General features: G+C 38.3%; 1 protein-coding gene across 1 annotated transcript; it reads left to right on the forward strand.

The window, feature by feature from the left end:
* Positions 1-51,343: 51,343 nt before the first annotated feature.
* On the forward strand, positions 51,344-116,002 carry NAAA (N-acylethanolamine acid amidase). Its single transcript, XM_053703400.1, has 11 exons — positions 51,344-51,623; positions 57,811-57,978; positions 63,385-63,511; positions 80,794-80,884; positions 82,236-82,312; positions 83,692-83,864; positions 91,219-91,281; positions 107,819-107,885; positions 113,375-113,403; positions 114,813-114,901; positions 115,814-116,002. Exons 1-10 carry the CDS (start codon positions 51,439-51,441, stop codon positions 114,883-114,885), a joined length of 1,053 nt encoding a protein of 350 aa, XP_053559375.1. The 5' UTR covers positions 51,344-51,438; the 3' UTR covers positions 114,886-114,901; positions 115,814-116,002.
* The last annotated feature ends 28,177 nt before the right edge of the window (positions 116,003-144,179 follow it).

Below are 144,179 nucleotides of genomic sequence, written 5' to 3' on the forward strand. Positions count from 1 at the left end.
TAAAGCTATTCGCACCCAGTTCTATGCCTTGAATCTGTTGGTTTTTCCTGACATGTGCCGCTAGGACCTCCATGGTAAGGACAAACAGCAGATGGGACAGAGGACATCCCTGTCTCATGCGGTTGCTAATTTTAAAGGGGCGGGAAAGGAGTCCGTTCACTTTTGCTTGTGCTGTAGGACAGGAATAAAGACCAAATATTCTATGGATCATTTTGGGGCCCATACCAATTCATACTAGTGTCTCTTGTAAGAATTGCCAGTTGATTCGATTGAAGGCCTTCTCAGCGTCTGTCGCTACGAAGACCGCGGGGATTTTGTGATGTGTGGCATAATCCATAAGTGTTAATGCCCTGATGGTGTTGTCCCTAGCCTCTCGGCGGGGGACAAACCCCACCTGATCAACATGTATAATATCTGGGAGGATTTTGTTCAGCCGCTTGGCGAGTATCTTACCTAATATTTTCAGGTCAGAGTTTAACAATGAAATGGGCCTATAACTTTTGGGATCTGTCGGTGTCTTGTTGGGTTTCAAGATAACAGAGATGTGTGCTAATTGTGTTTCTGGCAACAACGCTTGATCCTCATCCAGGGCTTGAAACATCTTAAGCAGATAAGGAGCCTATACAGACTTATACTTTTTGCAATAGGAGTTAGTGAGGCCATCGGGTCCAGGGCTCTTCCCAGAGGGAAGGGTCCCTATAGCTAGTAAGACTTCCTGTAAGGTAATAGGGGACTCTAAGTCCTCAATCACTGAAGATGGAATCATATTGAGATCTGACGCTTTTATGTAATCTATCATGTCCGCTCTATCTCTTTGCTGGGGTCGTTGCGGGAGATTATATAGATTGCTATAATAGGAACCAAAGTGGTTTGCTATTTCTACACTATATAGTAGCTGGCATTCATCTGGGGTGTCCAGCCTACCAATCTGGGTTTTTACTGCCTGCGATCTTAAAGCTCTAGCTAGTCATGGACCAATTTTATTACCTTCATAAAATAATAATTTTTTTTTAAAGCTAACGCTCTACGCTGAGCTTCTTTAGTTAGTAGCGTATTTAATTCTAATCTGAGTCTTGTGACATGGGAAAATAGAGTTCGGTCTTTTGGTGATTGTTTATGTTTAAGTTCAGCTTTATGTAATTGTGAGGTCAAGGTTGTCAAAGCTAGATTATAGTTTTTTTTCCAATGGGCTTTAAGCTTAATACACTCCCCTCTGATTACTGCTTTGTGGGCCTCCCAAATAAATTTGGATTGCATGTCGGTGTTACCATTAATTTGGAAGTATTCTATGAGGGACTTGTTTATGGCTTCTTGTGATTCAGGGTAGTGGATTAGGGATTTGTCTAACTTCCATATATATGGGGTTATCGGTTTGTCTGGCCATTCAAGGTGCATGCTAATAGCAGAGTGATCTGACCAAGACGTGGGTTGAATGTCAGTATCTAATAGTATGGATAGGTGATTTCTATCGATAAACAGGTAGTCTATTTGCGTGTATGTTTCCCAGGGAAATGAAAAAAAAGGTATAGTTGCGTTGTCCCGGGTGTTGTATCCTCCACCCATCAATTAGCCCTAGCTGTTCAAGGCATGAGAATAGTGCATTTGGGGCCCTGTTTCCAGGTCGTATAGTGCTAGTAGATGTGTCTATTGTGGGATCCAGTGTAGTGTTTAGGTCTCCCCCCATGATCAGTATTCCCTTTTGATGTTCTGCCACCATTGAAAGTACTTTTTGGAAAAACCTATGCTTACTAGTGTGTGGGGCATACAAGTTTACTAAGGTCACTGGTACGTTGTAAAGGAGGCCCACTAAGATCAGCATCCTCCCTTCCGTGTCCTGAAGTTGGAAGTGCAAGTTTTTGTGTATAAGGATGCTCACCCCTCGTTTTTTTTGTAAAAGAGTGGTGGTATCCCGTAGGAAAGTCCCTCGAGGATAAACGCGGCTCTGCTACAGACAGAAAATGTGTTTCCTGTAAGAAGATTATAGAGTCTATGTTTTTAGCTAAGCTCTTTAAATCTACAGACCTTTTAGTTGGGGAATTGAGGCCTTTAACGTTTTGTCATATTATCGGAAGCTTAGGGGTCATATTGGTCATGGTTAGTGGTCTGTGTCGTCTGGTGAGTCATGTTCTCACCTGGCAGCCGAGGTCCTAGAAGAGTCACAAAGAAATCAGCTTCAGACAGAGTATAGGTGTTATCCACATTCCTTCTAACAAGCTGGAGTTTGAAAAGGTATTTACTGTTATTCATCCTAGGGTATATCTAGGTTGCAAACTGTATCAAAAACAACATCAAAACACAACAAAAATAAGAGAAAAAATGAAACTTATAGCTAAACATATGTATGAACCATATATCAACATTTAAAAGTTAGGGCTCTGATCTCTCTTCCTAAAGGGGGGAAGAGAAACAAAAGGAAACAGGGGGGGGGGAATCGTGACAGATGGTATGTCAATAAACCCAAATGGGAAACTGGGATATACTTAATAATGTCTCATCGCTTTAAAGCTATGTAGCTCTGTTGTCTTTCTGTTAAAGTCAGCTTTTCAAAGTGTCATTGTATTACGACTTTTACTTTATGCTGTAAACGTCCTAGATGTGGCAAAGTCCTCAGATGTAGGATGGTGATCAGGGGGGGTCTGCAGAGGCAGGCCCCAATGATGAAGGGTCAGTAGCCATGGCTCTCCTTTCTTTCATGTAATTAGCAAGAGTCCATGAGCTAGTGACATATGGGATATACATTCCTACCAGGAGGGGCAAAGTTTCCCAAACCTCAAAATGCCTATAAATACACCCCTCACCACACCCACAATTCAGTTTTACAAACTTTGCCTCCTATGGAGGTGGTGAAGTAAGTTTGTGCTAGATTCTACGTTAATATGCGCTCCGCAGCAAGTTGGAGCCCGGTTTTCCTCTCAGCGTGCAGTGAATGTCAGAGGGATGTGAGGAGAGTATTGCCTATTTGAATGCAGTGATCTCCTTCTACGGGGTCTATTTCATAGGTTCTCTGTTATCGGTCGTAGAGATTCATCTCTTACCTCCCTTTTCAGATCGACGATATACTCTTATTTATATACCATTACCTCTGCTGATTTTCGTTTCAGTACTGGTTTGGCTTTCTACAAACATGTAGATGAGTGTCCTGGGGTAAGTAAATCTTATTTTCTGTGACACTCTAAGCTATGGTTGGGCACTTTATTTATAAAGTTCTAAATATATGTATTCAAACATTTATTTGCCTTGACTCAGGATGTTCAACATTCCTTATTTTCAGACAGTCAGTTTCATATTTGGGATAATGCATTTGATTCAATTTTTTTCTTACCTTAAAATTTGACTCTTTTTTTCCCTGTGGGCTGTTAGGCTCGCGGGGGCTGAAAATGCTTCATTTTATTGCGTCATTCTTGGCGCTGACTTTTTTGGCGCAAAAAATCTTTTCTGTTTCCGGCGTCATACGTGTCGCCGGAAGTTGCGTCATTTTTTGACGTCCTTTTGCGCCAAAAATGTCGGCGTTCCGGATGTGGCGTCATTTTTGGCGCCAAAAAGCATTTAGGCGCCAAATAATGTGGGCGTCTTATTTGGCGCCAAAAAATATGGGCGTCGCTTTTGTCTCCACATTATTTCAGTCTCATTTTTTCTTTGCTTCTGGTTACTAGAAGCTTGTTTATTGGCATTTTTTCCCATTCCTGAAACTGTCATTTAAGGAATTTGATCAATTTTGCTTTATATGTTGTTTTTTCTCTTACATATTGCAAGATGTCTCACGTTGCATCTGAGTCAGAAGATACTTCAGGAAAATCGCTGTCTAGTGCTGGAACTACCAAAGCTAAGTGTATCTGCTGTAAACTTTTGGTAGCTATTCCTCCGGCTGTTGTTTGTATTAATTGTCATGACAAACTTGTTAAAGCAGATAATATTTCCTTTAGTAATGTACCATTGCCTGTTGCAGTTCCTTCAACATCTAAGGTGCAGAATGTTCCTGATAACATAAGAGATTTTGTTTCTGAATCCATCAAGAAGGCTATGTCTGTTATTTCTCCTTCTAGTAAACATAAAAAATCTTTTAAAACTTCTCTCCCTACAGATGAATTTTTAAATGAACATCATCATTCTGATTCTGATGACTCTTCTGGTTCAGAGGATTCTGTCTCAGAGATTGATGCTGATAAATCTTCATATTTATTTAAAATGGAATTTATTCGTTCTTTACTTAAAGAAGTACTAATTGCTTTAGAAATAGAGGATTCTGGTCCTCTTGATACTAATTCTAAACGTTTAGATAAGGTATTTAAATCTCCTGTGGTTATTCCAGAAGTTTTTCCTGTTCCTAATGCTATTTCTGAAGTAATTTCCAGAGAATGGGATAAATTGGGTAATTCATTTACTCCTTCTAAACGTTTTAAGCAATTATATCCTGTGCCGTCTGACAGATTAGAATTTTGGGACAAAATCCCTAAAGTCGATGGGGCTATTTCTACCCTTGCTAAACGTACTACTATTCCTACGTCAGATGGTACTTCGTTTAAAGATCCTTCTATAGGAAAATTGAATCCTTTCTAAAAAAAGCTTATCTGTGTTCAGGTAATCTTCTTAGACCTGCTATATCTTTGGCTGATGTTGCTGCAGCTTCAACTTTTTGGTTGGAGACTTTAGCGCAACAAGTAACAGATCATGATTCTCATAATATTATTATTCTTCTTCAGCATGCTAATAATTTTATCTGTGATGCCATTTTTGATATTATCAGAGTTGATGTCAGGTTTATGTCTCTAGCTATTTTACCTAGAAGAGCTTTATGGCTTAAAACTTGGAATGCTGATATGGCTTCTAAATCAACTCTACTTTCCATTTCTTTCCAGGGTAACAAATTATTTGGTTCTCAGTTGGATTCTATTATCTCAACTGTTACTGGTGGGAAAGGAACTTTCTTTCATGTAATTAACAAGAGTCCATGAGCTAGTGACGTATGGGATATACATTCCTACCTACCAGGAGGGGCAAAGTTTCCCAAACCTTAAAATGCCTATAAATACACCCCTCACCACACCCACAAATCAGTTTTACAAACTTTGCCTCCAAGGGAGGTGGTGAAGTAAGTTTGTGCTAGATTCTACGTTGATATGCGCTCCGCAGCAAGTTGGAGCCCGGTTTTCCTCTCAGCGTGCAGTGAATGTCAGAGGGATGTGAGGAGAGTATTGCCTATTGAATGCAGTGATCTCCTTCTACGGGGTCTATTTCATAAGGTTCTCTGTTATCGGTCGTAGAGATTCATCTCTTACCTCCCTTTTCAGATCGACGATATACTCTTATATTTACCATTTCCTCTACTGATTCTCGTTTCAGTACTGGTTTGGCTTTCTACAAACATGTAGATGAGTGTCCTGGGGTAAGTAAGTCTTATTTTCTGTGACACTCTAAGCTATGGTTGGGCACTTTATTTATAAAGTTCTAAATATATGTATTCAAACATTTATTTGCCTTGACTCAGAATGTTCAACTTTCCTTATTTCCAGACAGTCAGTTTCATATTTGGGATTATGCTTTAAATTATCATATTTTGTCTTACCTCAAAAATTTGACTTTTTTCCCTGTGGGCTGTTAGGCTCGCGGGGGCTGAAAATGCTTCATTTTATTGCGTCATTTTTGGCGCGGATTTTTTTGGCGCAAAAATTCATTTCCGTTTCCGGCGTCATACGTGTCGCCGGAAGTTGCGTCATTTTTTGACGTTATTTTGCGCCAAAAATGTCGGCGTTCCGGATGTGGCGTCATTTTTGGCGCCAAAAGCATTTAGGCGCCAAATAATGTGGGCGTCTTATTTGGCGCCAAAAAATATGGGCGTCGCTTTTGTCTCCACATTATTTCAGTCTCATTTTCATTTGCTTCTGGTTGCTAGAAGCTTGATGTTTGGCATTTTTTTCCCATTCCTGAAACTGTCTTATAAGGAATTTGATTTATTTTGCTTTATATGTTGTTTTTTCTCTTACATATTGCAAGATGTCTCACGTTGCATCTGAGCCAGAAGATACTACAGGAAAACCACTGCCTGCTGGATCTACCAAAGCTAAGTGTATCTGCTGTAAACTTTTGGTAGCTATTTCTCCAGCTGTTGTTTGTATTAATTGTCATGACAAACTTGTTAAAGCAGATAATATTTCCTTTAGTGATGTACCATTGCCTGTTGCAGTTCCCTCAACATCTAAGGTGCAGAATGTTCCTGATAACATAAGAGATTTTGTTTCTGAATCCATAAAGAAGGCTTTGTCTGTTATTTCTCCTTCTAGTAAACGTAAAAAGTCTTTTAAATCTTCTCTCTCTACAGATGAATTTTTAAATGAACACCATCATTCTGATTCTTTGGACTCTTCTAGTTCAGAGGATTCTGTCTCAGAGATTGATGCTGATAAATCTTCATATTTATTTAAGATGGAATTTATTCGCTCTTTACTTAAAGAAGTACTAATTGCTTTAGAAATAGAGGATTCTAGTCCTCTTGATACTAATTCTATACGTTTGGATAAGGTTTTTAAAGCTCCTGCGGTTATTCCAGAAGTCTTTCCTGTTCCTAATGCTATTTCTGCAGTAATTGCTAAGGAATGGGATAAATTGGGTAATTCATTTACTCCTTCTAAACGTTTTAAGCAATTATATCCTGTTCCGCCTGACAGGTTAGAATTTTGGGACAAAATCCCTAAAGTTGATGGGGCTATTTCTACCCTTGCTAAACGTACTACCATTCCTACGTCAGATGGTACCTCGTTTAAGGATCCTTTAGATAGAAAAATTGAATCTTTTCTAAGAAAAGCTTATCTATGTTCAGGTAATCTTCTTAGACCTGCTATATCATTGGCTGATGTTGCTGCAGCTTCAACTTTTTGGTTGGAAACTCTAGCGCAACAAGTAACAAATCGTGATTCTCATGATATTATTATTCTTCTCCAGCATGCTAATAATTTCATCTGTGATGCCATTTTTGATATTATTAGAGTTGATGTTAGATTTATGTCTCTGGCTATCTTAGCCAGAAGAGCTTTATGGCTTAAGACTTGGAATGCTGATATGGCTTCTAAATCAACTCTACTTTCCATTTCTTTCCAGGGAAACAAATTATTTGGTTCTCAGTTGGATTCTATTATTTCAACTGTTACTGGTGGGAAAGGAACTTTTTTACCACAGGATAAAAAATCTAAAGGTAAAAACAGGGCTAACAATCGTTTTCGTTCCTTTCGTTTCAACAAAGAACAAAAGCCTGATCCTTCGTCCTCAGGAGCAGTTTCAGTTTGGAAACCATCTCCAGTCTGGAATAAATCCAAGCCTGCTAGAAAGGCAAAGCCTGCTTCTAAGTTCACATGAAGGTACGGCCCTCATTCCAGTTCAGCTGGTAGGGGGCAGGTTACGTTTTTTCAAAGAAATTTGGATCAAATCTGTTCACAATCTTTGGATTCAGAACATTGTTTCAGAAGGGTACAGAATTGGTTTCAAGATGAGACCTCCTGCAAAGAGATTTTTTCTTTCCCATGTCCCAGTAAATCCAGTGAAAGCTCAAGCATTTCTGAATTGTGTTTCAGATCTAGAGTTGGCTGGAGTAATTATGCCAGTTCCAGTTCCGGAACAGGGGATGGGGTTTTATTCAAATCTCTTCATTGTACCAAAGAAGGAGAATTCCTTCAGACCAGTTCTGGATCTAAAATTATTGAATCGTTATGTAAGGATACCAACGTTCAAGATGGTAACTGTAAGGACTATATTGCCTTTTGTTCAGCAAGGGAATTATATGTCCACAATAGATTTACAGGATGCATATCTGCATATTCCGATTCATCCAGATCATTATCAGTTCCTGAGATTCTCTTTTCTAGACAAGCATTACCAATTTGTGGCTCTACCGTTTGGCCTTGCTACAGCTCCAAGAATTTTCACAAAGATTCTCGGTGCCCTTCTGTCTGTAATCAGAGAACAGGGTATTGTGGTATTTCCTTATTTGGACGATATCTTGGTACTTGCTCCGTCTTTACATTTAGCAGAGTCTCATACGAATCGACTTGTGTTGTTTCTTCAAGATCATGGTTGGAGGATCAATTTACCAAAAAGTTCTTTGATTCCTCAAACAAGGATAACCTTTCTGGGTTTCCAGATAGATTCAGTGTCCATGACTCTGTCTTTAACAGACAAGAGACGTCTAAAATTGATTACAGCTTGTCGAAACCTTCAGTCACAATCATTCCCTTCGGTAGCCTTATGCATGGAAATTCTAGGTCTTATGACTGCTGCATCGGACGCGATCCCCTTTGCTCGTTTTCACATGCGACCTCTTCAGCTCTGTATGCTGAACCAATGGTGCAGGGATTACACGAAGATATCTCAATTAATATCTTTAAAACCGATTGTTCGACACTCTCTAACGTGGTGGACAAATCACCATCGTTTAATTCAGGGGGCTTCTTTTGTTCTTCCGACCTGGACTGTAATTTCAACAGATGCAAGTCTCACAGGTTGGGGAGCTGTGTGGGGATCTCTGACGGCACAAGGAGTTTGGGAATCTCAGGAGGTGAGATTACCGATCAATATTTTGGAACTCCGTGCAATTTTCAGAGCTCTTCAGTTTTGGCCTCTTCTGAAGAGAGAATCGTTCATTTGTTTTCAGACAGACAATGTCACAACTGTGGCATACATCAATCATCAAGGAGGGACTCACAGTCCTCTGGCTATGAAAGAAGTATCTCGAATTTTGGTTTGGGCGGAATCCAGCTCCTGTCTAATCTCTGCGGTTCATATCCCAGGTGTAGACAATTGGGAAGCGGATTATCTCAGTCGCCAAACGTTGCATCCGGGCGAATGGTCTCTTCACCCAGAGGTATTTCTTCAGATTGTTCAATTGTGGGGGCTCCCAGAGATAGATCTGATGGCCTCTCATCTAAACAAGAAACTTCCCAGGTATCTGTCCAGATCCCGGGATCCTCAGGCGGAGGCAGTGGATGCATTATCACTTCCTTGGAAGTATCATCCTGCCTATATCTTTCCGCCTCTAGTTCTTCTTCCAAGAGTAATCTCCAAGATTCTGAGGGAATGCTCGTTTGTTCTGCTAATAGCTCCGGCATGGCCTCACAGGTTTTGGTATGCGGATCTTGTCCGGATGGCATCTTGCCAGCCATGGACTCTTCCGTTAAGACCAGACCTTCTGTCACAAGGTCCTTTTTTCCATCCGGATCTGAAATCCTTAAATTTAAAGGTATGGAGATTGAACGCTTGATTCTTGGTCATAGAGGTTTCTCTGACTCCGTGATTAATACTATGTTACAGGCTCGTAAATCTGTATCTCGAGAGATATATTATAGAGTCTGGAAGACTTATATTTCATGGTGTCTTTCTCATCATTTTTCTTGGCATTCTTTTAGAATACCGAGAATTTTACAATTTCTTCAGGATGGTTTGGATAAGGGTTTGTCCGCAAGTTCTTTGAAAGGACAAATCTCTGCTCTTTCTGTTCTTTTTCACAGAAAGATTGCTATTCTTCCTGATATTCATTGTTTTGTACAAGCTTTGGTTCGTATAAAACCTGTCATTAAGTCAATTTCTCCTCCTTGGAGTTTGAATTTGGTTCTGGGAGCTCTTCAAGCTCCTCCGTTTGAACCTATGCATTCATTGGACATTAAATTACTTTCTTGGAAAGTTTTGTTCCTTTTGGCCATCTCTTCTGCTAGAAGAGTTTCTGAATTATCTGCTCTTTCGTGTGAGTCTCCTTTTCTGATTTTTCATCAGGATAAGGCGGTGTTGCGAACTTCTTTTGAATTTTTACCTAAAGTTGTGAACTCCAACAACATTAGTAGAGAAATTGTGGTTCCTTCATTATGTCCTAATCCTAAGAATTCTAAGGAGAAATCATTGCATTCTTTGGATGTTGTTAGAGCTTTGAAATATTATGTTGAAGCTACGAAATCTTTCCGTAAGACTTCTAGTCTATTTGTTATCTTTTCCGGTTCTAGGAAAGGCCAGAAAGCTTCTGCCATTTCTTTGGCATCTTGGTTGAAATCTTTAATTCATCTTGCCTATGTTGAGTCGGGTAAAACTCCGCCTCAAAGAATTACAGCTCATTCTACTAGGTCAGTATCTACTTCCTGGGCGTTTAGGAATGAAGCTTCGGTTGACCAGATCTGCAAAGCAGCAACTTGGTCTTCTTTGCATACTTTTACTAAATTCTACCATTTTGATGTATTTTCTTCTTCTGAAGCAGTTTTTGGTAGAAAAGTTCTTCAGGCAGCGGTTTCAGTTTGAATCTTCTGCTTATGTTTTTTGTTAAACTTTATTTTGGGTGTGGATTATTTTCAGCAGGAATTGGCTGTCTTTATTTTATCCCTCCCTCTCTAGTGACTCTTGTGTGGAAAGATCCACATCTTGGGTAGTCATTATCCCATACGTCACTAGCTCATGGACTCTTGTTAATTACATGAAAGAAAACATAATTTATGTAAGAACTTACCTGATAAATTCATTTCTTTCATATTAACAAGAGTCCATGAGGCCCACCCTTTTTTGTGGTGGTTATGATTTTTTTGTATAAAGCACAATTATTCCAATTCCTTATTTTATATGCTTCGCACTTTTTCTTATCACCCCACTTCTTGGCTATTCGTTAAACTGATTTGTGGGTGTGGTGAGGGGTGTATTTATAGGCATTTTAAGGTTTGGGAAACTTTGCCCCTCCTGGTAGGTAGGAATGTATATCCCATACGTCACTAGCTCATGGACTCTTGTTAATATGAAAGAAATGAATTTATCAGGTAAGTTCTTACATAAATTATGTTTTTTTACCACAGGATTAAAAATCTAAGGGTAAAAACAGGGCTAATAATCGTTTTCGTTCCTTTCGTTTCATCAAAGAACAAAAGCCTGATCCTTCATCCTCAGGAGCAGTTTCAGTTTGGAAACCATCTCCAGTCTGGAATAAATCCAAGCCTTCTAGAAAGGCAAAGCCTGCTTCTAAGTCCACATGAAGGTGCGGCCCTCATTCCAGCTCAGCTGGTAGGGGGCAGGTTACCTTTTTGCAAAGAAATTTGGATCAATTCTGTTCACAATCTTTGGATTCAGAACATTGTTTCAGAAGGGTACAGAATTGGTTTCAAGATGAGACCTCCTGCAAAGAGATTTTTTCTTTCCCGTATCCCAGTAAATCCAGTGAAAGCTCAAGCATTTCTGAATTGTGTTTCAGATCTAGAGTTGGCTGGAGTAATTATGCCAGTTCCAGTTCTGGAACAGGGGATGGGGTTTTATTCAAATCTCTTCATTGTACCAAAGAAGGAGAATTCCTTCAGACCAGTTCTGGATCTAAAAATATTGAATCGTTATGTAAGGATACCAACGTTCAAAATGGTAACTGTAAGGACTATCTTGCCTTTTGTTCAGCAAGGGCATTATATGTCCACAATAGATTTACAGGATGCATATCTGCATATTCCGATTCATCCAGATCATTATCAGTTCCTGAGATTCTCTTTTCTGGACAAGCATTACCAGTTTGTGGCTCTGCCGTTTGGCCTAGCTACAGCTCCAAGAATTTTTACAAAGGTTCTCGGTGCCCTTCTGTCTGTAATCAGAGAACAGGGTATTGTGGTATTTCCTTATTTGGACGATATCTTGGTACTTGCTCAGTCTTTACATTTAGCAGAATCTCATACGAATCGACTTGTGTTGTTTCTTCAAGATCATGGTTGGAGGATCAATTCACCAAAAAGTTAATTGATTCCTCAGACAAGGGTAACCTTTCTGGGTTTCCAGATAGATTCAGTGTCCATGACTCTGTCTTTAACAGACAAGAGACGTCTAAAATTGATTTCAGCTTGTCGAAACCTTCAGTCACAATCATTCCCTTCGGTAGCCTTATGCATGGAAATTCTAGGTCTTATGACTGCTGCATCAGACGCGATCCCCTTTGCTCGTTTTCACATGCGACCTCTTCAGCTCTGTATGCTGAATCAATGGTGCAAGGATTACACAAAGATATCTCAATTAATATCTTTAAAACCGATTGTACGACACTCTCTAACGTGGTGGACAGATCACCATCATTTAATTCAGGGGGCTTCTTTTGTGCTTCCGACCTGGACTGTAATTTCAACAGATGCAAGTCTCACAGGTTAGGGAGCTGTGTGGGGATCTCTGACGGCACAAGGAGTTTGGGAATCTCAGGAGGTGAGATTACCGATCAATATTTTGGAACTCCGTGCAATTTTCAGAGCTCTTCAGTCTTGGCCTCTTCTGAAGAGAGAATCGTTCATTTGTTTTCAGACAGACAATGTCACTACTGTGGCATACATCAATCATCAAGGAGGGACTCACAGTCCTCTGGCTATGAAAGAAGTATCTCGAATTCTGGTTTGGGCGGAATCCAGCTCCTGTCTAATATCTGCGGTTCATATCCCAGGTATAGACAATTGGGAAGCGGATTATCTCAGTCGCCAAACGTTGCATCCGGGCGAATGGTCTCTTCACCCAGAGGTTTTTCTTCAGATTGTTCAGATGTGGGAGCTTCCAGAAATAGATCTGATAGCGTCTCATCTAAACAAGAAACTTCCCAGGTATCTGTCCAGATCCCGGGATCCTCAGGCGGAAGCAGTGGATGCATTATCACTTCCTTGGAAGTATCATCCTGCTTATATCTTTCCGCCTCTAGTTCTTCTTCCAAGAGTAATCTCCAAGATTCTGAAGGAATGCTCGTTTGTTCTGCTGGTAGCTCCGGCATGGCCTCACAGGTTTTGGTATGCGGATCTTGTCCGGATGGCCTCTTGCCATCCGTGGACTCTTCCGCTACGACCAGACCTTCTGTCGCAAGGTCCTTTTTTCCATCAGGATCTCAAATCCTTAAATTTAAAGGTATGGAGATTGAACGCTTGATTCTTGGTCAAAGAGGTTTCTCTGACTCTGTGATTAATACTATGTTACAGGCTCGTAAATCTGTATCCAGAGAGATATATTATAGAGTCTGGAAGACTTATATTTCTTGGTGTCTTTCTCATCATTTTTCTTGGCATTCTTTTAGAATTCCGAGAATTTTACAGTTTCTTCAGGATGGTTTAGATAAAGGTTTATCCGCAAGTTCTTTGAAAGGACAAATCTCTGCTCTTTCTGTTCTTTTTCACAGAAAGATTGCTAATCTTCCTGATATTCATTGTTTTGTACAAGCTTTGGTTCGTATAAAACCTGTCATTAAGTCAATTTCTCCTCCTTGGAGTTTGAATTTGGTTCTGGGGGCTCTTCAAGCTCCTCCGTTTGAACCAATGCATTCATTGGACATTAAATTACTTTCTTGGAAAGTTTTGTTCCTTTTGGCAATCTCTTCTGCCAGAAGAGTTTCTGAATTGTCTGCTCTTTCTTGTGAGTCTCCTTTTCTGATTTTTCATCAGGATAAGGCAGTGTTGCGAACTTCTTTTGAATTTTTACCTAAAGTTGTGAATTCTAACAACATTAGTAGAGAAATTGTGGTTCCTTCATTATGTCCTAATCCTAAGAATTCTAAGGAGAAATCATTGCATTCTTTGGATGTTGTTAGAGCTTTGAAATATTATGTTGAAGCTACTAAGTCTTTCCGAAAGACTTCTAGTTTATTTGTTATCTTTTCCGGTTCTAGAAAAGGCCAGAAAGCTTCTGCCATTTCTTTGGCATCTTGGTTGAAATCTTTAATTCATCTTGCCTATGTTGAGTCGGGTAAAACTCCGCCTCAAAGGATTACAGCTCATTCTACTAGGTCAGTTTCTACTTCCTGGGCGTTTAGGAATGAAGCTTCGATTGATCAGATTTGCAAAGCAGCAACTTGGTCCTCTTTGCATACTTTTACTAAATTCTACCATTTTGATGTATTTTCTTCTTCTGAAGCAGTTTTTGGTAGAAAAGTACTTCAGGCAGCGGTTTCAGTTTGAATCTTCTGCTTATGTTTTTCATTAAACTTTATTTTGGGTGTGGATTATTTTCAGCAGGAATTGGCTGTCTTTATTTTATCCCTCCCTCTCTAGTGACTCTTGCGTGGAAAGATCCACATCTTGGGTAATCATTATCCCATACGTCACTAGCTCATGGACTCTTGCTAATTACATGAAAGAAAACATAATTTATGTAAGAACTTACCTGATAAATTCATTTCTTTCATATTAGCAAGAGTCCATGAGGCCCGCCCTTTTTTTGGGGTGGTTATGATTTTTGTATAAAGCACAATTATTCCAATTCCTTATTTTATATGCTTTCGCACTTTTTTTATCACCCCACTTCTTGGCTATTCGTTAAACTGAATTGTGGGTGTGGTGAGGGGTGTATTTATAGGCATTTTGAGGTTTGGGAAACTTTGTCCCTCCTGGTAGGAATGTATATCCCATACGTCACTAGCTCATGGACTCTTGCTAATATGAAAGAAATGAATTTATCAGGTAAGTTCTTACATAAATTATGTTTTTTTTGGCTGCTGTGTTCCAGGATGATCGTTGTTGTTTCAGAGCTGACTGTTGTTTGCGCTTGCCCTCCGCGCTTTCGTCCAGGCTTGGTAATGAAGGCTGAGATATGTTCAACTGCTTACAGAAAAGTTCCAAATCCTCCGGACCTTTATATAAGGCGACCTTGTCGTCTTTCACCACTTTGATGGCGAAGGGGAAACCCCATCTATATTGTATGTTTAGTTCCTGTAAATAAAGAGTTAGATATCTCGCCTCCCTTCTTTTCAGTAGTGTTATAGGGCTTAGATCAGCATATATTTGCAGGCGATCTTCTCCAAAACAAATGGGCGATTTCTGTCTTGCAGCTTGCAAAATTCTCTCTTTATCCGCAAATTTATGGCAGCATAACACAATGGCTCCCTGGTGGGAGATTGGTTGGGTGGCTTGGGCCTCAGAGCCCTATGAGCTCTGTCTAAGGGGATGGGCTCGCCATTTTTGTCTAGTAAAAATTTGAACAAGTTTTGTAAGTAGGAGTTCAGTTGTGGGGGCAGAATTTTTTCTGGTATACCTCTTATACACAAATTTTGGCGGCGCCCCCTGTTATCCAGATCTTCCATCTGAGTTTGAAGTTGTTCTATGGCTGAGTGTTGATACTGGAGTGCCATTGTAGCATTGTCAGATTGTTTCTGTGTCTCTTCTAGCTCCAATACTCTGTTGCCCAGCTCGTTTATCTCTCTTTTTACCTCGGCTAGGCCCTCTTTAATGGCTTTGTTAACTTGGGTGACTAGAATGCTAAAGTCTGCCTTTGTAGGTAGTATTTGTAGCAACGGAAAGGGGGCCCAAAGGCACTACTGAAAAGTAAAAAAGGGAATATAATTATTAATAGCCACAACTAGGAGGAAGTTAAGTATTTCCCTTTCAGCGGATAACTAAATAATATAATTATATGGTGCTATGTACACTCTCTAACTTGGAACCAAAAAAGAGGTATTACCTCTAAAAACAGTACATATAGGTAGCACTCAAATTCCCTTTATTAATGGTGTCGACTGAGTGTTGAGTGGCGGATAAACTAGGAAATTAAAATATAACTTTTATTGGGACTTTAAAAAGAATGGTAGGACAATACATTGAAAATTGCAGGAACTGTAGCAACTTAAATTCGGGACAAAGGTTGCAGTGATAGGGGTACCACTGGAGGCTAAAATCCTATATAATAAGAATTCTTAGTATGTCTAGTTGGTAAATAAACCCAGGGTATTGTTATGATCCCAGGTTCTCCAACTGGTGTGTTAATACATTTGTAAGTAGTAATACAAGGACAATCCCAAATTTTAGATACACATCAAGTATAATAATAGAATAAGATGTTGTTAATACTCAACAGACTAAAGTGGTTATGGTGTATTGTGATATACCATGTACTTAATATTAAGATCATTCACATGATGTGTGGAATATAGTAAAAGTTGTCAGGAACTTAGTAACTTTGTCTGATATTATTCAAGTTATATCACTATTGAGTAAGGTTTTCGCACTAAGTAACTGATATTCTGCAGATAGAAACAATTCACATATATTAATATAAGTCTGTGTATTATACCGTCAGTATTGTATATTGTGGTATATCCTGTACTTAATAGTGACATCATTCACATACTGTGTAGAATATAGTCTGATTGGTGGAAACTTAGTAACTTTATCAAAATTTGTTAAGATAGTTTCACCACTGAGTAAAGTTTTGCCACTAAGTTAGTAAAATTCTAAAAGTAGAGCTGCTTCAAACACTGTGATAAGAGTCGGTATATTATACCATCAATATTGAGAGATAGCAGTTATTTAAATCTTTTGACCGTATTAAATCAGTACCATATTAAAATAAGATGTTAATACTAAACAGACTAAAGTGATTATGGTATATTGTGATATACCATGTACTTAATATTAAGATCATTCACATGATGTGTGGAATATAGTAAAGGTTGTCAGGAACTTAGTAACTTTGTCTGATACTATTTAAATTATATCACTATTGAGTAAAGTTTTTACACTAAGTAACTGATATTCTGCAGATAGAACCAATCCCCATATATTAATATAAGTCTGTATACTATACCATCAGTATTGTGTATTGTGGTATATCCTGTACTTAATAATGAGATCATTCACATACTGTGTAGAATATAGTCTGATTGGTAGAAACTTAGTAACTTTATCAAAAATTGTTAAGGTTGTTACACCACTGAGTAAAGTTTTGCCACTAAGTTAGTAAAATTCTAAAAATAGAGCTGCTTCACACATAGTGATAAGAGTCGGTATATTATTCCATCAATATTGAGAGATAGCAGTTGTTTAAATCTTTTGACCGTATTAAATCAGTACCAATTATACTTGTATAAATTTGTTATTCCCCCATTTTTTATGGCTTAAATGATATAACGTTTCCTGAACTAATGTCAGCTAGATTAGCCCAAGTATTACGAGATAAGAGGATTGTGTCAATTTCTCCAGCTAAATATCTTAGCTGCCTGTCCCAGTGTTTTTGACTACATTTAAATTGTCATTGCTCAATAGTACTGATCTAACTATGAGTATAAATACTGGCTATTTCTGAGCTGACAGAGTTAAATTTAGTGATTACGATTTAAGTTAAGTTCCTGCTGCATTAAAATAACACATAACCGGAGCCCATCAACTCCCAACCTCCCCTGACATGTTTCGCCGAGAGACTCGTCTTTCTCAAAAGGGTTTACAGAGGTTACGGTCTGGCGGGTATTTGTACCCAGTAACTCCGCCTAATTTCTAAGGTTGACCAATCCTAACGCGTGGGTGTGAATGTTTTGCTGGTGACGTGCCAGCTGTCATCCTCGATCTCCGGAGTGCAGTATTTTGCCGACGGCAGCATGTCCTGAGTAATCGCCGTGTACACTAGCAACTGTTAGATCGCCTAAACTGTCAGTTCATCATATATCATGTTTATTCTTGGAACAGCTACCTTGCATACCTCTTAGTGCCGCATATTTCCAAAGGCAACATGTCCTGAGTGATCGCCGTGCACACCAGAAAATGCTAGATCGCCCAACTGTCAGTTCATCATACATCATGTTTATACCAGAAACAGTTACCCTGTATATCTCTTAGTTATTATAGCCGATGGCTATATCTGTGAAATACATCGCATTTACCAATATTACCTGTCCTTGTACTTGATCATCCTCTATGCTGACCTGCAGATTATACTGTATATAATGTACAGATTATAGTCATCTAATGCAATTATTCAAATGAGAAATACTCGTTGGTACACCTTTATATTATATAAATATCGTCGTTTATAATAACTCCATTACAAATCCCAATATAATTCTAGACTTAATGCTAATCTAGGATGATAATGAAAATGTTATGCCTGGGAAAATTAAAAAAAGACAAGTATCAACGTTTTATATATTTATAACTTTATTATACATGTATCACGTTTGATTCCTTAGAGTTGTTATGCATAGAAGGTGTTCAGATAATATCATAGATTCTGCTATGTATCAATTCTAAACATATATAGCTGGATTTGTGTAGATTATCATATAGTCAAAGGATGATATTTTGTAAATGGCTATATGTAGATATATATCCCTATGATGTGATATGAATAATGTTTCCAACGGAACACAAGGCTGCAATAGTAGATCAAATCTTTGTCATTTCTTGTGAGGAATACTGTCTGTGGAAGATGTAATGATAGTACTATCTGTACTGGTAATAGTACCATTTAGAGATTTATTATCCAATAACATCCATTGATATTAAAACCATATAAACTAGTAACATAGATTACATTGTAGTAAGAAAATTAATTCATGTGAGAAGATCATAGTAATCTAACCATATTACCCCTAAAAATTAATTAATTAAATAAATTGTTAACTATAGTGTGTGCTAAATAATATTGAGTTTCTTTGTTACAAAAACTTGATATTATAATCTAACCTATAAATTAATAAACGTGATACAATTGATTGTACTTCAAAGTGTGTACAAACGTGATATATTTATTACTAAAAATTAATATATAATCAAATAATAAGTGACTATTAAAAAATAGTGCCACTAAGTGAGAGCCTTTGTAGGTCTGCCTTGGTAATTGGCCTATCATCTGAAATCCAATCATTTTCATGCTGTGCAGTCGAGTCAGAAGACTCTGTTTGATTAGTCTCTTGTCCCCCAGTGTGCTGAAGGTCAGGGCTTTTAAAATAAGAGTTCAGTTTCCCTGACGTTGTTATGGAAGATTTAGGTGTTTTTTCAGTTTTGGCCTTGTGTTTAGACGCCATCTTGCAAGTGATCTTTTGAGTAAGTTATCGTGGTATGTGTTCATCTCACAGTTTAAGTCAGGGCTTTTATTATACTCCGGATCTAATCTCTTTTTGCAATCTGGGGCTAAGCTAGAGAGCCCGGTATTGAAGGTCCCCTTGTGCTGAGGCGGTAAGTGACGCACTTGGCTATTGCTCAGGTCACGGTTTAAGTCAGGGATTCTATTATACTCCGGGTCTAATCCCCTTCTGCAACCTGGGGCTAAGCTAGAGAGCCCGGTATTGAAGGTCCCCTTGTGCTGAGGCGGTAAGTGACGCACTTGGTTATGATAGCCGTGATCCGCTACGGGATCTGTGTTGTGTGTAGTGTGCACGTAGGGTAATGTGATAAAGCAGCTTTTCTCACCTCCTTTCCTCAGATCTACCTCTGATACCCCGATCCAGCGGCGTTACGAGTGCCCCAGTTAAGGTCTGTGCAACCCTGTGTTTATGCAGGTGGTGGTACTTTGAGGCTGTGCTTTTCCCTTATGCCGCGTATCTCTCTCTTCTCACGATGGTAGGCCTCAGAGTAAAGACCGGGTCCGTTCAGTTGCCAGTGAAGTAGGAGATCACCCTGACATTCAGCCTGCCGAAATAAAATATAAAGCTGGCTTTTGGGCGTTATAAGCGATTTTTAGATGCTCATTTAGTTCCCAAATGAGTTCAATGTCACGGAGCTCTAAGTAGATCAGGGGTTAATATTTTTATTATAGTGGCGGCGAAATTGGGTCAGCAGATTAGGGGTTCATTAGTATAATGTAGGTGGCGGCGATGTCCGGAGCGGCAGATTAGGGGTTAATAATATTATGCAGGTGGCGACAAAGTCGGGAAAGGCAGATTAGGGGTTAATAAGTGTAAGATTAGGGGTGTTTAGACTCTGGGTTCATGTTAGGGTGTTAGGTGTAAACGTAAAATGTATTTCCCCATGGGAATCAATGGGGCTGCGTTAGGAGCCGAACGCTGGTTTTTTGCAGGTGTTAGGTTTTTTCCAGCCGATTCTGCCCCATTGATTCCTATGGGGAAATCGTGCACGAGCACGTTTTTATAGCTCACCGCTACCGTAAGCAAAGCTGGTATTGAGGTGAGATGTGGAGCTAAATTTTGCTCTATGCTCACTTTTTGGTGGCTAACGCCGGGTTAAAAAAAAACCTGTAATACCAGCGCTGTCTTAAGTGAGCGGTGAGCTTATACTGCGCGTTAGCAACGCAAGCCTTACCGACAAAAACTTGTAATCTAGGCGAAAGACTTTCTAATATTAAACAATGTGTAATATCAAAATATTGTCAGTGATCTAAACGCCAACTCACACTGAAGATCAAGCTATTGTCACCGGAGAGTCCAAAAAAAGAGAGCACTACACTACAATAATCAATTGGTATGTTATACTAACAAGAAGTGAAAATTACCTCAATCACCTAAACAAATTCTAAAATAAAGAAGAAAATATTATAAAAAAGTTAAAAACAAACACATAAATCTTGGAAGACCACAAGGCTGTCTCCACTGACGGACCCGGTCCATCAGAATTATATCATGGGAGGAGAAAATATGAGTTACACATTCCCCAACATCTACAAACTTAAATTCAATTATTGAACGGTTATATGGGCAAGATCTAAAGGAATGGATCAATAAACTCTCATTAGGTGTTGATCTGAATGGATCAATGAACTCTCATAAATATTCAATAAATACCTATACACTATTATTCAATAGTATTTCTACAGAGCCCCTACCAAGAGTGCGCATAAAAAACACTGCCAGCCAGTCTGTACATTAAAGGGCCACTGTAAGTAAATATTTTCTATGCCTGTTACTAACTAACTACCCCAAATACGCTTTTTATCAATAGCATTTCATTAACATATCTCTACCATATATCAGAAATCTTGTCTGCAAATTTAATTGTTTTCCAAACCCACTCCGTGGGTATCCTTTGCTCTGTACCAATCCGTTTACAATACCTAGGTTTCAAAATGGCGCTTTAAACACAAAGTTATTGGTTTAAGTATTTTGAACATGCAGTGCTGAAAATAGTGGGCAGGATAACGTGACATCATCGGCGAATAAAAGATATAACTTTTAGAACGTTATGAAACTTCGTTTTGGAGAAAATATAGGTCAGTAGGTTTTAATTAATGTTTATTAACTTTAATATGCTAGTTGTTTAGCTTAAAAATTATAACAGAAAGTAATCCTTTAAGTCCCTTAGGTGTTAGGGTTCCCAATTCATAGATCCATCTGGCCTCTTTCTGCAGGAGGATTTCTGCCCTGTTTCCCCCTCTCCTCAATACTGGTCGATAATTGCTTGGAGCATGTGAGGAAGTGTTTGATATGATATTTCTTTTTACAATCGGGATGTTGGAAACTGGCACCAGTATGCATACTATTACATGTCACACAACTGGTGCACTTGAAGAAACAACTCTTTTTTTTCATCCAGGTTTGTTTATCACTCATGGGGGTGATATCCGTTTTCATCAATGAGTCTTTCATACTCCTCCACATATATATATGTGTGTGTGTGTAATATATATGTGCGTGTTACTGGGTACACATCCTAAGCCACAGCAAACTCCACAGCCCTGAACACTGACAGACAGCTGCAAAGTTCCCAGCAACCCAGGCAGTTAACCCCAGAGCAGCCTGGGTGACAGGACTGCTGGCTGCTCTGGGGTTAACTGCCTGGGTTGCTGGGAACTTTGCAGCTGTCTGTCAATGTTCAGGGCTGTGGAGTTTGCTGTGGCTTAGGATGTGTACCCAGTCCAGTCTGTGAGTGCGGTACATTCCTGTGTTTTATATATATATATATATATATATATATATATATATATATATATATATACATATATATATATATATATATATATATATATATATATATATATGAAAACATCAAGCAGGGGATCTGCACACACAATAAACTTCCAACTTCTGGGGTGCTCTGGGTAGGAAAAGTAAACAAATTAAATAAACAGGTCCCGCACTCTTCGCTGTGAAAACACAAACTTCTTTAATTGGCAAGCAGGGGATCTGAACACACAATAAACTTCTAACTACTACTATATATATATATATTTTTTACACACACACACACATATATATATATATATATATGTATATATATATATATAAATATATATGTATATATATATATATATATAAATATATATGTATAAATATATATTACACATATATATATTTATATATATATAAATATATGTGTATACATATATATATATATATATATATATAAATATATATATATTACACACACAGACGCGCATATATATATATATATATATATATATATTTATTTATATGCACACACACATATATATATTAAAAGCACAAGCATCTGCATTGCCAGGTGTCTAATCTTATGAAGGAATAGACATTCTGATATTTGGATACAGTTAACAGAGGGGCTGAAGGGCCTGGGGGTCTGATCTGATGTAGGTTTGTGGCTGACCGAGGGGCTACTATCTGTAAAGCTTGCAGTTTTTTTGACTGTTGTTGCTGTTATATAGTGGGTGGTTGAACCCTCCTTGTTGAAAATCAGTGTTTTAGATAATCATCCTTTTGACTCTGGTTTGACCCCCCCCCCGCCGTAAAAAAAATTGCTGACGCCCATGATCCCAGATACAGAACCACAAAAAGGATCATGATGACTGATTATCAGTCAGATTATGTATTACTCTTAATTTAGTTGTATATTTACCAAGTTTTATTAGTTCAGTGTGTTTGCAATAACACAACCTCCATTTGAAGGACAAGTGTTTGCCAATTAATTCATATGATTCACTTTCTATGTATCTACTAGATAAAAACAAAAAGGACGCCTCATGGTGTAGACTATGTGACTTATGAAACAAATAAAAAAAATTCAAATGGGTCATTCACAAATGAGATGGCACTAAATAGACGTGAAGATGGCACTATATAGATGAATAGTGCAAATAGGCAGGCTGGATGAACCAGCCACCAGAAGGTCAATTTTGATGAATTAGTGCCCAGTTTTTAATAATCCTATTAAAAACAAGGGCACTTTAATTCATCAAAATTGACATTTCACTCTTTTTCTTCAAAAACTTACCTTTTCATTCTGGCAGCCACTCCAGCAATTCCCATGGCCGTCGGAAGCCTCTGCAGACTTCAGAAATTACGAATCCGGCTTCCTCCAATCACGGCTTCCCCCACGGGGGAATCTTGGCCTGATGCAACGCCCTGATTGGAGGAAGCCGGATTCGCCATTTTAGACCCGCAAAGACGGCTTGCGACGGGCGGAGGAAGTGCTGGAGCGGGTGCCAGGATTAAAAGGTAAGTTTTTGAAGAAAACGAGTGAAATGTCAATTTTGATGAATTAAAGTGCCTTTGTTTTTAATAGGATTATTAAAAACCGGGCACTAATTCATCAAAATTGACCTTCACTTTAAAAATACCAACTTTATATTCGATTGGAGTTTTTGCTGTATCTGTAAGATACTTTTTTTTTTTTTTTTTAAAGGGGCAATAAACAAATTGAGATTTCTTTCATGTAATTAGCAAGAGTCCATGAGCTAGTGACGTATGGGATATACATTCCTACCAGGAGGGGCAAAGTTTCCCAAACCTTAAAATGCCTATAAATACACCCCTCACCACACCCACAAATCAGTTTTACAAACTTTGCCTCCGATGGAGGTGGTGAAGTAAGTTTGTGCTAGATTCTACGTTGATATGCGCTCCGCAGCAAGTTGGAGCCCGGTTTTCCTCTCAGCGTGCAGTGAATGTCAGAGGGATGTGAGGAGAGTATTGCCTATTTGAATGCAGTGATCTCCTTCTACGGGGTCTATTTCATAGGTTCTCTGTTATCGGTCGTAGAGATTCATCTCTTACCTCCCTTTTCAGATCGACGATATACTCTCATATATACCATTACCTCTGCTGATTCTCGTTTCAGTACTGGTTTGGCTTTCTACAAACATGTAGATGAGTGTCCTGGGGTAAGTAAATCTTATTTTCTGTGACACTCTAAGCTATGGTTGGGCACTTTGTTTATAAAGTTCTAAATATATGTATTCAAACATTTATTTGCCTTGACTCAGAATGTTCAGCTTTCCTTATTTTTCAGACAGTCAGTTTCATATTTGGGATAATGCATTTGAATTAATCATTTTTTCTTACCTTCAAAAATTTGACTCTTTTTTTCCTGTGGGCTGTTAGGCTCGCGGGGGCTGAAAATGCTTCATTTTATTGCGTCATTCTTGGCGCAGACTTTTTTGGCGCAAAAATTCTTTTCCGTTTCCGGCGTCATACGTGTCGCCGGAAGTTGCGTCATTTTTTGACGTTATTTTGCGCCAAAAATGTTGGCGTTCCGGATGTGGCGTCATTTTTGGCGCCAAAAGCATTTAGGCGCCAAATAATGTGGGCGTCTTATTTGGCGCTAAAAAATAAGGGCGTCGCTTTTGTCTCCACATTATTTAAGTCTTATTTTTTCAGTGCTTCTGGTTGCTAGAAGCTTGTTCTTTGGCATTTTTTCCCATTCCTGAAACTGTCATTTAAGGAATTTGATCAATTTTGCTTTATATGTTGTTTTTTCTCTTACATATTGCAAGATGTCTCACGTTGCATCTGAGTCAGAAGATACTACAGGAAAGTCGCTGTCTACTGCTGGAGCTACCAAGCTAAGTGTATCTGCTAATTTTTGGTATCTGTTTCTCCAGCTGTTGTTTGTATTGCATGTCATGACAAACTTATTAATGCAGATAAAATTTCCTTTAGTACTGTTACATTACCTGTTGCTGTTCCGTCAACATCTAATTTTCAGAGTGTTCCTGATAAACATAAGAGATTTTATTTTTTAAATCCATTAAGAAGGCTATGTCTGTTATTTCTCCTTCTAGTTTACATAAAAGTCTTTTAAAACTTCTCTTTTTTCAGATGAATTTTTAAATGAACATCATCATTCTGATACTGATAATGGTTCTTCTGGTTCAGAGGTTTCTGTCTCAGAGGTTGATGCTGATAAATCTTTGTATTTGTTCAAGATGGAATTTATTCGTTCTTTATTTAAAGAAGTATTAATTGCATTAGAAATAGAGGATTCTGGTCCTCTTGATTCTAAATCTAAACGTTTAAATAAGGTTTTTAAATCTCCTGTAGTTATTCCAGAAGTGTTTAATCTCCCTGATGCTATTTCTGAAGTAATTTCCAGGGAATGGAATAATTTGGGTAATTCTTTTACTCCTTCTAAACGTTTAAGCAATTATATCCTGTGCCATCTGACAGATTAGAGTTTTTTTGGGACAAAATCCCTAAGGTTATGGGGCTGTCTCTACTCCTGCTAAATGTGCTACTATTCCTACGGCAGATAGTAATTCATTTAAGGATCCTTTAGATAGGAAAATTGAATCCTTTCTAAGAAAAGCTTACTTATGTTCAGGTAATCTTCTTAGACTTGCTATATTTTTAGCGGATGTTGCTGCAGCTTCAACTTTTTGGTTAGAAGCTTTAGCGCAACAAGTAACAGATCATAATTTTATAGCATTATTATTATTCTATAACATGCTAATAATTTTATTGGTGATACCATCTTTTGATATCATTAGAGTTGATGTCAGGTATATGTCTCTAGCTATTTTAGCTAGAAAAGCTTTATGGATTAAACTTGGAATACTGATATGTCTTCTAAGTCAACTTTGCTTTCCCTTTCTTTCCAGGGTAATAAATTATTATTTCAACTGTTTCTGGAAGGAAGGGAACTTTTTTTCCAAAGGATAAAAAATCTAAGGTAAATTTAGGTCTAATAATCATTTCGTTCCTTTCCTCACAATAAGGAACAAAAGCCTGATCCTTCATTCTCAGGAGCGGTATCAGTTTGGAAACTATTTCCAGTTTGGAATATATCCAAGCCTTTTAGAAAACCTATAGCCAGCTCCTAAGTACCCATGAAGGTGCGGACCTTATTCCAGCTCAGCTGGTATGGGGCAGATTACGTTTTCTTCAAAGAAATTTTGATCAATTCCGTTCTCAATTTCTGGTTTCAGAACATTGTTTCAGAAAGGTACAGAATTGGCTTCAGTTAAGGCCTCCTGCTAAGAGATTTTTTTCTTTCCCGTGTCCCAGTCAACACAGCAAAGGCTCAGCATTTCTGAAATGTGTTTCAGATCTAGAGTTGGCTGGAGTAATTATGCCAGTTCCAGTTCTGGAACAGGGGCTGGGGTTTTATTTTATCTCTTCATTGTACCAAAGAAGGTCAATTCCTTCAGACCAGTTCCGGATCTATCAATATTGAATCGTTATGTAAGGATACCAACATTCAAGATGGTTACTGTAGGACTGTCCTGCCTTTTGTTTAGCAAGGGCATTATATGTCTACAATAGATTTACAGGATGTGTATCTACATATTCCGATTCATCCAGATCACTTTTAGTGTCTGAGATTCTCTTTTTAGACAAGCATTACCAGTTTTGTGGCTCTACCATTTGGCCTAGCCTCAGTTCCAAGAATTTTTTTCAAAGGTTCTCGGTGCCCTTCTTTCTGTAATCAGAGAACAGGGTTTTTTGGTATTTCCTTATTGGACAATATCTGGGTACTTGCTCAGTCTTCTCATTTTCGAAGAATCTCATACGAATTGACTTGTGTTGTTTCTTCAAGTTCATGGTTGGAGGATCAATTTACCAATCAGTTCATTGATTCCTCAGACAAGTGTAACCTTTTTAGGTTTCTAGAATAGATTCAGTGTCTATGACTCTGTCCTTGTCAGACAAGAGAAGTTTAACATTGATATCAGCTTGTCAAAACCTTCAGTCACAATCATTCCCTTTGGTAGCCTTATGCATGGAAATTTTAGGTCTTAGGACTGCCGCATCAGATGCGATCTCCTTTGCTCGTTTTCACATGCGACCTCTTCAGCTCTGTATGCTGAACCAATGGTGCAGGGATTACTCAAAGATATCTCAATTAATATCTTTAAACCGATTATACGACACTCTCTGACATGGTGGGCAGATCACCATCGTTTAGTTCAGGGGGCTTCTTTGTTCTTCCGATCTGGACTATAATCTCAACAGATGCAAGTCTTACAGGTTGGGGAGCTGTGTGGGGGTATCTGACGGCACAAGGGGTTTGGGAATCTCAGGAGGTGAGATTTCCGATCAATATTTTGGAACTCCGTGCAATTTCAGAGCTCTTCAGTCTTGGCCTCTTCTGAAGAGAGAGTTGTTCATTTGTTTTCAGATAGACAATGTCACAACTGTGGCATACATCAATCATCTAGGAGGGACTCACAGTCCTCTGGCTATGAAAGAAGTATCTCGAATTTTGGTTTGTGCGGAATCCAGCTCCTGTCTAATCTCTGCGGTTCATATCCCAGGTATGGACAATTGGAAAGCGGATTATCTCAGTCGCCAAACGTTGCACCTGGGCGAATGGTCTTCACCCAGAGGTATTTCCTCAGATTGTTCAAATGTGGGAACTCTCAGAAATAGATCTGATGGCTTCTCATCTAAACAAGAAACTTCCCTGGTATCTGTCCGGATCCAGGGATCCTCGGGCGGAGGCAGTGGATGCATTATCTCTTCCTTACAAGTGTCATCCTGCCTATATCTTTCCGCCTCTAGTTCTTCTTCCAAGGGTATTCTCTAATATTCTAAAGGAATGCTCGTTTGTCCTGCTGGTAGCTCCAGCATGGCCTCACAGGTTTTGGTATGCGGATCTTGTCCGGATGGCCTCTTGCCAGCTGTGGACTCTTCCGTTAAGACCAGTCTTTCTGTCTCAAGGTTCTTTTTTCCATCAGGATCTCAAAACCTTAATTTTAAGGTGTGGAGTTTGAACGCTTGATTCTTGGTCAAAGAGGTTTCTCTGACTCTGTGATTGATACTATGTGACAGGCTTGTAAATCTGTATCTAGAGAGATATATTATAGATAGATATTATATTTCTTCAGGATGGTTTAGATAAAGGTTTGTCCGCAAGTTTTTTGAAAGACAAATCTCTGCTCTTTCTGTTCTTTTTCACAGAAGGATTGCTAATCTTCCTGATATTCATTGTTTTGTACAAGCTTTGGTTCATATAAAACCTGTCATTAAGTCAATTTCTCCTCTTTGGAGTTTGAATTTGGTTCTGGGGGCTCTTCAAGCTTCTCCTTTTGAACCCATGCATTCTTTGGTCGTTATATTACTTTCTTGGAAAGTTTTGTTTCTTTTGGCCATCTCTTCTGCCAGAAGAGTCTCTGAATTATCTACTCTTTTTTTGTGAGTCTCCTTTTCTGATTTTGCATCAGGATAAGGCGGTGCTGCGAACTTCTTTTGAATTTTTTACCTAAGGTTGTGAATTCTAACAACATTAGTAGAGAAATTGTGGTTCCTTCATTATGTCCTAATCCTATGAATTCTAAGGAGAAATCATTGCATTCTTTGGATGCTGTTAGAGCTTTGTAATATTATGTTGAAGCTACTAAGTCTTTCCGAAAGACTTCTAGTCTATTTGTCATCTTTTCCGGTTCTAGAAAAGACCAGAAAGCTTCTGCCATTTCTTTGGCATCTTGGTTGAAATCTTTATTTCATCATGCCTATGTTGAGTCGGGTAACACTCCGCCTCAAAGGATTTCAGCTCATTCTACTAGGTCAGTTTCTACTTCCTGGGCGTTTAAGAATGAAGCTTCGGTTGATCAGATTTGCAAAACAGCAACTTGGTCCTCTTTGCATACTTTTTCTAAATTCTACCATTTTGATGTGTTTTCTTCTTCTGAAGCAGTTTTTGGTAGAAACGTACTTCAGGCAATGGTTTCAGTTTGAATCTTCTGCTTATGTTTTTTCATTAAAATTTTATTCTGGGTGTGGATTATTTTCAACAGGAATTGGCTGTCTTTATTTTATCCCTCCCTCTCTAGTGACTCTTGTGTGGAAAGATCCACATCTTGGGTAATCATTATCCCATACGTCACTAGCTCATGGACTCTTGCTAATTACATGAAAGAAAACATAATTTATGTAAGAACTTACCTGATAAATTCATTTCTTTCATATTAGCAAGAGTCCATGAGGCCCGCCCTTTTTTGTGGTGGTTTTGATTTTTTTGTATAAAGCACAATTATTCCAATTCCTTATTTTATATGCTTTCGCACTTTTTTCTTATCACCCCACTTCTTGGCTATTCGTTAAACTGAATTGTGGGTGTGGTGAGGGGTGTATTTATAGGCATTTTAAGGTTTGGGAAACTTTGCCCCTCCTGGTAGGAATGTATATCCCATACGTCACTAGCTCATGGACTCTTGCTAATATGAAAGAAATGAATTTATCAGGTAAGTTCTTACATAAATTATGTTTTTTGTATAATTTTTTTATTTACATGTAGTAAAACATCTTTGCGATGTATTTTCATTATTTTGCTAGTTTTTTGTGTGTAATTTAGCTCTGAAAATAGAGCGATTTCTAAATCTCAGACCTTGAAATGCACCCTGCTGACTCATCAAGGCTAACCCTGCTACATATATAATCCCAATTGACTTTAACTGATAACAACTGCAAAACAATGTACTTTATACTAACTATATGACGGTGAGTAGCTATGTTATCTGTAGACTAAAGCCCAGATTGGGTCCTCCAAATAAAGTAGATGTAGATTGGCTATTGAAATATAATTGCTGGGGGGGGAAAAGAATGTTTATTTGTTTAAAAATATTAAGACTGGGGGGGCGGAGTTTGCCAGCAGCCAAGATGGACGTGCTTCCCTAGAGCTCGGCACTTCAGTCCGGGGAGTATCGCCATCACCCTCTGAATTTATTCCAAAGAGGACAACAAAAGTGATAGCCGCCACCATGAAGATACGGTGCACCGAATGATACCACCCTTACACCCCATACTCCTAAACATCGCTCCTGACGCGGAGCGCAAAAGTCCGGTAGCAGCCGCCATCTTTTTTCAACGACGGAGCTATGTAACTGCACCAGCGTAACTGAACTCTAGCCCAGTCAAGCCAACACAGTGCAGCAACGGACCAAGTAATACAGCTCCCTTACTTCCGGAGCGTGAGTATGTATCAGGTGGCGGCTTCTCACATAGTTTAAACAGATTGCCCTAACAAACACCAGAGGGATTAACCGCATGTCACACTTCAGACCGCAAAGTTTATAAAAACGGTCCTCCTACCTTTGGCCTTGACTCGGCCCTTAAGCACTTGGTTAGAACCACTAAGCCACAAATGGACATATAAGGAAAAAGGCTAAGATGTAATCCCTTTATTAAGCCTAGATAACAAAGCTGTAAATCCGCAATAGAGGGGTTTAGTGGCCTGAAAAACAGAAACTCTCCACATGGCAACTGCAACTTATGCTCATATTATTGGGATATAGCCCAATACACTAACTCCTCCAACAACTTGACATTTTTTATTTTTCATTATCCTATACCCAAAACAGTCACCATCACTTTATTAGATCCTGAGTTGGTTCTAGAACAGAGTAAACTTTGGGGAAATCTTTATGTTTTTTCCAATATGGTGGTTTACTTTTAACTCTAGCCCGCCACCTAGCGGTCAAAAGTGAGGCAACATTCAGAAAATTCACCTCTATCAACACCTCTTCATATCTCATACAAGTCTACCATTTAGGGGTCTACAGGTGCTTATTCACAGAGAGGAAATCAGATTTCTCAGCAATTTCCCATTTCTGATACAAGACTGACACCTAGTGGATATGGTTATTATCACACTGATCTGTTTTTAATATACCATTTAAACCCAAGTGAATTAAGTAATTAGAAGTAATCTGCAATATAACACTTCTACATCTTCCAAAATTTTGACCTCTTACAGGATAATCCATTCAAGATTTTCAAAATGACGTCCAAAAGATTGAACAAGTCAGAGAAAATGGGAGGAGGAAAAAACACTCCAGTGACCTCTTACTTCAAACAAACACAGAATGAAAACACGGCTGAACTCTCTTCTGAGTCTAGGGCATCAGAGGAAGCGGCTACATCTGAGCCTAACACTGTAGAGGATCACACACCATTAACAAGAGCTGACCTTCATCTATTAGTATCTAAACAAGATATCACAAACAGCTTCGACAAATTGTGGGCCAAGATGGACGCCATGCACACTTCTATGAATGAGAGCCTTAATGATATCAAGAAAGATATGTCAGACTTGGGTGGAAGGGTTGACTCTCTAGAGGAAAACAACGACAACATTATAGAAGATGTTGAGATGGTAGTCCAGCAGACTTCCCAACAACAACAGATCGTTACTGAACTATTGGATAAGTTGGAAGATATGGAGAATCGGAGCAGGCGATGTAACATCCGTCTTAAGGGCATCCCAGAATCTGTAACACCCACAGACCTTCCTGCATACCTACACCAACTGTTCTGCGCGATCACGAGAATGGACACTTCCACAGAAATTGAAATTGAAAGAGCCCACAGAGCACTCAAACCCAAGCCCAAAGCTGACCTCCCACCCAGAGATGTCATTGTGGCCTTTCTAAGATTCACAGAAAAAGACAAGATCCTTAGAGAAGCAGCAAAACAACCTACCTTTAAATTCAGAGGTAATGTGGTACACTTTTTCCAGGATCTTAGCAACAGAACCTTACAAAGAAGAGGAGCCCTGAGACCCCTAACTACCCTATTACGGAAAAATCAGATCCAATACAGATGGGGTTATCCCTTCGCACTCCACATTTCAAAGGACAATAAACTACTGACAGTCAAAGACGCAGAGGGGATTCCAGATATCTGTGAAGCCTTGGATCTAGAACCACCCCCTAACCAAGGTTCAACTTCACCCACGGACATACCAAAACCACAGAGGATACACATGAGGTCACAGAGATCTCAGTGGGCAAGAATTCCTACAAAGAAACCAAAAACCACATGATGACCTTATCAAAATCTACTTGTACTAATGAACTTGCAGTCTTACCAGAGACTCTCATATTAGACGGACATGTTGGTTAACTTTCCTGGCTTCCCATCTATAATCAGCAGCTGCTCCACAGAAGTTAGATCATGATGCCAGGAACTAGTTATGTTTATTGTTCAGAAGTTGTCTAGTATAGTTGATAGAGTCTAATTCTAGTTTAGGCTTCTCAGGGTTAAAGGAAAGGTTACAAGGAGGCCAGTACTCATATTTACACTGTTAGTACTATGTTTTTTAGTTGACCTCTCTTAACAAGCTTACTTTAGATAACCAGAGGGCAGATAGGTGACGCTCCCTCGGACTCTAGGTCCCCCTAGTAATAGTTTATTTCTCTCAATGTTTCGTCTAGATTCAATTTTTTTGCTATTTATTCCAGGTTTAAATTTATGGGTCAAGAATGTAATGTTGAATATGACTAACCTGTTGTATTTTTTCTTTTTCTTTTTCCTCTTTCTCTCTCAGTACCTTTCCCTCTTCTCCTCTCCTCTCCACTCCTCTCCCTTACTCCCAAAAAGACCACAGATACTCCGCAAACGCAGAAACAGGGCTGTTGCTCATCTAAGAATCCCGGATTCTCCAATTCCAGATAGGTCTCACACATGGGGTCAGGTAATCGAAAATACACTAACACAAACTGATTCTAAGATATCACCCAGATATATAGATGGCTAGTACTAACATTACGCTAATCTCACATAATGTGAGAGGCCTTAACTCAGATACCAAAAGAAGGAAGGCTATGTCACAATATAAACTTCTAGGGGCTAATGTCATTTTCTTACAAGAAACCCACTTCATGACTTCCCAAATACCGAAATACTGGGAGAGACAATTCCCCTTACACTATCACTCGACGGTTAACCAGAAAAAAAGAGGGGTGTCTATACTACTCCACTCTTCCCTAAACTTCCAATACACTGACTCCATCATAGACAAAGAGGGTAGATTCCTTATCATTAGGGGCACCATTAATGAAACAGAAATAATCTTTTGCAATGTATACGCCCCTAATGAACACCAAGAGCAGTTTTTCACTAATTTGTCTTATCTTCTGACGAGCTGGAACGCTACCAGAATTCTGTTGGCGGGTGACTTTAACGTGTCCTTATACACGCAGTCCCAAGCTTCAAACACCTCCCTCACGACTGCCCAACATAGAATGAATAAAAAGGTGCTATCAATCCTCAACACGATGGCAGGACACAACTTACTAGACACATGGAAGGCAATGTATGGCATCACAACTGATCACACATTTTATTCCACAGCCCATCATAAATACTTCCGCTTAGACTATATATTCTCCAGCCAGATCCTGACAGCAAACATTATATCTTCCACCATTCAGCCATGTGTATGGTCCGACCATTCAATAGTCTCACTAAGACTCTCAGGGATCCTCCCACACAACAATACCAAAAGCTGGTCTTTTGACCTATTATCTTTAAAATACCCGAATCACAAAGAAACGGTCCTTAAGCACATGGAGGAATACTGGAACCTAAACATAAATACAGTAGATAACCCCTTACAGGTGTGGGCAGCCCATAAAGCAGTTATGAGGGGACTTTTGATCCAAATGAAGTCACTTGCTAGACGTAAAACGAAAACTCTCTTTGACTCACTTCAACGAGACATAGCCAACCTTGAGAAACGTCACAAAATCTCTGGCTCACCCACCCTCTATAAAACATTATCCGACAAACGGCAAGCAGTTGACAAGATACTGTCTGACCAATCATCCAGGGCGGGGTTGAGGCTCCAATCTAAATATTTTCTATACGCAAATAAGCCCGACAAATTCATGGCTTACAAGCTCAGAAATAGAACTAGAGACATGTCAATCCCATCTCTGTACAACACTCAGGGGGTCCTAACATCAAACCCCAAAGATATAGTGGCCTCTTTTGCAGCCTACTATAGCTCCCTGTATGATGGTCGGAAGGTAACCAAGTCAGAACTCACACAGAATTCCCTAGACACGTTCTTAGAGGAGGCAGCCCTACCCAAAATGAGCAAACAAGACTTAGACTCTTTGAATGCTGACATAACAGATAGAGAGGTGTTAGGGGTACTCAAAGATTTAAAGCCAGGCAGGGCGGCAGGCCCTGACGGGTTCCCAGGGGAATATTATAAACAGTTCAAACCTACCCTCACCAAACATATTGTACAATTTTGTAATTCTATCTTAAAAGGCCAAAAGATCCCACCTGATATGTTAAATGCTAAAATTATTGTACTCCCGAAGCAAGGCAAAGATAAGACAGTGTGTCAAAATTACAGACCAATTTCCCTCATAAATCAAGACCTTAAATTTTTCACCAAAATCTTAGCCAATAGACTCAAACCTTTACTCCCCAGACTGATCCACCCGGATCAGGTGGGCTTTATCCAAAACAGGGAAGCGCCAGACAATGTCAGGAGAATGATTTCCCTGATTGACTATATACAAGAAACAAAAACGCCTTCTCTGCTCCTATCCCTGGACGCAGAGAAGGCGTTTGACAGGGTCGATTGGACATATATGCAGGCAGTGCTAACCAAAGTGGGCATTTCGGGAGAATTTATGAGTGCTATACAAAATATATATTCTACCCCCTCAGCAAGTGTAAGAGCCATGGGCCACCAGTCCGACAGCTTTCCTGTCCTCAATGGGACCCGTCAGGGATGTCCTCTGTCTCCATTGCTATTCGCTATATGCATAGAACCCCTGGCCCAACAGATTAGACGTTCCCCTGACATAACTGGGATTAAAATAAAGCAGAAGGAGTACAAGCTTACACTGTTTGCGGATGATATCCTGCTCTCCCTGTCGAGACCAATGATAACTTTACCGAACCTCTACCAAACCCTTAATACCTTTTCCTCCATATCAGGTTATAAAATCAACCTAGAAAAGTGTGTGGCATTACCTATCCATCTCCCGGATCACACCAAAAAGCTCATAGAGGCTAATTTTGAGTTCAAATGGGCCACACATCTTCTCAGATATCTGGGGATTAATTTGACTACAAGCTCAAAAACACTGTATAAGGCAAATTACCCCCCTATATATAAATCTATTAAACAAGATTTACACAAATGGAGTAAATTACGATTCTCTTGGTTTGGTAGACTGTCGGCAGTCAAAATGATGGTATTGCCAAGAATTCTATACCTATTTCGCACCCTACCAATTAAAGTTCCGACCCCAGACTTAGAGGATCTCCAAAGGCAAATAATTGGCTTCATTAGGGGAAACAAAAAAGCTAGGATCCCCTCGACAGTCCTATCTAGAAATAGACATTTAGGGGGGGTGGGAGCACCAAATTTTAAACACTACTACCAGGCAGCTAGACTCGCCCAAACAGCTCTCCTTAACGATCCAGAAAAAGATATTGTCTGGACACAACTAGAAACAGACATTGCAGGACTTTTCCCACGCGACATGATTCTCTGGGACCCCAAACAATGCCTCAAAAGGAAACAACACGAACACCCAATAATAGATTTCATGACCAGGCAATGGTCTAGGCTGACCACTTCCCTGAATCTACTCCCCACACACTCCGTTAAAGCCACACTTACAAGCCAAGTCAGACAAGAACTGGTCCCCGCCATTAAAAAATGGGAAAACAGGGGCCTCTACAGAATAGCTGACATTATAGAGGGAGGCAAATTGTTGAGTTACACCCAATTACAAGAAAAACTACAACCACTCAAATTAGAATGGTTTTTATATTTACAACTAAACTCCACAGTTCACCCTCTACTACCCCTTATAACTAAGAACTTGCCTTCCACACTAGAAAACATCTGCAGCGCCTCATCCAGACCCAAGAGCACTATCTCCAAACTTTACCAAGCGATACAGTTAGCATCAGATAACTCCAAAACCGCTATACAAATTAAATGGGAAAAAGATACTAACACAGAATTTGAGTTGCAGGATTGGTATATAACTCTTTCGAGTGCAGGAAGAGGTTTATTGAGTGCAGACATGTGGGAAAATTGCATTAAAACCAACTTCCGATGGTATCTCACACCGCTGATAACCTCACACTCTAACAAAGATAAATCTAGACTCTGTTACAGAGGCTGTGGGGAGGTGGGAGACTATAAACATATGTGGTGGGACTGCACTTACTCACATAGGATATGGAGCCGTTTATCTAGGTTCTTAAGCTCACTCCTAGACAGCCCCATCAGATTAACCATGGAGCAAGCTTTGCTTCATGTTAGACTTAAAGAATTTAACAAATATATTAATCTGTTTATCAGAATCACTTGTACAGCCGCAAGGATCTGTATAGCCCGACATTGGAGGGAATGTGCTCCTTCCTGGGAAGAAATCCAACTCAAAATTAAATTCTATTACAATATGTCAGAGCAGGCAGCTTTTCTCCTAAACACCCAAGAAACTTTCCAGAAAGTATGGTACTACTGGTTATTACACAATGTGTCCTAATGCACTAACCCAATATGATTAGTCTCTCCGCGCAGATGGAAACACTCTCTAGGTAAAGGAGGACTCCACATAAGATAGACACTATAGGGTCCACTGGGAGACAAAATAACCCCACTAAATATTAAGGTTCTTTTTTCCTTCTCTACACACAGTAGAGCGGAATGGTCAGGAGATGTTCCCATACCCTCACCCTATCTCTCTCTTTCCCCCTATTTCACCCTACTTTTTCCCCACTTTCTAATTCCTTATTTCATTAATTTTGGTAACTGGTAACAGATATGAGCCTTTAGGATCCAAAAGTATTCAATATAAGTCTCTCTCCAGCTCAAGCTAGAGACTCTTTGTTATAGGAATATTGTTCCATATTGGGTGCCACTATACAAATTTCTCATGTAGGGGCGGCCCTACTAGTTTAGCTGTAGTAATCGAATGACCCAATGCTATGTATATTATATTGTTCCAACTACTATGTAAGTTGTGATTACCAAGATTTTTGTTCTCTAGATTTGCTTATTTTCTATATTATGTTTTTCCTTTTTTTCTTTTTACTCTAACTATTTTCCTTGTAATTGTGCCTTTTATTACAAAATTAATAAAAAATACTTTATCATAAAAATATTAAGACTTGGCTGATATGTTATTTTATAACAATACAACAGAAATGTCCTGTAAATAAAAATGGACACTACTAAAAAGGCAAAATATATTTCAATATTACCCTAAAGTGAATGCAGTATATGTCTGTTTATGAAATATGTCAAGCTTGACTATCTGCTATATACTTTTCTTTCATGTAATTAACAAGAGTCCATGAGCTAGTGACGTATGGGATATACATTCCTACCAGGAGGGGCAAAGTTTCCCAAACCTTAAAATGCCTATAAATACACCCCTCACCACACCCACAAATCAGTTTTACAAACTTTGCCTCCAAGGGAGGTGGTGAAGTAAGTTTGTGCTAGATTCTACGTTGATATGCGCTCCGCAGCAAGTTGGAGCCCGGTTTTCCTCTCAGCGTGCAGTGAATGTCAGAGGGATGTGAAGAGAGTATTGCCTATTGAATGCAGTGATCTCCTTCTACGGGGTCTATTTCATAAGGTTCTCTGTTATCGGTCGTAGAGATTCATCTCTTACCTCCCTTTTCAGATCGACGATATACTCTTATATTTACCATTTCCTCTACTGATTCTCGTTTCAGTACTGGTTTGGCTTTCTACAAACATGTAGATGAGTGTCCTGGGGTAAGTAAGTCTTATTTTCTGTGACACTCTAAGCTATGGTTGGGCACTTTATTTATAAAGTTCTAAATATATGTATTCAAACATTTATTTGCCTTGACTCAGAATGTTCAACTTTCCTTATTTCCAGACAGTCAGTTTCATATTTGGGATTATGCTTTAAATTATCATATTTTTTCTTACCTCAAAAATTTGACTTTTTTCCCTGTGGGCTGTTAGGCTCGCGGGGGCTGATTGCGGATCTTGTCCGGATGGCATCTTGCCAACCATGGACTCTTCCGTTAAGACCAGACCTTCTGTCACAAGGTCCTTTTTTCCATCCGGATCTGAAATCCTTAAATTTAAAGGTATGGAGATTGAACGCTTGATTCTTGGTCATAGAGGTTTCTCTGACTCCGTGATTAATACTATGTTACAGGCTCGTAAATCTGTATCTCGAGAGATATATTATAGAGTCTGGAAGACTTATATTTCTTGGTGTCTTTCTCATCATTTTTCTTGGCATTCTTTTAGAATACCGAGAATTTTACAGTTTCTTCAGGATGGTTTAGATAAGGGTTTGTCCGCAAGTTCTTTGAAAGGACAAATCTCCGCTCTTTCTGTTCTTTTTCACAGAAAGATTGCTATTCTTCCTGATATTCATTGTTTTGTACAAGCTTTGGTTCGTATAAAACCTGTCAAGTCAATTTCTCCTCCTTGGAGTTTGAATTTGGTTCTGGGAGCTCTTCAAGCTCCTCCGTTTGAACCTATGCATTCATTGGACATTAAATTACTTTCTTGGAAAGTTTTGTTCCTTTTGGCCATCTCTTCTGCTAGAAGAGTTTCTGAATTATCTGCTCTTTCGTGTGAGTCTCCTTTTCTGATTTTTCATCAGGATAAGGCGGTGTTGCGAACTTCTTTTGAATTTTTACCTAAAGTTGTGAATTCCAACAACATTAGTAGAGAAATTGTGGTTCCTTCATTATGTCCTAATCCTAAGAATTCTAAGGAGAAATCATTGCATTCTTTGGATGTTGTTAGAGCTTTGAAATATTATGTTGAAGCTACGAAATCTTTCCGTAAGACTTCTAGTCTATTTGTTATCTTTTCCGGTTCTAGGAAAGGCCAGAAAGCTTCTGCCATTTCTTTGGCATCTTGGTTGACATCTTTAATTCATCTTGCCTATGTTGAGTCGGGTAAAATTCCGCCTCAGAGAATTACAGCTCATTCTACTAGGTCAGTATCTACTTCCTGGGCGTTTAGGAATGAAGCTTCGGTTGACCAGATCTGCAAAGCAGCAACTTGGTCCTCTTTGCATACTTTTTCTAAATTCTACCATTTTGATGTATTTTCTTCTTCTGAAGCAGTTTTTGGTAGAAAAGTTCTTCAGGCAGCGGTTTCAGTTTGAATCTTCTGCTTATGTTTTTTGTTAAACTTTATTTTGGGTGTGGATTATTTTCAGCAGGAATTGGCTGTCTTTATTTTATCCCTCCCTCTCTAGTGACTCTTGTGTGGAAAGATCCACATCTTGGGTAGTCATTATCCCATACGTCACTAGCTCATGGACTCTTGTTAATTACATGAAAGAAAACATAATTTATGTAAGAACTTACCTGATAAATTCATTTCTTTCATATTAACAAGAGTCCATGAGGCCCACCCTTTTTTGTGGTGGTTATGATTTTTTTGTATAAAGCACAATTATTCCAATTCCTTATTTTATATGCTTCGCACTTTTTTTCTTATCACCCCACTTCTTGGCTATTCGTTAAACTGATTTGTGGGTGTGGTGAGGGGTGTATTTATAGGCATTTTAAGGTTTGGGAAACTTTGCCCCTCCTGGTAGGAATGTATATCCCATACGTCACTAGCTCATGGACTCTTGTTAATATGAAAGAAATGAATTTACCAGGTAAGTTCTTACATAAATTATGTTTTTGTTAATAGGCAGGTGCAGAGCATGATACACTTTTATATTTTAAAGTCCCTTTTTGGTGGCAATACCATGGTGTCAGAAAGCTGCTAATTAAAAGTGTAATGGGGGGGCGGAGCCAACTGCCTAAGCTACCAGACGTGCTTCATAGGAGCTCCGGCTCTAAATTTAGGCATCGGGGCCAAAATATAGGTTTATACATATTTACAGAATCTGTTTGAAGACCCCTGCTAGCTTTCTTCATGAAGGATCCTGTTATCCAAGTATGGGAACTTTTATATCGTAATTGATACCAGTTTGAGCCTTATACTGCAACCACGCAGTGGGAGACAACTAACAGAGTTTTTGAAAGGCATGTGAGTGTCATAGCGAACCGAATAGTTCATAACGTCTACATGCTGGCTTATTATTTGCACTTAGACAACTGATTTGAAGTGTCGAGAACCGACTACGGTACGGATATCAGCAGTGGCCTTACCCTCTCTAAAAAAGAAAATGGCGGCCGAGATGGACAGTGAGCTGATAGCATGGGGCTATATTGAGGCCTCGTACAGACTACTAGAGGCGTTTTTACCTAAGCTCCTTCCCGCAACAGCCCATGGCCCTACGCCGGGTACCCAGGCTCTAGGAGGAAGTGAATCTCACAACGCAGCAGAAAACTACTTACCCGCCATCACTCCTATTTACCTGGCTGATGTCGACGCCGCACTGGTAGACCGGCAGAGAGTCTCCCTCTGTTCTCCTGCTAAGAGTCTGTCTGTGCTGGGTTCTTGCCGCGGCCATGGAGAGGCATTTAAGATTAGCCCGGGGAGCGACACAACACTGTCCCACTTGTGTGCAACGGGGGAGGTTCTAGGAGATATGGCAGCTCACTTTGCTCAGCATGTAGTACCCTGTAAGATGGAGGGTGTTCTCAGCGGTTGCCCGTTACGGCTGGCTCACCGATTACCACATCGCAAGAAACATAGCCATGAAGGTCTCATTGGTGGCTCAGTTGTGGGCTTGAAGGGATGGTGGCCATTGCTACGATCTGCACAGCATGTGCGGTACAGTTCCTATGTACACAGAAGTGGCATCAGCTAAGCAGGGCACAGCCATCGCACTCATGGTGGGGATGGCATCAACGCCTTCTGGGACCTGTTTGCTTTGAGGCACCCACGATCCAGACGAACTTGAGAATTATTAACCTATGTTGAAGTGCAGTTTGGAGCCTTTGACACAGTATTCTGTTTTGTTAGACATATTTACCTTTGCCTTAGAGTTATTTTGCAAGCTTAATGTGACAAAACAGAAGTTAGACACAGGATGCATAAACTTTCCTGTCTATTGACCATATTTATGTGGACATCACCATAGTTATTGTTTGTTTATAAAGTTTCAAGTCTCAAGGGAAATATGTACCTCTTTGTGTTTTGTTCTTTTTTACTGCTCTTACCATCTATTACCATTTTGATAATTCAGGCCCTTATTATTGTTACTCTGTCTGAGAAACGGTTCCTTATTATACACTGTCTTGTCAATGCTCACTGATTCACTCTTAACGTGTTGCTATATAATGGGGGCATGTCGTGTCTTAAATATTTTAGTGTTTGATTCAACTGCTACATATGTGCAATTTATTATATTTACAGGCTCCTTACTGTTTATTGGTACTCATAATGTTCTAAACTGAACCTACATGGTGCTCTCATAATTGCAGATCTCTACATCTTACGCATATGTTTGGAGTTTAGGTACAGTTTCTAGCTACGACTTATTGCTGCCAGCGGCCGGGGCAGCTTGTTGTCTATAATCTGCAAAAATATAGCTCCACAGATAAGTTTCAGCCATAGTCTCTTTAGGCATGTTTCTACCGTTATATTTATAATGATTATATAGCCATAGCAAAAGCAAGCGATTTAAATGCTAACCCAATGTGAATTTATAGGTAGGAGCACAGTAATTATGATACCTATTTAAGTTTGTGTGATAAGCAGACCTCAAACACTACATGATGACCTGTCTTCCAGTGCAGGCTGGACCTGCGCTAATTCCTTGATACTTAGCTCCTTGCTCCTATATCTTATATGACAGAGCTACATAACCCCTGGTATTAAAAATATCCTGAATTCTTGGGATCCATTGAGCAGAATATAGTTTGGAAAGGCACAATTCTCTGACAATTTCCACTTCACACAATTAAATAACCACCCCCTTCCCCCCATATCTTGAATTCCGTATCTTGAATTCCATTTTCCATACCACATACTCCATACTCCACATCCCAATATACCTCCTTTGCTGGGAGGCTTGGTTGCACTGTTTTTTTGTGTTTTTTTTTGTTTGTTTTTTGTTTTTTCACACCATACCCTACTGGTCCATTATTTGGGTAAAACTAGCAGGCTACCATATCATTTAACCTGGTGTCCCTCTTGGGCTTTGCAGGATTGCCCAGTATATATTACGTTTAATAATATAAACTACCTAGTGTCGAAGCTATCACCTTAAAGGGACAGTATACTGTAAAATAGTTTTTCCCTTAATGTGTTTACAATTGCTTTTTTTACCAAATGCAGAGTAAAAAATGTATGAAAATTAGCTTTTTAAGGTTTATTTCTGTATATTAAAGCTCTGATTTTGTGTTTTGAAGCCACAACCTAATAAAATGGGTTGAGCTTGTAGGTATAATCAGATCTCATTACTGTATCACATTGTGCACATATACCTGCTTCTTTATCTTATATCTGTCCTTAAAACAATCACCAATGCTTTGAGAGAACAATGGAAAATCAACATTTTATTACCTTATCTCTGCTTTATCACACTGGGAGTGTAATTTCTTCTGCTGGCTGTGTTTACAAAGCTTATCTATAGCTGGTACGCGCGGCCACAAACTTTCAGAATAGGTGGGGATACCACATGCTAAATTAACAATTTCAAATGCCAATATAAGGGTAAAGGAGCTACTTGTAAACAATTTAATACACTCCAGCAGGTAAAGTGGATCATTGGGAACAAATTAAAGGGGAGAATTTTTTTGAGTAAACTGTCCCTTTAAGTTCTCAAAGCTTCTTTATACAGGACACAGCATTGACCTACCATATAAATAACCTGTTCTTATTTATCCTCTAATAACCCATGAGCCCTCGCTACTTTCAACACAGACTCTGAGCCCTGCTCAGGTATTTAGACTATCATCTTCACTCTACCACCTCCCCCCCCTTCCATTTTAATGTACCTCCTAAGATAGGAAGGCTAAATACGCGGCTTATCTTGCTAATGCCGCACCTCCACAACTTTTAACATTACCTACTGATTAAGTATGCTAAATTCTTTCTTTCCCTATTTTGAACTAGTATCTAGATTAGGCCCGACAGTGGCCCATTGAGTTGTCAGAAAGATGTACCTTGCTATTAATATTTTACATGTATTAGGTTACCTTGTCTATATGCATTTATGTTATCTTGTCTACTTAATTCAATTTACACAAAAGATCTCTCAACTATTAAAATTACCAGGATATAACGTATAACACTAAATATCGCAAATTTATACACAACTTTACCAAGTTTTTTACCGTTATACTACCCTATATTTCTATACGAGGCGTTATTAAATGTATATAAAAAGAGGTTCTCACTTAGAGATCCAAAAGTGGTCTCTCCGCTAGACATAGCCCCCTACCTATGGTTCTGTGTCTATTAATGGGGTTCAAGAGTGGCCTCTTTTGTTAGTTAGGAGGCATACAGAATGTTAGGCATAACACTTGTATAATATGCTTCTGCATTCTCCCTTTTAGAATTGTATTATGCTGTCGCACAGAATTGTACTATATGTTCCCAGCATTTAATTATCACCGTGTATGTTTTTCATATCTTATGTATGCCTTTTTCAGAACCTCAATAAAAATAATAAAAAAAAATAAAAAAAATAAAAATAAAAGTGTAATGGGTATTTGAAGAATACTCAAGCAATACTATTGTTTTCTTGCTGTTAGGCATAGATCCTTAACATGGTCACTATGGTAACAGATTTCTGCAGAAATGCAGTTACCCTCAAGTGAAGAAATTGCCTGATACTGATTTTTCTCTATATGAATTAATAGAATTTACTGGGGATATAACCCTTTTCAATGTAGGTGAGCTGACCACGCTCGGTATTAGCATGTTGTCTTTTCTTATATTAATGAATAGATCTTTTCAGGTTAATGAATGTTAGGTTTGCTGTCCAAGAAAATAAATATAATTTGTTATGAACTTTTTTATTGAATTTTTTTACAATCTTTATTTAATACCAGCTTCAACATACAAAGCTTCCTTAATAAACAAATAATAACAAATTGATTAAAGAGTCAATATACAATTTGTTTGAACATTACATCATGCCAACCAATAGTCTACACAAACCCCGTAATCATTTATCAAAGCAAAACATGGTGCTATAACTCTTCAAAACATTCAGTTTGTCCATAAAAAGAAAAAACGATAAATCCATAAAGACTCCTATAATCTCATGCTGGAACTGGTGATTTTCTCATTCCTAAATTACCCCAAAAAACAAAAAAACAAAAACAAAACAAAACAAAAAAAAAAAAAAAGAAAAAAAAAAATTAATCATGATGTCTAACCACTTTGAACTATATTAAATTCCTAAAATGGTACAATATTTGCTCCTGTTGTGCCTCCCCCAATGATCTTATTAAAGGGCCCCATTTTTTAAGAAACAGTTTTACCTCATTTTCTTTAAATGCTTGTGTTGCATGTTGTTCTAAGATCATCTGTTTCATTAGAAAATTCTTCCATTCTACAAAACTAGGTTTTTTCTTATTTTTCCAATTTTTGAAAATGATATTCCTAGCAGATAGCACCACTATGTTTCCCAATTTATTATCCTGACTCCGGTCTTCTGCACTAACCAGAAAAATTATTTGCTCTAAATTAAAATATATCTGTCTATTAATAATCTTAGATAGCCAAAATTCAATCCTTCGCCAAAATTGCACAATTATTGGGCACTCCCAGACCATATGCACAAGATCAACCGCTACCATTTTACATTTGGGGCATTTATCAAACTCTTTGTGTCCCCACTTTGACCCTTTTTTAGGAGTATAATAGGTTTTATATATTAATTTTATGTGCGCCTCCCTCCATGTCTCTGACATCGTTATTTTAGCCACATTTTGTATATATTTTTTTAGATAATCTGGAAGAGGGAACTCCACTTACCAACTATATGCTCTAAGTTAGTTAACCCTTCTTGTAATAATAGCATTTTATACCACGGAGATATAGCATAGATTCCATGTTTAACTATACCTAACCAAGAATTAATTCTCTCCCAATTCCACTCGTATCCATTATTTCTAACTAAATTATCTATATAATGTTTAATTTGCAAGTAGGCAAAAAACTCTTTATTAAGCAGGCCAAATTCTTCTTTTAACATATCAAATGACTTAACATATTTTCTATCTACATTTATGAGTTGATGTATATGTTTAAGTCCTTTCCTTTCCCAATTCTTAAAAATTACAGAATTTATGCCTTCAGGAAAGGCCGGATTATTCTGAATTTCCAAGTATATAGATATTTTAAATGAGGCCTTACATTTTTCACAGACTTTTTGCCACGCCCATATGGGATAATATATTGTTTTTAGTCCCTTTACTTCTCTCGGGAGTTCTAATTTTGGTATATGCAGGAGATTTATCATTTTAAACCTGGGAAATAAGCTTAATTCTATTTCAGATATTGTATAATATGCCTTTTCAGTAATCCATTCTGTAGCTATCCTACTCAGAATGATCCAATTATAATATTCTAGATTCGGGAGCGCAAAACCCCCGTTTTCCCTTGGTAACATTATTTTTTTCATTGAAATTCTCGGTTTCTTTCCACTCCAAATAAATTTTTGGATATCTGATTGCAGCTTCTTTAAATCTTTTCTAAATATTGGTATTGGAATATTCTGCATAATATAAAGTATTTTGGGAAAAGTTATCATTTTATATAAATTTATTCTACCCAAAATAGATAGGGGCAGCTTTGACCAAAATTTAAGTTCCTCACTTATTTTTGTGAATAATGGAGTAAAATTCATACTATACCACTTATCTTCAAATGGAGAGATATATATTCCTAAGTATCTTATACCTTCTGGAGAATTTTTGAAACAATCCTTAATTTTTGCGTTAATTTGCCCCTTAATCATCATTAACTCTGATTTATTAGAATTTATTTTATACCCTGAGAACGTGCTAAAATTATTTATTACTTCCAATAATTTTGGAATATTTTTCACCAGGTTACTTACGAAAAGAAGCAAATCGTCTGCATATAGAGCAATCTTGCATTCATGCTGCGCTATTTTAATTCCTTCTATCTTCTCTCTTAAAACACATGCTAAAGGTTCTATAACAATATCAAATAATAAGGGGGACAAAGGGCATCCTTGTCTAGTACCCCTCTTTAAAATTATGTCACCCGAGTTTTGACCATTGATTAATAATGCTGTACGGGGAAAGTTATACAAATTCTTAATCAACTTAATTATTCTCTCATGAAATCCAAATCGTATTAGGGAGGTATATAAATGATTCCATTCTATTGAATCAAACGCTTTATGCGCATCTAGTGAAATAATAGCTGCATCATAATCCTTATCTTGTGTCTTCACATAACTTTGCTTTTTGAAATAGTCTAGTATAAGGAACACTTTTCTAATATTAGAGGCTGAGTTTCTACCTTTTAAAAACCATGTTTGATCTTTGTGTATTACCTGATTTAGTATCATTTGGAATCTCTCTGCCATTATACCAGTGAGTAACTTATAATCAACATTTAGTAGAGATATAGGTCTATATGAATCCATTTGATCACTTTTTTTGTTTGGTTTTAATATTAGAGAGGTCCAAGAAGACGTGAAATAACTTGACATGTCTTTTCCATCACAAAAATAAGAATTAAAAAGAGATTTAAGATAGGGTATCATATGTTCTGATAAGATTTTATAGTACTCACTAGGCAATAAATCTGGACCAGGAGATTTATTATTCTTCAGATTTTTAATCGCCTTTTCAATTTCTCTCTCTGTAATTGGTTCTGTGATTTTGTTCATCTCCTCTGTATCTACCATTGGGAGGTTTAGATTAGACCAAAATTTCTCTTTATTATTCAAATCTAGACTTTCGGCACTATATACCTTTTGATAATATTCTACCAGTGCTTTTATAATCTCCTCTGTTTTAGTCAATTTTACTCCCTCTCTATTCAAAACAGAAATAAAATTATGTCCCTTAGATTTATTGACTAATTTTGCAAGTAATTTTTCAGTTTTATTCCCATATCTAACATATTTTGCACTAACCTTAATCTCTTGTTGCGCGGTACTATTCAACAGCCATATATCTCTAGCTTCTTTGGCCTCTCCAAACTTCTTCCAATTAAGCTTGGAAGGCTCAGCTATGACTTTATTATATGTTGCAGTGAGCCTTCTAGTAATTTCCTTCTCCCTTTTTTTTTTTTTTTAATCATACACAAGTATGCAATGATTTCTCCTCTTAATACAGTTTTGGATGCTTCCCAAAAAAGTTCCGGCCTATCAGAATATTCATAAATATTACGGACATAATCCTGCCACTTTGCAGCTAGAAATGTTTTGAACTTCACATTCTCCAGAAGATAAGTTGGAAAATGAAATCTTTTAATGATTGAGTTACACGTATTTATCTTTAATTTTAATGTTAAAGGAGCGTGGTCTGACAGGATTATGTCTCTTATTGTAGTGTCTACTTCAATATCAAATAGTTTTTCTGAGATCAGAAACATATCTATTCTGGAGAAGGTCTTATGGGTTTTTGACACACATGTATAATCTTTATTTACCGGATTATTTTCTCTCCAAATATCCTTAACATTTAGATTATTCATGAGTTTTTTAAGAAGTTTGGATTCAAGATTATCCCTTTTGTTCTTTTGGATATTTCCTCCTTCTCTAAACCTATCTATTGGTACTTGAGAGACCATATTAAAATCTCCCCCCCATATGAGTATACCCTCTACTTCACCCATTATATGTGTCTGAAGATCTATCCAAAACTTAGGAGAGTGTTCATTTGGCCCATATACATTACAAATTGTAATAATTTTCCTCTGTAATTCTATTTTCAAAAGTATGTATCTCTCGTTTGGGTCTAAAAAACAGGACTTTATCTTAAAATCTAAATTTTTCTTTAGTAGGATAGCTACACCTCTCTTTCTATTCTTACAAGGAGTACCAAGTACCGTTCCAACCCAATTAGTTTTCAGCTTTTCTAACTCTTTCTTTTTTAAGTGGGTCTCCTGTATTAATGCTATATCTGTCCCAATTATTTTGAGCTGTCTAAGAATTGCTTTCCTTTTTAGGGGGGAGGTGATTCCACCTACATTCCACGAGGTTAAATTAATAAACCCTGATATATCTTATATGAGAGGGAGAATAGAGAGACACACAGGAAAAAAAAAAAAAAAAATTTTAAAAAAATAAATACAAAATTCGACTTGGTGCTCGGACATGTGGAAATATCTCAAACAAATCAAATTTCTCTTTAAACAGACTTAACATCTAAATTCTAACTTGTAACCTGTACTCCTTCATTTCATTTAATACCTTTCAGAAATAATTCAGCTTCATTTGTATTTTCTAACATTTTAATTCCCTTTGCCTCCTGGATTCGAATCCTAGCAGGATATATTAAAGTAGCATTCACCCCTTTATATATTAATTGGGTACAAAATGGAGCCATCTCTCTACGTTTATTTGAGACTTCTGCAGAGTAATCTTGGAAGATTAAAATTTTCCAATCCTCAATGATTACTTCCTTCTTTTTTCTGTAATAGTGGAGCATCTTTAACTTATCTTGAAAGTTAAGAAATTTGGCGATAATGGGTCTTGGTCTGTCATTACTTCTACCTTCTCTGAGTGGGCCTATCCTATGACTCCTCTCAATCACAAAGGGTAGTTCATTAGCAGGGATCTCTAACATCTCTGGGAGAGTAATGGATATAAATTTGTTTAAATCCTTAAATTGGGTTTGCTTTGAAAGACCTATTACTTTCAGATTATTCCGTCTGGCTCTATTTTCTAAGTCATCTGCTTTAATCTGTAGTTCCCTTATTCTTTTCTCCATTCTTATTATTTTAGTCTCGTTTATATTACTGTTATCTTCTATATCTGAAACCCTTTGCTCCACTTCAGATAGTCTTTTAGAAAATTGCCTGACTTCGGAGGCTAGCCCTGTAATTTCTGCCTTAACCTGGTCAAATTGAGGAATGAAAATCTCTGAAATGTTTTTAATCAATGTCACAGTGTCTATCTGATTAAAACTCTCGTTGTTTGCTTCAACCACTGTTTCATTATTCCCTTTATTTTTTTTTTCCTTATTTCTAGCTGACATCACTGGAGATTGGTTTTTTTCTGTGTCAAAAACTTATCCATATAAGTGAGTGTCCCCCTTATTCCCCTCCTAAGAGGATTATTTATGTGAAAAAAAAAGAAGCTTCCAATCAGTGAGAATAATATGTATCACTATACCAAATCCTCCCCTCCTCCCGTTGCCCCCCCTTTTTTCTTTTTTCCCTATAACACACACAAATTAAAATAAAAAAAAAAAAAAAATAAAAAAAAAAATTGTGATTTAGTGCTTAATACTTATAAATAAATAAGTGAAAATAAGACCAGCCTCTGTCAGCTGTATAGGGCAGCTTACTAAATTAAAGTAGATAGTTACACTTAAACAAAAATAAGCTTGCTTAGGTAGGTTCCTCCCACCCACTAACTTTATCAATTATACCCCTTTTTAGGGACAACAGCCTCCTTTGCCAAATACTAATCTCAAACCAAACAGATATAGCAAAATAAAAATTCTTATTTACACGGTCTTATAACTATACAGTGAGTTACATGATAATTTCTTAACTATTTACTAGACCTCTATTTTACAGATCAAGTCTAGCCAGTGTAACAAGCACACCCTTTATAAGACTTTGATTACTAATATTATCTGCCCTGGGACCAACTGCGAATATCAATAGCCAGAGTCTTTACTTTATCAAATCACAGTCTTATAGATTTTTACTTTGAGATCAACTCAGTCTCTCTGTTTTTTTTTCCTTTCCCCTCCTTCTGCAATTTTCTTTATTTGTTCTTCCTCCCGTGCTTTATACCGTTCTTTTCCCAGTCTCCCCTTTGCAACTTTTCTATTGTCTCCAATTTAAATATTGAGGGGGAGAGAGAAAACAGACAAAGGCAATACTCATAGGAGATTTCCACCTTGTTCCTAACCATGCATTCACCTCGCCAATTTCCAGGCAACAATGTCTCTTTACTCCACAATTACTCCCAGCGAGGGCTTACCGTATCTCTGGTGGTTATCGCCAACGTTCTCTACTCCATCAGCAGGGAGCTGGTTACCTGTTTCTCCTCTGCTTTGAGCGAGGCACACCACACACTGGAGACTGCAAACAGGAAAGCGGCAGTAGCTGATGACGTAGATCGGTGAAGACTCCCTCTGCCTCTGACAACCACTCCACAAGCCTTGCGCTCCCAGCTGCAGGATGATACACGGAGCCCTCGCAATACACCAGCACCGGCATCCAAATCACCCGCTTCCGCGTCTGCTCAAAACCAGGTGAGCCGCTTTACAGGTAAGACCTTCTCTTCTTCAAGCAGGTGATTTTCAGCATAGCCGTCAGCATAGTAGGCACAGCGGGTGAGCTAACAATGTAGAGCTCCTAGGCTGCAGTCTTCCTTCCTTAGGAAAGCACTCGTAGGCACTTTGTTTTAGATAGGCACCCACTGCTAATAATCCTTTTGTTGTATTGTATTGTCAGGCTGCCAACCTCACTAGCCGTGTGTATCTTTGATATCAGATATGGGGCACCAGGTTGTTCAGTCTCCCGACTTGTTTAAGCTTTATTTCCACCGTCCTTCCGCTGAGTCTATCACCCAAGACTCATGCCACTTTCCTGGGCTAAGGACAATAGCGTTGAGGGGGAAGGGTGTAGCTCCCTTCTAGCTGAAATCAACACTAGGCAACAGCGCACCTTCACCTGCTAGCTCCTCCCCTCCGCCACACCTGCCACCACTTTTTTATTGAATTAATAGAATTAATTTTTTATGCTGAATTCCCTGTTTTATTTTCTGGGGGAATACTTTAAACCTGGGGAGTCTACCTTTAGTCTTTATTTGAAATTGCTTACTCAAGGTCTGCATAGTTGCCAACATTTGAAAAATAATTCCAGGGACACTTTGCAGCTATCAGTTACCTGCATGAAAACTTTTACCATACCCCCTACCCTAAAGTTCTGCTCCGCCCACTTTGCCAAACCCACATAATTAGCAGATATTATGCAGGTGGCACATGGGTGTCAGGCATTCTGCAGGGGGCACATAGGGACCAGATAACATGCAGGGGGGCACTTCCCTGCGGTGTCTGTGCACATATTGGTAAGCAGTGGTCACTATGCCGGGGTACCTGGGTGCGTATTGGTGAGCAGGGTCCACTTTCCCAGGGTGCCTGGGCATCTATTGGCTAGCAGGCACCATTTTTCCAGAGTGGCTGGGTGGAAATTGGCGAGCAAGGGCCACTTTCCTTGAGGGCTCCGTCCTAGATGGCTATTGGTTAGCAAGGGCCACTTTCCCAGGTTGTCTGGGCACTTATTTCCTAGGCAAAGGCTTTAAAAACGTGAAGCTGAAAGAAACTGGAAACCCTATTTGCCTGAATACTCGTTTTAATACTATTTGTCTGAAATTACTATTTTGCTTACCACAAATATAACAATGTTTTCACTATAGACCTCTCCTATGCTGACCTGTTGCCTACTACAGCACAGAGTAGCAGACAGTGCCAAGCCACACCACACACACAAACATAAATCTGCTGTTTTTTATAACATGCTGCTGCAGCATTTACCCCACCCCCTTCCTGTTCCTCTCTCTCATTGCACAGCCTGGGCAGTGGGCTGGAAGTGGAACAGAACGAACTAACTAACTGGCTGGCCCCACCCCTCTCCCTGCTGCAGACACAGCCTTGTTATTGTGATATACAGCTTTGTGCTCCTCCCCGCCGTACTGTACTTGCTTCGTCAGAGCTGTGCACAGTGTGCAATAACATCAGGACGCGCTGCAGAACTCGTTGCCCGTGCATTTCTTGACTATCTCATGGCTTGGCTGTACTTGCTGCTGCTCCTGGGCCCCTGTGCTCTTCCTTGCACCTCTTACATGCAGGACACTGCACCACCACTCTATAATATAAGCCTTGACCTGCCACCTGAGCAGCGATGGGAGCCTGTGCTGAAGAATTACAACTATTCATACTTGAGAGAGGCAATGGAACAAGTACTAGAGTAAGTGCTTTATCCTTATTGGCTTATTATAAACTCAGGGCAGTTGTCAGCACAAAATGTTTCTTTTTAATAACTGGCTATATAAACACATTTTATATTAGATTCCTATTTAAAATATATACCAGTGTGTCTGCAAAGTACTGTTTCCTGTCATTTAGTGCAGTTAAAGGGACATTGCAGTCAACTTTTTTTCTTTGTTTTTACATAAAAGAATGCATTTCAATTTTTTTAAACTAATTTTCCTGTTATGTAAATCAAGTTTTCTTGTCATATTTGCAGAGGCATGTCACTCCCCCAGTAGAGCAGGGGCAGTTGTCGTTATCATCTAGAGAGGGTTTATAGGAAGTACAACAAAGCCAATACAGGTGGCCCTCGTTTTACAACGGTTCAATTTACACCGTTTCAGAATAGCAACCTTTTTTTCCAGTCATGTGACTGCTGTTGAAAAGCATTGAGAAGCAGTGCATTTATTAAAATAGCCAGTAGGTGGAGCTGTCCGCTTGTGTTTCAGCCAAGCAAGCTGAAATTAATCAGTTTAACCAGACCTGAGCTATCAAGCAGATTTCAAAGGAACAAGATCTTCCTGTCTATAAATCAGTCCAGATTGCAATGCATAGAAAGAACTGTTTGCAGAAAAATGCAAGTGAAGTCTGTGTTGTGTGATTATTTTATTAGGTTTATTATTCTGTTTAGCAAATGTTTTTGTTCATTTAACTTAGTTTAATTATATATTCTGTGTTGTGTGATTATTTTATTAGGTTTATAATGCTGTTTAGCATTTAAAGGCTTCATTTCAAAGCTTTAAAAATAATGTATTAGGTGTTACTTATGACAATTTTGAGAGGGGCCTGGAACCTATCTCCCTCACTTCCCATTGACTTACATTATAAACTGGGTTTCAATTTACAACGGTTTCGATTTACAACCATTCCTTCTGGAACCTAACCCCGGCGTAAACTGAGGGCTACCTGTACTTTACTGTATTTGGTTCAGTTTAGCTTTTAAACAATGTTTATTGAACACTGTATGCGCATTATGCTGTAAAACAGAAATAAATGTACAGTTATTTATTTAAATATAAGTTTAAACATACAAACATTCAAAGCACTAACATGGAAAGATGTTTATTACTCCCTGCATGACAAACAGCCACTCGGATATCGCTACTGCATATCGTATTTCACAGTAAACATAAAGTCAAGTGCTTTGAATGTTTGTATGTTTTTTTAACTTATAAATAAATAGATATTTATAAATAACTATACACTTATTTCTGTTTCACAGCATAATGCACAGTGTTCAATAAACATTGCTCAATAAAACACCCCCATTTGTGATAGAAAAGGCCACGCATGCGCTATAGAATGGTTTCAGAATTTCACAATTGTAAAGAGTTTTACCGTGACGTATGCGCCCAGGAATGTGAAGAATCTGCCACGCATGCGTATTAGGCTCAAACTGAGAGCAACAGCTGATGGAATGTCACAGGAAGTGACATGGTTCGCTGTTTTACAAAGTTCGGTCCCTTCACAGAACACCGGCAAATGTTTCATTCATACTTTGGGGCATATGTATCAAGCTCCGTATGGAGCTTGATGCCCTGTGTTTCTGGCGAGCCTGCAGGCTTGCCAGAAACAGCAGTTATGAATCAGCGGTCACAAAGACCGCTGCTCCATAACCTGTCCGCCTGCTCTGAGCAGGCGGACAGACATCGCCGGAAATCAACTCGATCGAGTTGATTGACACCCCCGCGAGTCTGCAGGGGGCGGCGTTGCACCAGCAGCTCTTGTGAGCTGCTGATGCAATGCTGAATACGGCGAGCGTATTGCTCGCCATATTCAGCGAGGTCTGGCGAACCTGATCCGCAGTGTCGGATCAGGTCCGCCAGACCTTCATACATATGCCCCTTTGTTTGCATCAAGTTTTCTGGCTCCTCTGATTGGTGTGCAAGTAAACCAATCAATTAAATTGTGGAGTTCACACCTCCGTTTCTCGGATAGGTGTTAAAACTGGCTACAAATAGTTGCGAATTATGTCATAGCTGTCAAATGCTTCACTGTTAACGGGCGTAATAGTTGTAATCCTGTAAATCAAAAGAGTGTATATTTAAACCTTTAAAGGATGGTGAGTAACAACGCAGTTACGCAATGATTAACCCCTTACAATCTATCATAAAAATAATGTCCTATTCATACATTTAGTAAACACAAATTATAACGATACAGTTTTATGCCCACATTTCAATCCATTACTGTGCACAAACATTGTATGGCATCCACAAATGCATTTGTGATAAGTGGATTTTGTCATGTTTAAACAATGCACGTGCAAAATCTAGGTATTGGTCCTACTGTTTAAAGGAACAAAAAAAAAATGGTTTATTCACAGTTAATAATTCTAATAATAAAAAAAATAACGATAAAATAATATAATGAAAAAACAATATTATAATAATAATAATATTGTAATGCAATTAATTTTCATTAAAAATGCCCTTTCTACACCTACACTAATGAAACACCATTTAAAGCATTTTTAATGAAATGGAATGGGTTCCAACGTTCCATAAATTTGTCATGAGTGATGATGTAAAAGAATATTTCAACCCCTTGGATGTCACATCAGTTACCCCACCACAAAAACTACTTACCCCAGATATACTTAAAGGGACAGTAAACACCTTGTGTTTTTCATATAAAATGTTTAGTTATGCATAACGAAACAACTTTTGCAAAATATTTATTTATTTCTCCCCCATTTTATGTAATTTAGCAATGAAAGTGGAGCAATTTCTAATTCTCAGAACTTTAAGTGCTCTCTGCTGGCTTCTACAGGCTAACCCTTCTACATATTTGTCTCTAATTGGCTTGATCAGATAACAACGGCAAAACAATGCATTTTACACTAACATTATGACAAAGCCTAGCCTTTTTGTCTATGGATTAACCCCTTAATAACCAGTGACGTACCCTGTACGTAGCTGGTCTTTCTATGGGGGTGCCGCTTTCATATTGTGCTATTTATCAACACAATCCTACAGGGTATGTCGTGGTTGTTAAGGGGTTAAAGCCCAGATTGGCTCCTCCAAATTAGGCAAATTGTGGGTGGAGTTTGGCTACTTAAAAATAATTTTAATGTGTTTTAAGAATGTTAAGTGTTGGCTGCTTTGTTACCCTATAGCAGCACAAAAGAAATGTCTTGTAATTACAAGTCAAAGCTATGCTCAGGCTATAAAGCCCCAACATAGTAATGTAATGCAACACACTTTGTCATTCAAGGGCCGCGTTCAGGCAGCGCTCAGGAGCTAGTGGAGGCGCTTCACTCCCAGCGATGACGTGGCGCTAGGTGACGTCACAAGCAAGGGAGCTTCGAAAAAACGCTCGCATGCGCAAAGGGATCTGCTGCACAATAATGGACTGCGCATGCGAACGTTTTTACTAAGCTCCCTTGTAGCTGCCTTTTACACAATACCGTTGTTATACCGACGATGATTTCCCCAGTCTCTTCGCAAACATCGGAACTCTGAACCACCTCCATTCAGCTGCTCTCAGCTCAGCCCCTGTAGCTTATCCTGCACTGAATAGAGGTGGGTCAGAGTTGCAATGTTTGCCAAGAGACTGGGGAAATCATTCTCGGCTCTGGGGATCTATCAAAATCGGGAATCGGCAATTCCCTCCCTGAACCCCGCCCACACATCTCTAACCTGCCCACACATCTCTAGTTTGCCACACAACGATCGCCAGCCCAGCCTCAGTGAGGGAAATACACATTGAATGTCAGGTCTTTGTGTTTATATACATATAATATGATTTTTTGTGATAATGTAGCCCATTTCTTTTCACTTCATACGCTACGTATGAAGTGAAAAGAAATGGGCCTACATTCTCTAGAGCACACGAAAAATCATATTATATGTATAAAAACATGGCAGCCTCCACAGCAACACATGTGTGGAGGCTGCCATGTTTCCAAGCGTCTGAGCTTGCTCTGAAAAGTCCCAGCTTTTCCAGCACGCTGGAAGCGCTGGGACTTACGTCACCAGAGCTCTCAAAAAACGCCAGCCATCTCACTTGCAAGTGTGAGAAAAACGCTCCAAGCGAGTTCCAGTTTGCTTGGAGCGCTGCCCGAACGCAGCCAATGTGTGCTTAAAAAACCAGCATATCAGCTGGCTGAGCATCATGGGAAGTGTAGTTCCAAAACCTCTGGAGGGCCAAGTTTGAGGATGTCTGGGTTAGTATGTGCTTTACCATACATTAGCTTGTCTGTCAGTTAAGTATGAGAAGATAATTACCAATTAGTGAGTATGTACACTCTCAGATCTATACGTGGGGTGAAAGTTAACAAAAATAACTTTAATTCATACAGATCATGTGATTTAACAAAAAAAAAAGTTTAGTTACTTGTTTAGAAATTGTCAAACGTACCCTTCTCTTGGTATTCTTTATTGAAGCACAGCTCTTTCAAATAAGACCATACTGTAATTTAAATTTTGACTTCCATATTAAATACAGTTAAATAATATGTGGAATGAAAATATTTATCAAAAGTTGATAATCAGAGAGAAAGAGAGTACAATTTAAAGAAACATGATACCCAAATGTTGAAGCATTTGAAAGTGATGCAGCATATCTCTTCGTGAAAAAGGAAGATATTTGACCTCAATTTTTTCTCAGTAGTCACATCCCATTGTAAAGGGACTTTAAGCATTAAAATCTGGATGCTAGTTCCTGGACTTATTTACTAGACACAGTCACTTTATTTCCATCCTCAGTTTAAGGAAGATTACTATTAAATCTTGTGAGATTTCAGTGAAATCCAATGAGATCACAGTAAAGCAAAGTGTGAAGTTAGCATTGATTATGAAAGAATAACTTTGAATCAGAGCACTTACTTTGGTGAGCTGAAGAAATTTTGAAGTAAAATATCTTCCTTTTTGACATAGAAATGTTCAGGTGATATTTTCTAATCAGGTTTTTACAGTTATGCGTTATCAATTTAAAGTGAAATGGGTATCATGTCCCTTTTAAAATAAGTGTTCCAGTTAATTTCTGTTATCCTTTCCATTGCAACATACTGAGGAAGGCTGAAGAGAGTCTATGTGTCTTGAGCAATATATGCATAGCATTGTTGCAAACTCAGACTTTAAAGTTATGGTAAATTTTCCATATATTGAATGTATTATTTGTATTTACAAAGCATGGGCATGTGAAGCGCTAACTTTTATTTATTGTTATCAAATTTATTTTTATAAATATAATTTTAATTATGCCCTCTTTACGTGTATCCTCTGCCCCCTTTCCCTTCTGTTTCTGTAGTGTAGTGACATAGAGGATGGTTCCACCCGCTCGCTAAGTAGCCAGCAATGCACGCTCCCAACAGTGAAACATACACGTTTACATCACCTGTATGCTTCAGAAGAATTCTTATAGATCAGAACGCACGTGTAGCTCTGCAACTTAGTTTTTTCTTAATGCCGTGTGGCTATTGATCCGATTAGAAATTAGGTGAAATTATCACCTCAGGAAAAAAATAGTTAAACAAAGTGAGCAGGTGGAGTAGAGTTAACTAAATAAATACAACATAAAAAAGGTATTTCACACTATCATACATATATAAAAAATTACCATGACACAAAAATTAATGTACAGATTCAGATTTTATATTAAAGGAACATGAAACCTTTTTTTTTCTTTCATGATTTAGAAAGAGCATGCAATTAAAAAAAAAACCCTCTAATTTACTTCTATTATCTAATTTGCTTCATTCTTTTGATATACTTTGCTGAAAGGCATATCTAGATAGGCTCAGTAGCTGCTGATTGGTTGCTGCACAAATATGCCTTGTATGATTGGCTCATACATGTGCATTCCCATTTCTTCAACAAAGGATATCTAAAGAATGAAGCAAATTAGATAATAGAAGTAAATTGGAATGTTGTTTTAAATTGTATTCTCTACTTGAACCATGAAAGATTTTTTTGGGTTTAGTGTCCCTTTTAATGTGTACTTATATTTACACTTTAAGTAGTTGGAGATGTTTCAAGTTGTCTTTACCAAACCCCTCTTGTCTTAGGTTGGGCAAGCCTGTTTAAGGCAAGGCAATTTCACATTCTTTTAATAAATCTGTATCCTTCGTATGTTATTAAATAGGTGTTTTGATTTACTACAGGTTTGTTGTTGTTTTTTAGCACATATGTACCGAAATGGGTCCATGAGATCATACGTCCACTAGCAGAAGTGGATTTAGAGCTTTTCCTTCATGAACCATATGCTGGAGAGATGAAAGGTATAGCCAGGGCACTGCAAATTCAACCTGGTGACGTGGTCCTATTAAACCTTTGTTATGAAGCAACAGCGTAAGTAGAAGCTCAGGGTTCTATTGTTTGATATTAGAAATCATGTGCATGTTTTTTTAATAGTTTAGCATTAAAATGTTGTTTGGTTTAGTTTAAAGAGACATTAAATACGTTAAGATTTTTATATAAAATTTTTAATTTTATGTAATAAATCAACTTTGCAATATAATTTCATTATTTTTATTTTTTTAGTCTCCTTTTCCTGTAATATAATTCTGAAAATTGTGGTCTTTCCAGTTCCTGTCGAATGGTGATGTCCCCCCCGCTTTATGGACATTAACATTTTACACTTATTTTTTGACATTGAAACAATTAATATACTTTTAAAAAATACATCTGCATATTATTCTCAGACTAATCTTTGCTTTGAATATGTCATTCAATATAGTATTTACTTATCATACTTCCCAGCATGTACCAGATGTATTCTGGGGAGTGAAAGTACTTATGTGCAGTGGCATTTTGTGATCAGACTTGCAGTGGAGGGGTGGCATCACACACAGAGGGGCTGTGTGTGTAGATGGGTCTGGGTGGGTCATAAAACACCTTGTAATAACAATGAATGGGACTTACAAAAACAAAAAACTTACACCTTGTTTGGTGCAATTTTTTTTTTTATTAAGGCCCAACCTCCTCCCAACACTTGCTTTATTGGAGCATATCCAGACTTTTTACTGGAGAAAACACAGCTACCCAATATAATTTTGTTGGCAAAGCTCACATTATTTTGCAAATGCCTATGTGATGAGCCCTGCTGAGGCCAGTTAAAGGGACGCTAAACCCCAAATGTTTCTTTCATGTTTCAGGTAGAGAATACAATTTTAAACAACTTTCTAATTTACTTCTATGATCTAATTGGCTTCATTATTTAGATATCCTTTGCTGAAGAAATAGCAATGCACATGAGTGAGCCAATCGCACAAGGCATCTATGTGCAACCTACCTAGATATGCTTTTTAGCAAAGGATATCAATAGAATAAAGCAAAATAAATAATAGAAGTAAATTATAAAGGTGTTTAAAATTGCATGCTCTTCCTAATCATGAAAGAAATTTTTTGGGTTTTATGTCCCTTTAAGGGCAGATATGTAACAGGGTAAGGCTTGTAAAGCTCTTTGAGTTGGAAAACCCACAAATATCAGAGATAAATTACAGGAAAAGGGGCGGGAATAAATACTTAAAATGTACAGCAAAGTTGTGTTACCCCATATCATTAAATATTTTATATTCCAATGTTTATGTTCCTTTAAGTGCCTAGTATGTTAGGTATGTGCAATGTAAAGTAAGATTCGAGAATTGGAACAGTATTTGTTTTTGTCACTGTGTTTGCTGAAAAGGTGATTTCTTTTAGACCTGCTGTAAATTGACTTGTGAACCAAATAAACTGTTTGGGGCCTATCTATCAAGCTCCGAATGGAGCTTGAGGGCCCGTGTTTCTGGTGAGCCTGATCGGGTTGATTGATACCCCCTGCTGGCGGCCCATTGGCCACGAGTCTGCAGGGGGCGGCGTTGCACCAGCAGCTCTTGTGAGCTACTGGTGCAATGCTGAATACGGAGAGCGTATTGCTCTCCGCATTCAGCGATGTCTGTCGTACCTGATACGCACTGTCGGATCAGGTCCGACAGACATTTGTTAAATATGCCTCTTTGTGTTCAGTTTTATCACGTTATGTTTTATATATATATATATATATATATATATATATATATATATATATATATATATATATATATATATATTTATTCAAGGTACTGTTGTCAAAGTGCTGTCTAGTCCTTATCCTCTCCTGCTTGCTGACCCAGTTTATTCTAACCAAGAGATTGTCTTCTTCTGTTCAGAAGTGTCAACCCATTATGCTCTGAATAAGAGCCTGTCCAGTCCTGCTTTCAAGTTGTCGATATGATCTGTTCTCACAATGAGATTTCCACATCAGTTCTGGTTATGTGTTGCTGACAATTTTATATTCCGGTCAAATGTTGTCGAGTTCTGCTTCCAACTTCCTGACCCAGCATGCCTCAGACTATGATAATGTCAAGTCTAGAGCTGCTTCAAGATTGTTAATGTAGCCCATTCCAGACTACAAGATTCCCACGTCATGTCCATATTCTGTCTGTTCAAGCTATGGCAGTTGTGCCTGGTATGCAAACTTTACCTCTGAATCAGGTTCATCACATATCTTTAACTGCTTGTGATGCACAGGCCGTACACAAGAGATGTTCCTTCTTTCAGAATGCTAGCGCACATGTGTATTTGCGTCTCTTTAGTGTTAAAACAACTGCCTAACAATATGGTAAAGAATAATGCTGCAAAAAAAGTTATATAGTAATTTTGCCAAACAATCCACTGTGCTGTATCTTACACATGAGTTATTGCTTGTCTAATTGTGTACATAACTCTCACAGATACATCTTTTTACTTTAAAGGGACATAAACTTTAGTTAGAGATCTAGGTCCGGTTCAAAGAGCAATGTTTATATAGATATGCTATCAAGATTATACACTTTTCTTGACTTAGAGACCAAAGTCCTATATGTAAATGTACCTTCAAACAGAGCTTGGATAGAGCATGCAACTAAGGCTCCAACTCCTATTTAGCTTGTGCAAGAGTTCAGTTTGTACTGTACATACAGTATTCAAATTTTGTGATTGGTTGATGGCTGTCACATGATACACAGTGCAGGGAAAATTGAAGTAAGTTTGAAATGTGTAAGGATCGTTACAATAGTGCTATGTTATACAGGTATCTGAATCACAATTGAAATTGCAGGTGTAAAGTTCTAAAGGGATGAAATCGCTGCTAGAACGCAGTCTTGCCAAGAGGCATTTTACTACACTTCACTGTGGGAGGAGATGGTTCTCTGCCACTAGCAGAATTTTAAAAGCAGCATCACTATCTACAGTGAGAGTGTAATGTAATGATCAGGGCCTTTATGATACTTTGATTATTTTAGTGGTTAACTGCATATTTAAAGCTTAAAAAATAATGATTAGGATATTCTTGCTGAAGTTCATATCTATGTGTGTGTTAGACTCTTCTATCCAGACTTCTAGCCTCTAATAAAATAGATTCCATTTACACATATTTAATTGATCAGTATTTTTAAGGTATTAAGAGGTTTATTTTGGAAATTGGAATCAAGTTTGCAGAAGACTGTAAATATTCAGTAATTGGGAGCAGACGGTAGTTGTCTTTGAGAGGACTGAGCCAGATGATGAAGCTTAAGTAGTATTCTGAAGGTTGGTCGGTAACAAAGCCAAAGTTCAGTACTGAACACAGCAGAAGGAGCAGGCAGTAGAATCGTCAGAAGAGCGGTACCAGGGATTAGCAACAATAAATCAATCTGCTGGGTAGGGTACAGTTAAAGCTTAGGCTTGAGGCGAAGTCTAGGACATAAGCAGGGGTCAAAACCAGGAATGCTGGAAACTTCATTAGAATAACCAAGCAGTTGATTGAGGTCATGGCCAAAAAGACTGCAAAATCACTTCTGATATGAATATTATAAAGAGTAGTGCAATTAGATCCACAATAAAATCCAAAGTAACACAAGACCATGGACTCTCAGGAATTGGTAAGGGGTGTAATGGACCAGATGCAGCCATAGTAGAATGTTTCATTCTGGCACAAATGTCACTGGAAGGCACAAATGTACGGACATTCTCTGCCAATGTAGGCCACTAAAACATTCTGGAAATCAAATCTAAAGTCTTCTTAATTCTTCCTTGACCAGCAGCTGAAGAATCAGGATGACTGAATAATTTGCAGGTGTACTTGAGATGGAACAAAGATCTTCCCTTTGTAATATAACACCCCGTGAACCAAAGTCAAAGGCACTGTAGAAAAATGAGGACGATTACTAAAGCCTTTAATCTTATAAATGAGATAATAAAAAGTTCCTCAAGGGCACACTTAATAATCAACAGCTCACAATCTTTCACATCATAATTCTCTTCAGCAGGTGTTAAATGCAGAGAGAAGAAATCAACTGGATGCATATGATCCTTCAAGTCCATTCTCTGAGGCAAAATTGCACCAATAGCTATATTAGAGGCATCAACCTTCAAGAAAACTGGTCTCTCAATATCTGTCTGTAACAGAACTGGAGCTGAAGTAAACAGCCCTTTAAGTTTGCAAAAAGCGTCCTGGGCCTCAGTAATAGAAGCAAAATTTCTGATAAATCGCATGGAAAAATGATCTAAATGATTAATCTTTTTACTACTCTCTTATTCATCAAATTAGCTTAATTCTCTTGGTATCCTTTGTTGAAGGAGCAGCAATGCACTACTGGGAGCTATCTGAACCAATCTGGTGAGCCAATGACAAGAGGCATATATATATGTGCAGTCACTAATCAGCAACTAGCACCCAGTAGTGCATTGCTGCTTCTAAGCCTACCTAGGTATGATTTTCAACAAAGGCTACCAAAAAAACCCTACAAATGAGATAATAGAAGTAAATTGGAAAGTTGTTCAAAATTTAGCACGTTACGCTGACTGTCAACATTCAAACAGTAAAATGTTCCTGCACACAGGAAGAGAAACAAGTGGAAGTGGTTTGCAAAGTTATATCACATGACCAGCCAAATAAGCATCCTTATGATGGATATCACATTTCCGCATCTGCCTGAGTTGGGAAACAAAACATAAAGGGCTAGGAGTGGCACACTAACAGTTAAGCGCAAGCAAAAAGGGGTTTATCACAGCTGTTTGTGCACATCGGGTTAGCGCAACCTCAGATTAGCTGTTTCACGAAACAAAAAAGGTCTCACAAAACACTATCTGTATATATCTATACCTGTATATAGGTATAAATATATATTTGTGGAAAACACCTTTTTTTATATATATATATATATATATATATATATATATATATATATATATATATAATGTAGAAATAGGACATATTCTGCTATGTGATGTGAAGAACATTGGAATGTGAAATATTAATAGTTTCATGACAGTTTAGCGCATTTGAGAATATGGGATCGTGTTTGCACGCAAATAGGGGGTTAGGTTTTTTTCCTCCACTTTGTTTTGCTTCATTGACTTCTATGGGTCACGATATTCTAAGTTTGACTTTTTATGCACGTCGGGTTAACGCGTGAGCAAAAACTGTTTACTTTCAACTCATAATATGGGCGCAACCCAATGCGCGCATAAAACTTACTTCAAACGCAGTTAACGCTCGAGCAGGAGTATTAAATTACGCTCCACTTGTAATCTGGCCCAAAATGTCCTTTCTAAGGTCAGCCAGTATAATCAAATGAAATGCTATTTTTACTCACACGGTACACTGTTCATCCTCTAGCAATTTTAATAGTCAAAATGTCCATGAGTTTATAGTGTATTCTGTATTTACAGTGTTATTGTCGTGCATTGTATATTAATGCATTCATTTTCATTCAGGTTTTGTACAAGTATTATTGCTCAAGATGAAAAAGGAAATATTTATCATGGAAGGAACTTAGACTACAACTTTTCAGATTTGTTAAGAAATCTGACTTTGGATTTACATTTCACAAGGAATGGGCAGGTAAGATATTACAGCTCTAATTTTCTAGCTATAATGAACTGGCCAGAAATAATTCCTTATCTGACTTGTAATAGTAAAAGACAACTGTCACAAAGTTTAAATGTAATAATCACTTGATGTACTTTAGATCGATCTCTCTCTCTCTCTCTCTCTCTCTCTCTCTCTCTCTCTCTCTCTCTCTCTCTCTCTCTCTTTTTCTCTTTTTCTCTTTTTCTCTTTTTTTCTTTTTTTCTTTTTCTCTTTTTCTCTTTTTCTCTCTTTTTCTCTCTTTTTCTCTCTTTTTCTCTCTTTTTCTCTCTTTTTCTCTCTTTTTCTCTCTTTTTCTCTCTTTTTCTCTCTTTTCTCTCTTTTTTTCTCTTTTTCTCTTTTTCTCTCTTTTTCTCTTTTTCTCTCTTTTTCTCTCTTTTTCTCTTTTTCTCTTTTTCTCTTTTTCTCTCTTTCTCTCTTTCTCTCTCTTTCTCTCTTTCTCTCTTTCTCTCTTTCTCTCTTTCTCTCTTTCTCTCTTTTTCTCTTTTTTTCTCTCTCTCTCTTTTTCGGCGCTAAAAATGTGGGCGTCTCGAATTCCGGTGGGCGGCTCTACAAGATGGCTGCAAGCTTCATCAGCTCTAAAGAAAGTTTCTTCTAATTTTCAATACTGCTGCCATCTATCCACGCCATCTGCACCTCCCTTGGCAGGCAAGCTGCCCGGGAACAACTAGCAGACAGAAGTAACAAAAGCTCTTCTCCCCCGGAACGACATTTGGCAAAATAAGCCACTGGGCACTGTGGCGGGACTTTCACCGCCACATGGTGTATATCGCTACTAGAACCCGGCATATGTAAGCATTTGGCTCAGGTACCTATACAATGGAGATATCTACCGCCAAAGAACATTCCGCTGAATCCTACCTCCTAGCAGAAATACAATCTATGCTCCTACCTAAGCTAGAGAGACTTTTGCGCTCCTGCAATGACCTATGTGTAATGCTGACAATAAAGAAGCAATCTGGTCGACAGGACAGGCCAGTCAGCAATCTCACTACTGTTACGTCTAATAAAGACAGCCTCATGGCCCCCAAATTCTCGCGGAGGAGAGATTCGGTGTCCGGAACAGCTTCTTCTGATGTTAAGCTATTGAACCCCACTGTGGAGCCGAAAACCGTGCCAGAGGAGAACTTGCCGACACTCCCGTTGGCCCACCTGCTAATGACCACAGCTCCTGATCTGGATCGCCATGGGATCTGGTCGGATCTTGCCATAGAGCCAGCTATTTATTCTAAGAATAGCTCTCTGCTACCCCCCCTGACTCGCCCGACAATCGACGCTGCTCTAGTTAAGGATCTTAAACTAAACCTTGGAAAAGAAGTGGCCTATAACATTGCGTACCCAGTTACGACTGCAGCTGAGTCCTCTGCCACTCTGTACGCTTCCATCGCTCCACCTGATGTCCGGCATGATTGCTACGCGTACGGACCCACGCTCACAAGTTCAGCCGGCAAGTGGGAAAATGACAGGCCTGCTGACGGGGCTGTGGTGTGTGGAATCAGAAAGCAACAGGTTACCGGATTGCTTGATAGCCGCTGTGACCTCCTGAGGTATTCGTTCGTTGGCCGTGTTGGAATTGGCTGACTTGCTTATATGGTGTCAATCTAAGAGCTGGTGGGTTACAGTCCCACAACATGAACCCCTTCGGTCCATTGCATGTTTGAAATTATATTACCATTAATGGAATGACTGCCCGACCTCTCTGCACAGTGTTATCTAACAGCATCGAACTCCCAGCTGGGCAGATAACTTGTTAAAACGTCTAACCTGACTGCGATCTTCTTATTTTAATATATGTGTTTTAAGCATGTTTAGTTATTTACTCATAGTTTTTTTTTTGTAATGCAGGTAGTAGACAACTGACTTAGTATTGTTATTGCCCCACTTTATGGTCTTCTAGTGATGAAATGAGGCTCACCCCGGCTGCTAAATACTTCAGTTAAAAAGCGGCCCACAACACAGCTTTTAATTCATAAGTGACAGGCACTGGCAGACCTATTTCCAGCAGATCTGCAACCTACATTACACATTCTATGACCGTACAGGACCATATGATACCAGTTATGAAATGCTTTAGTTGTAGCATCTATGAAAACATAAATATATGTGGTGTTATCTGTCCTGCACATTGCTGTTAAAGATCATACTGTTTTTGTTTATGGACACAAATCTATTTTATGTCTCTTCTGCCTTACATAATGTGCTCCTGTTGGTTACACATGTAGATGCCGCACAAAGTTTTGTTTCTCCCTGCTTGCTGGCTGTGATGGGTCAGGCATTCTTATACTTATAGGCAACGGGATTCTTGTTGCCTCTCTATCCCAACGCATACAGCACTAACCTGAACCCACTATTCTGTAATGATCAGTGTTTCCTTTATGGCTGCGTAACCTACCCTAGCCTGTTAGATGTGTACGGCCCGATATGTCTTGCTAACTGTACATTAGTTGAGGATTGTGTTTGACCATGGTACCACAGCTTTCTCCATCCCTGGAGATACCACTTTTATTCAAAATATAGCCCTACTACTGTGCTTAGGTTACATTTTGGGAACATTAACATCTAAACACCTATGATAACTACATGGCTTATGTTAACATGGTTCTATTCAGATTTGCCTTCGTTCGTGGAGATGAGATGTAGGGTAGCTAGTTTACCAATTGTAATTTGCTCAGGAAATCAGGCTGCCAGCTAATAACATGAACTCTGCAAAGAACGCCTGACTCACATATGTCTGTGCAAAGTATAGAGTCTCTGCAATCATATCTAATTTATTGTGCTGGGCAACATATTCAGGTATACATACTAATCATATTAAGCTACAGTACTGTTTAGCTTTTTCAGTTCAGTTTAGAAAGTTACGTAGCTATGCTGAACAGTTCATATTATCACAACATAATCTGCCTTCACCAGAAACGCCCAGTTGTAGTTAATTTATTATGATGAATAACCACATTAAGCCTGAGTGGCCAACTACTTAGACCAACTACCTAGACCCTCACTAGATATGCTCGACTTACATATGTCTTTGCTAAGAATAGAGTCTCTACATCCTGCAACCATACTTAATTAAATTTATTGTACTGGGCAACATATTCAGGTATACATACTAACCATATTAAGCTACAGTTTTGTTTTAGGTTTAATTTAGTTTAAAATATTAAAAATAAGAGAGCGCGGGTAGCAGATACTGAGAAAATCTTGGTGAACCTGTACAGTCGATATTTGTCATGTCTGTCTGGAATAAATCTTCATGTATTCTTTTATTATAACCCAATATATTGCATGTTATGGAAGCCAGCTTCATAGTTGTATACAGACATGAAACAAACCAGCTCATAGGGTTATTTTCCTGTGATCCATGTCTATCATTCTCATTGGTTGAGTATCATTTGTTTTCCTCACAATATTTATTGTGATTGTACTAAGTGTGTTCTTACACAATTTCAAATTGCCTGTCTGTAAATGTTTACATGATGTACGCCCAAGCTCTCTTTAATATAATATAGGGTGGTTAGTGTTTTGGGGTTTGGGGGGAGGGGTCGGGGACTAGTTGGGGATGAAAATGTAAAATGAGAGGGCTAAACATATGTAGATACCAAACATATCAATTGTCATTAGCATCCGGATTATCTTGCCTGTCATGTATTAATCTACTGAATCTTTGCTATGTCCTGAATAATATCGCCCCTCAGGGGATGATATACCTACTGTATCTGTGGATGTAACCTTCATGATACTGTGCGAAATTGTTGATTATTGTACTCATGTGTTGGCTCTCAATAAAAAGAATTTAAAAAAAAAAAAAATGTGGGCGTCTCTATTGTCTCCACATTATTTAAGTCTCATTATTTATTGCTTCTGATTGCTAGTTCACTGGCATTTTTTCCCATTCCTGAAACTGTCATTTAAGGAATTTGATCAATTTTGTTTTTTTTATATGTTGTTTTTTCTATTACATATTGCAAGATGTCTCCGTTTGTCCCTGAGTCAGAAGCCACTTCTGGAAAAATGCTTAACTGAGTTTCAGTTCTACCAAAGCTAAGTTCATTTATTTTAAATGTTATAAATGTTTATCTTTAGCTATGGTTTGTAATAAGTTATTATGATATACTTTTACATGCAGAATCCATTAGTATTTATGCTTTATACATTTCCATTCTTAAGTGCAAGAAATGTTTAGAAGATTTATAAGAAATATTTTTTCTGATTAAGGCTATGTCTGACTTCGTGCCTTCTAATACGATTTTTAGGTCTTTTTCACTTCTTTTTTAATTATTGAAGTTTCAAATGACCAACAACATACTGATTTATCCTTCTCTGATGATGTTTTTTTCTCTTTCAGAAATTCTCTTCATCAGATATTGACACTAAAAAAACTACTTTTTTATATAATTTTTTTATTATTAAAGTACATTTGTATTTGTTGAAGAGGTGTTGATTATTTTGGATATTAAGGTAACTAGTTCTTTAAGACTAGCTGACACTATTTCTGCCTTTTTATTTTTTCTTCTGTGATTTCAGAGGTTTTCTTTCCAATTCCCCATACTAGGGAATGGAATAGGCTGAGAATTGTCTTTTATTTTTAAACTATATTCTTTGTCAGCAGTTAAATTCAATTTGGAGGGTTCTCCAATTTATTGGAGCTATCTCTACTCCTACTAATTATGCTATTGTTTTTATAGCAAAATAGTATTTATTTTCCTTTATATAGTTGTATCTTATTTTTGGAAAATTATTTAGTATCAGGTACTTTTCTTGGTCCTGTGATATTGCGATTGCTTCATTTTTTCTGTTTACTTTAAGATCAAGTATCAGATCATGATTTATTTTAGCATTGTTAAGGGACAACATTTACTAGACTAGGTGCCGTTGCATTTGTCTTGTTGTTTTGCATTTTGCAAGTCCTCTGTTTTGACTGGTCCTTTAAACTGGACTATCATGCTAATGATTTCATTTGTGTCTTCATTTTATTGAATATATTCGCAAATGAGGGTTAATCTATGTCTTTAGCTATTTTAGCTAGAAGAATTCTGTGATTTTTAAAAAAAAAAAAAAAAAAAGAAAATCCATATTTCTTTTGTTCTAAGATAATCAATTATAATTGGATTAAATTCTTAACTGTTACTATGGGCTTCAAGATTGAGTTCTAAGACTTAAACTTTAAGCTTATACTAGTTTGGTTGTTCTTATTAAGGAACGAATCCTGAGTTCTTTCCCAAGTAACATGTTTTTAATTGGGGTTCGAAATTAGCTCCCTAATGTTGCGATGCACGTGCCGTATTCCAGCTTGGCTGGTAAGGGGCCGGTTAAGACTTCTTTGAAATTTATTTGGTTCTATTTTGTCCAAATTTCTTTGATTTTATTCCAGTAAGGCTAACACTTTCTTTCAGTGTGTTTCTGTCCTATATATTTTGGATACTGTTGAGGCATGGCTGGGTACCCATGGGGTTCAAGCGCTGCTCAGACCTGGAATCTTCTGGGGTTTTTATTCCAGTTCCTTTTCTAGGAACTGGGTTTTGGAGTTTTATTCAAACTATTTTGCCTTTTTGTGGTCATTGATAGCATTATTTGTTTTCTTTAGATACAATAAATGCGTATTCTTCATTTTTCTGTTTTCATTCAGATTATTTCCTGAGGATGCGGATTCTCATATGTTTCACTTGCTCTTCAGGACATAGTTAGAGGATCTTTTTTCAAAAGCTCTTGATTCCTCACACAAGGGTCACCTTTTTTTTTAGGTTTCCAGATGGTTTATGTCACTATCTTTGTCTCTATCAGACAAGGGACAATTTGTATTGGGTTCCCTCTGTCGGTACTTTTAGTCTCTATTATTTCCTTCAGTTGCTATATATGCATAGAAGTTTTAACAGCATTGGATTCAATTCCCTTTGCTCATTTTCAATGGAAAGATCCTTTCCAGCTTTTTATGAGTGTTGTTTCTTCAAGAACATGGTTGGAGGATCAATTAACCAAAAAGTTTGTTGATTCCTCAGACAAGAGTAACCTTTTTTAGATTTCCGGATAGATTCAGTGTCCATGACTCTGTCTCTGTTGGACAGGAGACGTCTGAAATTGGTTTCAGCTTATCGAAACCTTCAGTCTCAATCATTCCCTTCGGTAGCCTTATGCATGGAAATTCTAGGTTCTTATGACTGCTGCATTGGATGTGTTCCCCTTTGCTCATTTTCACATGCGACCTCTTCAGCTCTGTATGCTGAACCAGTGGTGCTGGGATTATACAAAGATATCTCATTTAACATCTTTAAAACTGATTGTTCGACACCCTCTGACGTGGTACAGACCACCATCGTTTAGTTCAGGGGGCTTCTTTTTTTCTTCCAACCTGGACTGTGATCTCAACAGGTGCAAGTCTGACAGGTTGGGGAGCTGTATGGGGGTTTCTGACAGCACAAGGGGTTTGAGAAATCTCAGGAGGTGAGATTACCAATCAATATTTTGGAACTCCGTGCAATTTTCAGAAGCTCTTCAGTCATGGCCTCTTCTAAAGAGAGAATCGTTCATTTGTTTTCAGACAGACAATGTCACAACTGTGGCATATATCAATCATCAAGGAGGGACTCACAGTCCTCTGGCTATGAAAGAAGTATCTCGAATACTGGTATGGGCGGAATCCAGCTCCTGTCTAATCTCTGCGGTTCATATCCCAGGTATTGACAATTGGAAAGCGGATTATCTCAGTCGCCAAACGTTACATCCGGGCGAGTGGTCTCTTCACCCAGAGGTGTTTCTTCAGATTGTTCAAATGTGGGGACTTCCAGAAATAGATCTGATGGCTTCTCATCTAAACAAGAAACTTCCCAGGTATCTGTCCAGATCCAGGGATCCTCAGGCGGAAGCAGTGGATGCATTGTCACTTCCTTGGAAGTATCATCCTGCCTATATCTTTCCGCCTCTAGTTCTTCTTCCAAGAGTAATCTCCAAGATTCTGAAGGAATGCTCGTTTTTTCTGCTGGTGGCTCCAGCATGGTCTCACAGGTTTTGGTATACGGATCTTGTCTGCATGGCTTCTTGCCAACCGTGGACTCTTCCGTTAAGACCAGACAAATCCTTAAATTTAAATTTAAAGGTATTGAGATTGAACGCTTGATTCTTAGTCAAAGAGGTTTCTCTGACTCTGTGATTAATACTATGTTACAGGCTCGTAGATCTGTATCTAGGAAGATATATTATCGAGTCTGGAAGACTTACATTTCTTGGTGTCTTTCTCATAATTTTTCCTGGCATTCTTTTAGAATTCTGAGAATTTTTCAGTTTCTTCAGGATGGTTTGGATAAAGGTTTGTCTGCAAGTTCCTTGAAAGGACAAATCTCTGCTCTTTCTGTTCTTTTTCACAGAAGGATTTCTATTCTTCCTGATATTCATTGTTTTGTACAAGCTTTGGTTCGTATAAAACCTGTTATTAAGTCAATTTCTCCTCCTTGGAGTTTGAATTTGGTTCTGGGGGCTCTTCAAGCTCTTCCGTTTGAACCTATGCATTCACTGGACATTAAATTACTTTCTTGGAAAGTTTTGTTTTCTTTTGGCCATCTCTTCTGCTAGAAGAATTTCTGAATTATCTGCTCTTTCTTGTGAATCTCCTTTTCTGATTTTCCATCAGCATAAGACGGTGTTGCGAACTTCTTCTTTTAAATTTTTACCTAAGTTTGTGAATTCTAACAACATTAGTAGAGATATTGTGGTTCCTTCATTATGTCCTAATCCTAAGAATTCTAAGGAGAGATCATTGCATTCTTTGGATGTAGTTAGAGCTTTGAAATATTATGTTGAAGCTACTAAGAATTTCCGAAAGAAGGCCTCTGCCATTTCTTTGGCATCTTGGTTGAAATCTTTAATTCATCATGCTTATGTCGAGTCGGGTAAATCTCCGCCTCAAAGGATTACAGCTCATTCTACTAGGTCAGTTTCTACTTCCTGGGCGTTTAGGAATGAAGCTTTGATTGATCAGATTTGCAAAGCAGCAACTTGGTCTTCTTTGCATACTTTTACTAAATTCTACCATTTTGATGTGTATTCTTCTTCTGAAGCAGTTTTTGGTAGAAAAATACTTCAGGCAGCTGTTTCAGTTTGATTCTTCTGCTTATAATTTCAGTTTTCTTCATTATAAGATTTAAACTTTATTTTGGGTGTGGATTATTTTTCAGCGGAATTGGCTGTCTTTATTTTATCCCTCCCTCTCTAGTGACTCTTGCATGGAAGATCCACATCTTGGGTAGTCATTATCCCATACGTCACTAGCTCATGGACTCTTGCTAATTACATGAAAGAAAACATAATTTATGTAAGAACTTACCTGATAAATTCATTTCTTTCATATTAGCAAGAGTCCATGAGGCCCACCCTTTTTTGTGGTGGTTATGATTTTTTTGTATAAAGCACAATTATTCCAATTCCTTGTTTTTTATGCTTTCGCACTTTTTTCTTATCACCCCACTTCTTGGCTATTCGTTAAACTGATTTGTGGGTGTGGTGAGGGGTGTATTTATAGGCATTTTGAGGTTTGGGAAACTTTGCCCCTCCTGGTAGGAATGTATATCCCATACGTCACTAGCTCATGGACTCTTGCTAATATGAAAGAAATGAATTTATCAGGTAAGTTCTTACATAAATTATGTTATAATCTATACACACAAGTACCAACTTGAAGAATGTAGAAACTTGATCAAATATTTATATATATATATATATATATTTAATCCAATATTGTATAGATAAAAGAAAATGGTAGAGCTATATGAGATACCATAGCTAAAGTAGGGGATTTCAGCACTCAATTTTATAACCCATTTAATCCAATTTCTTAGAAATGTACGACTGCAGAACAGCACAAACTCCAAAAAATGAACTGCACATGCACAGACTTAACCACATGCAAACAGTTTATTGCAAGAAGTTGCTAACATAAAAATAAACAGCTAGAAAATGCTTATCATCTCTAGGATACACCACTGCAGTGGATTTTAAGTAAAGCATATCAAACATAATGATAAGTCATCACAGATATTAAGAAACATATGCAGCAAGCAAGGGTTGAAAACATGTGATTTACAAATTCCTAACTAACATTGTACTTGAATAAACATTTATACCGGTTCCTCTATGATGATTACAGAACAAAGTCCTTTTTTATAGACCATATGAGTCCTTTATAGAGGAAATCAGATGTTATATTTAGTAGCAATTTGTATCACTTGGTAATCCAACTGAATGAACCATTTTGCAAACATATGTTCATTGATTATTGTTAACCGAGGTGAAAACGTCCTCTAATGTTAACTAGAACTTAAAATTAATACAGCTTGATAGCAGATAAATCATCTATCAGTGGTGAAAAGCAGATACAATGAAGCAGACCTGTGTTTAGGTATCGCAGCAAACATCCGAGAAAACAAAGTCACAGTGTTATTGGCAAACGGACCGGGACATGAGCCTCCGACATCCTTATCTCACCTCTCACAACCGCGTCTCCCTGCTCACTGGGGACACAAACTTGCAGGTGAATTCTTTGCCTCTGTGCGTAAACCGTATCCAGGCGGTTTGTAGGAGCCACTTGATTATCGCAAGATCCAGGCTTGCTTCTTCAGTTTGAATTTTGAAATTCCTGGGCAGGCTCAGGCCAGCTGCTTGTTTCACAGGTGCAATGATAGCTGTTTTTTAGAAAGGTCGACGCGCGTTTCGCCCCATAATGCTGAGCGAAACAGGGGCCTCGTCAGGACTGTCCATCTCCTCCAAATTTCAGCTTTTATTGCAACACCAATGAACTGGGAGGTGGTACCTTAGCCAATCGAATTAACTATTTGCACACACCCTTTTAAAATCTTAGACCGAACACTCCTGTCTATTTTAAAGATTAGTTCAATGATTACCAATAGGTAAATTGATACAATGTGGCCTGCAATAACATGATGGAACATTTTTTGTTTAGCAACTTTCTTACAAGAAACAAAGACTGCATGCGAAAAAATCTTATGCATGTTGCAGCTCAATCAAACTTTATTTCATTGGTTACTATGCCTAGACAAATGTGCTTTACATAAATCCCATATTGACTTAAACTCTACAAATCTGGAATGACTTGCTGAATAGCTACAAAGGTTACTATGGAGGTAAACTTTGACATACAGACCCACAACTATGAAACAAGCTGAAGAGAAAGTAAAGGTCATAATTAATAACCTATTTATAAAATTGACTAATAGTGATACAGCTTCTCACTCATTTATGTTTTCTCTATTTACAACAAATGGAGAATTGAAACTTCAGGTTGTGAACCTCTATTTTAAAAAAGATGCATATTCAATCCTTTCGTTTAAACCAAAAGGTGACACCGTATTCAACATAAAGGTCCATCTTGCTTCCTTTTTTAACAAACAATTATCCTCATCTCCACCTCTTCCATTTGTTATTCCTCTGTCAATCCCTATAAATTTTAAAGAAACAGTACTACTATTATGAATCTCCTTAAAATGACGAGCTACACTTGTATCTCTCCCGTAGAGGATGTCATCTCTGTGCTCCTGTACCCTGTCCTTGAACAAACGTTTTGTTTTACCCACATAGAACAGGGGACAGGAGCACCCCAAAAGATAAACAACCCCCACTGAGTTACAATTTGAAAAGCATCTAATAGTATAATTTTTACCTGTATTGGCTGAAAATGTTTTGCTTTTAAGCAAATAGGGACAATAGACACAATGCCCACAAGGAAAGCTTCCTTTCACTTGTTGTTTAGTTAACCAGTTTGTAACTGGTTCAGACCGAATAAATCTACTTCTAACTAACTTATCTTTAAGATTAGGAGATTTTTTTGCGGTCAATAGGGGTCTATTTCCTACCTTATCTGCTATTTTGTCATCTAAGGTTAGTAAATGCCAATTTTGAGATAGAATATTTCTAATACTTTGCCATTGGCAATTAAATGTAGTAATAAATCTGATATTATTCTCAGATTTTGTTTCTTTTTGGTTATACAAAAGGTCTTGACGGTTCAGCTTACTTACTTTATTTAGGGTTTTTTTGACCAGGTTATGAGAATAACCTCTTTCATTGAAACGTTTACACATTTTCTCAGCATGATAATTAAATTTGGTATTTGAAGAACAGTTTCTCTTTAATCTCAAGAGTTGGCCATATGGAATGCCTTTTTTCAAGGGCTCTGGATGCCCACTCGAGGCTTCCAACAAATTATTTGTTGCCGTATCTTTACGAAAATTTTCAGTTGAGATACGGCTACCTTCTTTTTTGATACAAATGTCTAGAAAGGGTAATTCCTTATTGCTATAGGAATAAGTTAGAAAAATGTTGCGGTCATTCTTATTTAACTCAGAAATAAAGTCATGTAGGCAGGTCAGGGGGCCATCCCATAGGATAAAGATGTCATCCAGAAACCTGATCCATAGGGACACATGGGAGTCAAACGTCTCACTATATTGATCAAAGACATCCAACTCCCATGCTCCCAAATGGAGACACGCATAAGTTGGCGCACATACTGCACCCATAGCTGTCCCCCTGACCTGCCTATATACTGAGCTATCAAACTGAAAAACATTATTCTCAAGAATGAAATGAAGAAGTTTTATGACAAAGGCTGTATGCATGTCACTGTTTGATCCCCTACTTTCTAAAAAAAGTTTACAGGCACTAATTCCTTTCTCATGTGGTATAGATGAATAAAGACTTTCTACATCTAAAGAGACTAGGATAGTGTCAGGGGAAACAGTTAGGTCATCTAATTTCCTCAAAAGGTCTGGAGTGTCTTTTACATACGAGGGAAGAGATAAGAGGAAGGGTCTCAGGAAGAAGTCAACATATTGTCCAATGTGTTCGCTGATGCCGCCAATCCCAGACACAATGGGTCGCCCAGGGGGATGTGTCATATTTTTATGAATTTTAGGGATAATATAAAATGTTGGCATAACCGGACACACTGGATTCATAAATTTGAACTCATCTGGAGAGATCAGACCTTCCATCTTGGCCTCTTGTAAGATTCTACTTAATTTTGACTTCATTTGGTTGATAGGATTTCTAGGGAGTTTCTCATATTGCAATTTATCTGATAACTGTCTTTTGACTTCGTTCAGGTAAAAAGACTCATCTAATAGAACCAGATTTCCGCCCTTATCGGCTGGCTTAAAAATTACCCCTTTTGCAGAATTCAGCTCTTTTAATGCTTGTCTCTGTTTTGCTGTTAGATTATCTGCCCATACCCAGTCATCTGGCAATTTATGAATTTGTTTTTCTACAGCTTTTACAAACAGTGACACAGCTGGAACTTGTGCTATAGAGGGCATGAAAGTAGATTTCAATTTAAAATTGGTTCTAAAAGTAGGGTTCAATCCAATAGTGGACTCACTCTCTTCATTTTCTGACAAGAATGATGTTAATATCTTTAAAGTTTCCTCATCCTTTTGTTGCTCAGAACGCTGGAACATGGTGTAATGTAACACTTTTTCTGGCAAAAAGGTGAAGGTCCTTAATTAGATCAAATTTGTTTAATTTATTTGTGGGGCAAAAGGATAAACCTTTCTTTAACACTTCAATATGAGTCAAATTTAGCCTGAACGAAGAAAGATTAATTATCTGCAATTCATCTGTAACTGTATTTGGGACTAATAACCCTGATAGGGTCTTCTGCGTGGTCTCCCTCTGCTCCTGTACCCTTGTCTCAAATTCTCTCCTCTCCCTCTCTGATTTCGTTGGGGATACCTCCGCTCCACTAGATTCAAATTTCTGTTCTCTCCACCTCTTCCTCCCACCCCTCCTCCTTCTCCTCCTCTTTGTTCTGAACTTTGAGACCCAGGTGTTCCATCGTTTTTTGACGCCCTTTCTGAATCAGTTTCAATATCAGACATATCAGTACCTGAATCATATGATCCTCTATCAAACTTATAGACATAAACCTTTTTATTCACATAATCTTCTTGATCTCTGTGTAATTTTCTACATTTCCTCAACTTAATATCTGCTTGCAATTTTGAAATATGAGTTTTCATTTCCTCATTCAGTTTGCCAAAGTTAGGGTCATTATCAAATTTATTTACCACCTCCAAAGCTTTCTCAACATCATCTTTCAGTTTTTCTAATCTTTTGTCATTCCTTTTTATAAGCATTTCAATCATACTTAGGGCACATGTTGATAATTTCTCATTCCATTCATCCAGGAACTCCAACCCACCTTCTTCCTCTCTTGCATTGAAGCCTGGGTCTAAGAATAACCGTAGACCTCTAGGCACAATCTTTTTTTCCACATAGTTGGCTAAGCTAGAATTTTCAGCCCTAACTTTTACTTGTTTTGCAATGCAATTCTTATATTTTTTAAAAGCATTATACACATTTGTTTCCAAATCACCGCTCTCTAAATTAGTATTAGTTAGGGATTCTTTTAGCTCAGCTTCCCATAACTCATCTGAAAGGGTAAAGGCAATGTTTGGATGGATTCTGTGCTCCGCCACAGTCAGTACATAAATGGGTTAATATTTAACAATCTTAGTTGTTTACAGTTTCTCTATTCCACTGAATGGAGTATATATAGAATCCTCTTTCTTACTCCTTAATACAAATAAATTTACAAAAATTGTGGAAGAAAAACAAAGAAGCCCAGAACCTATCTTTATACAAAGACACAGGATTTTTTTCTGGTAATTTATGTATATATATATATATATATATATATATATATATACCGAATGACTCAGGGTCAGGTTTGTGGATGACATCTTTATCCTATGGGATGGCCCCCTGACCTGCCTACATGACTTTATTTCTGAGTTAAATAAGAATGACCGCAACATTTTTCTAACTTATTCCTATAGCAATAAGGAATTACCCTTTCTAGACATTTGTATCAAAAAAGAAGGTAGCCGTATCTCAACTGAAAATTTTCGTAAAGATACGGCAACAAATAATTTGTTGGAAGCCTCGAGTGGGCATCCAGAGCCCTTGAAAAAAGGCATTCCATATGGCCAACTCTTGAGATTAAAGAGAAACTGTTCTTCAAATACCAAATTTAATTATCATGCTGAGAAAATGTGTAAACGTTTCAATGAAAGAGGTTATTCTCATAACCTGGTCAAAAAAAACCTAAATAAAGTAAGTAAGCTGAACCGTCAAGACCTTTTGTATAACCAAAAAGAAACAAAATCTGAGAATAATATCAGATGTATTACTACATTTAATTGCCAATGGCAAAGTATTAGAAATATTCTATCTCAAAATTGGCATTTACTAACCTTAGATGACAAAATAGCAGATAAGGTAGGAAATAGACCCCTATTGACCGCAAAAAATCTCCTAATCTTAAAGATAAGTTAGTTAGAAGTAGATTTATTCGGTCTGAACCAGTTACAAACTGGTTAACTAAACAACAAGTGAAAGGAAGCTTTCCTTGTGGGCATTGTGTCTATTGTCCCTATTTGCTTAAAAGCAAAACATTTTCAGCCAATACAGGTAAAAATTATACTATTAGATGCTTTTCAAATTGTAACTCAGTGGGGGTTGTTTATCTTTTGGGGTGCTCCTGTCCCCTGTTCTATGTGGGTAAAACAAAACGTTTGTTCAAGGACAGGGTACAGGAGCACAGAGATGACATCCTCTACGGGAGAGATACAAGTGTAGCTCGTCATTTTAAGGAGATTCATAATAGTAGTACTGTTTCTTTAAAATTTATAGGGATTGACAGAGGAATAACAAATGGAAGAGGTGGAGATGAGGATAATTGTTTGTTAAAAAAGGAAGCAAGATGGACCTTTATGTTGAATACGGTGTCACCTTTTGGTTTAAACGAAAGGATTGAATATGCATCTTTTTTAAAATAGAGGTTCACAACCTGAAGTTTCAATTCTCCATTTGTTGTAAATAGAGAAAACATAAATGAGTGAGAAGCTGTATCACTATTAGTCAATTTTATAAATAGGTTATTAATTATGACCTTTACTTTCTCTTCAGCTTGTTTCATAGTTGTGGGTCTGTATGTCAAAGTTTACCTCCATAGTAACCTTTGTAGCTATTCAGCAAGTCATTCCAGATTTGTAGAGTTTAAGTCAATATGGGATTTATGTAAAGCACATTTGTCTAGGCATAGTAACCAATGAAATAAAGTTTGATTGAGCTGCAACATGCATAAGATTTTTTCGCATGCAGTCTTTGTTTCTTGTAAGAAAGTTGCTAAACAAAAAATGTTCCATCATGTTATTGCAGGCCACATTGTATCAATTTACCTATTGGTAATCATTGAACTAATCTTTAAAATAGACAGGAGTGTTCGGTCTAAGATTTTAAAAGGGTGTGTGCAAATAGTTAATTCGATTGGCTAAGGTACCACCTCCCAGTTCATTGGTGTTGCAATAAAAGCTGAAAATTGGAGGAGATGGACAGTCCTGACGAGGCCCCTGTTTCGCTCAGCATTATGGGGCGAAACGCGCGTCGACCTTTCTAAAAAACAGCTATCATTGCACCTGTGAAACAAGCAGCTGGCCTGAGCCTGCCCGGGAATTTCAAAATTCAAACTGAAGAAGCAAGCCTGGATCTTGCGGTAGTCAAGTGGCTCCTACAAACCGCCTGGATACGGTTTACGCACAGAGGCAAAGAATTCACCTGCAAGTTTGTGTCCCCAGTGAGCAGGGAGACGCGGTTGTGAGAGGTGAGATAAGGATGTCGGAGGCTCATGTCCCGGTCCGTTTGCCAATAACACTGTGACTTTGTTTTCTCGGATGTTTGCTGCGATACCTAAACACAGGTCTGCTTCATTGTATCTGCTTTTCACCACTGAGAGATGATTTATCTGCTATCAAGCTGTATTAATTTTAAGTTCTAGTTAACATTAGAGGACGTTTTCACCTCGGTTAACAATAATCAATGAACATATGTTTGCAAAATAGTTCATTCAGTTGGATTACCAAGTGATACACATTGCTACTAAATATAACATCTGATTTCCTCTATAAAGGACTCATATGGTCTATAAAAAAGGACTTTGTTCTGTAATCATCATAGAGGAACCGGTATAAATGTTTATTCAAGTACAATGTTAGTTAGGAATTTGTAAATCACATGTTTTCAACCCTTGCTTGCTGCATATGTTTTTTAATATCTGTGATGACTTATCATTATGTTTGATATGCTTTACTTAAAATCCACTGCAGTGGTGTATCCTAGAGATGATAAGCATTTTCTAGCTGTTTATTTTTATGTTAGCAACTTCTTGCAATAAACTGTTAGCATGTGGTTAAGTCTGTGCATGTGCAGTTCATTTTTTGGAGTTTGTGCTGTTCTGCAGTCGTACATTTCTAAGAAATTGGATTAAATGGGTTATAACATTGAGTGCTGAAATCCCCTACTTTAGCTATGGTATCTCATATAGCTCTACCATTTTCTTTTATCTATACAATATTGGATTAAATAAAATTTTTAGGGGTCTGCACCACGTCTGATTTCAGCTGACCCTGAGTCATTCGGTATATATATATATACATAAATTACCAGAAAAAATTCCTGTGTCTTTGTATAAAGATAGGTTCTGGGCTTCTTTTGTTTTTCTTCCACAATTTTTGTAAATATATATATATATATATACTGCATTTGATGAATGAAGAACTGTTATCTTCTGTGTACTAATATCTAATTCTGCAAGGGCTGGTGACCTCTCTCAGGGCATCCTGTTGCCTGTATGACATTAATACTTAGCAGACCCTTACAATAGAGTATTCCCTTAGTTATATTATGAGACACTTAAATGGTGGTCAGATTCTATTGGTTACCCAACCCAAGTATTGTACGAGCTCTTCATTTTGCCATGCTTGATATGTTATAATATCATAGTAATTGGTCTTGCAGCCACAGTATATTACTGATGTTAAACGTACAGGCTAGCCCCCTGTTGTAAAATGAAGGGGACATGAAAGTCAGTATTAAACTTTCATGGTAGAGATAGAGCATTGGTCGGCTCAGGAACTAACCCATATCTTGAACACTATATGGAAGCAGGGTTTGCAACAAACTTTGTAACAATGTTATATCTAGGAATGCTCTAGAGGCAAATTGGAAAGTTTTTTTTTTAACCTGAATGCTCTATATGAACCATGACTTTCATGCCCCTTTAAAACAACTAATAGAAACAACAACAAAATATTTATTAAAGTCTATTATCATTTTTGTTTTGCTACCCATTGTATAAAAAAGGAATATGATCTCCATTGCATAAAACCCTGCGTGTATCTTCTTTGTCTCTGTATCAGGTAGCATACTCCGGTACATCATTCCTGGGGTATGTCGGACTTTGGACAGGACAAAGCCCCTACAAATTTACAGTCTCTGGTGATGCAAGAGGTACATGTTCAATTTAGTACTATTTAAAGATGGGGATAACAATAGTTAAACTAGATGTGAAAATAAGTGTCACAATATTCTTCCAAAAACTTCTATGACCTTGGGCAGAAAAAGCTGTGGTTTTACCAGCCATACACAATCCAAAGAGCTATTCCACTTGTTTTTAAAATTGAAACTTTGTTAAGAAGGAGGTTGAAGACACATTTTCATCATTTAAATGGCAAGATCCTTCCTAAAAAGTATTTTTTTCATCTGAATAGCAGTTTGACATTATGGGGCCGATGTCTGGCCGACATGATACGCTGTAGCATATCATGTCCGCCAGACATCGTTGAATGCCGACCCTCAGAGCAGGCGGACGAGTTAAGGGGCAGCAGTCTTAAGACTGCTGCTTCTTAACGGCTGTTTCCGGCGAGCCTGAAGGCTCGCGCGGAAATAGGGGCATCAGGGACCATTTGGCCCTTGATAAATTGGCCCCCAAAGCCTTTAAAGTGATTGTAAATCCTAGCGTTTGTGAGTTGACGTTTCCCCCTCTTAGCAAATAACCGTGAGTTCCAACTGGTGCCAAGCCAGATAGCCTGCGGCTATTGGCTAACAGGTGAAAACGTCACCTATCAGCAAAATAGCGTTCTGCCGTGGGCTGCCTGAGCAGCTCAGTGCAGCGAACACTTCCAACACATAGAGGAACTTTCAGCATAAAGTATTTTGTACTTCATGACTGTCCCCTTTTTTTTGTTTCAATTGTAAATCCTAGCTTTCACAAACTAGGTGAGGAAGAAGAAAGGAAGTGGAAGTAGCATTACTATAAAAAACTGAGGCAAAATCAGGTTTTATTTAAAAAAAATAATAAGAAAACTGCAATTGATTAGCAGAAGAATCTGAACCCAAAATAGTGTACTACGTACTTCAGTAGTACAAGTAACTCCCCATTGGGGTAATCACAAGTGGAGAGCCCATAGATGACAAAACCACAGGCCTATAAACCTCTGTTGAATAACCTAGAAATACTCAAAGGCCAGGACACCTGCATAGTGGGGGTGAAGGAAGTACATGTAGTATTCCCTATTGAAAGGGGTCACTTTAGAAAAAAATGGAGCAGAACTTCAACTTTCGTCTGCTGTTGTCCTGTAGTCCTTAAAATAGATAGAAGCAGAACTGAAGGCAACAGAAGCTATATAGAGAAATGGAGGAGCCTCAAAGACTTTGGAGAAGTTTATTCTTAGTATCTTGCATTTTAGTAATTAGAATTTTTTACGGAAACAAAAGCACAAATGACAGTTTTCATGCACATTTATTGTTCTAAGCACTCTCTGTTCTACATTAAAAAAATCTGTTAATTCCCATGATGCAGAGAATGGAGAATGGTGGAAGAATGCAGTGGCTGCTTTCTTCAAGAGAAACTCCCCTGTGAGCTGGCTCATCAGAGATGTAAGTATTTTTTGGCTAAAGACATCTGTCTGATGAAAATCTTGTATTTCAAAATATGTTACCAGTATATGATCAAATTTATAGATTTGATATTAAATTTGATAGTTATTCAAATCCACTTACCTAGTTTAACCTTAGTTTAAGGTTTTAGTGCCCATAAAACGATGAACGCCGCCATGTTGAAATCTGTTTCCTTTTCTGCTAATGCTAATTAGAGACAGTTATAAATGGGTTACTTAAGTGTGCAACTAATGGCTGTGTGGAATACAGCAGTGATCAAATGTATAGATATTGTTAATGACTGTTAGAATCATGAGCCACTTTACAGATCCCAAGAATTATTACAGTTTTTATGCAAATAATGTGTAAATATTATCATTCTCATTTATAATGTATTATTTAGCTCTGTTTTAAACCCATAATTACCTGAGCAGACTCTAATATACACCAAAGTACTTTTCTAAGGTTATACCAAAATTCGTTGTTTTCTTGTTGGTCCAAGTTTAATGAATACTTTAAAGGGACAGTGTACACCAGAATTTTTATTGTTTTAAAAGATAGATAATCCCTTTATTACCCATTTCCCAGTTTTGCATAACCAACACAGTTATAATAATATACTTTTAACCTCTGTGATTATCTTGTATCTAAGCCTCTGCAAACTGCCCCTTTTTTCAGTTCTTTTGACAGACTTGCAGTCTAGCCAATCAGTGCCTGCTCCCATATAACTTCTCGTGCACAAGCACAGTGTTATCTATATGAAATACGTGAACTAACACCCTCTAGTGGTGAAAAACTGTTAAAATGCAATCTGAAAGAGGTGGGCTTCAAGGTCTAAGAAATTAGCATATGAACCTCCTAGGTTAAGCTTTCAACTAAGAATACCAAGAGAACAAAGCAAAATTGGTGATAAAAATAATTGGAAAATTGTTTAAAATTACATGCTTTATCTGAATCATGAAAGTTTATTTTGGCCTAGACTGTCCCTTTAAGACTACTATGCATTTAAAGGGGCAAAATAGTAAAAAATGAAATGTCTCTCATATGATGAACTGAACCATGTTTGCAGTATACTTGTATTAGAAAAAATGTTTTTAGTAAATAGTGTTTCCGGGGCATATGTGCATATGCTGTGTGTGATTCCTGTACCCACATTCTAACAAGATGCCTGCACAGAGAGCGGGTGGTGGGTTATATAATTTGCGGACATGTTACTGGCCTCTGCTGACCCTCTGGGCATAATGGTGTTTGAGTGTGGGCGTATTATAGAATCGCTGCTGATTGGCTGCTTACATTACCTTTAATAATAGCACTTGGGTATGATTTCCCTGCTTCATCTGTACGTAGACTCATCTATTTCCATATCTTATCTTGAACAGGTCTTAAGTGAAGCAAAGGATTTTGAGTCTGCGGCACTCCAGCTATCCAAAACTCCAATCATAGCTGAAGTTTACTACATTATGGGAGGCACAAAACCAAGAGAGGGGTTGGTCATAACAAGAAACAGGGAAGGACCTGCAGATATATGGCCTCTGGATCCATTAAGAGGACAGTAAGTTTTAAGTATTTTTTTTTATCAGCTTACCAAACAAACTAGTGTCTGTTTATTAAAGGGACAAGGAACCCCAATTTTGCTTCATTCTCTTGGTATCCATTATTCAAAGAGCAGCAATGCACTACAGGGAGCTAGCTAAACACAGTAAGGGAGGTATATATGTGCAGCTACCAATCATCATCAGCTAGCTTCTAGCTCCTGAGCCTACCTAGATAAAATATATGCTTTTCAACAAAGGATACCAAAAGTATTAATCAAATTAGATAGTAGAAGGAAATTAGAATGTTGTTTAACATTTTATGCTGTCTGAATCATGAAAGAAAAATCTGAGGTTTTATGTTTCTAAACCTAGTACATTAGCCATCATATAGAGCTTGAATGTCTATAGAAAACATATATTCAGTCTGTAGAACATGTTGCTTATTAGATCAAATAATATATTTTATATTTGATTTCAGTTTGACATTTAATTTTACTTTTTTTTTAATGGACATGAATACTGAGCTATTTAAAGGGACAGCAAAGTCATAATTTGACATTCATGATTTAGACAGAGCACATAATTTTAAATATCTTTCCAATTTAATTCTATTTTTTAATTTGCATCCTTCTCTTGTTATCCTTTGCTTAAAGGTTTATCTAGGAAAGTTTAGGAGCAACAAAGAACCTAGGTTCTAGCTGCTGATTGGTGGCTGCATTTATATATCAATTGTCATTGGCTCACCCATGTGTTCAGTTAGAAACCAAACAAATGATACCAAGAGAATTAAGCAAATATTAACCTTAAAAGCTAACTGATTAATTCCCAGAAGTGAAGGGCTACTCAGTTAGCTTGTAAGGTTAATATTTGATCTAGTGTAGGGATTACCCTCCCACCTGACACATCCCATCCCCTGATCCCTGCATGATCCCTCCCTAACACCTCTTTCACCTCCCACCCCCCACCTGACACTGCTCACTACCATCTTAGGTACTGGCAGACAGTCTTCCAGTATGCAGTTTAATTTTTTTTAATTTTAAATAGCTAATTTTTTATTTCTGTAATGTAGATCTCTCCTCACCCTCCGACTTCTTCCCGCAATATTTGTTATTCGCAGCCAGTTGGCAGTAGCAAATTTTTTTTTTGTTTAATTTTTTTATTTTATATTTATTATTTCCTTTTTTCTGTAGGGTCCCCTCCTTAGCCTGTATTGCTTCATAGTGTAAGGCCCCCATCCTTCCCTTTCCCCTTCCTAATGCTTATGCTAAAGAGAACCCTACTCTTCCCTCACCCCTTCTTGCTGGGTCACCCACGCGCATCCCTCCTTCCCTCCCAATGCTCCCACTCTGCACCAACGAACAATCTTTACAAATAGTGACACAGACAGGGTCACTCTCTAACGATCTGGCTTCATATGGTAAGGGATCTTGATCAGTGCTCCCTTACCATATGAAGGCAGATACCTTCAGTCCCCAGCTGTAGTCTCCGCTGTCTAATTCCATAGTTATAATAATATGTTAAAAAAAAGTTGTATCTGCAGGTTTTTTAGTATTTATCTTTAGCAATCTATGCATTAAGTTGAAGTTAATAAAGTTTGTAAATCTGTTTAATTGTTTTGCTTGGACTTTGGTTTGTGGCTCTTTCTGCTTTGAGAGGCTTTTGAGGCTCTGAAAACACCCTTTTCTCTTGCCAGGTGTATCCAGTCCACGGATTCATCCTTTACTTATGGGATATTCTCATTCCCTACAGGAAGTGGCAAAGAGAGCACACAGCAAAGCTGTCCATATAGCTCCCTCTCTAGCTCCACCCCCCAGTCATTCTCTTTGCTGGCTCTAAGCACTAGGGTCTCTCTACGGGAGGGTAAAGTGAATGTGGTGTTAGAATTGTAGTTTTTATTATCTTCAATCAAAAGTTTGTTATTTTAAATGGTACCGGTTTGTACTATTTACTCTCTAGCAGAAAAGTGATGAAGATTTCTGCTGAGAGGAAAATGATTTTAGCATGTTGTAACTAAAATCCACTGATGTTTCCACACAGGACTGAGGAGTACCAGAAAACTTCAGTTGGGGGGAACGGTTTGCAGGGTAATCTGCAATGAGGTATATTCAGTCATTTATTTCTAGACAAGACTGAGATAATGATAGAAGAGACTGACAATATCCCCATGAGGGGAGGGTAAGCTATGTTCACAGACTTAGTATGGAATTGAATGCTTACATAACAGGGCTAATTATGCTGGTTGACACTGATTCAGGGCAATCGATTGTTTATTCAAGAAAAATATTGTTTGTAGACACTTTGAAAGTCCTTTTGGGGTTCTTTCTGGGGTTATTACCCACATGGCTGGTTTTTAGTCACTTAAGAGTGATTTACTAGGCCTCACAACTCCGGAGTAGAGTGGGAGGGTCCTAATTTCGCACCTCAGATGCGCAGTTAGAATTGCAGAGAAGTTCATGCTGATTCACATGGAGGGTCCTGCTGCTGTTTGAGGGCCTTATAGAAGCTTTATTCCCCCAAATCTGATCCCTAAGGGCAGGTAGGGCCACAGGCAAGGTACTGTACTATTTTTAACCGGGTGTTGGCTTTAGGCTGCTCCGGTTTGGGCATTAAGGGGTTAATTGTTTTGAAACTTGTGGTGCAATCTTATTAAGGCTTTAGGTACATACTGTGAAAATTTCAGGAGAATTGATGCATTTTTCACTGTTTTGTAAAATTGTGTGCTCTTTTTATTTCTTAAAGACACAGTAATGTTTTTTTTTTTTTTCAAATTGTGTTTTTTATTTGATTAAAGTGATTTCCAAGCCTGCTTGTATATATTACTAGTCTATTAAACATGTCTGACACTAAGGAAAATCCGTGTTCAATGTGTTTAGAAGCCATGGTGGAACCCCCTCTCAGAATGTGTCCCACTTGTACTGATATGTCTATACACTTTAAAGATCATATTGTTGCACTTAAAAATGTGGCCCAAGATGATTCTCAGACTGAAGGTAACGAGGGTAGCCCGTCTGCCTCTTCCCAAGTGTCACAACCAGTTACGCCCGCGCAAGCGACGCCTAGTACCTCTAGTGCGTCTAACACTTTTACATTACAAGACTTGGCAGCAGTCATGGATAATTCTCTTACAGCCTTCTTATCTAAACTGCCCGTGTTACCTGCAAAGCGTGATAGCTCAGTTTTAAGAACAGATTATGAGCATTCTGACGCTTTGGTAGCCGTATCCGATATACCCTCACAACGCTCTGAAGTGGGAGCGAGGGATTTGATGTCTGAGGGAGAAGTCTCTGATTCAGGAAGGGTTCCTCCTCAGACAGATTCAGATACATTGGCTTTTAAATTTAAACTAGAACACCTCCGCGTTTTGCTTAGGGAGGTATTAGCTACTCTGGATGATTGCGACCCTTTGGTGATCCCAGAGAAATTGTGTAAAATGGACAAGTACCTAGAGGTCCCGGTTTACACGGATACGTTTCCGGTCCCTAAGAGGATTGCGGATATCGTTACTAGGGATTGGGATAGACCAGGTGTTCCCTTTGCTCCCCCTCCTGTTTTTAAGAAAATGTTCCCCTTACCTGACCCTGTGCGGGACTCGTGACAGACGGTCCCTAAGGTGGAGGGGGCTATTTCTACCCTTGCTAAATGCACAACCATACCAATTGAAGACAGTTGTGCTTTTAAAGACCCTATGGATAAGAAGTTAGAGGGTTTACTTAAGAAAATTTTTGTTCAACAAGGTTTTCTTCTCCAACCTATTGCCTGCATTATTCCTGTAACTACTGCAGCTGCTTTCTGGTTTGAGGCGCTGGAAGACTCGCTCCAGACAGAGACCTCATATGAGGAAATTATGGATAGAATTAAGGCTCTAAAGCTGGCTAATTCTTTTATCACTGACGCCGCTTTCCAAATAGCTAAGTTAGCGGCGAAAAAGTCAGGGTTCGCCATTTTGGCGCACAGGGCGCTATGGCTAAAGTCCTGGTCGGCCGATGTGTCGTCTAAATCCAAGCTTTTGAACATCCCTTTCAAAGGAAAGACCCTCTTCGGGTCTGAATTGAAAGAAATTATTTCAGATATCACCGGGGGAAAAGGCCATGCTCTCCCTCAGGACAAGCCCTTTAAGACAAAGAACAAGGCTAATTTTCGTTCCTTTCGCAATTTCAGGAACGGCCCCGCTTCATCCTCTCCGACTGCAAAGCAAGAGGGTAACGCTTCACAGCCCAAGGCAACCTGGAAACCTTACCAGGGCTGGAATAAGGGTAAACAGGCCAAAAAGCCTGCAGCTGCCACCAAGACAGCATGAAGGGGTAGCCCCCGATCCGGGACCGGATCTAGTAGGAGGCAGACTCTCTCTCTTCGCTCAGGCCTGGGCAAGAGATGTACACGATCCTTGGGCATTAGAGATTGTAGCCCAGGGATACCTTCTAGAATTCAAGGACTCTCCTCCAAGGGGAAGGTTCCACATTTCTCGTCTGTCTACAGATCAGACAAAGAAAGAGGCGTTTTTACGCTGTGTAGAAGATCTACTTACAATGGGAGTGATCCACCCAGTTCCAATGGCAGAACAAGGACTGGGGTTTTATTCAAACCTGTTTGTGGTTCCCAAAAAAGAAGGAACTTTCAGACCAATCCTGGATCTCAAAATTCTAAACAAATTCCTCAGAGTCCCATCATTCAAGATGGAGACCATTCGGACAATCTTACCAATGATCCAGGAGGGTCAATATATGACTACCGTGGATCTAAAGGATGCGTATCTGCATATTCCTATCCACAAAGATCATCACCAGTTTCTCAGGTTCGCCTTTTTGGACAAGCATTATCAGTTTGTGGCTCTTCCTTTCGGGTTGGCCACTGCTCCCAGAATTTTCACAAAGGTGCTAGGGTCCCTCCTGGCGGTGCTAAGACCGCGGGGCATAGCAGTGGCGCCTTACTTAGACGACATCTTAATTCAGGCGTCGACTTTCCAAAGAACCAAATGTCACACGGAGATCGTATTGGCCTTTCTGAGGTCTCACGGGTGGAAGGTGAACGTAAAAAAAGAGTTCTCTCTCTCCCCTCACAAGAGTTCCATTCCTAGGAACTCTGATAGACTCGATAGAAATGAAAATATTTCTGATGGAGGTCAGAAAGTTAAAACTGTTAACTACTTGCCGAGCTCTTCATTCCATTCCTCGGCCATCTGTAGCTCAGTGCATGGAGACAATCAGACTAATGGTAGCGGCAATGGACATAGTCCCTTTTGCTCGGATACACCTCAGACCACTGCAACTATGCATGCTCAAACAATGGAATGGGGATTATGCAGATTTGTCTCCTCAAATTCAGTTGGACCAGGAGACCAGAGATTCTCTTCTCTGGTGGTTGTCTCAGGATCACCTGTCTCAGGGAATATGTTTCCTCAGACCAGAGTGGATCATTGTAACGACCAATGCCAGTCTGTTAGGCTGGGGTGCGGTCTGGGACTCCCTGAAAGCTCAGGGCTTATGGTCTCGGGAAGAAACTCTTCTCCCGATAAACATTCTGGAACTGAGGGCGATATTCAACACTCTTCAGGCATGGCCTCAACTAGCTGCGGCCAAATACATCAGATTTCAGTCGGACAACATCACGACCGTAGCTTACGTCAATCATCAGGGGGGAACAAAGAGTTCCCTAGCAATGACGGAAGTAACCAAAATAATCAGGTGGGCGGAGGATCACTCCTGCCATCTCTCAGCAATTCACATCCCAGGAGTAGACAACTGGGAGGCGGATTTTTTAAGTCGTCAGACTTTTCACCCGGGGGAGTGGGAACTCCACCCAGAGGCATTTGCCCAGCTGACTCAGCTTTGGGGCATTCCAGAGTTGGATCTGATGGCGTCCCGTCAGAACACCAAACTTCCTCTCTACGGGTCCAGGTCCCGGGATCCCAAGGCGGTATTGATAGATGCTCTAGCAGCACTTTGGTCCTTCAATCTGGCTTATGTTTTTCCACCGTTTCCTCTCCTCCCGCGTCTGGTTGCCAGAATCAAGCAGGAGAAGGCTTCGGTGATTCTGATAGCGCCTGCGTGGCCACGCAGGACTTGGTATGCAGACCTAGTGGACATGTCCTCTGTCCCACCATGGACATTGCCAATGAGGCAGGATCTTTTGATACAGGGTCCGTTCAAGCATCCAAATTTAGTTTCTCTACGTCTGACTACTTGGAGATTGAACGCTTAATTCTATCAAAGAGTCAGTTATAGATACTCTGATTCAGGCTAGAAAGCCTGTCACCAGGAAAGTCTACCATAAGATATGGCGGAAATATCTTTGTTGGTGTGAATCCAAGGGTTACTCATGGAGTAAGATTAGGATTCCCGGGATATTGGCTTTTCTCCAAGAAGGATTGGAGAAAGGATGTCAGCTAGTTCCTTAAAAGGACAAATATCTGCTTTGTCTATCCTGTTACACAAGCGTCTGGCAGAGGTACCAGACGTTCAAGCGTTTGTTCAGGCTTTAGTCAGAATCAAGCCTGTCTATAAACCTGTGGCTCCGCCATGGAGTTTGAATCTAGTTCTTTCAGTTCTTCAAGGGGTTCCGTTTGAACCTTTACATTCCAGAGACATTAAGTTATCTTGGAAAGTTTTGTTTTTGATAGCTATCTCTTCTGCTAGAAGAGTTTCAGAATTATCTGCCTTACAATGTGATTCACCTTACCTGGTGTTCCACGCAGATAAGGTAGTTTTGCGTACCAAGCCTGGTTTTCTTCCTAAAGTTGTTTCTAACAAGAATATTAACCAGGAAATTGTTGTTCCTTCTCTGTGTCCTAATACATCTTCGAAGAAGGAACGTCTATTACACAATCTTGATGTAGTTCATGCTTTAAAGTTCTATTTACAAGCAACTAAGGATTTCAGACAAACATCTTCCTTGTTTGTTATCTATTCTGGTAAGAGGAGAGGTCTGAAAGCGACTGCTACCTCTCTTTCCTTTTGGCTGAAAAGCATCATCCGTAAAGTATGAATACGTGGACTGGATACACCTTGCAAGAGAAAACAGAATTTATGCTTACCTGATCAATTACTTTCTCTTGCGGTGTATCCAGTCCACGGCCCGCCCTGGCATTTAAGTCAGGTAAAAATGTTTTTGTTTAAACTACAGTCACCACTGCACCCTATGGTTTCTCCTTTTTCTTCCTAACCTTTGGTCGAATGACTGGGGGGTGGAGATAGAGGGGGAGCTATATGGACAGCTTTGCTATGTGCTCTCTTTGCCACTTCCTGTAGGGAATGAGAATATCCCACAAGTAAAGGATGAATCCGTGGACTGGATACACCGCAAGAAAAAGTAATTTATCAGGTAAGCATAAATTCTGTTTTTTGGTAATCTGTGATTCTTTTATTTTGTTTCCAGATGGTTTCATGTAGAAACCAACTATGATCACTGGACTACTCCACCACCATCAGATGACCGCAGGTATAGAATGTAAAGGTGCAGCAGAGAATATTCATGTATATTCAACCCAGCAACATTCTGTACTCAGTACATACTGCCTCTGCCGTTGTCTTCACATTGCTTAACTAGTAGATAACTATTTATTTTATAAAAAACAGTGTTTATAAGCATAATTCAATTTTATTTCATTCAGTGCCATTCTTGAATATGCATTTTTGTGAAGTGTTGTATATCAAAAGTCTGTTATTAAATTAAATTATTGCATGAAATATATATATATATATATATATATATATATATATATATATATATATATATATATATATATATATATATATATATATATATATATATACAAAATGTTTACTCTGCTTAACATGTTCTATTTTGTCTGTAGTTACAGGTTCCCTTTTCTGAAATCTTCTCCATTATTTTTTGCATTGCTTCAATGATCGCATATCCCCTGTGCCTGAAATCATTAACCATGGCTCATCTGCTTAATCTCTTTTGTATTCTTACCATTTCCTATAACTTTTTCTATTCATTAAAGTGGCACAGAAGTCAAAATTAAAGTAGAGCGCTATCAAGTCTTCTTCCGCTCTAACTTCTTGAAGTCAGCCAGCATGGTCACGCAAACTCCCTTTCCATATAGACTTCTTTGGAGCGCACTAAAAAGCCTCTTCTGGCTTTCGCTCACGCACCTACCCAAAGGTGCACTAGGACAACTGTGCTAAAGCCAAAGGTGCATTAAGAAATATTTCAAATTTCACCTTTGTTCTTCACTTAAATGAATATATATCTATATATTTATGCAGTGTTCTCCCTGGGATCTTTTTAATTTGTGCACCATCCAGCTGATTTTACTGACCAACCGGCTAAAATGAGCTAATATCGGAATTTTTTTCAATGTTTATTGCAATAATTATCATTAAATACATGTGTTTTAAAATTATGCAATTTTTGCTTTGGATAGCAGAAAAAGTTATATTACAAAGTTATACACTGCATCCACCAGACTACTTCATAATGGTGCCTGGATGGCACAATGTTCTGTGGAGAACACTGTTTCTCTCTCTATCTCTCGCTGTCTCTGTCTCTCTTTTTTCTCTCTCTTTTTCTCTATTTTTCTTTTTCTCACAGGGAATGGTTTAAAAGTGTGTGTGTGTGTGTGGTTGTATGTATGCACATGCTTATGTACACATATAAACCCATGTATACACATATTTATACACTTTGAGCCCTTCCCAGTCAAACACCTTTACATATGCAATATCCATTTTAAGTTGTTTAATACATTTGTTTTCATAATTGACATATTTTATGTTGAACCCTTCTCCAAACGTTCTGGGCACACCCGTCAAGAAGCAACAGTCCGGAAGTATATAAAAGTATCAAAACTTTATTCCCACAAATTTAAAAGAATAAGGAGCACCCACAGCACAGAGGAACCTCCCATACGCATTTCAATCTCCCCTGTGCCCTTATTCATTGTCTATCGGCTCCCTCAATTACGGTGCTTCTTATACACATATGGATAATTAGTATACACCTGCTGACTGTCAATAACAGAAAACAAACTTAAGAGATCTTTCAACAGACTATTGATATGAAACGTATCAATTTGCTCACTAGAGTTAATGTCACAGATACAAGAGATTTTACACCAGATAACTTGAATCATCAAGAAAGATTGGCATTGAATGACCTCAGAGTGCTAAATCAATGGGTCAGATCCTACTAATCTATATAGTCTTATTTTACAGGATAGTATCCAAAATGCAGAATTTAAAGTGATCATTTCAAACAAAGGGGCATATAGTCTTATCCTAAATACTCCATTAATACCTATATTGCATAATTTACCCAAACTACACAAGAGTTTACAAAATCCACTTGGAAGACCGCTAGTTGCAGGCCTAGCTTCACTTAATGAGAAGAGATCTTAGTTAGTGGGTGAATTCTTACAACCAATAGTGAAAAACGTATTTGGGTATATACAAGTTACCAGTCATCTGATTAAACACATTTAAGGTCTACAGTGAGAAATTACATATACAGTAAAATTAAATGTCACATCTCTTTGTACCTCTATTCCTCATGACAGGGGTTTGCAGTAATTGAAGTATTATTTGGATCTGTACTCTGACTATGATGAATCTACCATTGATTTTCTATTACAAGCAATTGATTATTTATAGAAGCACAATTTTTTTATATTTGAGAATGCTTACTATCTCCAAAGACGTGGAACTGTTATGGGGACCCTCATATGCGAATCTCTATGTGGGATTCTGGGAGTTGTTCCATATCATTGGAGATGGGAATCCTTTTCGAGCTAACAATCTTTTATGGCAGATTCATAGATGATTTGCTTTTTTTGGGATAATGCCTATGGTGATTTGGAGACGTTTAATGAATATGCAAATCAAAATGATTTAAATGTATCCTTTACAATGTTTGATGATACTGCGATACGTTTTTTACATGTCATAAAAGAGGTTGATGCCAACTCAAATAAGCTGGTTGTGGAACTATATAACTTTACTCCATTTTAAATCTTGTCATCCTAGGCATTTATTAGAATCTCTACCTAGAGGTTAACTTAGAACAAAGAGAAATTGTACCTCAGAGGAATTATACAATACACATAGTGAAAATGTAATGCTTAGGTTACAAAGCAGGGCTTATAGTAATGCTTTATTAAAACAAAGCAAAAAAGTTGTAGATTATATCTCTAGGGATAATCTGTTAAAATAGAGAAACAAGAAATCCAATATGGACAAGAAGCCTTTTATCACAACCTATAGCAGCGAACACTTCCAAATGTGTTCTATAGTCAGAAACAACTTACATATTTTAAAGGGAGACCCTGTTTTAAATAAAAATTAATCTCAGAAGGTTGCAGGTTTGTTTCCTGGAAGGCAAGAACATTGATGAATTTGTTGTCTCCTTTATTAGAGGCAGAAGTACAGAGTACTTAAGAGGATAGGATGTCAAGTGCAGAAAGACAAGATGTAAAGCGTGCTCCTAAATACATCAATGGACTCTTTTTTTTGTTTTGTTTTTTGTTTCATCAGTCACAGGTCATGAGTACAAAATTAAGCATAATATTACATGTAACACCACTCACATTATTTATTTGCTAGCATGTCAGGGATATTATGCCCAGTATGTGGGTAGGTTGAAAAGGGCACTTAGAGACAGTGTCTTAAAACATGTTAGATCAATTGATATTATTATAGCTAGGCATATTAAGACATCACCACAATGCAGGATTACTGAAAGCTCAAGGAGGCATAGATTTAATTAAAAGACATAAAAAAGGCGGTGATACTGAAAGGAGACTTGATAAGCAGGCAGTATTCTGGATATTTCATTTGTATACTAGATCCCCACAAGGTTTAAACTCCACCATGGATGTTAACCTATTTATTTGATAAATTAGTATTTAGGCATATTATTATCATTATACATTTTGATTACAATTTAAGCAACAATGCATTAGCAATTGGTATTCAGCATTTACATAATTAGTCAGCTGGTGTGTACGGATTATCCATATGTGTATAAGTAGCGCAATAATTGAGAACAAGGGCACAGGAACCTCCGAAATACATATGACAGGTTCCTCTATTGTGAGGTTTTAGATAAAGTTCATCATTTCACAACACAAACACCCAAGCGCTACAAAATACGTACTAACCAAAATGAGAATAAGGGATATAGGTATAAAACTTATGTATAAAAAAGTTAAATGAAAATTATCAAAATGCTGAAAGAGTATTCTTGAAAAGCCTAAAAGGGTATTATTTATAAAAAGATTTGTATAGCTTATATGAGCAATGTCAATTTCTTAAAATGTGCAAACAAAAGGACGCAAAAACAGTATTTTTCTGAGTTTAAATCCTCCACGTAGATGGCATTAGTGTTGATACAAGTGTCATGCTTCAGTTCCTTTTGGAGTAGAGATACTTCCAAATCGGAGTACTGCTAGTTTTTTGTCTGTTTTGTGTAACTGTCAGGCCAAGGCATATAATATAGAGATATACAAAAACAGCGCACCTCCTACTCAAGAGTTTTTTATTACACACAAATCTTCCTTCTCATAAGATTCAATAAAAAGTTACTCACATTTGCTGCAAGTATTCAAGCACATCACATAAAATCCAAGCACATCACATAAAATCCACAAAGTGTTCAAAGTTCTCCACTGTGATACGGCTAATAGTCAGAGGTGTGCTGTTTCTTCTGTTAAGTGTGATCAGTCCACGGGTCATCATTACTTCTGGGATATTACTCCTCCCCAACAGGAAGTGCAAGAGGATTCACCCAGCAGAGCTGCATATAGCTCCTCCCCTCTACGTCACTCCCAGTCATTCTCTTGCACCCAACGACTAGATAGGATGTGTGAGAGGACTATGGTGATTATACTTAGTTTTATATCTTCAATCAAAAGTTTGTTATTTTAAAATAGCACCGGAGTGTGTTATTACCTCTCTGGCAGAGTTTGAAGAAGAATCTACCAGAGTTTTGCTATGATTTTAGCCGGAGTAGTTAAGATCATATTGCTGTTCTCGGCCATCTGAGGAGTGAGGTAAACTTCAGATCAGGGGACAGCGGGCAGATGAATCTGCATAGAGGTATGTAGCAGTTTTTATTTTCTGACAATGGAATTGATGAGAAAATCCTGCCATACCGATATAATGTCATGTATGTATACTTTACACTTCAGTATTCTGGGGAATGGTACTTCACTAGAATTACACTGTAAGAAATACATAAAGCTGTTTAATAACTAGAGATTATGTTTAACGTTTTTGCTGGAATGTAAAATCGTTTTCATTTGCTGAGGTACTGTGTGAATAAATGTTTGGGCACTATTTTTCCACTTGGCAGTTGCTTAATCTGTTTTCTTTCATGTAATTAACAAGAGTCCATGAGCTAGTGACGTATGGGATATACATTCCTACCAGGAGGGGCAAAGTTTCCCAAACCTTAAAATGCCTATAAATACACCCCTCACCACACCCACAAATCAGTTTTACAAACTTTGCCTCCAAGGGAGGTGGTGAAGTAAGTTTGTGCTAGATTCTACGTTGATATGCGCTCCGCAGCAAGTTGGAGCCCGGTTTTCCTCTCAGCGTGCAGTGAATGTCAGAGGGATGTGAAGAGAGTATTGCCTATTGAATGCAGTGATCTCCTTCTACGGGATCTATTTCATAAGGTTCTCTGTTATCGGTCGTAGAGATTCATCTCTTACCTCCCTTTTCAGATCGACGATATACTCTTATATTTACCATTTCCTCTACTGATTCTCGTTTCAGTACTGGTTTGGCTTTCTACAAACATGTAGATGAGTGTCCTGGGGTAAGTAAGTCTTATTTTCTGTGACACTCTAAGCTATGGTTGGGCACTTTATTTATAAAGTTCTAAATATATGTATTCAAACATTTATTTGCCTTGACTCAGAATGTTCAACTTTCCTTATTTCCAGACAGTCAGTTTCATATTTGGGATTATGCTTTAAATTATCATATTTTTTCTTACCTCAAAAATTTGACTTTTTTCCCTGTGGGCTGTTAGGCTCGCGGGGGCTGAAAATGCTTCATTTTATTGCGTTATTCTTGGCGCGGACTTTTTTGGCGCAAAAATTCTTTTCCGTTTCCGGCGTCATACGTGTCGCCGGAAGTTGCGTCATTTTTGACGTTATTTTGCGCCAAAAATGTCGGCGTTCCGGATTGTGGCGTCATTTTTGGCGCCAAAAGCATTTAGGCGCCAAATAATGTGGGCGTCTTATTTGGCGCCAAAAAATATGGGCGTCGCTTTTGTCTCCACATTATTTCAGTCTCATTTTTCATTTGCTTCTGGTTGCTAGAAGCTTGATGTTTGGCATTTTTTTCCCATTCCTGAAACTGTCTTATAAGGAATTTGATCTATTTTGCTTTATATGTTGTTTTTTTCTCTTACATATTGCAAGATGTCTCACGTTGCATCTGAGCCAGAAGATACTACAGGAAAACCACTGCCTGCTGGATCTACCAAAGCTAAGTGTATCTGCTGTAAACTTTTGGTAGCTATTCCTCCAGCTGTTGTTTGTAATAATTGTCATGACAAACTTGTTAAAGCAGATAATATTTCCTTTAGTGATGTACCATTGCCTGTTGCAGTTCCCTCAACATCTAAGGTGCAGAATGTTCCTGATAACATAAGAGATTTTGTTTCTGAATCCATAAAGAAGGCTTTGTCTGTTATTTCTCCTTCTAGTAAACGTAAAAAGTCTTTTAAATCTTCTCTCTCTACAGATGAATTTTTAAATGAACACCATCATTCTGATTCTTTGGACTCTTCTGGTTCAGAGGATTCTATCTCAGAGATTGATGCTGATAAATCTTCATATTTATTTAAGATGGAATTTATTCGCTCTTTACTTAAAGAAGTACTAATTGCTTTAGAAATAGAGGATTCTAGTCCTCTTGATACTAATTCTATACGTTTGGATAAGGTTTTTAAAGCTCCTGCGGTTATTCCAGAAGTCTTTCCTGTTCCTAATGCTATTTCTGCAGTAATTTCTAAGGAATGGGATAAATTGGGTAATTCATTTACTCCTTCTAAACGTTTTAAGCAATTATATCCTGTTCCGCCTGACAGGTTAGAATTTTGGGACAAAATCCCTAAAGTTGATGGGGCTATTTCTACCCTTGCTAAACGTACTACCATTCCTACGTCAGATGGTACCTCGTTTAAGGATCCTTTAGATAGAAAAATTGAATCTTTTCTAAGAAAAGCTTATCTATGTTCAGGTAATCTTCTTAGACCTGCTATATCATTGGCTGATGTTGCTGCAGCTTCAACTTTTTGGTTGGAAACTCTAGCGCAACAAGTAACAAATCGTGATTCTCATGATATTATTATTCTTCTCCAGCATGCTAATAATTTCATCTGTGATGCCATTTTTGATATTATTAGAGTTGATGTTAGGTTTATGTCTCTGGCTATCTTAGCCAGAAGAGCTTTATGGCTTAAGACCTGGAATGCTGATATGGCTTCTAAATCAACTCTACTTTCCATTTCTTTCCAGGGAAACAAATTATTTGGTTCTCAGTTGGATTCTATTATTTCAACTGTTACTGGTGGGAAAGGAACTTTTTTACCACAGGATAAAAAGTCTAAAGGTAAAAACAGGGCTAACAATCGTTTTCGTTCCTTTCGTTTCAACAAAGAACAAAAGCCTGATCCTTCGTCCTCAGGAGCAGTTTCAGTTTGGAAACCATCTCCAGTCTGGAATAAATTCAAGCCTGCTAGAAAGGCAAAGCCTGCTTCTAAGTTCACATGAAGGTACGGCCCTCATTCCAGTTCAGCTGGTAGGGGGCAGGTTACGTTTTTTCAAAGAAATTTGGATCAATTCTGTTCACAATCTTTGGATTCAGAACATTGTTTCAGAAGGGTACAGAATTGGTTTCAAGATGAGACCTCCTGCAAAGAGATTTTTTCTTTCCCATGTCCCAGTAAATCCAGTGAAAGCTCAAGCATTTCTGAATTGTGTTTCAGATCTAGAGTTGGCTGGAGTAATTATGCCAGTTCCAGTTCCGGAACAGGGGATGGGGTTTTATTCAAATCTCTTTATTGTACCAAAGAAGGAGAATTCCTTCAGACCAGTTCTGGATCTAAAATTATTGAATCGTTATGTAAGGATACCAACGTTCAAGATGGTAACTGTAAGGACTATATTGCCTTTTGTTCAGCAAGGGAATTATATGTCCACAATAGATTTACAGGATGCATATCTGCATATTCCGATTCATCCAGATCATTATCAGTTCCTGAGATTCTCTTTTCTAGACAAGCATTACCAATTTGTGGCTCTACCGTTTGGCCTTGCTACAGCTCCAAGAATTTTCACAAAGATTCTCGGTGCCCTTCTGTCTGTAATCAGAGAACAGGGTATTGTGGTATTTCCTTATTTGGACGATATCTTGGTACTTGCTCAGTCCTTTACATTTAGCAGAGTCTCATACGAATCGACTTGTGTTGTTTCTTCAAGATCATGGTTGGAGGATCAATTTACCAAAAAGTTCTTTGATTCCTCAAACAAGGGTAACCTTTCTGGGTTTCCAGATAGATTCAGTGTCCATGACTCTGTCTTTAACAGACAAGAGACGTCTAAAATTGATTACAGCCTGTCGAAACCTTCAGTCTCAATCATTCCCTTCGGTAGCCTTATGCATGGAAATTCTAGGTCTTATGACTGCTGCATCGGACGCGATCCCCTTTGCTCGTTTTCACATGCGACCTCTTCAGCTCTGTATGCTGAACCAATGGTGCAGGGATTACACGAAGATATATCAATTAATATCTTTAAAACCGATTGTTCGGCACTCTCTAACGTGGTGGACAGATCACCTTCGTTTAATTCAGGGGGCTTCTTTTGTTCTTCCGACCTGGACTGTAATTTCAACAGATGCAAGTCTCACAGGTTGGGGAGCTGTGTGGGGATCTCTGACGGCACAAGGAGTTTGGGAATCTCAGGAGGTGAGATTACCGATCAATATCTTGGAACTCCGTGCAGTTTTCAGAGTTCTTCAGTTTTGGCCTCTTCTGAAGAGAGAATCGTTCATTTGTTTTCAGACAGACAATGTCACAACTGTGGCATACATCAATCATCAAGGAGGGACTCACAGTCCTCTGGCTATGAAAGAAGTATCTCAAATTTTGGTTTGGGCAGAATCCAGCTCCTGTCTAATCTCTGCGGTTCATATCCCAGGTGTAGACAATTGGGAAGCGGATTATCTCAGTCGCCAAACGTTGCATCCGGGCGAATGGTCTCTTCACCCAGAGGTATTTCTTCAGATTGTTCAAATGTGGGGGCTCCCAGAGATAGATCTGATGGCCTCTCATCTAAACAAGAAACTTCCCAGGTATCTGTCCAGATCCCGGGATCCTCAGGCAGAGGCAGTGGATGCATTATCACTTCCTTGGAAGTATCATCCTGCCTATATCTTTCCGCCTCTAGTTCTTCTTCCAAGAGTAATCTCCAAGATTCCGAGGGAATGCTCGTTTGTTCTGCTAATAGCTCCGGCATGGCCTCACAGGTTTTGGTATGCGGATCTTGTCCGGATGGCATCTTGCCAACCATGGACTCTTCCGTTAAGACCAGACCTTCTGTCACAAGGTCCTTTTTTCCATCCGGATCTGAAATCCTTAAATTTAAAGGTATGGAGATTGAACGCTTGATTCTTGGTCATAGAGGTTTCTCTGACTCCGTGATTAATACTATGTTACAGGCTCGTAAATCTGTATCTCGAGAGATATATTATAGAGTCTGGAAGACTTATATTTCTTGGTGTCTTTTTCATCATTTTTCTTGGCATTCTTTTAGAATACCGAGAATTTTACAGTTTCTTCAGGATGGTTTAGATAAGGGTTTGTCCGCAAGTTCTTTGAAAGGACAAATCTCCGCTCTTTCTGTTCTTTTTCACAGAAAGATTGCTATTCTTCCTGATATTCATTGCTTTGTACAAGCTTTGGTTCGTATAAAACCTGTCATTAAGTCAATTTCTCCTCCTTGGAGTTTGAATTTGATTCTGGGAGCTCTTCAAGCTCCTCCGTTTGAACCTATGCATTCATTGGACATTAAATTACTTTCTTGGAAAGTTTTGTTCCTTTTGGCCATCTCTTCTGCTAGAAGAGTTTCTGAATTATCTGCTCTTTCGTGTGAGTCTCCTTTTCTGATTTTTCATCAGGATAAGGCGGTGTTGCGAACTTCTTTTGAATTTTTACCTAAAGTTGTGAATTCCAACAACATTAGTAGAGAAATTGTGGTTCCTTCATTATGTCCTAATCCTAAGAATTCTAAGGAGAAATCATTGCATTCTTTGGATGTTGTTAGAGCTTTGAAATATTATGTTGAAGCTACGAAATCTTTCCGTAAGACTTCTAGTCTATTTGTTATCTTTTCCGGTTCTAGGAAAGGCCAGAAAGCTTCTGCCATTTCTTTGGCATCTTGGTTGAAATCTTTAATTCATCTTGCCTATGTTGAGTCGGGTAAAATTCCGCCTCAGAGAATTACAGCTCATTCTACTAGGTCAGTATCTACTTCCTGGGCGTTTAGGAATGAAGCTTCGGTTGACCAGATCTGCAAAGCAGCAACTTGGTCCTCTTTGCATACTTTTACTAAATTCTACCATTTTGATGTGTTTTCTTCTTCTGAAGCAGTTTTTGGTAGAAAAGTTCTTCAGGCAGCGGTTTCAGTTTGAATCTTCTGCTTATGTTTTTTGTTAAACTTTATTTTGGGTGTGGATTATTTTCAGCAGGAATTGGCTGTCTTTATTTTATCCCTCCCTCTCTAGTGACTCTTGTGTGGAAAGATCCACATCTTGGGTAGTCATTATCCCATACGTCACTAGCTCATGGACTCTTGTTAATTACATGAAAGAAAACATAATTTATGTAAGAACTTACCTGATAAATTCATTTCTTTCATATTAACAAGAGTCCATGAGGCCCACCCTTTTTTGTGGTGGTTATGATTTTTTTGTATAAAGCACAATTATTCCAATTCCTTATTTTATATGCTTCGCACTTTTTTTCTTATCACCCCACTTCTTGGCTATTCGTTAAACTGATTTGTGGGTGTGGTGAGGGGTGTATTTATAGGCATTTTAAGGTTTGGGAAACTTTGCCCCTCCTGGTAGGAATGTATATCCCATACGTCACTAGCTCATGGACTCTTGTTAATATGAAAGAAATGAATTTATCAGGTAAGTTCTTACATAAATTATGTTTTTCTGACAGTTTCTGTTCTCCCTCACTGCTTTGTGTGAGGGGGAGGGGCTGTTTTTTGGCGCTTTTACTATGCATCAAATATTTCAGTCAGCAACTCATTGTATTCCCTGCATGATCCGGTTCATCTCTACAGAGCTCAGGGGTCTTCAAAACTTATTTTGAGGGAGGTAATTTCTCTCAGCAGAGCTGTGAGAATTGTAGTTTGACTGAGATAAAAAACGTTTATTCTGTAATTTGTTTCCTGCTTTCAGAATTTGTTATCTTTGCTAATGGGATTAAACCTTTGCTAAAGTTGTGTTGTTTACAAGGATTGAGGCTATAACTGTTTCAATTTATTAATTTTCAACTGTCATAGATCTTCTGTGCTTCTTAAAGGCACAGTACGTTTTAATATTATTCTAATTGAATTGTATTTCCAAGTTGCAAGTTTATTTGCTAGTGTGTTAAACATGTCTGATTCAGAGGATGATACCTGTGTCATTTGTTGCAATGCCAAAGTGGAGCCCAATAGAAATTTATGTACTAACTGTATTGATGCTACTTTAAATAAAAGTCAATCTGTACAAATTGAACAAATTTCACCAAACAACGAGGGGAGAGTTATGCCGACTAACTCGCCTCACGTGTCAGTACCTACATCTCCCGCTCAGAGGGAGGTGCGTGATATTGTAGCGCTGAGTACATCTGGGCGGCCATTACAAATCACATTACAGGATATGGCTACTGTTATGACTGAGGTTTTGGCTAAATTACCAGAACTAAGAGGTAAGCGTGATCACTCTGGGGTGAGAACAGAGTGCGCTGATAATATTAGGGCCATGTCAGACACTGCGTCACAGGTGGCAGAACATGAGGACGGAGAACTTCATTCTGTGGGTGACGGTTCTGATCCAAACAGACTGGATTCAGATATTTCAAATTTTAAATTTAAACTGGAAAACCTCCGTGTATTACTAGGGGAGGTGTTAGCTGCTCTGAATGATTGTAACACAGTTGCAATACCAGAGAAAATGTGTAGGTTGGATAAATATTTTGCGGTAGGTACCGACGAGTACTGAGGTTTTTCCTATACCTAAGAGACTTACTGAAATTGTTACTAAGGAGTGGGATAGACCCGGTGTGCCGTTCTCACCCCCTCCGATATTTAGAAAAATGTTTCCAATAGACGCCACCACAAGGGACTTATGGCAAACGGTCCCTAAGGTGGAGGGAGCAGTTTCTACCTTAGCTAAGCGTACCACTATCCCGGTGGAGGATAGCTGTGCTTTTTCAGATCCAATGGATAAAAAGTTAGAGGGTTACCTTAAGAAAATGTTTGTTCAACAAGGTTTTATATTGCAACCCCTTGCATGCATTGCGCCAATCACGGCTGCAGCGGCATTCTGGATTGAGTCTCTGGAAGAGAACATTGGTTCAGCTACTCTGGACGACATTACGGACAGGCTTAGAGTCCTTAAACTAGCTAATTCATTAATTTCGGAGGCCGTAGTACATCTTACTAAACTTACGGCGAAGAATTCAGGATTCGCCATTCAGGCACGCAGGGCGCTGTGGCTAAAATCCTGGTCAGCTGATGTTACTTCTAAGTCTAAATTGCTTAATATACCTTTCAAAGGGCAGACCTTATTCGGGCCCGGGTTGAAAGAGATTATCGCTGACATTACAGGAGGTAAAGGCCATGCCCTGCCTCAGGACAAAGCCAAAGCCAAGACTAGAAATGAAGATTTACCTGACAGAGGACAGGCTAACAAGACTTCAAAGTGCTTGCCGCACCCTTCATTCCATTCAACACCCGTCAGTGGCTCAATGCATGGAGGTAATCGGCTTAATGGTAGCGGCAATGGACATAGTACCCCTTTGCACGCTTACACCTCAGACCACTGCAACTGTGCATGCTAAGTCAGTGGAATGGGGATTACTCAGACTTATCCCCTTCTCTGAATCTGGATCAAGAGACCAGAAATTCTCTTCTATGGTGGCTTTCTCGGCCACATCTGTCCAGGGGGATGCCATTCAGCAGACCAGACTGGACAATTGTAACAACAGACGCCAGCCTTCTAGGTTGGGGTGCCGTCTGGAATTCTCTGAAGGCTCAGGGACAATGGAGTCAGGAGGAGAGTCTCCTGCCAATAAACATTCTGGAATTGAGAGCAGTTCTCAATGCCCTCCTGGCTTGGCCCCAGTTGACAACTCGGGGGTTCATCAGGTTTCAGTCGGACAACATCACGACTGTAGCTTACATCAACCATCAGGGAGGGACAAGAAGCTCCCTAGCTATGATGGAAGTATCAAAGATAATTTGCTGGGCAGAGTCTCACTCTTGCCACCTGTCAGCAATCCACATCCCGGGAGTGGAGAACTGGGAGGCGGATTTCTTAAGTCGTCAGACTTTTCATCCGGGGGAGTGGGAACTTCATCCGGAGGTCTTTGCCCAAATACTTCGACGTTGGGGCAAACCAGAGATAGATCTCATGGCATCTCGACAGAACGCCAAGCTTCCTCGTTACGGGTCCAGATCCAGGGATCCAGGAGCAGTCCTGATAGATGCTCTGACAGCACCTTGGGACTTCAGGATGGCTTACGTGTTTCCACCCTTCCCGTTGCTTCCTCGATTGATTGCCAGAATCAAACAAGAGAGAGCATCAGTGATTCTAATAGCACCTGCGTGGCCACGCAGGACTTGGTATGCAGACCTGGTGGACATGTCATCCTGTCCACCTTGGTCTCTACCTCTGAAACAGGACCTTCTGATACAGGGTCCCTTCAAACATCAAAATCTAACTTCTCTGAAGCTGACTGCTTGGAAATTGAACGCTTGATTTTATCAAGACGTGGATTTTCTGAGTCAGTTATTGATACCTTAATACAGGCTAGGAAACCTGTTACCAGAAAGATTTACCATAAGATATGGCGTAAATACCTATATTGGTGTGAATCCAAAGGTTACTCTTGGAGTAAGGTTAGGATTCCTAGGATATTGTCTTTTCTACAAGAAGGTTTAGAAAAGGGTTTATCTGCTAGTTCATTAAAGGGACAGATCTCAGCTCTGTCCATTCTGTTACACAAACGTCTGTCAGAAGTTCCTGACGTCCAGGCTTTTTGTCAGGCTTTGGCCAGGATTAAGCCTGTGTTTAAAACTGTTGCTCCACCATGGAGTTTAAACCTTGTTCTTAATGTTTTACAGGGCGTTCCGTTTGAACCCCTTCATTCCATTGATATAAAGTTGTTATCTTGGAAAGTTCTATTTTTAATGGCTATTTCCTCGGCTCGAAGAGTCTCTGAATTATCAGCCTTACATTGTGATTCTCCTTATTTGATTTTTCATTCGGATAAGGTAGTCCTGCGTACTAAACCTGGGTTCTTACCTAAGGTAGTTACTAACAGGAATATCAATCAAGAGATTGTTGTTCCTTCTTTATGCCCAAATCCTTCTTCAAAGAAGGAACGTCTACTGCACAACCTGGATGTAGTCCGTGCTCTAAAATTTTACTTACAGGCAACTAAGGAATTTCGACAAACGTCTTCTCTGTTTGTCATTTACTCTGGGCAGAGGAGAGGTCAAAAAGCTTCCGCTACCTCTCTTTCTTTTTGGCTTCGTAGCATAATTCGTTTAGCTTATGAGACTGCTGGACAGCAGCCTCCTGAAAGAATTACAGCTCATTCTACTAGAGCTGTGGCTTCCACTTGGGCCTTCAAGAATGAGGCCTCTGTTGAACAGATTTGCAAGGCTGCAACTTGGTCTTCGCTTCATACTTTTTCCAAATTTTACAAATTTGACACTTTTGCTTCATCGGAGGCTATTTTTGGGAGAAAGGTTCTTCAGGCAGTGGTTCCTTCTGTATAAAGAGCCTGCCTATCCCTCCCGTCATCCGTGTACTTTTGCTTTGGTATTGGTATCCCAGAAGTAATGATGACCCGTGGACTGATCACACTTAACAGAAGAAAACATAATTTATGCTTACCTGATAAATTCCTTTCTTCTGTAGTGTGATCAGTCCACGGCCCGCCCTGTTTTTAAGGCAGGTAAATATTTTTTAATTTATACTCCAGTCACCACTTCACCCTTGGCTTTTCCTTTCTCGTTGGTCCTTGGTCGAATGACTGGGAGTGACGTAGAGGGGAGGAGCTATATGCAGCTCTGCTGGGTGAATCCTCTTGCACTTCCTGTTGGGGAGGAGTAATATCCCAGAAGTAATGATGACCCGTGGACTGATCACACTACAGAAGAAAGGAATTTATCAGGTAAGCATAAATTATGTTTTTTGTATCGTTGTAGATTCTGAACTTTATCTACTTGTGATTTTACTGTGCTCAGGGTGCTCATAATACTTTTAAACTTGCTGGAATAAAGTTTTGATTAGTTTATATACTTCCGTACTGTCGCTTCTTGACTGGTGTGTCCGGGTTTTTTTGGAGTATGGTCTAGTTTGCCTGTTGTGACAGACTCCTAGTGCATCCAGCGTTCACCTGAGTATGTCAGTGTCTCAGCTGAAGAACTTGATGGGGCTCTATTAAGGACTAGAGCGCTCCAGTTCTAATCTAATAATGTATATTGAATATGTTTATATTTAAGTAGAATGCTTTTATTGTAACCCTAACACTTCAGGTCTCAAGTAGCGCTGTTATGTATTGCACTTGAGCGCAACGCATAACTTTTCAACTTGTAATATGAGCAATGTTTAGCACTGCCTTGCTTTCCATTGAATGTATAGGATGTCGGCTGTGCTAAACAATCTCTGGTTATTCAGTTTTATCATTCACTTGTAAAACCAGTATTGTGCACTAATCCTATCAAGGTCCAGTAATATTGATAGCCTACCCTGCTTTATCAATAGCACTCCACTTGTAATCTTCTAGGCTTATATGTATAAACATTGTTGAAACACTTCTTCTAGTGCAGGGGTCAGTAATCCATCATACTAGTGTTATATGTGGCACTTAGAGTGAGTTTTAATAGCTGCACCAAGCGGTGACAAAGCTCTTGTAAGATTGTTGCCTGGCTGCCACATTGTGTATCCACCTCTTCATTTCCCTTGCACAGTACTTGAGAGACAGCACACCATGTGCACAGGAAACCAAGCAGATAGTAGCCAAGATGTCCAGTGGAGGCCGATACTTGGGGTACGTCAGAGTCAGGGGTTTAAGATCTGATGTGAGACTTACCAAAGCTAAAGGACCAAGGGACTGAAATCTGAAGTCTAATGAGGGAATGGGAGTGGCAGAGGGGCTTAATGTTATTTATTATTATATATATGTTAGTTATTTATTATTATTATAAAATATTAATTTACATGATTTATGAAACTTTATTAATAAAATGTAATCTAAGATGTAGAGCACATCACTTATAAAAGGTTGCTAACCCCTGATATAGTGCTTAAAACTCATGCACACTTCTGAGCATCTCTCAGTATCCTGGAAAGAAGTGAAGTTTCAACAAAGAATACCAAAAGAAATTTGATAAAAGCAGTAAACTGAATTTTGTTTTTAATTACACGCTCTGTCTAAATTAAGGAAGTTTTTCATTTTCAATGTCATGTCCATTTAATAAAAAGGACATTACATTGAAACGTAACCCCTATAAAATATTTACCATAATATGAAAAAACAGTTACATTATTTTTTCTGCAGTGTGAAAAGATAAAGTGGATAATATTATGCTATAGTTTACAAATAATGAAACGTTTTACAACTAATTTAACATACAATGATAGACAAAATATCTCACTTTAAGATAGTCTTCTTGGAGTAGTAAAATTAATTATTTTTGTTACAGGACTGTTGCTGTAAAGGCAATGAATGCAACTGGACAGGCAAATATCAACACAGACACCTTATATAAGGTATGGAGAGCCCTTAAAACCCTGGAGCCGAATTATCAATTAATGCCCCCGTTTCTACGCAAACCTTCAGGCTCGCTGGAAACAGCAGTTATGAAGCAGCGGTCTTAAGACCGCTGCTCCATAACTGGTCTGCCTGCTCTGAGGATGCGGACATCAATCCGCCCGATCGTATACGATTGGGTTGATTGACACCCCTGTAGCAGTCGATTGACCGTGAATCTGCAGGGGGCAGCATTGCACAAGCAGTTCACAAGAACTGCTTGTGCAATGATAAATGGCGACCGCGTATACTGTCAGTATTCATTGATGTCTGTCAGACATGACCTGCTGAATGGATCATGTCTGACAGACCGATGATAAATCGCCCCCCAGTGTAATTATGCGTTAACTGCGCTAGAAGTAAGCTTTTTGCTTGTCAGTAGCTTATGTATTACAAGTTGAAAGTAAAACGTTTTCGCACAAGCGTTAACCTAACGCAGAGAAAAAGCGGAAGTTACAATATCGCGACCGCGTTAACATATTCCCCCCAAGAACAATTAGAAGGGTGGGGTCTCAAGTGCCATCAGCCTGGTGCAGGCCCTGCCCGCCTGCTACACCATTGCTGTAGCCGCCATTGCGCTTTAGTTTGAGCACAGCATGATGGTAGTCTCCATGTCGTGCACAGTTTTTAGCATGATGTCAACAGCGCAAGGAGGCAATATCTTAGTGCCCCTAGCGCTTACTGTTTCTCTGCCTGTATGGTCGGGGCTGGCAGTCGCTGCTTCGAGTCCTCATATAGAGGGTTTGAGTTCTCTGGTTAACAATGTATACCTTTTTGTTGTGTGCCTGGTTATAACTACTAGGAAATGTTGGCATTTTGTATCATATTTGTTGAATATATATATATCTTTTTGTAAAGTTTTGTAAAAAAGTTTTTTTCTCATTATAATGGATTAAAAGTAATGTCCTTTCTTTTCACGCATTTTGTCAACTAAAAAATATCTCTGGGTCCACATCCTTATGAAATCTGCTGCGCACGCCTATGTTATACCTATGTATTTATGTGTGTATGTGTCTGTAAATACTTATTCACATATAAATACATATGATACATATATGTACATACACCTCATATATACCTATGCACACACACACACGCATACAGTGGATATGACAAGTCTACACACTCCTGTTAAAATGTCAGGTTTCTGTAATGTAAAAAAATGAGACAAAGATAAATCATTTCAGAACTTGTTCCACCTTTAATGTGACCTATAAACTGTACAACTCGATTGAAAAACAAACTGAAATCTTTTAGGTGGAGGGAAGAAAACAAAAAAACCTAAAATAATGTGTTTGCATAAGTGTGCACACCCTCTTATAACTGGGGATGTAGTTGTGTTCAGAATTAAGCAATCACATTCAAAATCACGTTAAATAGGAGTCAGCATACACCTGCCATCATTTAAAGTGCCTCTGGTTAACCCCAAATAAAGTTCAGCTGCTCTAGTTGGTCTTTCCTAAAAAAAATTTAGTCGCATCCCACAGCAAAAGCCATGGTCCACAGAGAGCTTCCAAAGCATCAGAGGGATCTCATTGTTAAAAGGCATCAGTCAGGTGAAGGGTACAAATAATTTCCAAGGCATTAGATATACCATGGAAAACAGTGAAGACAGTCATCATCAAGTGGAGAAAATATGGCATAGCAGTGAAACTGGTCTGGGAGGCTACCAGGAGGCCTACAGCAACATTAAAAGAGATGCAGGAATATCTGACAAGTACTGGCTGTGTGGTACATGTGACCACAATCTCGCATATTCTTCATATGTCTGGGCTATGGGGTAGAGTGGCAAGACTAAAGCCTTTTCTTATGAAGAAAAACATCCAAGCCAGGCTACATTTTGCAAAAACACATCTGAAGTCTCCCAAAAGCATGTGAGAAAAGGTGTTATGGTCTGATGAAACCAAGATTGAACTTTTTGGCCATAATTCCAAAAAAGATATGTTTGGCACAAAAACAACACTGCACATCACCAAAAGGACACCATACGCACAGTGAAGCATGGTGGTGGTAGCATCATGCTTTGGGGCTGTTTTTCTTCAGCTGGAACTGGGGCCTTAGTTAAGCTAGAGGGAATTATGAACAGTTCCAAATACCAGTCAATATTGGCACAAAACCTTCAGGTTTCTGCTAGAAAGCTGAACATTAAGAGGAACTTCATCTTTCAGCATGACAACAACCCAAAGCATACATCCAAATCAACAAAGGAATGGCTTCACCAGAAGAAGATTAACGTTTTGGGATGGCCCAGCCAGAGCCCAGACCTGAATCCGATTGACAATCTGTGGGGTGACCTGAAGAGGGCTGTGCACAGGAGATGCCCTCGCAATCTGACATATTTGGAGTGTTTTTGCAAAGAAGAGTGGGCAAATCTTGCCAAGTCAAAATGTGCCATGCTGATAGACTCATACCCAAAACGACTGAGTGCTGTAATAATATCAAAAGGTGCTTCAACAAAGTATTAGTTTAAGGGTGTGCACACTTATGCAACCATATTATTTTTTTATTTTTTTTAAATTTCTTAATGTTTATTGAAATTTCAAAATAGACACTTACAGATCATGGAAAACAAGAGAACTCGCAGGTTCAAACATAGTATGGTACATTTTACATTATATGCTGTAGATAGATAACTATTTGAGATAAGGGACATTAGATTTGAAATTGTCAAGTTCTCCGCTGTCCACACTAATACTAGTTCTATATAATCAGCTGATTGTTGTATAGAGTCTATTGTACTTTTAATTACATATCTTTCAGCTTCATTTGTTCTCGGTATGAAGTTAAGTGTCCAAATTAGAAATAAAATTAACAAAACACAGATACTACTAATCAAAGGAAAAATAAAACATGAAACAACAAGAAATAAACAACCAAGGAAGGTATCACTTAACAAATGTTAGTATCCTGTCAACACCTCATCAATACTTTATAAGTCTGCCGTTATTGTCCTTATTTACACATTTAGTCTTTATCTATATTAGTATATTGTTCCCAGAGAAAAATTATGTCATAGTAAAAAGACATTTGATTAATTCTAAAATAGTGGAGTCTTTCCATTACCAATGTATCCTTTAATGCTGCTAACCATTCCGAGAGGAATGGGATATGTGTGGACTTCCAGTTTATAGGTATTAGGCGTTTAGCTGCATTAATCATTATTTGAGAGAGGCACCTTCTAATTTTACAGTGAATACCTGTGTGTACATTAAAGAGATACCTATCTGGTATTTTTTCCCAACTGCATACCTATTGCCTTATTAATTTGGTTATGAACCTCATCCCAGAAGGGGCGTAGTTTATTGCACTCCCACCAGATGTGCCACATTGTACCTTCTTGTTCGCATCCCCTCCAGCATCTTCCAATGACACCAGGGAACATGTGCTTTAACCTACTTGGTGTTAAATACCACCTAGTAAGAACTTTTATGTTAGTTTCCAGTATTGTCGCAGAATGCGCTGACCTAGCTGTCATTTTAAACATGTTTGACCTTAGTTTTGGGGTAATCTGTTTATTCATTTCCTTGTTCCATTTCAAAGCATAACTTGGGATAGGGGGCGAACAAGCACGTAGTATTTCATTATACATTAATGATATTATTTTTTTCGGTTGACTTTGTATGCAACACAAGGTTTCAAAAGAGGTTAACCTGCGCAGCATGTCTGCCTGTTCTTTGTGTGTATGTAGGTAGTGTCTGATCTGATGATATAAAAACCATGAGGTAAACTGAGTTAGCCATTTATCAACTAGCGCTTGTCTCTTTACTAATGTACCCTTCTCAGTCAACCCATGCACTGGTAAGTATCCTGACATATCTGTGGGGTGTTGAATTTGAGTTTCAAGCTGTAGATCTCTATTAAGAAGTAAGGTGGTCAAAGGGGAGTATGGTGTAGATATTGTGAGGTATTTATCTCTTAGGGCGATCCAGTCCAGCCAGACTGATTTCACGCTTGGGAAGAGATCCAAAAGGGCTCTATTAACTTGGTGTGGAGACCAGCACATCCTACCAATATGTGCGGTATGCAATAATTGCGTTTCTAAATGTATATTTCTTTTATAGATATTTTGGCTTTGTCTGCACCATTCTATAATTTTATTTAATGAGATTGCCCATTTATAAGACTTCAAATTAGGAACTCCCAGGCCGCCGTCTTCCCTACGTGCGTACAGTATGTTTTTTGCGAGCCTAGGTGGTTTGCAATGTCAAATATATGAATTTATGATGTTTTGCAGTTTGTCTATTTCTATCTCTACACCTGGTAGCGGTAGTGCCTGCATAACATGCAACCATATTTATTTTATTTTTATATTTTTTCTTCCCTTTACCTAAAAGATTTCAGTTTGTTTTTCAATTGAGTTGTACAGTTTATAGGTCACATTAAAGGTGGAAAAAGTTCTGAAATGATTTATCTTTGTCTCATTTTTTTACATCACAGAAACCTGACATTTTAACAGGGGTGTGTAGTATGTGTATATATATATATATATATATATATATATATATATATATATATATATATATATATATATATATATATACACACACACACACACACACGTAGACATGCATATGTATGTATCTCTTTGTTAATTCCCTTTGCAGTCTAACACATTTGAGCCCTTATAAAAAATGTTAAACATTTTTTTTTATTAGATAGTGTTATTATACGAGTACCTTTACTTTTAAATATATTTTTGATGTGTTTTGTGACACTTTTTTGAGTTGTGTAACAGTTAACCAGAGCTCTGAGGTTGTGGTAATCATTCTAGCGTAAGTTGAGATTGCGCTCACGCATTTACTTTAAACTTGTAATACGAGTGGAATTTACCTTGCGCAGACGGCCCCTAAAACCCAATATCCTTTGCACGTAAACTATAGTGCGCCACTTGTTATCTAGCCCATAGTAGTGCAGAGTCGCTAGTCTTAAAATTGCATATTATTCTTTATTGTAATAATGTGCCCTCTTTTGTTTGATCATGTGTTTCAATTCTGCAGAATGCACCAGGCTTGCCCTTTAGGCTGGGCAAGAGGGCACCTGCCCAGAGACCTGCGCTTTTGGGGCCCCACACTGTCAGGGGTAGGGGTATGAAAAGGTGCAATTTATATCCTGTATTTAGTTTATGAAGAAGTGTTTATGGTATCAGGAGGTGTAATACATAGTGTTATTCTTTATATAGGTAACACTGAATGTTGGGAAATGGGTGGGCCATATAAGGGGCAGGGCATACGGAAGATGGAAATAGCGGCGCTGGGCTGTGGGGCCCCACAAATTTGTCTTGCCCAGGGCTCTGCAAATGCTAAGGGTGTCCCTGGAATGCACTATAGAGAATGATGCACAGCAGGGAGGTGTCTTGTGTGTATATTAGAGAAATGTCTAGATAAACTGAGAATTGCTTTATTGTTACTATGTCCTATTTATATACATTTATATTTATTTTTTGATACAGGTATTATCAGTAAGGCCAGTGCTAAATCGGTAAGTATATAGGATTTCCCAGTCTCAATATATTTATATATATATATTAAAAGGGACATATAAAAAAAAGTAATAAAATGGACATTATAGTAAAAATATTCTATTGTCAATATAACATGGCAGCATTTAAAGGGTTATGAAACTGTTGTAGAGCATACAATTTTAAACAACTTTCAAATTTACTTACTTTTTGAAAGGCATACCTAGGTAGGCTTAAAAGCAGATATGCACAACTGGGAGGTAGCTGCTGATTGGTGGCTGCACACGTATGCCTTTTGTCATTGGCTAACCCGGTGTGTTCAGCTAGTTCCTAGTAGAGAATTGCAATTCCTTCAACAAAGAATACCAATAAAATTAACCAAATTTCAAAATAGAAGTAAACTGAAAAGTTATTTAAAATAATATGCTGTATCAGGAACAGAAAAGAAGAAAAAATATGAGTTTTATGTCCCTTTAATTCTGCTGAAATGCTTTTGACTAAAAAAAAAAAACAAAACTTAAAATTTAAATTAATTTTGCAATATGATTTGTGTACTTCCTAGTGGCTGATAATTTTGACTTCTGAAAAGTTTAAAAATAAAGAGTTAAAAAAAAAAAAAGCCCATCATACAATTTTGATAAAGAAAATACTTTTTTTACACTACCTTGTCATTATGGCTAGCCTATGCAAACATAGTCCTCAGGAGCATGCACCAGCCATGCATTGCACGTGACACCTTCTACTGCCAGTGTGTAACTTAACATGCACAATTGAAGTTTCTACCTACATTTCAGCACTACCCTGGTGCTGAACCAAAAATGGGCCGGCTACTAAACTTACTTTCCTGCTTTTTCAAATAAAGATACCAAAAGAACGAAGAAAATTGATAGTAGGAGTAAATTAGAAAGTTGCTTAAAATTGCTTGCTCTATCTGAATCATGAAAGAAAGAATTTGGGTTTTATATCCCTTTTAAAGGGACATTCTAGTCAAAATTAAACTCATGATTCAAATAGGGCATACCATTTTAAACAACTTTCCAATTTGCTTTGTTCTCTTGGTATTCTTTGTTGAAAGCTAAACCCAGGAAGGCTCATGTGCTAATTTCTAAGCTTTTGATGGCCGCCTCTTATCTCAGTGCATTTTGGCAGTTTTTCACAGCTAGACAGCGCTAGTTTATGTGTGCCATATAGATAACATAATGCTCACTCCCATGGAGTTATTTACTACAAATCAAGTCTGTCAAATGGAAATAAGGGGGCAGTCTTTAGAGGCTTAGATACAAGGTAAAAAGTATATTAGTATAACCGTGTTGGTTATGCAAAACTGGGGAATGGGTAATAAAGACTGTCCCTTTATTATAAAATAATGCGCACGCAGACATTCTCTGACTTTTAGCAAACCATTTATTCTATTTGTTTTTTCTTTTAGAATGACTATCTATACCACAATAATGAGTGCTGCCTTTCCAGAGAAATATACCACTCGCATTAGGAAAGTATAGCAAAGATTGCAAAAAGGTTTGTAAAGAATTTCGAAATGATTGACACTCTGGAAGATAATTTTTTTTTTTTCATCTTCTTCAAAAGAGCTTTATTAAGACACAAGAAGTTATAGAAGACTGAGGAGGGTCAAAAACATTGTAGGTATAAATCACAAGAATAAGTGAACAATTCGCTTATTACAATTAAGTCCTAGCAAGAGGTATAAGCAATTAGGCCCGCGACCAAGGAGCCGGGAGAGTAGCGCATCCCAACTCCAACCAAAAGAGTTCATAGTCTTTCATGTTGTCTGTGCTCTTCAGGTTTTCAAAGCATAGAATTGCAACCACTTGAGTCTTTTGATGCCAAAAAAGTTAGTTGTACATCAAAAAATGTATATTCTAATAAACTTTCAAAGTGTGTCAACTAACAATGTTGGGAGTCTTATTTAGTATACAAGTAAATGCAATTATATCTGTTGATTATGGAAGATTCACATAAAGAAGGAGAGAGGGAAAGGGGTAGGTTAAGGTGATATAGATTGGGTAGAGGGCAAGTTTTTGAAAGAGGGGGAAAAGTGGGAAAAAAAATTAATTTTGATCAGACGTGCAATTTTTTTTATTATTCGTTTGACTATCGAGTAAAAAAATGTGAAATATTCTGGAGGCAATTGTTCATTAATGGGACAAACCAAATAAAAAATGTTTTTATTTATTCTATCTAATATTAAAACATTAACAAATAAATTAATTAAGAATATTGTATTCATTCATTTGATTCTGTTGATATCTGCAATTTATTTTGTTTGTTTTGTATTCCTTTGTCAAACTAATAACACATTTTGGAACATCTCTTTTTTTGAAGTTATATCTGCAAATGTGCTTACAACCATTTAAGATGCAACTGACTGATTTGAATTTTTTGTGTGTGCATTTTCTTTGTCTTTTTCAGCTGAACCTGAACATGCATATGAACAAAATATGAGCCATGTACTACTGTAAAATAATTTTAACTTGTAATTTATTTTTCTATAACATTTTTAAATCAAGACAACTTTGTAAAATCATCTAAACATCATTGTATGTTTTTTTTATCCTTTAAAAATTAATTTGTCTTAAAATAAAAATTTTAAAAGATGAATTGTTTATTTCATTGGTCTTTCTCACTATCTTTATCTAGAATGGGAGGATAACTTTTAGGTGAACATTTGTTTAGGTTTCCTTACAAGCTGTATCTTGCCTTCTCTTTGAAGTAATTTTAGTGGTTGCTCTAACTACATAGAGCACTGACTTTGTTTTCTTCCATACTTATATGTTAGTTTGTAAATTTAAACCAAATAAATGTATAAATAAAATATTTTTCTAATTTGTCTTCCAAATAGAATGGTACCAACTATATATAGTTTAACAGTTTGTTTTGCAAATACAGGCCTTATATAAAAACACTACATACGGGTCCTTATTCCTAGAATTCTACGGTTCACCTCAACCACAATATGCCACCATGGACATAATGTTGAAGGTGACAATACCCCTAGGAGGTGCCAAAATGCAATGAAGCACTCAGATACTTAAAGGGACATGACACCCACATTTTTTCTTTCATGATTTAGAAAGAGAATGCATTTTTAAACATCTTTCTAATTTACTTCTATTATCTAATTTGTTTTATTCTCTTGATATTCTTTGCTGAAAAGCATATCTAGATATGCTCAGCTCACCCATGTGCATAGCTTTTTCTTCAACTAAGGATATCTAAAAAATTAAGCAAAATAAATAATAGAAGTAAATTGTAATGTGGTTTAAATTTGTATGTTCTATTTTAATCATGAAAGAAAGATTTTGGGTTTAGTAGCCCTTTAAATATCCAAGTGATACGTTGTAGCCGCCCCCTGCTGATTCGCGGCCAATCAGCCGCTAGCAGGGGTGTCAATCAACCCGATCGTATAGGATCGGCGGATTGATGTCTGCAGCCTCAGAGGCAGCGGACCAGTTAAGGAACAGCGGTCTTAAGACTTAACTGTTGTTTCTGGCGAGCCTGAAGTCTCGCACAGAATCAGGGGGCATCAGGGGCCATTTGGCTCTTGATAAATCGGCCCCATGGTTTGGATTTCAAATGAGTAGTAGATTATTTTTTTATGGCAGATTTCAGTTACTTCCTTTTTTACCTTGTTTCATGTGATAGCTATCAACCAAACACATATGTATATACTGTGAACATGCTCATTAGGATATGTTGCTTTAAAGTGTGCATATAAAAAGGATGGAGCACATTTTGATAACAGAAGTAAATTGGATTTTTTTCAAATGATATACTCTACCTGAATCATGAAAGGTTCATTTTGACTTTAGTGCAACGTGGCAGTGCCCAGTCCCTTAAAATTGTTTTTCCCTGAATGTATTCCCCATGACTTGTTATACCAGTTTCAGTGTATAAAATGTAAGAGAAATGGGTTATGCTTCTTAATATAAAAGATCTGAAATACTGTAGATTGTGTAAGGTACGACATGATTGGAGAGGGGGAAACTTTGAGAACAAACTACTAAAGAAAGAGGCAGAGCTCATTTATAATTTTAATACATTACACCCCAATGGATTAAACTCTGAAATGGATATAACTCAATTTCTTTCATGTAATTAACAAGAGTCCATGAGCTAGTGACGTATGGGATATACATTCCTACCAGGAGGGGCAAAGTTTCCCAAACCTTAAAATGCCTATAAATACACCCCTCACCACACCCACAAATCAGTTTTACAAACTTTGCCTCCAAGGGAGGTGGTGAAGTAAGTTTGTGCTAGATTCTACGTTGATATGCGCTCCGCAGCAAGTTGGAGCCCGGTTTTCCTCTCAGCGTGCAGTGAATGTCAGAGGGATGTGAGGAGAGTATTGCCTATTGAATGCAGTGATCTCCTTCTACGGGGTCTATTTCATAAGGTTCTCTGTTATCGGTCGTAGAGATTCATCTCTTACCTCCCTTTTCAGATCGACGATATACTCTTATATTTACCATTTCCTCTACTGATTCTCGTTTCAGTACTGGTTTGGCTTTCTACAAACATGTAGATGAGTGTCCTGGGGTAAGTAAGTCTTATTTTCTGTGACACTCTAAGCTATGGTTGGGCACTTTATTTATAAAGTTCTAAATATATGTATTCAAACATTTATTTGCCTTGACTCAGAATGTTCAACTTTCCTTATTTCCAGACAGTCAGTTTCATATTTGGGATTATGCTTTAATTATCATATTTTTCTTACCTCAAAAATTTGACTTTTTTCCCTGTGGGCTGTTAGGCTCGCGGGGGCTGAAAATGCTTCATTTTATTGCGTCATTCTTGGCGCGGACTTTTTTGGCGCAAAAATTCATTTCCGTTTCCGGCGTCATACGTGTCGCCGGAAGTTGCGTCATTTTTTTGACGTTATTTTGCGCCAAAAATGTCGGCGTTCCGGATGTGGCGTCATTTTTGGCGCCAAAAGCATTTAGGCGCCAAATAATGTGGGCGTCTTATTTGGCGCCAAAAAATATGGGCGTCGCTTTTGTCTCCACATTATTTCAGTCTCATTTTTCATTTGCTTCTGGTTGCTAGAAGCTTGATGTTTGGCATTTTTTTCCCATTCCTGAAACTGTCTTATAAGGAATTTGATCTATTTTGCTTTATATGTTGTTTTTTCTCTTACATATTGCAAGATGTCTCACGTTGCATCTGAGCCAGAAGATACTACAGGAAAACCTCTGCCTGCTGGATCTACCAAAGCTAAGTGTATCTGCTGTAAACTTTTGGTAGCTATTCCTCCAGCTGTTGTTTGTATTAAATGTCATGACAAACTTGTTAATGCAGATAATATTTCCTTTAGTGATGTACCATTGCCTGTTGCAGTTCCCTCAACATCTAAGGTGCAGAATGTTCCTGATAACATAAGAGATTTTGTTTCTGAATCCATAAAGAAGGCTTTGTCTGTTATTTCTCCTTCTAGTAAACGTAAAAAGTCTTTTAAATCTTCTCTCTCTACAGATGAATTTTTAAATGAACACCATCATTCTGATTCTTTGGACTCTTCTGGTTCAGAGGATTCTGTCTCAGAGATTGATGCTGATAAATCTTCATATTTATTTAAGATGGAATTTATTCGCTCTTTACTTAAAGAAGTACTAATTGCTTTAGAAATAGAGGATTCTAGTCCTCTTGATACTAATTCTATACGTTTGGATAAGGTTTTTAAAGCTCCTGCGGTTATTCCAGAAGTCTTTCCTGTTCCTAATGCTATTTCTGCAGTAATTGCTAAGGAATGGGATAGATTGGGTAATTCATTTACTCCTTCTAAACGTTTTAAGCAATTATATCCTGTTCCGCCTGACAGATTAGAATTTTGGGACAAAATCCCTAAAGTTGATGGGGCTATTTCTACCCTTGCTAAACGTACTACCATTCCTACATCAGATGGTACCTCGTTTAAGGATCCTTTAGATAGAAAAATTGAATCTTTTCTAAGAAAAGCTTATCTATGTTCAGGTAATCTTCTTAGACCTGCTATATCATTGGCTGATGTTGCTGTAGCTTCAACTTTTTGGTTGGAAACTCTAGCGCAACAAGTAACAAATCGTGATTCTCATGATATTATTATTCTTCTCCAGCATGCTAATAATTTCATCTGTGATGCCATTTTTGATATTATTAGAGTTGATGTTAGATTTATGTCTCTGGCTATCTTAGCCAGAAGAGCTTTATGGCTTAAGACTTGGAATGCTGATATGGCTTCTAAATCAACTCTACTTTCCATTTCTTTCCAGGGAAACAAATTATTTGGTTCTCAGTTGGATTCTATTATTTCAACTGTTACTGGTGGGAAAGGAACTTTTTTACCACAGGATAAAAAGTCTAAAGGTAAAAACAGGGCTAACAGTCGTTTTCGTTCCTTCGTTTCAACAAAGAACAAAAGCCTGATCCTTCGTCCTCAGGAGCAGTTTCAGTTTGGAAACCATCTCCAGTCTGGAATAAATCCAAGCCTGCTAGAAAGGCAAAGCCTGCTTCTAAGTTCACATGAAGGTACGGCCCTCATTCCAGTTCAGCTGGTAGGGGGCAGGTTACGTTTTTTCAAAGAAATTTGGATCAGTTCTGTTCACAATCTTTGGATTCAGAACATTGTTTCAGAAGGGTACAGAATTGGTTTCAAGATGAGACCTCCTGCAAAGAGATTTTTTCTTTCCCATGTCCCAGTAAATCCAGTGAAAGCTCAAGCATTTCTGAATTGTGTTTCAGATCTAGAGTTGGCTGGAGTAATTATGCCAGTTCCAGTTCCGGAACAGGGGATGGGGTTTTATTCAAATCTCTTCATTGTACCAAAGAAGGAGAATTCCTTCAGACCAGTTCTGGATCTAAAATTATTGAATCGTTATGTAAGGATACCAACGTTCAAGATGGTAACTGTAAGGACTATATTGCCTTTTGTTCAGCAAGGGAATTATATGTCCACAATAGATTTACAGGATGCATATCTGCATATTCCGATTCATCCAGATCATTATCAGTTCCTGAGATTCTCTTTTCTAGACAAGCATTACCAATTTGTGGCTCTACCGTTTGGCCTTGCTACAGCTCCAAGAATTTTCACAAAGATTCTCGGTGCCCTTCTGTCTGTAATCAGAGAACAGGGTATTGTGGTATTTCCTTATTTGGACGATATCTTGGTACTTGCTCCGTCTTTACATTTAGCAGAGTCTCATACGAATCGACTTGTGTTGTTTCTTCAAGATCATGGTTGGAGGATCAATTTACCAAAAAGTTCTTTGATTCCTCAAACAAGGGTAACCTTTCTGGGTTTCCAGATAGATTCGGTGTCCATGACTTTGTCTTTAACAGACAAGAGACGTCTAAAATTGATTACAGCCTGTCGAAACCTTCAGTCTCAATCATTCCCTTCGGTAGCCTTATGCATGGAAATTCTAGGTCTTATGACTGCTGCATCGGACGCGATCCCCTTTGCTCGTTTTCACATGCGACCTCTTCAGCTCTGTATGCTGAACCAATGGTGCAGGGATTACACGAAGATATATCAATTAATATCTTTAAAACCGATTGTTCGGCACTCTCTAACGTGGTGGACAGATCACCATCGTTTAATTCAGGGGGCTTCTTTTGTTCTTCCGACCTGGACTGTAATTTCAACAGATGCAAGTCTCACAGGTTGGGGAGCTGTGTGGGGATCTCTGACGGCACAAGGAGTTTGGGAATCTCAGGAGGTGAGATTACCGATCAATATCTTGGAACTCCGTGCAGTTTTCAGAGCTCTTCAGTTTTGGCCTCTTCTGAAGAGAGAATCGTTCATTTGTTTTCAGACAGACAATGTCACAACTGTGGCATACATCAATCATCAAGGAGGGACTCACAGTCCTCTGGCTATGAAAGAAGTATCTCGAATTTTGGTTTGGGCGGAATCCAGCTCCTGTCTAATCTCTGCGGTTCATATCCCAGGTGTAGACAATTGGGAAGCGGATTATCTCAGTCGCCAAACGTTGCATCCGGGCGAATGGTCTCTTCACCCAGAGGTATTTCTTCAGATTGTTCAAATGTGGGGGCTCCCAGAGATAGATCTGTTGGCCTCTCATCTAAACAAGAAACTTCCCAGGTATCTGTCCAGATCCCGGGATCCTCAGGCGGAGGCAGTGGATGCATTATCACTTCCTTGGAAGTATCATCCTGCCTATATCTTTCCGCCTCTAGTTCTTCTTCCAAGAGTAATCTCCAAGATTCTGAGGGAATGCTCGTTTGTTCTGCTAATAGCTCCGGCATGGCCTCACAGGTTTTGGTATGCGGATCTTGTCCGGATGGCATCTTGCCAACCATGGACTCTTCCGTTAAGACCAGACCTTCTGTCTCAAGGTCCTTTTTTCCTTCCGGATCTGAAATCCTTAAATTTAAAGGTATGGAGATTGAACGCTTGATTCTTGGTCATAGAGGTTTCTCTGACTCCGTGATTAATACTATGTTACAGGCTCGTAAATCTGTATCTCGAGAGATATATTATAGAGTCTGGAAGACTTATATTTCTTGGTGTCTTTCTCATCATTTTTCTTGGCATTCTTTTAGAATACCGAGAATTTTACAGTTTCTTCAGGATGGTTTAGATAAGGGTTTGTCCGCGAGTTCTTTGAAAGGACAAATCTCCGCTCTTTCTGTTCTTTTTCACAGAAAGATTGCTATTCTTCCTGATATTCATTGTTTTGTACAAGCTTTGGTTCGTATAAAACCTGTCATTAAGTCAATTTCTCCTCCATGGAGTTTGAATTTGGTCTTGGGAGCTCTTCAAGCTCCTCCGTTTGAACCTATGCATTCATTGGACATTAAATTACTTTCTTGGAAAGTTTTGTTCCTTTTGGCCATCTCTTCTGCTAGAAGAGTTTCTGAATTATCTGCTCTTTCGTGTGAGTCTCCTTTTCTGATTTTTCATCAGGATAAGGCGGTGTTGCGAACTTCTTTTGAATTTTTACCTAAAGTTGTGAATTCCAACAACATTAGTAGAGAAATTGTGGTTCCTTCATTATGTCCTAATCCTAAGAATTCTAAGGAGAAATCATTGCATTCTTTGGATGTTGTTAGAGCTTTGAAATATTATGTTGAAGCTACGAAATCTTTCCGTAAGACTTCTAGTCTATTTGTTATCTTTTCCGGTTCTAGGAAAGGCCAGAAAGCTTCTGCCATTTCTTTGGCATCTTGGTTGAAATCTTTAATTCATCTTGCCTATGTTGAGTCGGGTAAAATTCCGCCTCAAAGAATTACAGCTCATTCTACTAGGTCAGTTTCTACTTCCTGGGCGTTTAGGAATGAAGCTTCGGTTGACCAGATCTGCAAAGCAGCAACTTGGTCCTCTTTGCATACTTTTACTAAATTCTACCATTTTGATGTATTTTCTTCTTCTGAAGCAGTTTTTGGTAGAAAAGTTCTTCAGGCAGCGGTTTCAGTTTGAATCTTCTGCTTATGTTTTTTGTTAAACTTTATTTTGGGTGTGGATTATTTTCAGCAGGAATTGGCTGTCTTTATTTTTATCCCTCCCTCTCTAGTGACTCTTGTGTGGAAAGATCCACATCTTGGGTAGTCATTATCCCATACGTCACTAGCTCATGGACTCTTGTTAATTACATGAAAGAAAACATAATTTATGTAAGAACTTACCTGATAAATTCATTTCTTTCATATTAACAAGAGTCCATGAGGCCCACCCTTTTTTGTGGTGGTTATGATTTTTTTGTATAAAGCACAATTATTCCAATTCCTTATTTTATATGCTTCGCACTTTTTTTCTTATCACCCCACTTCTTGGCTATTCGTTAAACTGATTTGTGGGTGTGGTGAGGGGTGTATTTATAGGCATTTTAAGGTTTGGGAAACTTTGCCCCTCCTGGTAGGAATGTATATCCCATACGTCACTAGCTCATGGACTCTTGTTAATATGAAAGAAATGAATTTATCAGGTAAGTTCTTACATAAATTATGTTTTCTAGTATAAGACCATTAATATGAATGTATTTATTATGTGGTAGTATCTGGGACAGTAATATAAAATAGATATAATGTTGCTATAACTTTAAATTATTGACACTTTTTTTAAATTACTGCCCCTTATCTAATTAATTAGCCATTGAAATAAAAAGAAAAAAAGTTTGCCAAGGGGCTAAGAATGAAATGTGATATGAGTTAGCACAATTTATACTTTTTTAAATCATGTAATTTTACATTTAGAACGTGTTATTAATGTCCAAGATCTTTTTGTAACAAAGTAAAAACGATCTTGTTTATGCATACATTACTAAAGAGTTTTTACGTATGTGGAAACCGTATATGAAATATAGTAAACACAGAAGGAAAAGAAGAAAAAAACATTGGAAGTCAATATGCTATAAAATAAAAGTCTGAAGAATGAGCATGCCTCGAAAAGGAAATACAAATATGGTGCATTATCACTTTAATTGCTATTACGTTCCGAATTGTGTAGTCAACCAATCTGAATGATGGATTTAAACTAAGCCATACTGACACACAGTATCTTGACAAAGCCCTGGAATAGGGTGAAACGCGTAGAACTGTGTCAGTAGCCATAGAGCTGACTGTGAGGAGAAGATTTGGATGTTTTAATACACCCACTACAGAGCTAAAAGCGAAGGAAAGATGTCTATGCTCTGCCTACACTGTACTAAAAAGCAGAGTATAATGGGACCTTGTACTACAGCTGAGAGTGGGGTGGAAGCCGTTTTTTCAAAATCACTTGCGCAGGTATTGAGTAACGGTCGGCGAAAAGTAACATCACGCCAACCGCAGCAGAGATCAGATTGCCTGTGTGGCTTAAAGGTAAACAGGTGAAGAAACAGGAGGTAAGAAAGTCTTCTCGATATTCCTATCAAAATTAAACTGCACAATAGAGGGAATCCTCTGGGGCATGATAAAGCAGAATTTTATATAATTTGTTAATATAGTTAGCTAACGAAGACTTTAATGTGACGACAGATCGTCACCATGGATTGAATCCTATTGCACTAAGGACTTAATTTACTGGCCAAACAAATTGAAAATATTGTATGAAGGATTGAGTTGTCTAGCATGAATTTTACTGTGTATGTTATGTGGTTTTAAAGTGTTTTATGAAATTGTTGATCTGTGTATTAATTTTAGTATTTTGTATTAAACAATAAATGTACAACCTCTCGTGATATTATCTTCCTAATAGCTGTTAGCGCCCTCTCCAACATAGTGTGTTTTCATGTATGGGTATTCCTATCTAGGATGGAGATAGGTACACTATTTGAAAGTGGCCATTTAGGGAGTCTTCAGTTTAGCGCTTCACTTTCTCCAAATTTGTAAACCAGTTGGCTTGCTGAGAGATCTGATCTTGTTATCTTATCACTCAAATGCTTCGGTTTCTTATCTCTGTCTCTGTACAATACTTAGGAAGAACAATTGAAAATTAACATTTTAGAGCTTACTAGTCCACCTTCCACTGTGAGTGTAATTTCTTCTGCTGTGTTTGCATAGTTTCTCAATAGCCTATACCTAGGTATAGAAAATTTCAGTATAGGTAGGGATACTACAGACTAAATCAGCTATTTCAAATGCCAATATAAAGGCTAAGGAGCTATTTGTAAACAATTTTGGTAAACTGTCCCTTTAACGTTTGTGATGTTTTAGTGTGACATGAGTTAAACATTCTCTACCCAACTTTTCAATTTCAATAGAAAGGTTTTGCTATTGTTCAAACTTTAGTTTGATTAATAATCAATTACAGAACTGTTAAACTGTGTTAATACATTGTCCAGCATTTATCTTGTACATTTAAAAAGCATATTTCAAGCATTACAGATGTGTTTTTTGCATGACACAACAGCTATACGAATATTATAATTCTCATGTGTTTGCTGTTGCCAGGGCTGGCCTGGGAATAAAATGCAGCCCAGGTCAATTTTGAAGACCAGCCCTATTTTCTGTTGAGTCCGTAGAATGCGCATGCCCCATTTTTTTCAAGGGAATTGCTGGAATACTTCTTCCTCAAAAATTTTATTTAAAAATTAAATTATATTAGTTTGTAATAAAAATGCTAGGTTGTTGTTACAACCAAAGTTTGTCCATGGCTCCCTTTTACAGTGTGGAGATGATTATTCATTGTCACAATCCGGTGTATAACCGTTCAGGAGACAGACTCTTGGTGCAGTGGTATGCAGTTAGAGACACCGACCCTTGACCCGGGAATCAGGATCCTGGACGTGGATATTTGATATTCTGTGATTCATAATTGCAGTGATTTATTGCAGGGTTCAGGAACTGGATAAAACATCTATGCAACATATTCAGACTCCATAGAAAACAGATGGTATTGAGCATCAGAGTACATGACTGCAGACTTGACAAGCTGCAGTGGCAACTGAGACATGCTGCAGGACACAGAGTGTACAATATGGCTGTGGCGGAAGACTTTAAATGACCATAATAGTTTAAGGGGCAGTCTACTCAAGAATTGCTATTGTCTAAAAAAAACATAGATAATCTCTTTATTACCCATTCCCCAGTTTTGCATGACCAACATGGTTGTATTAATAATCAGGTAGATTACGAGTTGTGCGTTTGTGTTTTAACGCTGAAAAAATGGCAATTTCAGTGTTAAAACAGTAACACAGCCATTACAAGTCTTGTCGGTATAGCTGTACTGCAAGCCTTTTAGCCTGTAACGTAACGTCAGTCCTGCATTCGAAAAAAAAAGAAGTTTTTTCATGGGATTCCCATAGCGCTGCCATTACGAGTTTTGCGGTGAGGCTAAAAAGCTTGCGTTACACCCCTATAACCGAAAGATCCATACCGCCATCTGAGACCAGTAGTTATGTGTTTTACGCAACAAAACTGTTACATAAAAACTCATAACTAAAGTGTTACAAAGAAAACTAAAACCCACAAACTACCTATTAACTCCTAAACCGAGGCCCTCCCGCATCGCAAACACTAAATTAAAGTTATTAACCCCTAATCTGTCACTCCCGACATCGCCGCCACTAATACAATTTATTAACCCCTATTCCCCCGCACCCCAACATCGCCCACACCTATAATAAAGTTATTAACCCCTAAACCTCTGGCCTCCCATTGCCAAAAACTAAATAAAACTATTAACCCCTAAACCTAACACCGCCCTAACTTTATATTAAAATTAAAAGATCCGTATCTTAAAATGAAAACCTACCTGTGAAATTTAAAAAAAACTAAATTTAAACTATAAATTAAACTAACATAACTATTAGACTAAAATTAAACTAACTACAAATTAAATAATCTAAAATTACAAATTAAAAAGCCTAACCCTTCTAAAAAAATTGAATCTACAATTACAAAAAATAAAAAAATACTAAATTACAAAAAATAAAAAAATTCTAAAGTACAAAAAATAACAAACACTAAATTACGAATAACAAACGAAATTATCCAAAATAAAAACAATTACACCTAATAGCCCTATAAAAATAAAAAAAGCCCTCCTAAAATAAAAAAAACCATAGCCACAATAAACTACCCAATAGCCCTTAAAAAGGGCCTTTTGTAGGACATTGCCCTAAGATAAACAGCTCTTTTACCTGTAAAAAAAAAAATACAGTAAAACCCACCACCCAACCAAACCCCAAAATAAAAAATCTAACTCTAAAAAAAACCTAAAGCTACCCATTGCACTGAAAAGGGCATTTGTATGGGCATTGCCCTTAAAAGGGTATTCAGCTCTTTATCATTTTTTTAAAATGGCGTCCCTTGCATTCCTTTTGGCTGATTTGATTTTGGAAATTCAAATCAGCCAATAGGATGAGAGCTACTGAAATCCTATTGGCTGTTCAAATCAGCCAATAGGATGAGAGCTACTGAAATTCTATTGGCTGATTTAAATAGCCAATAGAATTTCAGTAGCTCTCATCCTATTGGCTGATTTGAACAGCCAATAGGATTTTAGCAGCTCTAATTCCTATTGGCCGATTTACATTTTTCAGCCAATAGGAATGCAATGGTACCCCAGTATAAAAAGGGTACCTTGCATTTGAATCCTCAGTGTGTGGCGGATGATCGCATGAAGAGGACCTCCGCCTGGACCTTCGCCTCTGCGCATCGACCGCTCCACCTCCGCAGGGATGAAGAAGATGCCAGTCCCTTGATGGATGAAGATGGAGCCGTCTGGATGAAGATGGAGCCGCTGGGATGAAGATCGTTCAAGCCACACTTTAGCAACTGTGAGTACCTAAAAAGGGGTTAGTGTTAGGTTTTTTTGGGGTGTTTTTTTTTTAGATTAGTGTTTGGGCTGGTCTTAAAAGAGCTGAATGCCATTTTAAGGGCAAGAAAAAAACCTGAATGCTCTTTTAAAGGGCAATGCCCATACAAATGCCCTTTTCAGGGCAATGGGTAGATTTTTTTTATTTTTGGGGGGTGGGGGGTGTTTGTTTTTATTTTTTTAGAAAAAGAGCTGATTTCTTTAGGGCAATACCCTACAAAAGGCCCTTTTAAGGGCTATTGGTAGTTTATTATAGATTAGGGTTCTTTTATTTTGGGGTGTTTTTTGTTTTTTTTAAAACGGGGTATAAAAATAGGAATATTTTGTATTATTTTGGATAATTCGTTTGTTATTTTGTGTAATGTTTTTTTTTCTTTTTGGGGTGTTTTATTTTAGAATAGCATTTTTTTTTATTTTTAATGGGCAGCAAAAGAGCTGAATGCCCTTTTAAGGGCAATGTCAATACAAATGCTCTTTTCAGGGCAATGGGTAGATTAGGTTTAACTTTATTTTTGTTTTGGGGGTGGGAGTTTGTATACTGTTAGGGGGTGTTTGTTTTTCTTTTGTAGAAAAAGAGCTGATTTCTTTAGGGCAATGCCCTACAAAAGGCCCTTTTAGTTTAAATAATTTTTATTGCAGAATACACAAAGGTTACATCACATAATATACATATAAGGGAGATCTCTCAGATACAATCAAGAGTGTTTTATAGACCAGCTAACAGTGGTCTGCATGCTCAGGTATGTTTTTAACAAGAGAGAAGAATGAACAGCCTATAAACAGAAAATTTCTATAGTCCAATATTCAGCTTCCCCCTTCTATATCTCTCAAACTTTTTTTTCCTTGTAACAGTAAAAAATAAACAATAAAGTAAAACTTAAACAGTAACTTGCCTGTCTCATCTGTTTGCTCGTCACGGATCCAAGGAGGGAGCCCCCCCCCCCCTCCCAAGCTGTTCACGGAGCAGTCCGAACAGTCAATGTCTCCTGTGTCTTTGTAGTTATTGTCAACTGTCCGTGTATGTTTTGTCTGGGCCTCATGCTTCTATATGCGTATTATGTCAGAATCCCTTCAGGATCCAATCATCCCACACCTTCAGAAATTGATCATGGTTGGCTTGTATGAAAGATGCTGACTCAGACAATTTATATATGGTTTTAATTTTTTCCATTACCTCTCCCCAAGGCGGTGTCCCTGTTTTCCAATATCTGGCTACACATATTCTAGTTGCAGTACATAAAATACGTATGAGTGTGTTTATAGCTTTGTTAAATGGTTTGACTCGTTCGTTTAACAGTACTTGGGACATTGTCAGGGTTATATTCTCAGACAGTACCTCACTTAACAACCTAAATAGTTTGACCCACACCTGTTTCACCTGTGGGCAGTCCCACCACATGTGTTTATAGGTTCCTATTGCTGCACAGCCTCTGTAACAATTATTATTGCCCTTTTGAGTGTAGTGAGATGTGATTGCTGGAGTGAGGTACCACCTAAAGGTGGTCTTGATACAGTTTTCCCTGAAGTCTGCACTCAGCAGGCCCTTCCCTGCTGTCTGAAAAATTGCCTCCCATTCCTCCCTTGACTTTATCGTGCCTGTGTCCCGTTCCCATTTCTCCATTAGAGGAGTTTTAGAAGAGTTCTTGGCTGACTGTATTATTATATATATGTGAGAGATAAGTTTTTTATGTCTAAGACTGGAACTAGAGAATCTCTCTAGTGTTGTTAAATTCTGTCTTTGATTCCGTGATGTGAATTCTGCTATTGTTGATGCTATCTGCAAATACAAAAAACAATGGAGTTTTTCTGGGAATATTTTTTCCTGAATCTGTTGGAATGTGGCAATTCTACCTTTGTGTAAAAAATCGGCAACCCTGTAAAGCCCCTTGTTTTCCCACTTCCTGATCGGTCCGCGAAAGTCTTGGTTGATAAGTGTCCAAATTGGTCTCATCATTGAGTCTGTCGGGAATATCTATAAGGATGTTGACATCGTATTCCACAACGCCATCATCTCTCCTGTCAGTTTCGAGGACTGCATCATTTTAGAGATTTGTCCTGGTTGTTCCCATAGTATATCATCCGGGTATTTATAACCTGTCATCAAAGTCTCCACTTGCACCCACACCAAATCATTCGGCCTTTTACCCATTAAAGTGGTCTGCGCTAATCTCGCTGCCTGATAGTAGTTTAATAAGTTTGGAACCCCTACCCCACCTAGCTGTTTGTGTTGTAATAGTATGTGGGATGGAATCCTGGCCTTTTTGTTTCCCCTTATGAAGTTAATCAGGTCCGATTGCAATTTATTAAGTTCCTTCAGCGGAATTTTAATCGGTAGGGCCCTAAATAAATATAGTAGTCTTGGAAGAATGTTCATCTGAACGGCCGATAGCCTACCATACCATGAAAAACCGCCCGTCCTCCAAGTGTTTATCTCTTTTCTAATCGACTTAAATAGGGGAACATAGTTTAATTTATACAGTTCTGTGATATCACTTGATATTTTGATTCCTAAATATTTAAGTGATTCCTTTACCCATTTAAATGCAAAGTTGATGTCAATTAGTTTTTTGCTATGGTCTGGGAGTGCTATAGGTAGAGCCTCGCTTTTATCCAAATTAACCTTATACTCTGAGACAGCGGAGTAGTCTTGTATTATTTGGTATAGGTGTGTCAAAGACGTCAGTGGCTTGGTCAGGGTAAGCAGAACATCGTCCGCAAACAAAGATATCTTAAATTCCTCTCCTCCCACCCTGACCCCATGGACCCCTGGGGATTGACGGATTGTCGCCGCTAATGGCTCTATACATAGTGCAAATAGAAGTGGCGATAATGGGCAGCCTTGCCTTGTGCCGTTCCTTATGTCGATTATTTGGGACTGATAGCCTGCCGCTCTAATATGTGCTGTGGGATGGGAGTATATGCTTTTGATAGCCTGAACAAATGGACCTTGAAACCCTCTCCTATTTAGAACCTCAAACATGAAGTCCCAATCTACCCTGTCGAACGCTTTCTCTGCATCCAAAGATAGGACCAGAGAAGGCATTCGTGTTCTATGAAGATAGTCCACCAGGGAAATCATGTGCCTTGAATTATCTGGGGCCTCCCTCTCTATGATAAATCCCACCTGATCCGGATGGATCAGGTCAGGCAGGTGTGTTTTAAGTCGGTTTGCTAGGATTTTAGTGAAAATCTTTATGTCTTGGTTGATTAGAGATATAGGTCTGTAACTTTGGCATAATTTTGGATTTTTACCTGGCTTGGTGATTACCACAATTTCAGCTTGTAAAATTTATTTTGGGATTTCTTTACCCTGTAAAATGTCATTACAAAATGTCACTACATGCGGAATTAGTGTAGATTTAAAAAAGTTGGTAGTACTCTCCTGGAAACCCTTCAGGGCCTGCTGCTTTTCCTGGTTTTAATTCCTTAATAGCTATGAGTACCTCCCTGGTCGTCACCCCTGAATTCATCTCGTCCCTAATGCTTTTGTCTATGGGTTTGAGTGCAGCATTATCTAAAAATTTGTGTAATAATTTTTTTGTGAGGTCGTTATGTGCTGTTTTTTCCCCATCGTATAGATGTGCATAATATTGTGCGAAACTGTCCGCTATCTCTTGGGGGTTTGAGGTGCATATACCGTCTGCTCTTTGTAGATATGGTATTGTAAAAGATTTTGTTTTCTCTCTTAGTTTGTGTGCCAAGTATTTGTCTGGTTTGTTGGAGTATAGGAAGTACTGTGACCTCAGTCTATGAGCTGCTCTTACGGATTCTTTGTTCATTATAGTCGCTAATTCTGATCTTTTAGTTAGTAGCTCTCGGAAGACTTCTGTCGATAGATTTTGTTGGTGCAATTTAGTAAGGTTGTCTATCTGGGTTTGGAGAGAATCTACTAGGTGTCTGTTGGCTTTAGTAAGAGCAGATTTCTCTTTAATGAGCAATCCCCTGATAAATGGTTTGTGTGCTGCCCAAGCGTTAATCGGATTAGAAGTGGTACCTGTGTTTAATTCCCAGTATTCCTTTAATGCCTGAGTCATAGATCTGTGTATGCCTGGACTTTGTAATACAAAAAGGGTCATAACTCCAAGAACGTGTCGTGCTAGTGTGGAATGTTTCTTTAATATTAATCTGTACTACAGAGTGGTCCGACCATGCACATGCGTGTAGAAGTCATTAAGTCTGGGATCCAAATCTGACTCAGATAGATATAGTCTAACTTAGAGTAAGTCTTGTGTGCATGAGAATAGTAAGTATAGTCAGTGGTTTTGCTGTACAAAGTGTCCCAGGAGTCTATCAGATTATGGGAAAGGAAGATCTCTTTAATATTTTTAACCAATGAGTTATGTCTCAATTGTTTCTGTGTTAGCTTTCGGTGTTTTTTATCTTGGTGAGCATACATCGATATATTAAAGTCCCCACCTAACAATATCCTAGCCTGTGACCATTGGGTTAATATGCAAGCGATGTGGGCAAAAAAGGAGGTCTGTGTCTCGTTTGGTGCGTAAATGTTACACAGAACTATTTGTTTATCATGTAATCTTCCCTGCACTATTAGAAATCTCCCTTCTGGGTCTTTGACTATATGTTCCATTTCAAACCCCAGAGAATGATGTATCAAGACTGATACCCCCCTTTTTTTCTTGTCTGTTGTAGAGTGATAATGTTGGGTATAGCATTTTGACCAATATTTCGGTACTACTTCTTTAGTGAAGTGTGTTTCCTGTAAAAATATGATGTTGGCTTTTAATCTAGAGTATTGGTTCAGGGCTGTTCTACGTTTAAGGTCCGAGTTAAGGCCTCTGGCATTGTGTGAGATGAGCCTTATGTCTCCAGTCATTGTCTACATACCTGAGTTAGGGGCTCCCCCCTCGGCTCCACCCGCATGATCCAGACATCCAACCAGAGAAGTCGCATATGTTTGTGTCTTTTCTTGCTCCGACCACGAGCACAGATAGAGCAGCGATATAAGATAGAGACAGGTATAAAAATAAGAACAAAATTGTTATTGAACAGCAACAATTTTATCAAGTGGTGTGTAACATAGTCTAGGAAAAGAAAAAAACAAACCCCTCCCCCCCCCCACTAATAAAAACAACAGTCCTTGAGTACTTTATTCCCCTACTGCTTGTCACCTGAGATTAAGCAAAAAGAAGTCTCATGCGTTACTGCTATATGCAGATTCTTAATGATCCTGATCTGAGCAGTCTATATCTTTGGCTATTTATGTCCATATATTTTGTATGTAGAGCATTGATCCCTTCTATTAAGTCTCTTTCTAAAGGCCTACTTAGTTGGGATTCTTGAAGTTATACCATCTTTTTACGTACCAATGCGTCTCAGCCTCCTGGCTGAAAATAGCCTAGTGGGGACCTAGAGTATTATCTCACCTTTCCACACTCTGCAAGTGTGAATCAATTACAGCAAATCCTTACAAAGTCCTGTAGTAAGGGAGACTCATGATTTGGCCTTTCTTTTCGTCACCCTGGTCCACCTCTGCCTTTGTGGTTGGCTTGATCCCGAAGGTTGTTGTGATGGTTCTTCCGTATCTTTCATCTGAGGTATTTCTGGTATCTCCAGTTGGGGTTTGGTGCATATCGTTGGGATTTCTGTCGGTTCTTTAAGGCTTAGCATTCTGCCATTATGTAAGATATGCAGGTTGAAGGGGAATCCCCAGCGGTATCTGATTTGATGTTTCCTCAAGAGTCTAGTAAGTGGTTTGAAATAACTCCTTCTCTGTAAGGTTTTGACGCATAAGTCCTGAAAAAATTGGATTATTGTCCCTTGAAACTTAAAGGTGGGATTCTTTCTTGCCACTTCAAGAATTGCTTCTTTTTCTTGGAATCTGTAAAATTTAACAATCACGTCTCTTGGTGGAGCATCTTCTTTTGGTCTGGCCCTTAGTGCTCTGTGAGCTCTTTCTAATTGAAACTTCTTGTCAGCAACCTCGCCAGTGATTGCTTGGAAGAGCTGGTGGAGAAAGATGGGCAGCTCATCTGTAGATACTGATTCTGGGATTCCCTTCAACCTAATATTGCATCTGCGACTTCTGTTTTCTAGATCTTCTAGTTTATCTTGTATATCTTTCATTTCTTGTTGCTGTGCAGAAAGGCTGTGTTGTACGATTGTTAATTCATCTGTGATAGCGGTTTCAGACTCCTCTAGGGTAGCTATTCTGGTTCCCAATTCTGTTATGTCTTGTTTAATGTCTGCTAGGCTGTTGGTGACAGTATTCTGGAATGCGTCAAATTTTTCCCAGAGCTTGTCGAAGTTCTTGCTGAGGTCCTGTTTGGACACTAAAGCTTTAAGATCAGCTCTTGTGGTAGGTATCGAATCATCATCATTAAGTTGTGAATCTGTTTCAGACTCTATATCTTCTTCTGCCATGTTGTTGGCATTTTCTGGAATTTTATCTCCTTTGACAGGCTTAAAAAACAAGGTAGCTGCTGGTGTCTTGGGTCCCAGAGAGGGTTTATTCTGCTTCCTGGCCGACATTCTGAAATTAAAATGCTAAACAGCAGAGTGGAGTGTCTTAATCAGGATTTTAAAATTTCTACCCTCAAACTTATGTATGTCAGTTTTTGATGCTAGTAATAACCAGGAGTGTACTTGTTATTTTTGTTTGATCTGTCACTGAATATTAAGTTGCAGAGATATGGTGAAACAAGTGTGCAAAGTATTCCTCCTGAAAAACACACTCTGTCAGATGCCCTGCCTTCCAGAGGCCCTTTAAACAGATTTCTTTGCAGTCCAAATTTCAATATGAAGTCTAGCTTGCAGGACAGTAAATACATACAGGAGCCCCAATTAGGATTACAGTTGTCTGTGTTATCAGATACAGTTCACCGCTCTATTGTAATGTAGTTTTGCACAGCATTTTAAGTGTATTTAGATAACTTTAGAAATCCCCTCATCCATTTATGTATATTATTGCAGGCGATTTTTGCCACAGCTGCTTATAACTGCATTGTGGATTTTATATCATGGGATTTGAGGATAAGGCCTGGCTTCCCGCTGAACATGGCGCTGTTTTCAGCATTTGCAAAAGGATTCTTATCTGTCTGTTAAGTGGGGTATTTGCTTATAGCATTTGCGCATCTATCACATATAGGTTCTCATTAAGCATTATTGGGGGATAGCTTCTTGGCAGTATAGAGCCTTATACAATGTTCACCCCAAACGTTTGCACCTTGTAAACTTTTTTCCACAACCCCTTTGCATTTTATCGCTAAAAGTCATGACCTAGGAGGCTTATTGCGGCTTACTTGTATGCCAGACCGTATCCTTATGTCTGGTTTGGTGGGTTCGCCGACCTCTCATCAGCTTTATCCGGTAAGTCTAACAGCTTCTGCTGCGTGTTTACAGGTGTCCCTCGTGGCCAAGATAGCGACCGGCTCCTCACAGCCTCCGCTGCATATCTGATCAGTGCGTTACCAAGGAGTCCGGTTCAGCTCTCAATGTGCATGGTGAATGATCACCTCACATTTTTTTTTTTTTTTTTAAAACCATCTTTTATTAATCATAAGTGCAAAATATGCGGTTACAGATAAGGCACCAATGTCATACAAAGTACAAAGTTCACATTTCATGCTTATGGTGTTAATGAAAATTATGATCTCAGATGGCATTTTCTAAACATTGAAACAAATAACATAGATAACAAAACAAATAAATACAATGCTGGTTACAAGTACCTACTTGGTATCTACAGATAGGTGTGTAAGGCTATGCTCGTTTCTTTTATGCGGTTTTCTCCTTTTATGATTAGATTCCTATTAAGCTTTTGGACACACCTACATGAATCATCCTCTGCTACACATGTTATAAATTATTAACATCAGGCAGAACTATGGGAGTCTCCCTCTCGGTAGCAGGTGTAAAAGAAGAAAGGAGAGGGGGGACCTCCCGACCCCATCGTCAGAAGTAGGCTATCGTCCAGTCGAGTCAGGTTCAAGGGGCTGTGGGTAGTCGGATGTCAGTGAATCCTCCCAGAGGAACTTCATATCGTGGAAAAATTCTAATTTATGCCTTTTTAGGTAGCCATATTCCTCCATGCCTAGTAATTTTGTTAACCACATTTGTCCAGTCATTTGGGTGGGAGTTTTCCATTTTAAAGCTATCATCGCTTTGGCACTATTTATTCCAATCTGCAGTAACTGTCTTCGAAGTTTACAAGGTATTTTTGGGAATTTGTTAAGTAGAACCAAGTGGGGAGTCAATCTTAGGTCTCTAATTAGTCCTCTCTTGAAATGATTTTCTATAAAGGCCCATAGTGGCTGTAGTACTCCACAGTCCCACCACATATGTAAATAGCTACCCTTCTCCTCACATCCCCTCCAACAGCGATCACAAGAGGATGGGTAGATCGAATGTAATCTTGCCGGGGTCAAGTACCAGCGCGTCACAATCTTAAAGTTAAGCTCTAGGAACTTGGGAGATGTCGAGGATTTTTTAGTATATTGGAATATCAGCCCCCATTCTTTATTTGTTAACTCCTCTCCCAGTTCTCTATGCCACTTACTGGTGTAGGTGGGTAAATTTATTGACATGTGAGTCTGTAGCAAGCTGCGCATTTTAGACAGTGAGTGCGGGATCGTCGTTTTAGTAGAACAAGCTTTTTCGAACGGAGTCAGCTGTCTTACAAAATCCGCTTTATGCGGTGAGGTATCAAGGAAGTGGGCAAGTTGTCTATATTTTAACCAGGGATGGTAAGCGCCTTGAGCCACCTCTTTTATCTCCTCCCTATTTAAAAGTCTGCCTCCTTTCAGAAATTTCTCTAAGGGGGTGGTATGTTCCCATTCTAATAATCTCTGGATGTTTCTGTCCAGTCCTCCCGTAAGTTCAGCGTTTAACGGGATAGGGAAGAGAGGGGACCTAAGACCTGATATATCCTTTCTTCTATTAATAATTATATCCCATTCTTTAAAAAAATGATAGTGGATCGGTAGTGTCGTGCATTGAGGGGGTCGCATATGTTTGGGTACCCAGCAAAGAGCTCCCACCATGGGAGTTTTTAATATGTGAGAATCCAATGCTATCCAGGCTTTGTGTTCCGGTGCTTTATGCCATTCAAGTACTCTCTGGAGCACAATCGCATCCATGTATAGTTTTATGTCTGGAAGCCCTAGCCCGCCCATTGAAGTCGGCCTATACATTGTAGTTTTGTTTATTCGGGGCCTACATACTCCCCATACAAATCTATTTAAGTGGGTCTGTAATTGAGATAAGAACCCTGTTGGCAAAGCCATCGGTAGGGCTTGTAGAACGTACAGAATTCTTGGTAACGTCGTCATTTTTAGACATTGTACTCTGCCCCACCATGATAACGGTCTCGTCATCCATGAGTTTAGGTCTTTTTGAGTCATTAGCAATAACCTCTCATAATTCTTTTTGAATAGTGTTTTTGGATTCGGGGATAAATGTATGCCCAGATATTTAAGGGATTCAAATTGTAGCTTCATGGGGCAGACCTCTGTCAATTTCATAAATGATTCTCGCTCTAAGGAGATATTTAATAATTCTGACTTGGACGGATTAACGGAGAAATTGGAATAGCTTCCAAACTTCTCTAATTCTAGCATAATTTCTCTCAGAGACTGAGTTGGGTCTGTTACTGTGAAAAGGACATCGTCTGCATATAATGCAATTTTAAAGCTGTGTGGGCCGACTTCTATTCCTTTTATTAAGTGATTGTTCCGTACATGTGCTGCCAGGACCTCCATAGTAAGTATAAATAATAATGGGGATAAGGGGCACCCCTGTCTGGTACCGTTGCCTATTCTAAATGAGTGTCATATCACAGTAATTCCCAATCTCTATACTTCATCTTTTCCACGTTTCACTGTCCCTTTAAACATAATATCACATGACTGTTATGCCTTTATAAGCCCTCCTCTCTAATTCATCGATGCTTGGTAATTTGATTCACATGAGGAGTGATCACAACTTTCAAGAAGCTCTCTCCATTTTCGTCAAGTTGTTTTCTAACTTTATATCTGCAAAGTTCTCTTCAATCACAGGACAGCATACTTCATTCTGAAACGCTAACTGACATTCAGCGTGTCTGCAGTAGTTCGGCGTCTGACGTCATCAGCACTCCGGGAGTCAGTGTCGCAGCTCCTCTCTGTTGCCGGATTCAACACTGCTTCTCAGGACAACTGAATTGCTATCAAGCATAGTCTTCACAAGTACACGCTGGTCATGAAGTGTTGGGTATCGTACTAAACATAAAGTTATTGCTGAAGTTACGCTAATATCATATGTTCCTAAGACTGTATATACTAACTAATCAAGCTTATACATATACGTTACTAATGGAAAGTGTGCATGTTTAACATCCTCTGCATATATCCTGGTTATTTCTGCATACAATACACTGCCATAACAATTCTGCTGCATTCATAAATAAGGTTGCATATGAACTTTACTAAACTGAACATTAAAGCATTGTACCTGATTGATAAGCTACAATCTATTTAAAGAGATACTAACAGAGCTTCAATTACATAAAGTTATATTTTATTCTATATCCAAAGAGATTATCTATTGTTTAGCAAATGCTATTATAGTACTTAGGAGAGTATTAGCACACTCACATTGTTGTGCATATCTCCAACAACTAAAGATAGTTGTTATTTACTTTTGACCTAAACAGGTCACCCTCAGTCAATGAGCATAATAAGGTTCCTAGTTTATCAAGGTACCTAGGTTTGGTGTGAGACTGAGTGGAGTAGATACAACTGGGTTCATATTAATTATATAATAAATCCTCACATATTACCAAGCCACCCTTAACCCACTTGTATCTATAATGGATGTTACTGAATTGTCCAACCGTGTTGGAACCCTTTCTCAAAATATGGATATAATGATCCAGGGTCTTAGGGACCTCCAAGTTGAAAATCAAGAATTACGAAAATATATTAGAGATCATGTACCTACTCAAACTTTACCAACACCTCTTGTTTCTCCTGAGCCACAAATATGTCCACCTGAGAGATTTTCTGGAGACAGAACTCAATTTAGAGACTTTAAAAATTCATGTACTTTATTATTTTCATTGAAACCAAGAACCTATCCTACCGAAAGGGTTAAAGTTCTAACGGTAATTTCTTATCTCACTGGTGAAGCCAAGGCATGGGCTAATGCATACTATGAGAAAGAAGATCCTATCTTAAACTCATTAGAATCATTTTTTAATGCCATGTCCTTACTATATGAAGATCACGACAAACAAGCTTCAGCAGAAAATTCTATCAGACATCTGCGACAAGGTAGACGCCCTGTAGAAGAATATATAACTGATTTCAAAAGATGGGCACCTGACACACAGTGGAATAACCCAGCTTTGACAAATCTATTCCGTATTGGATTAGCGGATGCTCTAAAAGATGAATTGGCACGTGTGGTTATTCCTAAGGACTTAGAAAATCTTATGACCTTGTCTATATCTATTGATCGTCATTTGAGGGAAAGGAAGATTGAAAGAGGGTCATCAGAATTATCCACCAAGAAAGCCTATAGCTCTCATTCAGTTTCCACTGTCCGTTTAACAGATGAGCCTATGGAGATAGGTTTTGTCAAAGGTCCTCTTAAACCTGAAGAAAAGGCTAGACGAAGACAACTTAATCTTTGTTTATATTGTGCTGCTAAGGATCACGGAGTAAAGGAGTGTCCAATTCTGTTAAAATCAAAAAAGGGTAAGCAAGAGATAGCTCATTTAAATGAGACTGTTATAAAAAACTCATCTCACTTTACTCTTTCTGTTTGTCTACAGTGGGATCAACATCAACTTAAAGCCCAGGTGGTAATCGATTCAGGAGCAACTAATAATTTCATTCATTCATCCTTTGTTGAAAATCACAAGATTCCTATAATTAAAAAATTAATTGCATTACCTATTCGAGTTGTTGATGGTTCTTTTATCAATTCAGGTCCCGTTACCCATCATACTGATCCATTATCATTAACATTTTCATCAGGTCACTCTGAATTGTGTACCTTTGAGGTTATTCATTCCCCTTTGTACCCCATAATTCTAGGACTCTCATGGCTAAAGAAACATCAACCAAACATCTCATGGAATAGTGGTACTATTTCCTTCGACTCACCATATTGTAAAAAACACTGTACACAATCACAAACTATATTACAGGTTGATATCACAAATATACCAACAGAGTATTCAGATTTTTATGATGTTTTTGATAAGGTTGAGGCTCAATCTCTACCTCCCCACAGACCCTACGACTGTCCTATCGATTTAAAACCAAACAGTAAAATCCCTTATGGTCGTATATATCCACTCTCTGAACCAGAACTGCTTCATCTCAAAGGATATCTTGAGGAAAATCTAAAGAAAGGTTTTATTCGGCCTTCTACATCTTCAGCTGGTGCCGGGATCTTTTTTGTGAAGAATAAAGATGACAGTCTCAGGCCTATAATTGACTATAGACAACTGAACAATTGTACAATAAAAAATAGATATCCTTTACCTCTTATTCCAGAACTCATAGAGAGGTTACAGGGTGCTACCATTTTCACCAAACTGGATTTAAGAGGTGCATATAATTTAATTAGAATTCGCAAAGGTGATGAATGGTTAACTGCCTTTCGCACTAGGTATGGTCTCTATGAGTACTGTGTCATGCCTTTTGGTTTGTGCAATGCACCTGCAACTTTTCAGTTTTTCATTAATGATGTTTTCAAAGATTTACTTGACACATACATTGTCATTTATTTGGACGATATTCTCATTTATTCAAATTCCAAAGAGGATCACATACAACATGTCAGAACAGTTCTTTCAAGATTAAGACAGAACAACTTATATGTTAAGGCAGAAAAATGTATATTCAATTCTGATACTATTTCTTTCCTGGGGTATCATATTTCACCAAAAGGAATATCCATGGAGGACAACAAAGTACAAGCTATCACTAACTGGCCTATTCCAAAAAATAAGAAAGAGCTCCAGAGATTCCTAGGATTCTCAAATTTTTATAGAAAATTTATTAAAGGTTTCTCTACTATTGCAAAACCTCTCACATTACTCACCCGAAAGAATAACAAATACCACTGGAACCAACAGGCAGATGATTCTTTTAACGCTCTCAAACATAGTTTCATTACCGCTCCAATTCTACAATTCCCAGATCCATCGAAACAATATACATTAGAAGTAGATGCATCCGAATTTGCAATAGGAGCCATTCTGTCTCAAAAAGATTCTTCTACCAACATGCTTCACCCTGTTGCATATTATTCTCGGGTTATGAATTCGGCCGAAATTAATTACCCAATTGGGGAAAAAGAACTTCTAGCCATCAAGGCTGCATTAGAATTTTGGAGACATCTATTAGAAGGTGCAAGATTTCCAATCATCATATTTACAGATCATCGTAATCTACAATATCTAAAAACTAACAAAAGTCTTTCTTCCAGACAAGTCAGATGGAGTTTATTCTTTACTAGATTTGATTTTATAATCACTTATCGTCCAGGAGTAAGAAATACAAAGGCAGATGCTCTATCTAGATATTCAACTCCATTAACTGAGAGTTCTGAACTAAACTCAATAATACCACCAGAAAAATTCATTGGCCTCTTAGTGGGAAAAACATCTATTCTCAAAGAACAACAACAGAATGATCCATTGATTAATGATTCTAGGATTCATAAAGGTAATGATGGATTTTTTTACCATGGTCATGCACTGTATGTTCCAGAATCTCTTAGGAATGACATTTTAGCTATGGCACATGATATTCCACTTTCAGGACATCCTGGTTTCAAGAAAACTCTTCATTTAATTCATAGGGATTTTTGGTGGCCGCATATGATTCAGTCTGTAAAGCAGTACATACAAGGGTGTGCTGTATGTACCAAATGTAAATCTCAAAGAATTCACCCTTATGGTTTACTTCTATCTCTTCCAATCGCTGACAGACCTTGGCAAGATATTGCCCTAGACTTCATTGTCGATCTACCTCCCTCTTCTAACAACACAGTAATCCTGGTTGTTGTGGATCTCTTTTCAAAAATGGCACATTTTATACCTATTCACACTTTGCCAACAGCTTCAGAAACAGCAGAATTGTTCATCAAACATATTGTCAGATTGCATGGGTTACCTAAGTCTATTACGACTGACAGGGGTACACAATTTACCTCTAGATTTTGGACACAACTCTGTTCTAGTTTGCATATTGATCGCCGTTTGAGTTCAGCTTACCATCCTCAAACAAATGGGCAGACCGAAAGGACTAATCAGAGTTTAGAGCAATATCTAAGATGCTACTGTACATTTCAGCAGGACAACTGGTCTTCTCTTCTTCCTACTGCTGAATTCTCATATAATAACACCATTAATTCATCTACCAATACAACTCCATTTTTCATTAACTATGGGTTTCATCCCTCTTATCATCTTCTTCAAAGATCAGAAAGTTCTTGTCCCTTGGTAAATGACACTGTGAATACAATTGCTGAAGGATTCATTCAACTAAAACAGATATTACTACAATCTCAAGAAAGGCAAAAACGTTATTATGACTTAAGGAGAACAAAACCTCCTGAGTATAAGGTGGGAGATCTAGTTTGGTTGTCTTCTAAACACTTGAAGCTTCACATTCCCAGTAAAAAGCTTGGTTCTCTGTTTATTGGTCCTTACAAAATTATTAGGATTGTTAATGCTAATGCTGTCACTTTACAACTACCAAGTTCTTTTAAGATACATCCAACATTTCATGTATCCCTTTTGAAACCTTATGTTCCAGTCAGAGATCAAGCCTTGACAACTCAAGTTCCGACACTCATTGAGGATGAAGTATCATATGAAGTTGATTCCATTTTGGATTCTAGATTCTATAAGAATTCTCTACAGTATTTAGTTCGGTGGAAAAATTATTCATCAGAAGAGGATTCTTGGGAACCATCCACTAATTTATCAGCCCCTAGATTGGTATCTCTGTTTCATCGCAGACATCCAGACCGTCCCAAACCCTGATCTGCGGAGCAGATCGTTAAGGGGGGTGTCCTGTCATATCACAGTAATTCCCAATCTCTATACTTCATCTTTTCCACGTTTCACTGTCCCTTTAAACATAATATCACATGACTGTTATGCCTTTATAAGCCCTCCTCTCTAATTCATCGATGCTTGGTAATTTGATTCACATGAGGAGTGATCACAACTTTCAAGAAGCTCTCTCCATTTTCGTCAAGTTGTTTTCTAACTTTATATCTGCAAAGTTCTCTTCAATCACAGGACAGCATACTTCATTCTGAAACGCTAACTGACATTCAGCGTGTCTGCAGTAGTTCGGCGTCTGACGTCATCAGCACTCCGGGAGTCAGTGTCGCAGCTCCTCTCTGTTGCCGGATTCAACACTGCTTCTCAGGACAACTGAATTACTATCAAGCATAGTCTTCACAAGTACACGCTGGTCATGAAGTGTTGGGTATCGTACTAAACATAAAGTTATTGCTGAAGTTACGCTAATATCATATGTTCCTAAGACTGTATATACTAACTAATCAAGCTTATACATATACGTTACTAATGGAAAGTGTGCATGTTTAACATCCTCTGCATATATCCTGGTTATTTCTGCATACAATACACTGCCATAACAATTCTGCTGCATTCATAAATAAGGTTGCATATGAACTTTACTAAACTGAACATTAAAGCATTGTACCTGATTGATAAGCTACAATCTATTTAAAGAGATACTAACAGAGCTTCAATTACATAAAGTTATATTTTATTCTATATCCAAAGAGATTATCTATTGTTTAGCAAATGCTATTATAGTACTTAGGAGAGTATTAGCACACTCACATTGTTGTGCATATCTCCAACAACTAAAGATAGTTGTTATTTACTTTTGACCTAAACAGGTCACCCTCAGTCAATGAGCATAATAAGGTTCCTAGTTTATCAAGGTACCTAGGTTTGGTGTGAGACTGAGTGGAGTAGATACAACTGGGTTCATATTAATTATATAATAAATCCTCACAATGAGTCTGATAATATGCCATTAGCTTTAACCTTCGCAGTGGGATGGGCATACAAACTAAATATTCTTTGGATCATGCGAGGGCCTATGCCAATACCAGTCAAAGTCTCTTTAAGGAATTGCCAGTTAAGCCTATCAAAGGCCTTCTCGGCATCTGTTGCCAAGAAGACCGTCGGGATTTTGTTATGTTTAGAGTATGACATAAGGGTAATGGCTCTAATAGTATTGTCCCTCGCTTCCCTGTTAGGGATAAACCCTACTTGGTCGGTGTGAACAATTTCTTTAAGTATTCTGTTAAGTCTTGTCGCTAAAATTTTGCCTAGAATTTTCAGATCAGTATTTAAAAGTGATATGGGCCTATCATTTTTAGGGTCGGTAGGGGATTTATCTGCTTTTAAAATTACCGATATATGTGCCTGTTGCATCTCTGTAGGTAGTGGTCGACCATTGTCAATAGTGTGAAATAATTTTAGGAGGTGTGGTGCTAGGAGGGACCTATGTAATTTGTAGTACATATTAG

The sequence above is a fragment of the Bombina bombina genome, chromosome 2 (assembly GCF_027579735.1).
Source record: "Bombina bombina isolate aBomBom1 chromosome 2, aBomBom1.pri, whole genome shotgun sequence".
Classification (NCBI taxonomy): domain Eukaryota; kingdom Metazoa; phylum Chordata; class Amphibia; order Anura; family Bombinatoridae; genus Bombina; species Bombina bombina.

Coding starts and splice junctions, on each gene's coding strand:
- NAAA (XM_053703400.1), top strand. CDS start 51,439: ATGGCTTGGCTGTACTTGCTGCTGCTCCTGGGCCCCTGTGCTCTTCCT. Junction 83,865..91,218: donor CTGGATCCATTAAGAGGACA/GTAAGTTTTAAG, acceptor TTTTGTTTCCAG/ATGGTTTCATGTAGAAACCA. Junction 107,886..113,374: donor ACACAGACACCTTATATAAG/GTATGGAGAGCC, acceptor TTTTTGATACAG/GTATTATCAGTAAGGCCAGT.